The sequence below is a fragment of the Urocitellus parryii genome, chromosome 9, assembly GCF_045843805.1.
Source record: "Urocitellus parryii isolate mUroPar1 chromosome 9, mUroPar1.hap1, whole genome shotgun sequence".
In the NCBI taxonomy this organism is placed as follows: domain Eukaryota; kingdom Metazoa; phylum Chordata; class Mammalia; order Rodentia; family Sciuridae; genus Urocitellus; species Urocitellus parryii.
Window position 1 is genome coordinate 57716996 of NC_135539.1, and position 144179 is coordinate 57861174.

Below are 144179 nucleotides of genomic sequence, written 5' to 3' on the forward strand. Positions count from 1 at the left end.
GTGGCCTCAAGAATGCTGAATGTTGTGTTACTTATAATCATAGTTCTTATTTTCAGCATTATTCTTAAGCTGAGTGGAAACCGATCACATGCTTATTTTATTAAAAATAAATGGTTAAAGATCATTTTATAAACATAAAATACTTTACACTTTAAAATATGTATATGCTTATAAAGCACAATAGGATAAAAATAGTCACTTTGGATTAATAAAATTATGGATTTTTAAATTATTTTTAACATTTTCTTTGTGAAATTGTTTTTCTTTTCACTTGGAGGAAAACTATGTTTAATTTAAAAAAGAAAATTATAGTAAATAATCATGAAGAAGTTAACACTTGGGTGTTTCAGCTGTGTGATGTCTCTTGTGGGACAGTGTTTTTACGCTAAAAATCAGGATAAGTGGCCCACTTTGTTCTAAAACCTTATTTCCTGAATCTTACTTTTTTCAGATGGGAAATTTCACCCCCACCCTCCTTTTTGACCAAAAGTAAAATTATTTAAATTTCAAAGTAAAGTATAAGAAAAAAAATAGCCTTTGTTTTATTTCTGCTGAAAATCAGCTGTAAGTAAGAGCAGGAACTGCCCCCTGGGGAGTCAAAGCACCCCTTTACCCCTAGCAAAAAAAAAAAAAAAAAAAAAAAAAAAAAAAGAACTCTTACTTTGGGGACAGAGTGGGCTGATATAAAGAGGTCACCAGAGCTAGGAACATTGCTTATAAATTCCAATGCTTTTTGCTACTTAGTTTAGTTAAAATTTTCAGAAATACAATATGTTATATTGAGAATTATATCACTGTTTTACATTGGTGACTGTATCCTATTGTGTGTCAATCCACAGTGAAGGTGATGCTGAGCAAAATTTTAAAAGATCTGACAAAATAATTAATGTAAGTGATTGTGTGCTTATAGATTAATGTAATACATTTGTAGATCCAAAATTCAAAACTGTTTACAAAGCATTTATGATATTTCACTTTTATATATAAAAGGTTGATATCTGTATTCAATTTTTACCTTCTTATTTTAGCAGATATCAAGATTTTATTAGGTTTGGAAAAAAATACTTTTAAGTTCAATTCAAAGTTTTTTTTTTCTTTCTGGATTTTTATTTTGTTAACTATCATTGCCATTGCTTCCAAGGAATGAAATTTTATTTTGAAATGGATGAAATCTAGAATGTCATTTTCCATGATAAGTTCCCAGCTTCTTGATGTCCAGGTCATAATTATTTGTATTTGTGGAATTATAGAAAACTACCCATTTTCAGGAAAGTAGTCATTGCAAGAAAAAAAAAACACCAACAAGTAAATGGAGATAGATGATTGATAGATAGATAGATAGATAGATAGATAGATAGAAGAGAAAATATGTGGAGTTAAATTTTTTAAATAATACAGTCCCAAAAATCATCAGCTAGCAACTGGGTTTTTGTTAATATTCAACAACATACCATGTGAACATCAGAGACTCTGGATTCTGGGACATCTCCACCTGAGTCAGGACCTTGCTGAGGGTTGATGATGAGGCTGCAGCTCATCTACTGCTGTGTTCACAGAAGGGGCCACCTGAGTCACTCCAGGGACTCCAGGGTGCACTCTGTTTCCTAGTTTACTGTGACAAGGACTCTTCTGTCCCTGTAGGCCCAGCAGTGGCTCCAGGGCAATGAGCACTATGGGCAAATCTGGCAGGCAGATGACGTTGTGGGTTGCATGATTGACATGAATGAACACATCATGATGTTCACACTAAATGGCAAAATCCTGCTGGACGATTCAGGTTCCAAGCTGGCTTTCAAGGACTTCAATGTTGGTGATGGTGAGTGTGCTGATTTGGTTCATTTTTAAGTTTGTGGTACAGTGAAACTTATGTTTCTAATGCCTGGTGTTGGAGGGTACGTGAGCAGATGAGATGGAACAAGTCCTATGGGCACCACATGGCCAATTGGATCAATTGAAATATCTGTATCAGAAAAGCTGTGCTGCTAGCTTGGATTTTGATAAGGTAGAAATGTCTTTGATGAGTGTCATAAAACAAAGGTCACACCAAAGGATGGAGTTCCACAGTCCTAGAGGGTTCAATTTGAATTCCTCTGGTTAATGAAGTGCTTATAGCCTTTTTCTCTTCAGTTCACAAAAGTGCAATGAGAATCCACCACGAATTAGGCCCTCTGCTGGAAGCTGAGATAACTAAGAAGAAAAGAACCTGGTCCTCTCTTTATGTAGATTGCAGTGTGCTAGCAGAGGGTGTTGCATAACCTCTATGGTACAGAAATGCTCCATAGGAGCTCCATGCAGAGGCAGTCTTCTGTGTGCGGTGAGAAAGGTCCGGAAGCCCCGCTATGCAGTCAAGTTGAGGACCTTGGCAAAGCAACGGGGATGGTGCTTGTCTTCAGAGATGTACTTCTACATGGTGGCCAGTGACCACATGAGCCTGTGTAGGTTTAAAGTAAAACACACTAATAATTGCACTTCTCCAACACACAAGCTACATGTCAAGTGCTCAGTGCCCATGAGTGGCTGGTGGTGATTTTAAGTTCTAAGTTAAATCACTGAGCAAGTATTTAAGCCTCTATGACCATGCTTATCAAATACAAATTTGCAAAATAGGAATTTTGCAATTTCATTATTTAATTCTATTTTGAACACATATTTCTCTGAGTGGTAAAATTGGCAATCTAATACTCTGCCACTCTGGGTGTCTAAATATCAGAGGAAGGTGCAAGTGGGATTTTTTTCCAGTTACCTGTCTATACTGGCCAGAACTATGGATAATAATAAAAATTAGTTTTATTTTGAAATACTTGATTATCATGCTTTCCTTTTTTTTAACTTCTAAGGAAGTTAAAGACTTTTAGACAGAGATGTGAATTCTGTTTGTATATGTGTCACAGCATATATGCAGATTCCTGGGTTGCCCATCCATACTGTTCAAGCACATAACTGATGTTAGTGACAAGCACTGTTGCATAGATGAAGAACCATTGCAATCATGAGACAGGATCTGGAGTAAGCCTGGGCACCACATTTGTGTAAATAACTTTGTTTTTTGACTTTAGACTTAACTTCATAGACTTTTTAAAATATAAAGAATGACTTGAACTTTATATTGACACTTGTGTCATATAGTTAATTAGGACTTTGATGAATTACCAAAAAAAAAATTTGTGGTCAGTATTATTGGACTTCTGTTGGAAGTGTTGGGGAAGCATCCTTGTGGTCTCCAAGGGGTTGGAGTTTGTCCATACCTGAGACTTTTTAGTACTTTTTAGCAGTAAATCTCTCATCATCCCACCCTTAAATTAACTTGACACAAATTCCTATATGAAGTCTCTTAATTTGCCTGCCACTACTTTTAATTAAGATTTCTCAAGCCCCTAAAGTGCAAAGGATCAAGTTTGGACACGTGCTAATTTATGGCAACAGAATATTTTTTAGGCCAGTGATATGTGGTAATTACTACTGTCCTAAAAGATTTCATAAATGTTCTGTTTTCAAATTTTTCTTATATCTGGCTTGTTTTTATGTCTGTGCTAGACTTGACTTGGCATTTTCTGTCATCTTAGTAGTTCCTTCTCACATCCCCTTGCAGAATCAGGGCTGCTTAGGCTCCTGTTGAAGCTGTGGGTAGTCATGTACTCCTAGGAATGTAGCCCAGGAATAGTGAGACATCCACAGACCCAGTGAGGTCTCCCAGCAGCAGCAAATGATTCCAAGTGCTTTGGGAGGGACAGGGCAGTGACTACCTGGGGGGCTGAAATGCAGACACTGAGTGACCCAATAATAATATTGGCACCTGGTGAACCCATCTACAAGAGACCTAAGGACCTGAGACACCATTATAGCATCAGGAAGACCTGCAAAGAAGACTCTGATGGGAGTTCTGGAGATGATGGTAGTGATTTCCTCGGATCAGTTTAGGTATTACTTACCTGTTGCTCAGTTCTTTAACTGTATCAAGCAAGGAGTTTGGTCTAATAGTGATTTTGTTTCTCCCCCTGAGAGCACTGGGGTGGTACAGTCCCTCTAAAAGGACTGATTCAGGAATGGGCAGTTCAGCCATCATGAGTTTCTAAGGTGTGCTGAGTAGTTGGTCAGATAACCTGGGGGGGCAGAGGAAGGATATATGGCAGGAGACAGGAACATCTCTGAATAGAGGGCTGGCTGGAAGGAGATGTTTTCCAAGGCAAGTTGCAGGTTTCCAGCTGCCAGATATAAGAAAAATTTGAAAACAGAACATTTATGAAATCTTTTAGGACAGTAGTAATTACCACCAACTTAGGCAGTGAATGTGTGGTTTGAGAAACCTATTGGGCAGCTTCCTGCATGGTTCCCAGGAGCCTAAGGCAGGTCTATGAAGCTGAAGGATTTTCAGACCTTGGCCAGCTGGGTCAGCAGCTGACTGTCTTTTCTGTCTACCACTAGTCCAAACTCAGATATACAGAAAGGGCTTTAGGTTTTGTCCTCAAGAACAGAGTATCTGGAGGAATCAGTGGACAAGGAGGTGTTCAACCTGTTCCAGGCATTGCTAGAGAGATATAGCTATCTCTGGGCTGGAGAATAGACACACTGTAGAGAAAGAAGGGATAATGAAAGAGGGAGGGATGGGAGAGGGGTCACCAGGATCAGGGAAGAGACAGGTGGAGCAGTGTAGGAGGGGAGGGATGGAGAGTACAGAGGGGTCCAATGTGTGAGGGGAAAGAGAAGAGGGAGGGGATGTTGAGAGGATGAAGGCATAGAAAGAAATGTGGGGGAAGAAGGATGGCACAGGCAGGAGAAGGAAAGGCTTGTGAACAGGGCAGGGGAGTAGGGAAGGCTACACAAATAGGGTGGCATCACCCAGAGGCAGTGGCTGGAAAGCAGCCCCTGTGGGACTGTCTGAAGGACTGACTGAATCCGGAAAGACCTTACTGGAAGGGATTTAAGTAGCTTTCAATTGGGGGCCATTGTAATAAAGCTGCAGTGAACACAGTGCATCAGCCTTTGTCAGTACCTCTGAAAATTTTTTTCGTGATCCACCAGAGGTGGAATTACTGCATACATTCTGTGTCTGTTTTATGGTTCCCTAATAAGCCAGAGTAGTGGTGCTATATATAAATATTGATCAAAGAATAGCAAAGAAGAGGGCAGGTCTCATTGCATTCCCACCACCTGGACTTGAATACTTGGTCTGAATTTTTGCTAAGTGAATAGGCAAGAAGTACAATTTCGTGCCCAGTCAGATACAAGGTCCAAATCAGATGCCACGCTCACAGGTCCATGACTACTGTGAAACTGCTGTGGAGAATTCCTTCTCTGGGTTTTGATGTGATTGCACTAAACAGTGGATCTTTTCCTGCCACAGTATTATCTTGGGCATGAAACTAGCTATGGAGACCACTGAACCTGTACGTGTGTGGACACTTGCACTCTGCTCTTTTGCGACTATTTATGATACCACTTCTCTGAAATGTCACTTCACAATACATATAAAGAAACTGTAGACTGTACATTCCTCCCCCCTAACTCCTCCTGCAGATTTCGATCCTTATTCTTGTTCCTCCAGGTCCTTGGTTTGTTGCTTCCTTCTGCTTGAGAGCCTCAGTACCGAAGATGCATTGCCACCAGCCATTTGCCAGTACATCCCATACATGGCTGGCCTGTGATCTTCAGCTGGTCCTCAAATAATGAACTACTCAATGGAATTTATCTGATGGACTCACTCTCATAGAACTTGAACTGTAGTAGGGAGGGACTTGGGATGGAAGGGAGAATTGATGGAGTGAGATATGGATGTTCTTCTGTCTTTCAGTTGCATTCTTATTTTCTGCCTTAATCAGCTTTCTGTGGCTGTGAAACTGGAATGTTTACACTTCTGCTGACAGGTGGGGTCTGCACAAGTTGCAGGCCTCTAAGTTGAGAAGTGTTGCACTTCTTAGTGGCAGGCCATGCCCTCCCATGTTGCAGCAGACCCCAGCATCACACTGTCCATTTCTACTGCTTTCTGCATTCTTCTCTTCTGAATTGAACAATGAAATCCTCAGACAAGGATGAGTAAGGGTAAGAATAGGATTTATTGAAGAATAAAACAGGAATGGTGCTCTCCACTTGTGAGAGGGGAACCAGTGAGAGGTTTTCCGTCCCCCTGTGCTAGTGTAGAGGAGTGTAGAGCACTTGGGTCAATGCTACTGTTCCGTACTTATGAACAAAATACAAATTCTGCTGATCCAAACTTACAGTAATTAGAGTTAGAACAAAATACAAATTCTGCTGATCCAAACTTACAGTAATTAGAGTTAGAAAAAGTACTAAATCCCATTCACATTTACCTTACTTCCATTTTCTCTTGGCCTCTTCTCTTGGCAAGAGGTTGAGGTAGTGAATCCCATAGGCTTAGTGGGTGGGGCAGGGGTTGCTAAGGCTCTGTAGATGCAGCCCTGCCTTATTCAGGGTTCTGCACTGGGACAGTTGGAGTTGGTTGTTGCTGGGATGACAGGTCAGTGTGCCTTGGCTCTCCTGCAGGGATAGCTCACTGTGCCTCATGCCTGCACTCACCGACCTTGGGCTGCCATTCTACCACTGTTTCTCCAAAAATTCCACTGCTAGGCTGCAACTTCTCTGCAGGGACCATGGGTCTGAGTGCACAGCTTGGTGGTTCGGGACCCATGGCAATGCCTTAGATAAATGACATAGATGGAGTCTAGACTAAGAGATCGAAGATGGTGGAATGGAGGAAAGCTGCATTCCAGGTTGTAATGTGCCTCAGGACCAACATAGTGGTACACAGCTTCTCATCACGGTCTGTGAAGGAGGGATGTCATTAACATTTCATATGAGACACTCAGAGTGGCTTGAGGACTCAGAAATTTTGGTACAATAAAAAAATGAGAGACTACAACAGTGATAGCCTGGCTGCCCTATGAGTGCCTCTGGTGCTAATTCACCACAAACAGGGGGAGGGGGAACAGAGTTTGTGTTCAGAAAAGTCTGAGATGGTAAAAATGCTGCCTGATCTTAGCTGATGCAGAGACTTCAGTGTGTGCTGGAGCTTAAAAAGTATGCTCTATATCTCAGCTGGCCTCTGGGAACTGAAGCAGGAGTCATCTCTGGGTGAGATCATTACCCTGGTAACTGGGGGTCTTGGGATACCTAGGGTGTATAAAACCACAGCTGCAATATCTTGGCCAACACTTATAGAGTGACCAAGGAGTGGCCGATTGAGTGAAATAGGCACAGAGTGGACTTCACCCTGTGTGACTCAAGTAAGAAGGGCAAAGGGGAGTTCAATTCATTTGTCCTTTGTGTCTGGTGGCTCATGTGACTGACCAGCTGAAGTGGGCTGGGAGTCTGAGCTGGCAGGGTGAACACATCAGGGCTAAACCCATGAATGCTGTGCTCATGGGCAGCAGTCAGTAGAGGATTGGCCTCTCTTCCCCACAATTGGTTTTCTAAGGAGTCTCCTAAGGACCAGACCCACATCAGAGATGGACTACTGTCTACCCTAGGTCCTAGTCGATCTAATCCCTCCCAAGATGGCACCACCTAACAAAGCCCATTAGGTCTGATTAGACCTAAGCTCCACCTGCTGGAACTCCTCTCACTGAGTGCTGCAGAAGTGGTTCCCTGAGCATACCCAAACTGAGTACCCCACTGTGTACCAGTGTACCAAACTGGGGTGAATGGAGAAAATACCACTGACATTACTTCATAACTCCTCCCACCTCATACTGGTAAGAAGGGAAGCTGGGTCATGTATCAAACACCTCAATCTCAAGCCGTTCCAACTGGCAACTTAGAGAGCAACACAAAGACAGAATGGTGTTAACCCCTCCCAACCCTTGCTCTGGCAGTTCTTAACTCAAGAAAAAATAGAAAGACACTAGGGCATAGAAAGTGACCACTGAATCCAACTATTTTGACCACCTCAGTGGAGACAGTTTCTTCATTCTACACTAAGATGTTGGGTTTTCTAAATTTTCATTTATTTTTTATTTTTCATTAATTTTTTTCTCACTAAAAAAAATATTGGTGGGAACGTTTCTGCATTCTCATGTGAATTCTGGCTATACTGATTGGTTCAGGGACATATATACATGCATACACTTATTTCATCTCTCATTTTTAGCATTTTTAAATGTACTTACTGTTTCCTAGCATTCTCTTGTAGGTGTTTGGGTTTGGGGATTATATTATTTTGGTTTCATTTTGTATTAGTGTCCTTTGTTTATTTTTCCTCTTGTTTCTCTTTGTCTCTTCTTTTACTAAGGGCCAAATTCCATTGCTCTTTCCCTCTTTCCCAATACCTTGCTTCTTCTATTTTTCCCCTCCTTCCATAGAAAGAGAATTTGCTGCATCTCTTCTGCATTCTCTGTTCATGTTTTGAAATTAAAGGCTCTTTCCTAACTTCCTAAAATGTTTTCTTTTTACCTAATTACATTAATTCTAATACAGTCATTACTAGTGTGGATGATATAGTTAACACCTGTGGCTTGCATTACTAAAGCCAGGTCTAATTCATGGTGATTGTTTTTGTTGTTGACAATTGCTGAATCCACTATTACAGTTTATTGGTGGTAATTAATGTTCCAGACTTCTCCATTTACACAGCTGGTAGAAACTCTCAGGATGAACAGTGACAGAGAAATGACTTCAAATTGTTATGGCAGAGCAGGCAAACAATGAAGCGAAAATGGTCTAAGAAAGTAAGAAGTCCAGTGGCAGATGGCCTGGGGCAAAGCTGCATCTGGTTGCTGGTGAGGTCAGCAGGAGTGATCTCTCCTGACCTGCCTGCTGACTTCTGATGGGGTGTCATTTTTTTGAGGGATATGCCTTCATAGTGACAGAATGACCAACTTCCTTTGCAATCCTCCCTGATGGTTTCATCTTGAGTCCTGACCTATATAGCCTAACTGGTCACAGACCGTAGTCAATCTGTGTGTTCCGGGAGGATGGTCTCTTCTGATTGGGCAGATTGTAGTCATGTGACCTTGTACCTCCCAGATGCCTTTGGAACATCTCGCTCTGTTTCCTGGTGGAGATGCCTGTGAGCAGGGTTCAGGGTGGAGATGCTGTATTCTATGTGCTGTGCCCATTCGTGCTGACATCCCACATCCCACTGTCTCCTGTTCACAGAGGAATTCATGGCAGCACTTCTTCCCTTCATACATGTGTTTCACCACCAGAGGGTAATAAGATTTCCTGTGGGAAGGTCGAATTGGGCTTTTGTTCCTGACTCCTAGGCCTGCTCCTCGGGACATGTGACATCAGTTATTAAGTCAACAAATATTCACTGAGCACTTGTTCTTTGAAAGGTCATCATTAGTTCCTGGATCCAGGAATCCTGAGGAATGATGATGTCCCTACTCTCAAGTAACTGAGACATTAGTGGGACTACTACAAATTTTGGAAGTCAAAGGCAGATGGGTGAGTCCATGTGAGAAAAGGGGGTAAATCATCTAAAAGCATACATTGAAGTGCAGAGGAGGTGGACTGAGACAGAGCCTATGAGGAGGTCACAATGGGAAGTAAGGGACAGGTCATGTGTCCATCAGAGGAAGAGTGTCCCAGGCAGAGGTCAGCTATTCCAATGCTCCTGGTATGGGAACAAACAGAGGCCTCCCAGAGAACAGGTAGTCAACTCTTTCTTTTCAAAGGCCAGATGGTAAATATTGCAGCTTTTGAGGGCCATATGCCCTTTGTGGCAACTGCTCAACTCTGTCACTGTCATTGAAAAAGAGGCATTGACAATCCCTAAATGACCAGATATGAATGTGCTCCAACAATGATTTTTTAATTTTTTAATTAGTTACACATGACAGTACAATGATCTTGACATATAATACATTTGAATCAAGTGGGGTATAATTTCTCATTTTTCTGAGTGTACAGGGATTTTTTAAAGGACATTGAATTAGAAAATTTATATCATATCTCTTGTCATCATTTAGAGTTTCTTTTAGGTGATTTTAAGTAGAAAATCTTAGCTGGAAGGCCTGAAAATACCAGTGGAAAGCCCATTTGGTCCAACATCTGTGATATGCATACTCCTGATTGCAGAAGTGTGGTAAGGTGGATGGTGAAGTAGCAGGGCAGTAGGGAGGAAAGTAGCTGGAGATGTGCTCAGCAAGAGAAACAGGGCACACCCATGTGGACTTGGAATCCATTCTAGAGCTGTTAGTATTCAAAAATCCCCTGGAAATGCCTGCCTGGATTTTTAGAACCAATAGTGATTCTGGCCAGCAATTGTCACCCAGGGAGTCTTCCAGGAAATAAACTGTCTGAGCAAGAGCAAAAGGGTGATTCCAAGCCTAATCTAAATTTCACCATGTGTCTGGAGGGAATCCCTTTCCTTCTCTGAGCTTCTGCCTTCTCATCAGCACTAGTCACTGGGGGAAAGTGATCTCCAGTAAGCCTGTTGGCTCTGGCAGGCTGTCATTTGGTCTTTGCACATTTCTCTCCAGCTCAGTCTGACCTTCAGCACCCCATGGTGCTGACAGCCATCTGATGCTCCCAGGATGCTACTGACCTGAGCTGAGTCCACAATCAGACAATATTGGGTCTGGATCCTTCCATCTTGCTGGCTGCTAAGGACACACAGGCAGAAGTTCTGAGCTGTGTCTGGAGTAATATCCAGGATTGTGTTCCTGTGGGATACCCAACTGCTACTGCTGCTCCCACCAGAAATCTTCTTTGAGCTGCTTGTGACCCCAGCTCTCCCACTTCTGTCAGTTATGATTGGGCCTCTGAGAGGGAAGTGCAAGAGGCACCCTGGAGGGAGGAGGGGGGGATGCGAATGCTCATTGAGCCCATTACCTCCTGCCTTCCTCTTACACCTCTTCTCAACCTCCCTCAACCACTCTTCGTCTGCCCCAGGTGAAATGGGCAGTGGCTCCCAGGCAGCAGGGACAACATGATATGTTGTTAAGGCACCATGGGATCCTATTGAAGCAGGTCCAGTTGGAGGCCTTTCATTCTCTTCGGTGTGGGCCCTGTTCCTCTTTATATGGGCACATTTGGCTACATGAGTTCATTCCCATGGTCACCATCACTGACTTGTCAGTTCATTCAGGTACTTCACCTTCTGAATTCATTTTACCTCCTTCCTCCAATATGTGATCATCAGGGAGAAGAGCTATTCATGCACTTTCTTCCTTTGATGGCACCTCCCAAACCATCTGAGAGGCAGGCAGGGTCAAAATGAAGACTTCAGTGTGAAGAGATTATCAGACTCCACTCTGGAAGTCACATCATAGCAATTTTTATTGGGTTTTAATGTTCAGCAAACTTCAGTTCAGGCTGATTGGTGGAGCCTCGACTCTCCCTCTCTGCTCAGTGAATGAATTCCTGAAATGACACCCCACATCGCACTTCATTATATCACCATGAAAACCTAATTATTGAGTTATCATTCAAAATGCTATGATCGTGGTAGTACCTGGTCAGATAAAAAGCAACAACATGATATGAGCTTGCTTTTAAAACCAAATGCTCTCAGTTTGAATGCTGTCTCACAGATTAAGTGCAACTGAGTTTGTGTTCTGTCACATTACCATAGGGAGATATATACTGACTTCTTAAACCATCTACTCTAGTGCAGATAACCCTGAAGGAAAAAAGGGAATACAACGTTTAGTAACTCTGAAAATGGGCTCAAATTTACAAATTTTGAAAGTAATCATACCTTTCTCATCATTATGGTCAAGAAGCAGGAAATTTGACAAAAAGGAGAGGCAGGATTGAAGAGTAAAGATGCATTGTGAAGTAATTCATTACCTGACATTATTAGAAGGAAACACTCACCTAACTAGAGTTTACTTTTGGATAGTAGTGTGGCTTGTGATTTTAACTGGCCTACCCAAAATAATTATTTTCTGTTTTACACTTGGAATGTCTTCAACGTTTTGAAATGTTTGACTGACTCTCAGATCTTTGTGTCTAACCTAAAAGCAGCTTTGATACTGAAGGCAAATTGAATGACAGCATAACAGTGTTAAAAACAAAGCTTAAACTGACATGACTTCACAGGTGCCTCTACATCTGCATTGTGGCTATGTTGCTAATAGTGTTATGACTATAGATCACATTCACCTCTCTGTGCTTAGTAAATATAGAAAGGTCAAAAACCTGCCAGTTTTACTGAACTTTCATAATAAATTTGGCTCATCATGCCAGCCATGGTAGAACATACCTGTAATTTCAGTGACTTAGGAAATTGAGGCAGGAGTATTACAAATTTGAGTCCAAACTGTGCAAAGTAAGAAAATCCTGCCTCACAATAAGATTTAAAGGAGGCTGGGGATATAGATTGGTGGCAGAGCACTTCCTAGCCTGTGAGAGGCCCTGGAATACTCAATACTGCAGGGGAAAAAAACAGCATTATTGTATGACAATGATATTTCATCCTAACATTAGATCTAGATTAGTATTAAGAAAAATAGACAGTCCAAAAATGTACTGCTGTGAGTCAGTGGTCACTGAGCTAGTGACTACCCACCATCCTGTGAGCAGGGTGAGTGAGTGAGAATCTATTTGCCATCCTTACTGACAGGACTTGATGGAGGGGTTGAGCAACACCCCACAATAGGACTTTTTCCCCCAGTTTATACCACCATCTTACAAAGTCCACGTGATGTTAATGGTTTTGAACACCTAGTATATTTAATGAGAGCTAAAGCTCTTTACAAATATAAATTCATTAATGGATTTTATCAATACTTAATATTCGATCTCATAGCTGAATCAGATATTAGGTGTCCATTAAAGCAGAAATGTTTATTCACATTACCTTTAAAATATATCTACAGTTCTCTGATGAATCAGCAAAAATTGATTTTGAATAGTTTTCTATCAAATGTAAGAACAATTCTTTATTTCAGTGTTTAGGAATACTACTTTCTGGAAAATAAACATTCCTATGATTTAGTTGTGATTATATACAAAGTGGTCAACAACATAAACAACAACAACAACATTACAGCTAATTCATTAATAGAAAAGTAAATGTCTGATTTTCAGTGCTATTCTACATGCAGTGTGAGTAGAAGTGTACAGCTTCAGAAGACAATGGTATCTTTGTTTTATGATTTTTTTAAAGATGGAAACAATATCTTTATTTTATTTTTATGTGGTGTTGAGGATCAAACCCAGTGCCTCATATGCGAGGGGCAAGCCCTCTACTGCTGAGCTATAACCCCAGCCCTGACAATGGTATCTTGTTGAACGAAGATTTAAAGGATAAGCTGTTGTATTGTTGTAAAATAAACATGCCAGTTTACCATCAATCCCAAACCTTTTTCTTGAATGTACTGGCCTGAATTTAGAAAGCATTTTTGATCTTGATAAAATTAATTAAAGATAAATATCAAACTAAGTGCTCATTGAATATTAGTATTATCATAGCACTGATCTCTTTTGTAATAAATGTAAATACACTGACTATCTTTGAAGTTCAAAGAGATACAAGATCATCTAAGAGATCAAGTATTCAAGAATTTTTTTCCTGTGATATGGTGTTCATATTGTTTCTGTGCTTGATTTAAATTTTGAGCTATTTTAATTTCATGTGGCATATAACAATGTTTCAAGTGAATTTTATTTATATTAGGGATCAAACCCAGGGGCACTCTACCATTAAGCTACATCCCCACACTTACTTATTTTTTTATTTTGAGACAGGATCTCTCTACGATGCCTAGGCTGCCCTGAACTTTCCATTCTCTTTCCTCAGCCTTCAAAGTAACTGGAATTGCAGGATTAAATACACGTTACACTTCACCCAGTTGAATTTTTTTTTTAATTTTGAGACATGATCTCACTAAATTGCTTGGTCTCACTAAATTGCTGCAGGTGACCTTGTACTTGTAATTCTCCTTTTTTAGCCTCCCAAGTCACTGGGATTACAGGCATGTGCCACTGTCCCTAACAAAATGAGAACTTTTAATGATCATTGCACTAAAATATTTTGCAGTCTGAAATATGTTTCATATAGATACTGAGTTTTCAAAATATTTTATTTATTTTTTTAGTTGTAGTTGGACACAATATATTTTATTTATTTTTATGTGGTGCTGAGGATCCAAGCCAGGGCCTCACACGTGCTAGGCAAGAGCACTACAACTGAGCCACAATCCCAGTCCAAGTTTCAAAATATTTAACTTAAATCCATTTCCTTCTCTCTTTACAGGGCTGGAGATTGAGCCCAGACTCTTGAGCACACTAAAAAGTGCTTCACATTGCCAGGCACGGTGGTGCATGCCTGTAATCCCAGCAGTTCAGGGAGGCTGAGGCAGGAGGATCCCAAGATCAAAGCCCAACCTTAGCAAAAGCAAGGCAACTCAGTGAGACTCTTTCTCTAAATAAAATAAAAAACAGGGCTGGGGATGTGACTCGGTAGTTGAATGCCCCTGAGTTCAATCCCCCGTACAAAAAAAAAAAAAAATGCTTCTCATCCATACATATTCAGCACTCAAATTGAATGTTCTGTGTATTACTATTTACACTGTAGGTTTTCCTGAAATACAGGTCCAAGAAATATTTATCATTGGGAATTTCCTTAGTCTCACTTCTCACAATTCTTCGATTACATGGTGTATTCATTTTGTTTGTTACATACAAACCTCTGTATATGCAGCTATTGGTTATCGTTAAGTTACTTTATATTTGAATCAGAAATATGTTAAAGTGATGTTATTTACAGTCTCAAAAGACATTTTCTAAAATAACTTGTGGAAATCAGATGTGCTACTCATTTCTTAAAACTCTGTCATGTTACATTAAATTAGGTTTGGCCTGAGGACGACTCCACCCTTGAGTCTGGGATCTGCCAAAGAAGATAGTGCTCACCCTGCCTAGTGAAAGCCTAGTACAGAGGACATTCCTTACACTGTGGAGTCTCAGAAATGGCAGTGCTGAGCCCACAAGTTGTGGAATCCTAGGAATGGGGTTCTGTGTGACCTGGGAAGCTGTTTTCAGCCCCACTTTTCCTCTTCATCAGCGCTGCCCTGCCACGAGGGAGGCATAAATGCTGTGAAGCTGTTCCAGTCCTGAGGCTGACAAGTGGATCATTTTGTTTCCATTCTCTTTTAAGAAACTCCACTAAATGTAACATGGCTAAAGGGTTTTCTTTTAACCTTAAAGTATGGGATGGATGGATTCCATCTCTTGGGTCCCCTTCTTCCTCCGGGAGAAGTCTTTTCTGCTGTCCTCTAATAAACTTCTATTTTCCACTCTGAAAAAAAAAGTATGGGATGGAAACTAAAAGCTTATTCTTGTCATGTAATTATGAGTCTGTGATATTTACATTTAAGACCTATTCACATCTTGAAGAAATCTATTGTTTAAGGTACAATGGTGTTTCTTATTAATGTTTGTGAAGCCTAGTATCTCTCTGAGCTATGGCATGTAAAACTGTTTAGTGAAATTTTGAACAAAACTTAAATTACAAATACAATTGTGGGCATACTTATATACATAAAATATGTTTCAGAGAAATAAAGTTTGCATGATGGTCTAACTCAAATTATACCAAAATTAGAAATCACACTCTTTGTTTTTGCACATTTTGAGAGGAAAACTGAGCAGAAAGAGGAGCACTTCTGCCAAGGAGTGGATCCTGATAGAAATGGAGCAGAAAGTTCTATGCACAAATATTAATGGGTAATCAGTCCCCGAGACGAGCAGGTGCAGGATACAGAGTTAGTTCTCACAGAGTTCTGAGTGTGTGGGTAGGAGAGTTCCAAGTGCCATCCTAGGAGGAAGGACCCCTTCAAGGTCTTGGGGAGGTTCACATAGGAAGCCAATCTACAGGGGCTCAGTTCATTGGCTGCCCACTCCTCTCTGTGCCAACACAAACCTGTCCCCTGCCTCAAAGGAATCAATTCAGAAGACTCAATCCACTCCCCTCACCAGAGGAATTGGGGTCCAAAGTGTCAAGGGCCCTACACATACAATCAATAACTGATTGCTACTGGATGGATTAGGACAGAATGTGCCCCTGTGACCCTTTGGATGACATCCTAGGAAGAGACCTGTGTGGTAGTTACCTGGACTTATGCACTTAAGGGGACTAACAGTCCATTTTGGTTTCAATTGTGCCTGGGTCTCTGGCCAGTCTAGATGGACGTGTGTTTGGTCAAGTAGCAACTAGGGTGTCATATGACAGAGGTGCTAATCTGTTGTGCAGACACAGAAGGATGGTGATGCTCATTGGAAGTAGAGTCTCGGGGCCTGAGGCCCAGAGACAGCCCAGCCTCTGGAAGCATAGGCTGAACCTATAGCTGCAGGTGGGCACTGTCAATGAGCTGGGAAGGCTGGAGAGAGCAAGCCTGTCACCAAGGGGCTTTCATGGCTCCTTATCCTGAAGTCCAAATCATGAATGAGCTTTGGCAGAAAACCCTTATGTGTATGGTCAATATTATGATGTGCTAAGGCCTCCCCAAGAATGCATGGGCATGTCAATGATGAAGAACCTTTTCAACAAAGGGTGCTGGGAGAACAGATAAACATATAGAAAAGAATGGAGTCAGACTTCCTCCCTCACTTCATACACACACACACACACACACACACACACACACACACACACATACACACTCACTCACTCAAAATATATCACAGAACTCAATGCAAAACTTAAACTACAGACTCTTAGAAAAAACATAGGAATATATCATTTTGACCTTATATTTTAGTTGTGGTTACTAATATAAGGCACCAGCTAAGCAACAAAAGAAGTAATAAGTAAATTAAACTTTATTAAAATAAAAGCTTTTGAGATCAAAGAATGACTAAGAAATTGAATTGACAACTCAGAGTGCTGAAGAAAATATTTGCAAATCATAGATTATAACTCAGAAATGACTGTTACCCCAAACATAGAAAGAACTGTTACAACTAAACAAAGAAAATCCAATAAAAAGACTTGAATATGCACTTCTCTAAAGATCATTATGTTTGCAAAACAGTCGACATCATTTATCATTAAAGAATTGCAAATCAAAGTCATAACAAGAGACCCCTTTATGGCTAGAAGGATGGCTACAATCAAAGACATGGACAATAGCATATGTTCTCAGAGAGAAGGACACACAGTGACCTCAGGAAGGAAATGTAAAGGATGTGCCTGCTTTCTAGGACCGTCTGGCAACTCCTTCCATGTTAGACACAGACTTACTAAATGACCCAGCAATTCCATTCCTAGGTGTACACTCAAGAGAAACAAAGGTAGACGTGCACACAAAAGTTTGTATATGAGTGTTCACAGCATTATTCAAATAGTCAAAAAGAATAAGTGACTCAAACTAACAAAATAGATTAATAAGTACAGCATATCTATCTAATGGAGTGTTGTTCTGCCATAGAAAGGAATGGAGTACTAATAACATGCTACGACACAAGTGAACCTTGAAAATATTAAGCCAACTCAAAGAAGCCAGTCACAAAAAGACAGGGTCTCATTAAGTTGCTGAAGGCCCTGATTTTATCCTTCATGAAGGAAGGGCCACTTGGCACTTTGTCCCATGTGCAGTCAGCCACACACCTCTCCAGGCACAGTTAGAGACAGGCTTACTGAAAAGTTCCTAGGAGAAGCCAGGTTTCACAGCATGCTTTGCACGGTTCCTCCCCCAAGTTCCCTGATGCCACAATTCCTTTCAACACCTGTTCCTCCAGCAGGTCCTCCAGACAGAAGGCAGTATCTTCCAGAATATTCCTTGTCATGCCATGCCATTGTCTTGCCCAGACTTCTCCATTCCTGCCTTCCTCTGGACCTCACCAGAGAGCCACTTTCAAGGTTGCTGAGGGCAGAGCTCACTGCTCTCAGGCAGCAGGCCCTGCAGCCTCCAGGAGGTGCTCTCCTTAGAGGCGTGGGCTAATGGAAGAGAGGGGACTCAGGAAAAAGTGCATCATGTCATTTATATCACAGAATTTTTCTATGGGTATGTGAAGTATATTCATGTTTTGAATAGAGGTTTACATGTCCAAAAGGAGTTGTCATTTCTTATTTCCAGGAATCTCTCACTTTAAAACTCTCTAACAATAGGAGGCCACATTTGTCATATTTTTGACCTTCATAAAGTTGTATGTTAAAAAAAAAGTTGTATATATTATATGTAGGAAAAAAAGTTGTATGTTATTGTATTACAATAACAGCCCAATTATTTAGGTAAAGTCCATATAAATATGTACTGTATATATGACTTCATTTTTGGTTTAATACTTCCTGATTTTTTTTATAAATTGCCAATTTTTAATATTGTTTTATTTTATTTAACTGTTCTTTTCAGAGCTGTAAACAAAGGTGGAACCTGATTCAATAAATGGTATCATATTTAAAAGGGCCTTTCAGGCTTTTCTTCTGAAGCTATGACTTTTTATAGGACTGTATCATGGTATTTAGGCATTTCAGTTCTTTTTTCAACCTGAAATTACCTTATCTCCAGTTTCTTGCTGTAAAATATCAACTATATTAGCAACTATTCTCCTGTAATAGTTAGGGCAGAAGCAGTTCTGGATCAACATCAGTGGGGGATCATCAGTCCATTTTTATTCAGACCATGGAGGTAGACAGCCATCCATTCATTTAGAGCAAGGAATGTTTTATGCTGGAAAAATTATTTTTAGGATTGATTTAACAACCAGTGTTACTCTTGAGGGAAAACAAATTAGATTGATTTAACTTATGGTGTTTCTTTTTCCAGGCCCAAATTTTTCTCATTTTTCTCATCACTGGCCATCAATTGTGATAGAGTTGCTGCTTATATTTAAGAAGAAAGTTATATTACTGCATTTATTTTAGATTTAAGTGTTTGCTCTTCACAAAAAAAACTGAAGAGCATATTTAGCACTTGAGAAAAGCTTTAACCACTAATTCTTAATTAGGGTATTTTTAATAAATGTTCTTTCTTGGTCTTGATCAGGGAAACATTGTTCAAAGTGTTGTCTCTGGACTGATGAAGTTTTGCAAATTGTTACTTATTTGCAATGGTATAGAAATTGAAAGTAAGAACTTTAAACATTTTATAGTAGTTTAGTGAGTCATCTTATGACTATGGAATCTAACCATAATAAAATTTGGAGTTATGTCTTTGTTTCTTCATTTCAGTGTCTTAATATTTTACAAAAGTCTCCCTGAAGACAAAACAAAGACTAGAACACTACCTATAGCAGTGAACCACAGCAGAATGGGTATAAAATAAAGAAGATGTAAGGGAAAACAGGGACAGAGAGAACTTATAGTTTCCAAATTCCTACAAGTTTTCTGAGAACTGGAACTTTTTTAAAAAATCTCCTATTTCCATGACATGTTTAGTTGTGTTTTCTGGTTTACTCTTAATATGCTGTAGTTATTCTTTTTTTAAACAGAAAAACTAGCTGATTTTTATTATCATTATCAATGCCAAACAAGACTTTAAATCAACTAAAATCTTTCATTAAGCATAAAGTTACTTTCATATTTGCTACAATCACAGTAAATATGTTTCTTTGTATAAAGGGACAGCCTTTGTTTGGAGTTTAAAATATCCCCAACTGCAAGATTACATATATATAAAACTCCGTTTGTTGCTCACATAATAATGCATTAATCAAATTAAATGTTATGCTCTCTAGAATAAGATAAAATAGAAATAATTTACTCATAAGGTTCATATTTAAACCATCTTTATTTACAAAATATTATCCTAAGAATCATCATTCCATTGAGCTTCAATTGGAGCAAACTTAAAAGCAGTTACCTAAACTAAAAATGAGAGATATATTACTTTGAAAGGCAGATAAAAACGATTGTCAGGTTTCTTTTTGTGCTTCTGAATGTTCAGTAGCAGGCTGATTTGAAGGTGGAATCAACCCTGAAGGGAACTTACTTCTACTTTCAGAATGCAGGGGTGGGAGTGGGGGAAAATCCTTCTCTTGAGGGGAAATACTGAGGAAAACACTGTGGTCCCATTGGAAATGGAGGGGATGTTGGGCCCTGTGGAAGATATTCTTGAGATGCTCCATACATGTTTCCTGGAGGAGGTGGAGGGGAAAAAGGCCCTCTCAGGAACTGACTCCTTGGATCCACTGGAAACAATGGACCTCTGATTGGAGGGAAAGGTGAGAAAGCAAAGCCAGAGCCAGTTCCTTGGTTTTCAGCAGAGAAAGATGAATCAGGCACATTGGAATCACCAAGATCGACTTTGGTATCATTTCTACTGGGTTCCATTTCTGAAGATGTAGGCCCATCCATTTTATCCAAAGGTGGCACAGTGGAACTTCTGAGTTCTGCTGATCCAGGTATAATTAGAATAGCATCCATATGGCTTTTGTAGAAGAAGCTGTGGATCAAAATATTGTGGGCCTGGTAAAGGGATCATTATACTATGGGCCTGCTCCCATGGAGGTGCCAGGGGCCCAGTGTCGGAAGGTGCTCTCTGAGGATCAGTTAACTTATCACGGTTTGATTCTCTTCTTTCATGGCTAATTGGACGATCTGGGCCCCTTGAGCCTCTTTCTCCTCCCACTGGCACCAAAGGTGAGAGTATGAGAGGACCCTTCTTTTCTGAATGAGAAGGTCTTATTTCACATGAAGCTTGACCCAAAGGTCAAGGGACCATTTGGGGAATTCTCTCTCCCAAAGGCTGTATTTGAAACATCAGAAACAGAAGGATCTTTTTCTACAAGTTTAAATTTGAACTCCATTTCGGATCATTTTTGTCTGTTGTGAGCATTTTGTTTCCTTAAATCATTGAGGTATCTTTCAGCACTGAGCTGCCAACTCATTGCCATGTGCTTTTTTCTCATAGTAAATAACATGCCCCTGATAAAAATGAATGGTTCTCTCCAATTCTTCTTTAAGATCTTTGGCTCACTTTCTATAGGTCTCCAGCGGTTTAGGTGTAGGGCTGATCTTTTCTTCCACTTTGGAAAGTTTCTCCTCTTGCTCTACTCAATAATTTTTCTCTCCTATTAATTTCCTTTGGAGTTCCATTACATTTTCTTGATATAGTTCCATCATGACTTTAAATTTCTGTTGAAGATTCTGATTCTCACTTTCAAACTGTGTATTTTCTGCTTGCAAAATGCTTGTTCTGTCTTAAGATTTTTAATATGCTCTCTAACATCTTCCTTTGTTTCAATTACTTCAGATAATAAAGTAAAAAATTTGATTTCTTTCTCTTTCTAAGGTTTTAAAAGAGGCCTGTAACTTAGCAACATATACCAGTTTCTTCAAAGCCCCTTTTGGCTGATCTTCTAAGTGAGCACCAATTTCTGATTCACTCTCTATTTCCAACTCCAAGTTACCTTCATCTGTTAGGACTTCTGCAAGCACAGGAGCCCAATTTTTTATCTGCAGCAAGTGTTCAGTCAGAGACTTAATGTGATTTTCTTTATCTCCTAGAACTTGGTCTGCATGTACTTTAGAATGTTCAAATATCATTTTTTTGTTTATTAAGGCCATTCACTTTTTCTTTCCATACCTCAACTTCTTGTAAAAGTTGTTTCTGACTTTCCTGAAGTTGGGAATTTTCATTCAAAGCCTCTTTTATTGCTACCATAACTTCTTCTTCATTCATTTGAAATAGTCTCAAGGCTGTTTTAGCTTCCAGTATTTGTGATTTGAGGTATTTTGGTTCATCTTCTAGGGACTTAATCCTTTTTGATATATCCACCATCAATTCATCCTGTTGAAAATATTTAGTTTTCTCTTCTTTTAGCTCTTTTTCTAGAAGGAATATCTCATCCTGAAGTATAGATATGGACCTATCCAGGTTTTCATATATTGCCTCCAAATTTTCTGCTTCTATTGACTCCTTTGCCAAAATGGCATCCTTTAAAGATGACTCTAAGCCTTCATAGTCTTTTTGAACAAGGCTAACTTTTTCAAGTAGTTCACATTTTTCTTCAATTAGTTCAGAAAGTTTTAGAGCAAGCTTTTCTTCTCTTCTCATGTAACACCTGCTTCTCACAGACTGATAACTTCTCCACAAAAACAAGAGAACAACAAAAAATCCAATAGCTGTACATATCACCAACTCCCACAGCCAGCCATAAGGACTAGGGTGTGTTTCCATGTCTTCAGACAATGCACACCACAACCCTGCTTGCTTCTTCCAGGACCACCCCCATGTAGGGATGAGGGGCAGCCGTTGCACCTCCATCACACTAAGGTTACTTTGGCTATTCCCTCCACAACCACACTACGCCCAGCCATTCCAAAACAGACTGTGGACACTCAGGCCTTTGGTCAGGAACAAACCTGCACCAGGCAACAGAGCAGACCATTGTGAATTAGCGGGTGGGGGGAGGGGCTTTGGGCATGGGGAGCCCCATTCATAGGCTTTCAGGGGCCTAGCACACTCACACTGCCTGCCAGGGAAATCGTGGCCCCTTCACTATGCTGTGCATCCTGAAGCAGCACAGGTTCAAGCCTGTCTCAATCAAGCCAGAGAGGAGTCCTCTCCAGGTCACCTACACGTTGGTTTGATGTAGGCCAGGCCAAGGTAGAACTTCTATACAATCATAATATCACTCAGTTTGATGTCACTAAAATTCTAAAGCTCTGTTAAATTTTAAAAGAGCTAGTACATCATATATTTATATTTGTACCACTTGTCCTTGTGTTTTAATGACTCATTCCTTTCCATCCCATCCTGTCCCCTCTTTTTTTCCTTCCTTCCTTTCTTCTTTCTTCTTTCTCCCTTTCCTTTTCTTGCAGTGTTGGGGGTTAAACTCCAAGACCTTGTACATACTGGGCAAGCTCCCTATCACTGAGCTACATCTCCAGGCCTGTTGACCCTTTCTATAGAAGTCATCTGAATTATTTCCATAGAAAAACTCTTCTGATAGACTATTTTAACAGTCATTTTAGAAGAGTTGTGAACAAGGGCACAAATCAGTTTTGATAAGTTATTTTTTAATAGTACAGCATATCTAATGTTTCTAAAAAGAAGGATCTTAAGACTTGAGTTGGTTTTCATTTTAGTTTTTGTAGATGATTTATTTAAGAGTCTTTAAAATCTTTTTTCAGATGTTCTTTTCACTTCTCATAGGATGTAAACAGTTCTAAGCAAGCTGGTCATTATAAATATATAGCAAAGAGAAGAATAAGGTCAGTGAGATCTTGCCTAAAACAAAAGAAAATAAAATGTTGCATGGGATTCTCACACAGAGACAGGGGATCCCAGGGTATTCAATGAGAAACAGTGTTTATTTGTGTGCATCCAGCCTCAGTGGATTCTTATCCAAAGGCTGAGTATTTAGTGTAGGGAGTAATCCCTTATATATCTGGTTAGTTTCCTTTTACATACTAGCCTTTGTCTTCATATGAGGTAAAACATTCCTGTTTGGGCATTCTATTTCTACACTACAAAGTAGCAAGAAAGTTCAAAAACTGATTTCCGGAGGGCTCACAATGATACAGATGGCATCATATTCTCTTTCCTTTCTTCTGAGGAATCTCTACCACAAAATGTAGCTCAGTGGTAAAGCACCCCTGGCTTCTATTCCCAGTAAGAAACCAAACAAATTGCAGAGGCTTCACTTAGGGCAGAGAATTTAGAATTATAATGAATTAGAGTGAGCAAAGTTTACCCTAGGTCACTTAGAAGAGGAGTTGTGTAGGTACACAGTTGACTAGTTTAAGCTGGTTGTTCCTGGTCTTTTCTGAAGAGCAGTTTCTGAAACAAAAAAACAACTTCAATTGAAGTTAGCAGTGAGCAGCTCTCTACCTGCAATCACAAGTGTTCCTAAGTTCCTTCCTGGCAGCTGACCACTTCGCAGACTGTTTCCTGGTGAGGAGAAAAGTCTGAAGAGGGGCAGAATTTGACATCTGGATCCCTTGGGGGATCCCCTTCCTCTTAGGCTATTCTAACCAACCCTCTGGCAGCACCTCTAGTATCTGAGATGCAGAGAGTTTGAATGGCCTCCAAAACTAGGGCATTGAGCCCCTATCCCAGGCCCTCTCCTCACTCCACATCTCTGGGTTGTGGCTGTTTCCTGGGGCACCTCAAGGCCCTGATTTTGGAGGATTTCACTGCCATCCCACCTCTATGCCCTCCAGTTCAGTGAGGGCTTTGATTGCAGTACCTGGAAATGGGGAGGTTCTTCAGGCAGGCAATTCAGTCTTCCTAGCAGTCTGTCTTGACCTTGACCCGTCAGAAGGCAGTGCCCTTAGGGCTACCCAGTAGAACACCTTTGGGCTGTTACTTATGGGATTGAGTCTTAGCAGTTGTTTCCAGACAGGCATTTCTCCCTTGTGCCCAGGATCTCCCTCCCTGAGGTCGTAGTTACTCTTTGATGGAGGCTGAAGGCTATCTAGGTGCCAGCCACTCACTTTTCTCACCTCCTCTGCCCACTGGTATCGAATCAGCTTTCTCTCTCACAGCCCATTAACCCAGGTGACCCAGGAAGCTATAAAGGCTAGTTGTATGGGAGTGGGTGGAGCCACTCTGCATTCTGCAAAGGATCACCTTTGTTCTGAGAGGCTGCAGTGATAGGAATCACCTGCATTCTTCTAGACCATCTTGACAATTGAATTGTGATGGATGCAGTCAGGATTTCCTTTAAATCAGCTGTCATTTGTGGCTAGAGATGGACCCAGAAGCTGTAGGCCTGTGCTACAGAGGAGAAAGCATATTTGGGCACATTGTAGAGAAATTGTTGGTTAGGATAGAAAGGCTGTGAGAAAGCCTGAAAACACTTCTGAAGACCTTCCTGGGACACTTGTGAGAGGTGCCAAGAGGAGAGGCAGGGCTTCTGACCTACCAGCTTATGAGCCATCACTGCTCAATAGCCATAGATTCAAAGCCACATCTTCATGTTGACCGCTAAATGGTGACTGAAGTACAGAAGGCCAGAGCAGTTCAGGTCTTGATGGGATGATTTCAGGGTCCAGCAGGGATGTCAGGCTTGCTGGTGACTCACAGATATGAATCAAGAGGTGGTAGCTAAGCTCTCCATACCATGATGTTGGATAAGGGCAGAGATATAGCCTGATACAAAGGGCTCCTTCATGTTCAGGGACTTCTGACCTGTTCTGAGTATCACAACTAGATTCTAGCATGAGCAGAATCATATGTAATAGAAGAGAAATTATCACTGAGAGGGGACTTGTGAGTTGCCCAAGTCACACATCTCAGGAGTGGCTCAACCCAGGTTAAATTCAGGTATTGTCTCTTGACTCAGTTCCCGACACACTCAGTTCAGGGAGCTGCTGTCAGTAGCCAGGTCAGTAGCTCTAGGGGATAGTCCTGGTGGCCACTGTGCACTCTCCCCAGTGGCAGGATTTTGCACTCACTGAGCTCTGCTATCCTCCTAAGGACCTTGGGTAAAGGTGATCTTCATGGTATAGGAGAGAAAATAGAAGCCCTAAGGTGTGCTGGGATTTGGCAATGAGCCAAAATTAGTCATCAGCAAACAGGGACTAGACTAGGGCATCTACAAGCTCTTTGTTCATGGGCCTGGCCTCATGACTTCTTATTGATGAGGAAGCTTATGGAAATCAGGACTAGACCTGCCTGTGTGGGAGGGATATGGAGGTGGAAGGTGGACTCTGACCCACTTCCTGGGTTTGTAGCACCTGTGAGGTTGGCTTTGACTCCTGTGGGTCATGTCCTAGGGCCAGATGGGAAAGCCAGTAAATGTTTTTCTTTCCCCTTTGATATTACCATAATGGGAGGTTGCTTAAAATTAAATTTTTAGTAAATGTTTAAAATATTTATTTATTGGTGCTGGGACCAGATCCAGGGTCCTTGTGCATGTTATGTGTAGACTCACCACTGAGCTACTTCCCTAGCTCCTGATCAGATTTAGGAGGAAGTTTTCCTATTTCCAAAGGTTAGCCAAGATGAACTTAATGAATAGAGTCAATTTCTGAGACTTATGGGAAAAGAAATTTGCCAAAGAGTAAGGTGTGTAAGTTTCCTCTATCTCTGCCAATTTCTGTCTTCAGAAAGCTAGTGTTTATGTACGTCATGGCAGTATGAGTGTAGAAGAAGCCCTTTTGAGTGCTGTTAATGAACCAGAAGGAGTTTCTGTTTCTAATGACTTGCTGCAGGGCACACCCAGTTGCTGTGTAGTGACAGGACATCTAGTCCAGGGCTTCTCCTGTCTCCTGGCTGAAGGGTGACTTTTAAGCCTGTCCAAACTGTTGCAAATCCACACTAGTGTCACATACATTAGAAGTGAATAACTAAGTGTTGAGAGCCACAGCCGAAGGGGCCCCAGCAAACTTCCAGCTGCCAGCAAACTTCCAGCTGCCAGCTGATGATTGGCTCACAGCGGCCCCAGCAACATCTAGCTGATTGGCTCCTCTGCGGTGATACTTATTGGGCTGTTTCCCTGCCCTTTCAGACCACGGAGCTGCTCATTGGGGGACTTCTTTGGCTCCGCTGATGCGACCCAGCCAATCGGCCTCAAGAGCAGGAGGATTGTGGGAGTAGGAGAGGCTGGTATGTTTGTGAGAGAGGCTTGTGGGAAGCCAGTGGTGGCAGTTGGGCTCTGAGGGGTTTTCCTGAGGAGCTGTTTTGTTTGGCATGTGTGGTTCTAAAAATAAAGTTAGTTTCTTTTGACAAGTGGCTCCTGAATTGTGCCCAGCCAGACTGCGGCAACTAAGTAAATGAAGTGGAAGAAGCCAAAGGCACTCTCAGACCAAGCCTGTGGGCCACACACTGGATGATGTGGCTGTGAGAGGTGCTGTAGAGGATCCTAGGTGTTCAGCATGGTCCTCTGTGCCGAGCATTTATGAAGCACTTATGATTGTGGAGCAGCAGCACCTCAGCCCCCAGGTGGAGGAGCAGCCCTCGCCCATGTGAGTCCCCAATATGCTGTCAGCCAGACCTCAGACAGGTGACTGCCCCTCCTGAGCAGCTCCCTGGACAGGTACCTGATACAAGGTTCACCACCGCCCTTTCCCAACACTAAGGGCCCCAAAGAGCTCTGTTTATGTGAGTGTCCTCTTTCATGTTTTCCCTGATAGAAATTAAAACTGAGAAATTTAAACAATACTGTTTTCATTTATGACTTCACTGAAGGTAATATAAACCTGTTAATGTTAACATAAACAATCTTTTATTAAATTAATTAATTCACTTATTTTAATTGGGTATATATGACAGCAGAATTTGTTTTGATTCCTTCTATAATAATTGTAGCACAACTTTTCATTTCTCTGGTTGTACCGGATGTAGCTTCGCACCATATGTGCAGTCATACATGTACCTAGGTTAATGATGTCCATCTCATTCCACCATCTTTCCTCTCCCCATGCTCCCTCCCCACCCTCCCTCCCCTTTGTGCCATCAAAGTTCCTCCATCCCTTCCCCCTCCCCATTATGGATCAGCATCCACTTGTCAGAGAGAACACTCAGCCTTTGGGTTTTTTGGAATTGTTTTACTTTGCTTAGCACAATATTCTCTGGCTCCATCCATTTACCTACAAATGCCATAATTTTCTTCTCTTTTAATGCTGAGTAACATTCCATTGTATGTATGTGTGTGTATATATATATATATACACACACATACATACCACAGTTTCATTATCCATTCATCTATTGAAGGGCATCTAGGATGCTTCCACAGTTTAGCTATTATGAAATTAACTGCTATAAACATTGGCTGCATAACAACAGCCCATGTTAACCATTTTGAAGTGCACATAGAATTCAGAAGTGCTCAGTACATTCACTATCACCACCATCTGTTGATAGACTTCATCTTTTTTAACAGAAACTCTGTACCCATGAAATAATGCCATTCCACTGCCCCTCATCTGTGGCTCAGCGGTAGAGCACTTGCCTAGCACACGTGAGGCACTGGATTTTATCCTCAGCACCACATAAAAATAAAATAAAGGTTATTTTTCACCTACAACTAAAACCAAATATTTTTAAAAGAAAACTTCTATGTTTTACTTGTCTGTCTCTTTTTTTGTTCAATTCATATACATACACAAAAATGTTTGCAAAATATTTTCACATTAGGCCATATTCTTCAACATAAATCAAGCCTCAATGAATTTCAAATAAGTGAAATCATTAAGCTTTCAGAGTATTTTCTCTAAAACAAATGAGAAATCAAAAAAAATATTAGAAAATCAGGGCTTGGGCTGTAGCTCAGTAGTAGAGCGCTTGCCTAGCATGGGTGAGGCACTAGCATGGATCCTCAGCACCACATAAAAATAAACAAACAAAAGAAAGGCAGTCTGTCCATCTACAACTACAAAAAAAATTTTTTTTTAAATGAGAAAATTGGGGCTGGGGATGTGGCTCAAGCGGTAGCACACTCACCTGGCATGTGTGCGGCCCAAGTTTGATCCTCACACCACATACAAAGATGTTGTGTCCGCCAAAAATTAAAATTCTCTCTCTCTCTCTCTCTCTCTCTCTCTCTTAAAAAATGAGAGAATCATCATACCCATAATAGGTATCTATAAAAATATACATATATACATTCAAAATATACATATATACATTCATGCGCACTAGGTTATTAGGTATAACCAAATAATTTCTCAAAATCTTCTGAAGAACTGAGCCTTTTGTGATCATGTAGCATCTCTCCAGTAGTATTTGTACTTAAATTCTATTTTGTGTGATATTACGCAGTCACACCAATAATTTTAGGTTAGTATTTGTATGGCTTATCTTTTTGCATTATTGTTTTTAATTTTCTGTGTCCTTGTGTTCTAGGATATTTCATATAAGAAGCATGATTTTTTATTTAATCTGATTTATGGCTTTTAATGAAAATATTTAGCCTATTGCATTTAGCACAGCTCTTGTAAGAATTCTGGATTTAATTATATCATCTTGTCAACTCATCCTTCTTTTTCTTTGCTCTGTTTTGGCTTCTTTTGAATGGATTATTTTTAAGAAATTTTTTTCAATTTTCTTTCTATCAGCTTGAAAGTCAGACACCCTGAAACCTTTGTTAAAAGATCAGGAACAGAAAGTGATGTGTTTCTGATGGGCATAGAGCTGGAAGAAGATGAAGTGTGCCGCTTCTGAAGCTGCCAATGAATTTGCAGCTCCAAGTGAGCTAAAGCAGGGGTTCTGCTCTCCCCCACCTGAGCTGCAGGTGAAGCAAGGATGGTGCATCATGACAGGAGTCTCATGGGGACAACAGAAAGAACAACCTGGAGGGAACAGGGGGACCCTGTGGGCTAACCTCAGTCGGTAGGCATAAAAAGGAATGGAAATTCGGACAGGAAGACTGTGGGAATTCCTAATATGTGACTAGTTTGACTTAGAAAATATTGACTTAGAAAATTACTACAGGAGAAAGGAAGAGTGTGGGGAGGAATAGCGGAGGGAATAGTTAATAAAGCAGGAATGAAAAGCTAAAGGGAAGTGGACTTTACTCATTAGTAGCACTAGAGGGTGCCAGAATACTGGAATTCAGTAACAGAAAGCCTATGATCTGCATTGCAAAGAAGGGAAGGACTTCAAAACAGGGTGAATTCAATACTGCATAAAACTTGCCCCTGCTAAAGGATAGCTTGGCTTTTAACCCAATTAATTTGCTCATATCTTGTGCATTCTATTTGTCTTTTCTTGGGGATTTTATTATTTACTTTGTAGGTTATTTTTTCTTAAATTTCTATACAATAAGTGTACTTGAAACACAGTATAGAAATAACAGAACTCAAGGAATACTCTGATTTACAATTAAAGAATGTTTGGAGAAATAAAAGAGGGTTTTACCTAGTTATTAAAAGGTCACATCATGTCCCCAACCCCAAAGTGACAAAAGCAGATAAACAAAAAACATTAAAATGTTTTTAATGGGCTGGGTTGTGGCTCAGTGGTAAAGCACTTGCCTAGCATGTGTGAGACACTGGGTTCAATTCTCAGCACTGTATATAAATAAATGAATACAATAAATATTCATCAATATCTTTAAAAAAATTTAAAAAAAAATACATCCTAGGGCAACTATCATCCATAAACAGAGAACAAGGACCTGGTAGACATATACTGTCCCACAAGCAAAGCAACTACAATCATCCATTTCTGGACTATGAAATTAACTGAAGCCATGGATCAGATGAACATTGTCTATTCAAGAGAAACTAATGTAGGTAAGACAGTGGTGTCTGTTACATATTCACAGGGGCTGCCCCCTATTCTCTCCATCTCAAGACCAAGTGACATGCCCTACAGAGTTATGAAAGGGTGTCCCTTAGAATTAAAGGACACTAGACATAACTCGAATCCACACAGGGAAATAAAAAGCAGCAGCAAAGATGCTGTTTAAAACACAAAAGCAATCCAAAATGATATGTGAAGATCTGACAAACTTCACATGATAGTGAAGAATTAAACAGCTTAGATTTTATATATATAATTGTTATTGGACACAATACCTTTATTTTATTTATTTTTATGTGGTGCTGAGGATCGAACCCACATGTGCTAGGCGAGACCTCTACTGCTGAGCCACAGCCCCAGCCCAACAGCTTAGATTTTTGGGGTTTGATTTTTCCAGTTGCACCCCTGGGGAATATAGAACAGGATGCACCCATCCTGCCTATAACTCCTTTCTTCCAATGTTTAAAATAAAACTGCAGAAAGCAAGAGTTACAAAACTGTGTTGAAGGACTTAAAATGAACAAAGAGAAGACTTGTTTTTACAAAATGGCCCAAAGGAAGTGGGTGGGAATGGGTTATATTGGAATCCAGTTTTTGTACAATATTGAACTTAATATTAATCTAAATTAGATTGTTTTTAAAAGCTCATAATACTCCCTAGGACAATTACTAAGAAGTTAAATTTTAAAATTCAATAAAAGAAACGAGACTTAAAATATTACACTAGAATGTATCCACTTAGCAATAAAGAAGGTGCGAGTGGGGCCTGGGGTTGTGGCTCAGTGGTAGAGCACTTGCCTAGCACATGTGAGGCACTGGGTTTGATCCTCAGCACCACACAAAGGTTAAAAAAAAAAAAGAGAGAGAGAGAAGGCATAAGTGAAGGAACAGAGAAACATCACATATATGCCATATTGAAACATGTACCAGATGTGAATTCTACCTCCTCAGTAATCACGCCAAATGGAAATGGACTAAACCCTAAAATCAAAAGGAATAGATGGCCAGAGTGAATTGACAGGATCAAGTAACATGTTGCTATTGAAGACACACCTTAGATTCAAGAATACAAATAGGTGCAAAGCAATAGGGAGGAAAAAGACATGGCAAATAAGCAAATTTGGCGTGACTCCACTGACACAGAATAATAGACTTTGGAACATAATTGGTTACAAAGAAAGAGAAGGACATCTTATGGCAAATGGCCAATTTATTAAGAACGTAAGTAGGTATAAATAAACGTGCAGAAATCAGCAGAGCACCATTAGGAAGAAAAAGTGACAAGATTAAGGGAGCAACCAATCATTCAAGGTTAACAGCTGAGACTTTGACATCCCACCCTAAGTAAGGGAGAGAACAACCAGGAAGATCCACGAGGAGCAGAATCTTGATTAACAGCATGTGGGCATCTACAGCCACAGCATGGACCCCGTCCAGAGCCTAGCTGGGCTGTGAAGCCCTGTGATTAGGTAACAATAATGCAGGCACCATCACTGCACTCTTGGGGGAGGGACCATCTGTCCAGAGGTCCTCAAAGGTTTGGAGGGCACAGAGGTATGTCCTTGTGGCAAGGAAGTGTGTGCTTTCAGGGGTGATTTGTATGCTGTGATGTTAAATACACAAAAGCAATCCAAAATGATATGTGAAGATCTGACAAACTTCACATGATAGTGAAGAATTAAACAGCTTAGATTTTTTAATATATATTTTTAATTGTTATTGGACATAATACCTTTATTTTATTTATTTTTATGTGGTGCTGAGGATCGAACTCAGGGCCTCGAATGTGCTAGGCAAGACGTCTACTGCTGAGCCACAGCCCCAGCCCAATAGCTTAGATTTTTGAGGTTTGATTTTTCCTGAGGTTGTTCACCAAATCTACTAGAGGCAGGTCTACTAAGTTGTGATTTGAAGTCCATGTGGGGGCTTCTGGAATATGAAGATGTCCCCTATCTTTTCCTGGGTCCCGATTACAAGGATCTATGTTTTATAACAAGTCATTAAGCTGCATGTATAATGATATGCATTTTTCTCCATAAGTGCTCTCTACCTGAAAAAAAATCATGACTTTTGAAAGGGATCAACTGATTCTGATAAAGTTATCAAAATCCTAAAGAATTTGTTGGAAAACCAAAGAAGAAATAAAGTCACCTATAAAAGGAAAATAATTGATTGGTCTGAGAATTTTCTTCAGAATTATATCATGTGAACAGTGGGCAATTCTGCTTCAAGTCTCCTGTGAAAGATTAAGGTAGGCTTTTGCTCCTATCACAGTGAGGGGGGTGGGTTTCTGAGATAGTAATGCCTGTGCAATAGTCCATTTTCAGCCACTCTTATAAGCATTTCATGTCTATAACCCTTTTTAGTCCACAAAACACTCTTGGGGGTGAGAGCTCTGATTATCCTCATTTTAAAAATGAGAAAAGAGGCACAGAGGCATTCAATAAATTGTGTGAGTGAAGGGGTAGAGGCCAGTTCTGAACCCCAGAAGAACCATCACAGAGCCCAGTTCCAGAGTTGCATGAGCACAAGCAACACATAGAATTCAAATGCCCTTTACACAAGTCCTCTCGGAAAGATTACTGACAGATGAACTTCTGCTATTCAAGAAATGAAGTGATGATTATAACAAGAACCCTGAAGTGAGCAAGATTCCTTATGTGTGACTTTGACTAGAACAGATTCATGGCTTATGGGTATAGAACAGAATGAAAGTGATATCAATTCCACAGGAAAAGAAATGCCATAACCAAGTACAATTAGCAGAGAATTAAAAGATATTTAATATGGCGACATCAAGTAATGGATGTATAAATACATTTAAAGGGATTACAGTGAATCCTAAGAAAAATAAACTTGGAAAAATGGGCATGGGGAAGAAGAATATAAGAGAATTGAAAATGAACTATTTTCAACCCCCTGCATTGCAAGTGACCAACAGAAAATACCTATGGATTCAATGAAAATGTTCTTTTAATTAAAGAAAATTCTAAACTCCAAACTACAATCTTTTTATTATCAAAAGGTATACAAAATATAATTTTAAAAATACAGATCACATAGAAAAAGATTTTTTTAAGTAAAAGAAACAAGTGAATCAAATTACAATGCATGGGCTGGGGCTGCAGCTCGTTGGTTGAGCACCTGCCTAGAACATGTGAGGCACTGGGTTCAATCCTCAACACCACATAAAAATAAATAGGGATATTGTATCCAACTACAACTAAAAAAATTTTTAAATACATTTCAAAAGTGGCATCAAATACATTGATAACATCTGCAGTGTAAGTGGCTTTAACTTGCCTATTACAGGCAAAAAGACTTGATGTGGATCAGAAAGTAAAATCCAGGCATTTGTTATTTACACACTCAAGAAAGATCATCTCAGAAAGGCTGGAGATAATAGGACGAACAAAGCACACCAGCCATATGGAAAAACACAGTGGGTAGAGTGAGGCAGGCCCAGATCCTGAAACATAAAAGCACTGAAATAATACCATTAAATGAGATAAATTAGCTTCAGTTTAAAAATCAATGCCCAATACAAATTTTGAAACTCTGAATTTTTTTGCTCAAAAGAAGAGAATATCAGAGTTTATCAGTTAATACCTTTGGAATTAAAAGGAGAAAGCAAAAGAAGGTTCAGTTCTCCTTTCTGTATCCATTGCAGATTACATAAGTACAAAATTATTACCTAATATTAAATAACTACACACACACACACACACATATGAACCTATTTATATAGAATGTTTCATCACTTCAAACATTCTCAAGGATTCACAAAATCAGGTCATACACCTCAAAAAAGCAAATCTCAACTCACAAGAGAAGAGACAATACAAATATTATGTGCTGATCATAATTTAATAAAAGTAGAAGCTAATAGCCCAATAGAATATAAAACTTTTGTTCAAAAAAAAATTTTAATTCAATAAAAACCTAGTATTTTTTTAAAAAGGGGCTAAAGACAAATGTCTCCTTTGATATAAGGAGAGTAACTAAGAACAGACTAGGGAAGAAGAGCACGAGAAGAAGACCAACATTAAACAAGGATGAGAGGTGGGAGGGAAAGGGAGAGAGAAGGGAAATTGCATGGAAATGGAAGGAGACCCTCAGGGTTATACAAAATTACATACAAGAGGAAGTGAGGGGAAAGGGAAAAACAGTACAAGGGGGAGGAATGAATTACAGTAGTGGGGGTAGAGAGAGAAGAGGGGAGGGGAGGGGAGGGGAGGGGAGGGGAGGGGGGATAGTAGAGGATAGGAAAGGCAGCAGAATACAACAGACATGAGTATGTCAATATGTAAATCAATGGAAGTGTAACTGATGTGATTCTGCAATCTGTATATGGGGTAAAAATGGGAGTTCATAACCCACTTGAATCAAAATGTGAAATATGATATATCAAGAACTATGTAATGTTTTGAACAACCAACATTAAAAAAAATAAATAAAAAAAGGGGCTAAAGATTGAAATAATGGAACATCTAGGAAATAATGTATGCAGTCTATCAGAACAAAATGAGATACAAGAAGAAAAAAAGAAGATGGTTTCAAGGAAAATGTGCAGCTCCCAAAGACATACACTAGTAAAAATGTGCAGAGGATTGCACTGCCTGCCCACTAAAAGCCACTGTCCCCTTATTCATGGAGAACAGCATGGGCTCCACCCCCCAGAACTTGTGGGTTGGCTGTGGTGGATGACTAATCTAGGGAATGCCAGTGGACGAGCTTGGTGCCACCTCAGGGCTGTACTGCCAGCTTCTGGGTATTCCTAAAGGTCCTCTGCTGGCATGGTGCATGTGACAGCAGGGCAGCGCTGGATCCCTGGTATGGAACCAGCCTGGAACTCTGATGTTGGGAAGTGGCCAAACTGCCCCAACTTTCTAACAAGCCAGATTAAATTTTTATTCTTTTATTTTGAGACAATATCATGCTTAGCTGTCCAGTCTGCCTTATGATCTTTCTGCCTCCATCTACTGAGTAGCTGGGGTTATAGGCTTGTGCCACCTTGCTCTGCAGTGTTTTTCTTTCTGCTTTTCAATTTGGGGAGTTTCTATTGATATATCCTCAAGCTTCCTGAAATTTCCTTTAGTCACAGCTGGTCTACTAACAATTCCTGCAAAGGCATTCTTCATTTGTTTTGTTTTTGCTGCCTAATATTTCTTTTTTTGCTTTTTCTTTGAATATGTATATCATACTTATATAAACCATCTGTTCTTTCATGTTGTCTGCTTTTTTCTTTAGTGTCTTTACCGTACAAATCACAATTGTTTTAATTTCCTGGTTTGGTTATTCTGACATCCTGCCTTAACTGAGTCTGGCTCTGACACTTCTCTGTTTCTACCTTCTCTGTTTGCATTTTAGTATTCATGATAATGCTGGGCATGACTTACAGGTCAAGGACTTCAGGCAGAGAGATGTTAGTGATGTGGTTGTGAGGTTTGGGTTGAGGGGAGGCACTGTTCCTTGCAGTGATGAAGTTGTGTGGTATTAGTGAACCTGTGTCCCCAAGTTTGTCTCTTACAAGAACTCCTCTGCTTTGCCTGCCCGTCACATGGGACAGGAATGATTGAATGGACTGGAGTTGAGCATTTCCTTCTCCGTGTTGGTGTTTCCCTGATTAAACCCAGTCAGGTGGGGTCAGTCCAAATACTTTCTCTTGATGGCAGGCCTCACTGAGAAGCAATGAATGTTCTAAGAGTATTTAAAAACAGTTGTTTACCCTGCTCTTCAAGAAACATAAGTGTTTTTTCTCTGCATTTCACTCTGAGGACCTGTAGGCTCCTGGAGATGACCTGCAAAGGTATGGGACCTCTTCTAAGTGTAAGGAGCCTGAAGATTTTAACTCTTGGACTTGTCACCTTTGAGACTCCAGCAATTTGTCAATTATAGGTTGTGTTTTCCTACCCTTGTAGAAACCCTACCCATGTTTGTGCTTATGGATTACAGCTGTGATGAATTGCAATTTTCCCCATCAATGTGTCTTTCTAGAGTTTACTCAGGGCCTCGTGTATGCTAAGAACACACTCTATCACTAGCTACAGCCTCAGCCCCTGTGTCCACCATTTTTTGGCAAACAATTTGCACTGAGATCTCAATTCTTTGATGGATGTAAGAAGAGTGGCTAATTTTTGGTTAGCTCAGTGTTTGACTTATTACAATGGTGGACAACTTCCAATCTTCTTTTAGGTAGAACCAGAAGCTGGGAGTCTTCTTGTGTCTTGTTTTATTCCTTTATTTCACTGTCAAAGTTCTGTTTCTGATTGTTTTTAATTGCATAATTCTTATTCATGTCATATGATTTTTTTGGTAATGACTTGAATTTGAGTTTGTAATTCACTCAAGTTTATTTTTCTCTTGTCTGACATAGTTGACCAGTAAATCTATTCATTTCATTTTCAAACCCCATATTTCTTGATTGGTAGAATCCCACAGCTTTGGTAAAATTGTATATTTTTATTATGTCTATTTTTCTTAACACTGATGACTAAATTCTTGCTGTACTTTAGCCTATTGATCACTTAATATGCAGAGTGGTTTAGTCACACTCTAAATAATTTAAACATCATTGTATACCTTATACCTTTGACTCTATTATTTTTCTTTTGATTTACTGTGATAAGAACATGTGGCCTATTGATCAATTTGATAGCTAGCTGAGTTTTTCTATCTCTGGCCAGAATAATGTCCTATTGGAAGGATATCCTATAGGTATATGGAATTGGAGTAACAAGTGTTGGATGTAAGAATTTTCTGTTACAGATGTGATGATACTATACATGTGCCATCATGTCAGAGGACATAGAACAAACAAAATCTCAGATGCTTAATATGTAAAAGACTTATTATTTTCTCTCAGGTACTATGCTGCATATTAGTTGACCCTCTAAGAGGGCTGACTGCCACTTGTGAGGCTGGGCTGCAGTACTCATCTCATAACTGACCCTCCGTGATCATGAAGACATATCAAGAGTGACACGTTGACTTTAAAAGTGTTTGGCCTCCCATCCAGGTTCAGGTTGTTGTCTGAGGCATTATTGGTTTCCTTACACAGAAATTTAAAAAATCCTGTAAGAGTCAGTTTGAAGTCAACTTCAAGATAATCAAAACATCTATCTGACAAGGTGATTTAGATAAATCCTCTGGTAACTAGAACATGGACAAGAAAAATGTGATGGAGCAGGGAGTCTACTGATGCCCTTGATGGGGGCCTGGACTCAATTACTAGATGTGCTACATCAGCCTGTCTGAATGTCTATGTCCCTTGCAGCCATCCCTTAAATAGTTACCTAGGAGATGCATAAGTGTCCCTGTGGCCTAGGTACAGTGTTTTGTGGTAGTGAGGACTTTGGAACCAGGATGGGAGAGAAGGGACTAGGCAGGATGGCTCAACTTCCCTGAGCCTCAGTTTCCTTATCTGCTAAAGGATCACCAGAGCACACTGGTTCTAATTTGCACTTCATCTGACCTATGTCTGGCTTTCTATTTACTCCAGTGCCATCAGTATGGTCACACATTCAGGCCCTCTTGGACCTCCATCCCTCTTTGCTTGTTTTTGCCCAGATCCTTTGTCCTTGCTGTTCTCTCTGCTTAGAAAATGCTCCCCAGATCCTTCCAGGGCAGGTGGATCTTGTTTTGTGGTCCTTCTGCCACCTCTGGTCTGTGGAGTGTTTCGTGAATTTTCTCTTAAAGCAACTCCTGATGAAGGAGGATTGCCTTCTGTCATTTTGTTGTTTCCTGTGGTATTATGGCTACTTTTGCCCTTATTTCCCGCATTGTCTATCATCTTTCCTACTTAGCTGATTTTTGTAGTAAACGTGAATTCCCTTTCCTTTCATTTTTGTTCTCTACTACAGCTATTTCTTTGTGATTCCCATGGGGTTCCATTTTAACATAGGAGTGTGATTACTTGCTTTAATGTAGATCTAAAATGGCATAAATTCATGAAGTGCTCCTCCTATGCATCTCTAACACATCCTGCCTCAATTACTGAAGTCACAAAGTTACATGTGCATGCATTGTGTTTTCAAAAACATGGACTGATAGTTGGGGTTTGGGCTGTATAAGTCTCTTTTGTTTTTAGAAAACAAAAGCAGCCCTGTGTTTTATAAGTATCATGAATTTATTTACCTTTACCAGAGCTCTTCCTATCTCCATCTAACTGTGAGTTCCTATCTAATGTAGTTCAACTGGAAGGACTCCTGACATGCAGGGTACCTCTAGTGATGACCCCTGCTCATCTGGTGCTGTGGTTTGAAGTGTGAGTCCCTCCAAAACTCAAGCTGAAACTTTAATCCAAATGCATAGAAAAGCTGGGCCATCAGGATGTGGTTAGGTTAGGCCATGAGGCTCTGACATCATGGATGGAAGGATGCCTTTAGAAAAGAGCACTGTTTCACATGCACAAGGCACTGCATGGATCTCCAGCATCACACACCACACATACACACATATGCCCGCATACACAGTTAGCCAGACATGGTGGCACAGGCCTGCCGTTGGAGCTACTCTGAAATCCAAGGCAGGAAAAGCACAAGTCTGAGGCCAGTCCAGGTAACTTAGTGAGTCCCTGCCTCAAAATAAAATAAAAAGTGTTGGAGATGAACACCCAAAGTAGAGCACTTTCCCAGCATGTGTTAGGCCCTGGTTTCAGTAATCTGTCACATAAATAATTTTAAAGAGGGAAGGAAAGAAAGAAGGAAGGAGTGAGCTTGAAGGGGTGGATAGCCCTTCCTCCTCCACCATGTGAGGGCACAGTAACAAGGCCCCGTGTTAAATGGAGAAAGTGGGCCCTCTCTACACACCTAATCTCCCAGCACCTTGACCTTGGACCTTCCAGACTCCTCAGGACCCAGAATCTTGAGAAATCGGTTTCTTTTTTAAAATTCCCCCAGTCTAAGGTATTTTGATGCAGCATCTTGAAAGGAGTGAGGCATCTGGGAACACCATCATTGCTGCCTGCTGTGGGAAGGACACGTGGGCTGACCACAGGATTCTTGGCTGACAGGTTTGTCTCTCATCACTTTGAACATTTCAACCCACCATCTTTTGAGGAGAAATGTGATGAGGACCTTATGAAGAAATGATAACCAAGTACCCTTCCTCTCAGCCCCATAGATGTGAACAACATGGCCTGCAGTGCCTTAGGGAATGGAGCATTTGTGCCAGTGTCAGGATGTGAATGAAGCACCACCATCCTTTGGACACCAATTGTTTTGATTTGGAAAAAAAAAGAAAAGAAATTGCACACCTTAAGTGTAGGTATGATCAGTTCTTTAAAAGGCAAAAGTCATTACATATTTTTCAGATTTGGAGTGAAAGAGCCATTGAAGCCTCCTACAGGTCTTAATTTCTAAATGGGTAAATATCAGCCTCCATAACCCACTGAAGCCAGAAACTTCTGGAGTCCTTCCCTATTCTTATTGTAAAGTAAAGAAGGTCTTTGGGGCCAATGTGTGAGGAAACCACTGTGGGTTATACCCAGGCAAGGGAGCTATGGTTCTATAATATGGATGATATATAATGTATATGATGTTTAGTCTCTTGATTATGGATTTGGGGTAAGAAAAGCCTACTCATGATATTCTCCATCATTTCAATGGAGGACACATGCAGTTAACATGGCTCGTCACATGTGAGAATAAGCTTGTTCACCTTGCCATATTAGGGCCAGGTTTCTCCACTGTGAAGTTACTTTCCCCACTTCTTTCCACACTCCTCCAAAGCAGGTCATTCCCAAGACAGTGAATGAAGTGAGCCCCAGCTCCCCAGGGAGGGAATAGCCCACACATGATCTGGAGTTCAGCCTCAAGTAGGTTTAAAACTAGCTCATCTGAAGCTCCTCAGGAGTCCTTTTCCAAACTTTCTTTTCAGTTAGATGATTCATACAATGCAAGATGACCTGCTTTTCTTTGCTTAAGCTTTGCAGGTTAAATGAGATAATAAAATAAGTGGGAGATGGGTTCTTTGCCATTATGAATTTGTGACTTGTCCAAAGTCACATGTGCCAGCTCTGGAAATCTAAGGAGTCTTATGAAATTATGTACTGACTTCTATGTATTTTATCAACTCTAAAGGAAGACATTTGGATTGTGTTCAGTTCCTGAACAGCCTTCTGATTATGGTTTATTTGAATGTCAGTTCTGTGAATTTAAATTAAAGCTATATTTCCCAATATATGCCAAAGTATATGTACAAGACTCTATACTATAGCTTTATTTTCTTTGTTTTTGTGGTGCTTGAGATCTAACCCACAACTCATGCATGCTAGACAAGCACTCGAATAGTAAGCTACATCCTCACCCCTTTTTATTTTGAGATAAGGTCTTGTTAGTATCAAATTTGTGACCCTCCTTCCTCAGTCTTCCAAGTAACTGGTAATATAGTTGTGTGCCACCAAACCTGGCTTATGGCATTGTTTCCATTGACCAAATACCCAAACATACAAAAACAACAAAATAAATCCCTGACAAACCATCAACGTCCGTTAATAGAGAATTAGTTAAATAAATCATGGAACATAGCTACTATTAGGTATGATGCTACTTTTTAAAAAATGAATGAAATCTGCATGGACAGAGAGAGCCACAGTCTGTGTTATACAATCAAGTAGGGAAGCAGATTGTCACATGGAGTCATGGTATGCTTCTATTTGTGCAAAAGATTAAAAGGATATACACACACATACACATGAATACAACGGAAATCCATATAAAAATGCAGAATGATGTGGAAGATACACAAAGACAACAAAATATACAAAACTGGAAACAAGGGCTTCCTTTGTGGGAATGAACTGGGATTGTAGAAGTAGGTATAGTATCTTTTGAGTTTCATGATTTTTAAATATTGTTTTCTTGTCACATACATGTTTATGTCAAAATGAAAATATGTTTTCTATAGTTCACTCTAAAGAAGTAATGTAAAGAGGGATTTCCCCAGGTCCCAGCACTAGGCTGACTTATTTGGAAGTGAGCCAAGTCTGTTGTCCAGGAGGCAAGGCAAGACCTCCTAAGAGCTCATCAGCTGGCTCCTGCACACACTCAGGCGCCTGCTAAGGCTCTTTCCCCTTGACATCACATTTCACACCAATCCCAATCCCTACATCTACGTGAATTCACAAGTAAGATCAGCCTAAAATTGCTGGTATTTTCTAGTCTTTTCACATTTAGGTATGGTTATAGCTACTGCATAAAAAGAATGTGGAATATTTCCTTCTTTTTCTGTGCCCTGGAGGATTCAAGTGCCATCTACATTATGTCCTTTGAGAGTTCCTAAAAATTTTTCTATGAAATCATCTGGGCTCAGAGCACTTTTGTATGGGGAAACTTCTTCAATAACTGTATTCTATTTAAAATTATGAATTTAAATTTTCTATTTTTACTGGGGTCAATTTTATTAAATTATTTCTTTTAAAGATATGCAGATTTCATGTAAATTCCCAAATGCTTTGCACATAGTATTGCAAATCAGTTTCTTGTGATCAATTAATCCTGTTTTTTAATGCATAAACATAGTTTCATATTTATTATTTCTCTGTTCTACATTTTCCCATGTAATTTTTTTCACTTTTCTATATCTATGAATTGAGCTCTTTAGTTCACTTATTTTCATTTTTGGCATAACTTCCTAAAGCTGTGGCTTTTCCTCTGATTACTACTTTAATTATATCTTATAAATTCTGACATATAGTAAGTTTTTAAAATCACCTTTAAATGTCCTATAATTAATTTTGTGGTTTTGTTCTTGTTGTTTGATCCAAGAATTAACAAAATGTTTTTATGAAATTAGACAGAGGCCCTTTGAAAGAAAATATGATGTTGTTCATGTTTCTGATTTATAGTTGTATTATTTGGTTTCTATCTCTTTTATTCCTGCCCTTTCTTTCCACTTAAGTATTTTGCATCTCTGTGTCAAGGAAACTATTTTTTGTTGTTTTGGAAAAACTTTCATCTTTATATTTAATTTCTTCCCAATATTCTGTTACATCTTTGTGCAATTGTCTATTTATATTCAGAATTTTAAAATCCCAAGTTACAGGTTTTTTGTTTTGTTTTGTTTTGTTTTCATTTCTTGTTTGATTTAATTTAATTCATATTGGGGCATTTTTTTACATTTTATAAGTTTTTTCCTAAGTGCTTTCATTAGCTGAAAAGGTTTGATTTAGAAATCTGCATGGACAAGGAGGGCCACAGGAAACTGACACACACACTCTGTGTGCTGTGTGTCAGTTTATTTCTGCTCCTGATGGGATGTGGATTTTCCTGACCAGCAGTCACAGGTGGCTCAGCCCCTGGGACTGAGGTGGCTGGTTTCAGAGTGCCCTCTTCTGTCGATCAAGTGAAGTGCAGTTTTTAAAAAAAAAAAATTGGTGTTCCTGTGGGTGGGGGGTTCAGAATTCTTGGAATTCTTTGGTATTTTCTGTTTCTGTGGGACTCTTATTTTCAGCCCCTCTTTATTTTCCCTACCAGACCTCCAAGAGACATTTTCCCTTTCCAAGGTGTCCCTCTCTGGCCCGAAAATGCCTTCCCAGCCCTAAGCCTCTGTCCCCCCAAACTTTCCAAGTCTTCTCCTGTCTACAGTCACTCTTGCTCTTACAGCTGGTCTCACCAGAGCTCATGCTGCCATTGGAAGAAGAGAGCCCTATAATTCATGCATGAATGTACTTTTTCAAGACTATTGGAAGTAACTTTATGGGGTTTTTAGAAAAGCTACTGTTTAATATATACATTAAAGGCCATTGCTTCAAACAATTTTTCAAACAATGGATATGTGAAAAATGTATAATACCACAACTCTGACCATGGCCACTGCTCCCCTTAAGGAGTAGAGCAGTCCCAATGTAAGTGAAGTCTCCATGTCCCCAGTGACACCCTCTGTCTCCACTCTTGGGCTAAGTGGCCCAAGCTGGCATCAAAATTTCAATCACCCTGCCTCATCCTCCCCAGTAGCTAGGATTATAATTGTATGTCACTGTAGCCAGTTACTCTTGTTTTCTTAAGTGTGCAAACTCTTTAACATGATGTTCTGTTCTTCTCCTGGGATGGATGGATAGATAGATAGATAGATAGATAGATAGATAGATAGATAGATAGATATTTTTTGAACCCAGGGGCACTTTACTACTGATAGCTATATCCCCTGACCTTTTTATTTTGTATTTTTATTATTTTTATTTTATTAGAGCATTATAATTATATATAGTATTTGGGTTCATTTTGACAAAATAATACATGCAAGGAATTTGATTAAAATCCCCATTCCCCTTGCCCTTTTCCTCCCCTCCTCCTCCTCCCTATTCTCCTTCCTCTCCTTTATTGATCTTCCTTTCGATCCTTTATTTATTTTTGTTTGGTATTTTCTACATGTACATACAGATGTTAATTCTTTTTGTTACATTGATATATGTATATAACACGATATTGTTGAATTCATTTTATAGTTCTACCTCTTTTCCTTCTTTCTTCTATCCCTCTTGTTCTTCTCCTCCACTGATTAACCCTATATCTTCATGATATCTTATCCCCTCCCCCACCACCTTCTTTCCCTTACTTGGCCTAGCTTCGAGAAAACAATGGGCTCTTGATTTTCTGAGTCTGGCTTATTTTGCTTAGTATGAATTTCTACATTTCCTTCCATTACCTGAAAATGCCATTATTACATTCTTTTTTATGGCTGAGTAAAATTTCATTGTGTGGATATTATTATATCTATAGATTTTCTTGACTCATTCATTGTTGATGGGCATCCAGGTGGATTCCATATTTTGGCTATTGTAAACTGTGCTGCTCTAAACAGTGAAGTGGCTGTAAGGCTATAGTATGCTGATTTTAGTTTTTTTGGACAAATATCAAAGAGTGAGATAGTTGAGTCACATTGTGCTTCCATTCCTAGGTTTTCTTGTGTTTGTTTTTGTTTATTTGAGGAGTCTCCACACTGCTTTCTACAGTGGTTGTACTCATTTTTATTTTGTATTTTAAGACAGTGTCTCACTAAGTTGCTGAGGGTCTCACTAAGTTCTGAGCCTGGCCTCAACCTTCTTGCCTCAGCCTCCCAAGTCACTGGGGTTACAGGTGTGCACTGCTTCATCCAGCTTCTTATTTTCAAATCTTTTGTGTTGTTGTTCTGATACTAATTACAGCCATTCCCATTTCTTTTATTATTGTTTGTATGGTTTATCTTATCCCATTCTTGTACTTTTTCTCAGTGTCCCTTGTTGACAGCATGTAGATAGATTTTGCTTTGTAAGTCAGTCATCTTGCCTTGTAGCTGCAGTATTGGAATCTATCATGTCATTTTAATTATTAATATGGTTACATTTAAGTCTACCATCTTGCAGTTTGTTTTAAATTTGTCCCATGGTTTTGTTTTTTTCTTTCATCTTCTCTTTTCTTATGGATTAATTTTTAATTTTTAAAAAATTTTTACTCCATCATTGGGTTGTTAACTATAGATCACTGTTTTGTTCCTTTGGTGTTTATTTAGAATCCAAAACATGCATCTTTAAGTTATCTCAATCTACCTTCAATTTATTTTACCACTTCATTTTTAATAAAAGTACCCCAGAAGAGGGAAAAGAATGTCACTCCATTCCCTATCTTGAACTTTGTGCTTTTATAATATACAAACTCCTATATATTGTTTTTGTGTAGTCAGTGGTGATTTATAGTGACTTAAAATTTGAAAAATCCTTTTATGTTTATATATATAATTTTCTTTCTTCAAGTAGATCCAAATTTCATCTGATATTTTGTTCTGCCTAAAAGTAGTTATTTTTAATATTTAAGTGCAAGTCTGATGCATTGAATTCTCTTGGTTTTTGTGTCTAAAAATGCCTTTAATTTTCACTTTAGAAATATAGTCACAAGTTATAGAATTCCAGCTTGATAATTGTACATATTGTCCTCTGGGTTTTTTTAACTGTATTTTTAGCAACTTGATTACAACCTGCCTCAATGTATTTTTCACTGCTTATTCTGATTGGGTTTCTTGAGCTCCTTGGATGTGTGACTTTATAATTTTTGTCAAATTTGGAAATATTCAGCCATTATTTCTTCAAATGTCTTTCTATTTTGTTCTTCTCTACTGTCCTGGGACTTGAGCTACACTTATGTTGAAGTGAATGGTATTATACTTACAGGACACGGTTTTTTATTTTGTTTTTGTTTGTTTATTTGTTTGGTTTTTGGTCATGTTCCCTCTATGCTTAATTTTAAGTGGTTTCATTTTCAACACGCTCCAAGTTCACTATCAGTGTCCCCAACCCCTGTCAAAACTCTAGCTGATTTTAGAGCCTCTTTGTGCACTTGGCCAGGATTGAGCCTATGGCACCCTACTTCTCCTTAGAGGGCCTGCAGTGTGCCCTGCCCCACAGCTTCCCATGAGTTATCTGTTGTTTCCCCCCCTCACCTTGAGTCGCGCTCCTAGTTTTTACATCCTAGGCAGAAGAGAAATCCTTGCCTGGACTATTGAAAGAGCCCCTCAGTTGGTTCTCTTATGCACCTTGTGCCCTTCCAGTCCATTCCCTGCACTATATCCAGGAGGACAAGAGTCAAGTTTGATCATCATTTCGTGACTTTTTCTTGGGATGACCACAGTCCTCTATGTGGCTTTCCCCTGGCCCTTGCATACTACTTCACCTTGATTTCTCCCAATAACTGCTTCATTCTCTGAGCAATAAATTGAACTCCTTTTCTCTTTCCCTGCAGCCTCCATCTCATTCATTCAGTTCTTTCCTATTCATTGAGAACTCAGATGCACTCCATTCCTCAGGGAGACCCTCCTTCAACCTAGCCTGTCCCCACTTCTCTCCCATGTCTCCAATCACCTGGCTTGGTAGTATTTCCATCTGTCTTCAGTTGTCTGATTATTCCATTCACATCTCTCCCCAGCCAGTCTCTCAGACATAGGAGGGTGGGGCCTGAATTTGTTTATTTGCAGGTCCCCAGAACCTTCACTGGCCATAGAGAGAGATGGGAGGTATCAGGAAGGTCATATCTGGGCTACAACAGCCAACAGCACTGGTTGAAACCCGCCTCACCCTAGCCCTGGGCCCCCCAGCACCCTCCTGCTGCCAGCTGTACATTCTAGAACTTAGATGAGGTTGGAGAATGACCTGGATCACAGTGAGTCTCAGGCAGCTTCTGATAGAAAGAAATGCCCCAGTGAAAAAGTGTCTACACTATGGGAAGAGCCAAAGGTGAGGCCTCCTGTGTCATGTCAGTGGCGCTATTAACAGGAAGAGGTTCCACGGGGTGTTGCTTAACTAGCTCTTTCTCGCTTATACCTCTTACACACCCTCTAAGGCCTTCTTTCTTGTTACTCACTTAACATGCTTTGTTGGATCTAAAGATCTATCAAAGGATGTAGCAGGTAAAATTATTTTTATACTTCTGGGTATTTATTAAAATGTGTGTTTTATGGTTTTCAGCAAATGTCAACTAACAGTTACTGCTGTGAATAGAAAGTTCATCCCAGTTTTATGTAGTGTAAATGGAGAGGTATTAATCTCATATAAAATGAAAGAACACAAGTAATACCATTGTACACTGGTAGGTCTTAGAGAAATTAAAGATATAGGACACAAAGAACCTGACACCTTGAAAGTAACTCTACCACTGGGTATCAGCTCCTAGAGAAATAATATGTGGAAATAAGTCTTTACTTGTACTGGTAAATGTCATTTGTTGTTATTAAATAAAATCTTGTTTTAGTCTGCAAAGATATAACCAGTGGAAATGTTGATACTCATGTGCTGTCAGGAGATCACTTTTATCTTCTGGAACTTGACAAGGAAAACTTCTTCAAGAACTACATAACCAAGTGTCTAGAACTATCATTGCTTGCCAACTTTTAGGCATTTTTCCTTTTGGCCTTACAATAGTCTTTTTGTTTATACAGATGCAGCTCGGCAGTTTTAGAGATTGGTAGTCACACATTTTCTACTGTCAGGGTGATTTACTACATATGAATAAATGTATTTCTCCATGGATTATTTATGTATCTGTGGATGAAAGGCAAATAGGTAAGGAACACTTCTGGCAGAGTCCTTTACCTTTCTATTAGAATTTCTACTTAATGCTCATTTGTGGAAAGTTGGTCAACAAAATTAATGCTTGGTAAAAAATTATTTTTCCTTCAATATTTTTTCCAGTTATGGAAATTAAAACTAGGGCCTTGTGCATGCCAGGCAAGTGTTCTGTTACTGAGATATACCCCCCACCAGCCCTCCTCAGTTATTTTACTGGTGAAAATGGATGATGGGGGAAATGCTTGGAATTATTATCCCTGGACCCTGAACTCTCTCAATTCCCAAACTAGTTCCTCTCTTCAAGGCCTGACTAATACAATCAGATCCCCTCCCCCAGTTTCCTTATTTCTTTCACATCTTTACACTAAACCCCACTACCTAGTGTGACAGATGTCATTTTCTCATATTCCTCACTGCTTAACATAACATTATATATTAAAATGTTAACTTTTAAAGCATCTACTTGTTTACAATCACATAACATGAGCTCATTCTTTCTTGCTATTTTATTTTTTTAATTTTTTTTAGTGTTGATGGACTTTTATTTTATTCATTTATTTATATGTGGTGCTGAGAATTGAACCCAGTGCCTCACACGTGTGAGGCAAGCACTCTACCATTGAGCCACAACTCCAGCCCCCTCTCTTGCTATTTTAAAATAATATAAGTAGAACCTTTTAATTTTTTTTACAGTTATAGATGGACAGAATTCCTTTATTTTATTTGTTTATTTTTATATTGGTGCTAAGGATTGAACCCAGTGCCTCACACATGCTACGAAAGCACTCTGCCACTGAGCCCCAGCCCCAGCCCCGTAGGTAGGGTCTTAATAAATAAGATTAAGAAAAATGCACACAGGAGAATTTCCCAGACCCTTTTTAACAAGTACAAATAATATAAAATTCATTACAAGAGAGAGTTAGAATTCACATAATAAACTTAGGCTAGAAACAACCTCAAGTAAATTATGTTAAATGTTTAGTATATACTGTACTACCCTTTAGTCTGATGCAATTTCCAGAGCCCCCTTACTAAAAGATTAGTCCAAAAGTAATGTGGGCTGGGCACAATGGCACATGCCTAAAATCCCAGGGACTTGAAGGCTAAGGCAGGAGGATTGCAAGTTTGAGGCCAGCCTCAACAATTTAGCAAGGTCCTAAGCAACTAAGCAAGACCCTCTCTCAAAATGAAAAATAAAAAGAGCTCAGTATAAGTGCTGCTGGGTTCAATCCCTGGTACCAAAAAAAAAAAAAAAAAAAAAAAAAGTAATTTAGATTTGTGATTATAATTTGAAAAACACTTTAGTCAACATAGTTTGTAATCATGAGTCTCATAATGTAGCAAATGCCAGGGCTTGGGGGTGGGCTTTTTCTGCTGCCCCTCCACTTGGTGGAGGGAAAGTCCAGTAGGGAACAGCTCTGACTTTCCAGGCTTTCAATTACAACCAGGCCTAACATTGCTAGTGTCTTATCTTTGAAGGACTTGGGCCTTGACCTCATTATGGAAAACTTCTGGGTTTAGGTAAAACTTAGCAAAGATGAGAATCATTTTTGCTTTCACAAAATTTACAAATAAGCAATCAATCTTGATTTTTTTAATTCAGTTTTTTTCAAGGCAACTCTAGATTCCCAGGTAATTTTAATAAATAATTTAGAAATACTATTAAGTGAGTAAAGTGTGCTATATGCATGAACAAATATGCTGCAAAGAAACCTATTATGCTGTATAACTAGTGTGCACTAATAAAATAATCCCCCCCATTAATACTGTGCAAAACTATAGTAAATATTACAACCAGAATATTGACATTTTGACAGTCAAGAGACAAAACATTCCAACACTACAGGACCCTCCTGTTGCCCTGTGATACCCACACATACCTCTTTCCTCTCTGTAAACTACAATTCTGTTCTTAAGTATTTTTTTAGTCATAAATGAATACATTTATTTATTTATTTATTTATTTATTTGTATGTGGTACTAAAGATCAAACCCAGTGCCTCACATGTGTTAGGCATGTGCTTTATCACTGATCCACAACCCCAACCCCTGGAAACCACAATTCTGTCCTTTATATGTATAACTTGCCACTTCAAGAATTTCACCTAAATAGGATTATACAGCACATAATATTTTGGTATTACTGTTTATACTCAGCTTAATTCCCTGGAAATTCATCTAGTGGATCAAGAGGTTTTTACTTTGTTCTGTTTGTTAGATAAAATGAAGCCAATCTATCCATCTGGTAATGGTAATTCCATATCAAACCTGAATTCTTTTTTTGCGGGGGGGGGGGTGTTTTGTTTTGTTTTTGTGGTGCTGGATAGAACCCTGGGCCTCACACATGCCAGACAAGCGCTCCACCACTGAGCTGTATCTTGATCCCCTAAACCTGAGCTCTTAGGCAGGAAACAGAGATATACTCTTTGGGGGAATGTTTATCTCATGGAATCTCAAACAAGTTTTCTTCTTTCTCTTTTCTTGCAGCAGTACTGAGGATCAGGCGCAGGACCTCAAACATTCTAGGCAATGCTCTACCACTGAGCTACATCACCAGCCCTTTTTATTTTTTGAGGCAGGGTCTCACTAAATTGCTCAGGTTGAACTCAAACTTGTGATCCTCCTGCCTCAGCTTCCTGAGTAGCTGTGAGAACAGGTGTATCTTACCACATCCAGCTTTCAAAGATCCTGTGAACCAACAAGAAATACTGAGTACTGTGGGTCAACATCATTCCAGACTCTACATTTTCACTCCAACAAAACTGATCTCAAGGGGCATAGATCACTAGATACATTTTAGTTTGATTCTTTTATGTTTTAAAGGTAAAAATTAAAAATTTTCACAGTGGCTTTTTTCCTTCTTTGAGGAGCTAAAAACAGACTTATAAATTTCTTCCTTCCTGGTTTGTTTGTGGTGCTGGGGATGGAACCCTGGGACTCATGCACATTAGGCATCTACCACTGAGTGAGCTATACCCCCGGGGGGCCCACAAGGGTGGACTTGAAATTGTAATCCTTCTTCCTCAGCCTCCCAAGAAGCTAGGATTACAGATGTGCAACACTGCACCCGGCTGCTGTTGATTCTTAATAAACTGTTTTTATTACCCCAGTAGCACTCCCTCAATATTGAGAATAGATTCATCAAAAGAGCAAATAATCATGGGCTGGGGTTGTAGCTCAGTGTAGCACATAAGAGGCCATGGGTTTGATCTTCAGCACCACATAAAAATAAATAAATAAAATAAATGTATGTGTCCAACTAAAACTAAAAAATAAATAAATTTTAAAAAGAGCAAATAATCAAAGTTTTGGTATACAGGTAGGACTGTAGCTCAGTGGTAGAGTGCTTGCCTAGCATGCCTGAACCCTGGGTTTGAACCAATACTACCAAAAAAAAAAAAAAAAAAAAGTTTGGTATACGTACTCCAGAGCAATGATTTTTTTAAAAGAACCTTTAAAGTTACCTGGTTTAAGCCAGTGAAATTTAGTTAACTGTGCATTTTCATCATACTCCTAAATATTATAAATCTTGCTCATAGCCAAAATATCTGTGGTCCAGTGTTAACAGTGCATTTCCCACTAAATGTAAGGTCAAGATACCATTATGAAGACTTCAGAAGGAGCACATTCTCATCTATTGCACTCTAAATTCCATATTTTTCAATCAGCTCTTTTGCTTTAGAAATATAGGCACTCATGGCATCCTCCTTGGACAACCCTAGAAAGACACAAACAGATCCCATCACCTCCCTGGTTGGTGCAGTGGGAGAGTAAGAAGTACGAAGGCTGACTTGAAATCTGTTGAAGAATTAAAACCTTTTTGGAGGCTCCATGCTTCCCACTTCGCCCTGCCTTTGACATCCAACAGTGCTGGACATACTGCAAAAGAAGCAAAGAGAGATTGTCAAGTTGACTTCTTACTGCACACTTTCACAAACACTAAGTATGTCCTTACATTTTAAAAGGATAATATAATACCGATATCAATGTCTCCAATGACAGCTTGCTTGTAAAGGCCATAGATTTCCTTCAATTCTTCATCCTCCGGTCTTGCTTTCAGCTTCTTCACATCTTCTGTGGCCCTGTCAAAATCTGCCTAAAGCCAAATAAAATAAAATAACACAAAAACAAAGCAAAGAAAAAGGCACACAGTGCATGGGCTAATGTTAGGAAGGCCCATTGCACTTTGGGAGTGTTGACCACCAAGGAATGGGACTCGAGAGGAGAGGAGAGGGAGGGGGTCAAATAGAAATGAGCTATTGCTGCTCAGTTTCCACCAGAATTATCCTAATTTATTGGGACTCATGGACACTTTACCTGATATATAGACAAAGTATGGATAACTAAATAAGATTCATGACATTGAAAAGGATCAATTTATGTATTTTAAAGGGCACCACAATCAGTGCAGCTTTCTGGATCATCTTATGAACACCACTGTCCTCTCCTAGGTCCAGGACATTCCTCTGGCAGTGTCCACACTCTTCAGTGACAGTAGCTTTTTACTTATCTAATGTATTAACTTGGTTCTGAGGGCAATCAATACCATTGATTTAGTTGGATTTCTCATAGAGTTTCAATACAGAAACCCCAGATTAAAAGACTTAATATGAACTAATGTCCAGAAAAGAGAAGTTGTTTGGCAACATAAAGCTGATCAGCAAACTGAGCACACAAATACACTTGAGTGGGAAACTGTCTGCACCATCCTGAATTCTCTCCGAAAAACCTAGTCTCTCTGTGTGAGTCAACTTCCTGTCACTAGAACACACACTGGAGATAAGTTAAATTATAAAGAGGAAAGGTTTATTTGGGTCCACAGTTCTATTAAGCCCACAAGTGACTGGCTCCATGGCTTTGGGCCAGTGGCAAAGTAGCATATCATGGCAGCAGTTCATGGTGAATCAAGACTACTTTACTCATGGCTGAGAACAAAAGAGAGGAAGGAGGAAGGGGTAAGGCCCACAGTCCACATCAAGATCATGCCCCTAATGACTTGGAGCCTTCCCACTAGCCTCCTCCTCTTTTTAAAAAGTTTTGCCATCCCCCAATAGTGTCATGTATAGGTATATTATACCATAGGATTGGTCCCCCTCTGAGGGACATTCCAGACCCTAAATATAGCACTTCCTACCTCCCAAGGCCTTTAGCTCTTAGACCAGGACAGCAGCTGCTCTCTTGGTAGCTTCCACTCAGGGAGGAAGTCCAGCTCTACCTGCCCTAGAGTCTGAGCACTCCTGGACACTTCATCTCTTAGCTGATTATTTTTCTTATTAGAATATCTTATTCTTTTTAATAAACTGTATCTACCTTGTGGCATTTGCTTTAAGTTGGGGGTAAGCAGGAATCGTCAGTAGCCTGGGTATCAAATTAGGGAAGGTGAACATCCATCCGCCTTATATTATTCCTCCGATGTCAGTGTTCCCTTTTGGTTCAAAGGCCTGGGAGAGAAAGTGAAGAGAAAGCCCCACTGTAAGCTTAGAAGCCTATGAGCTCAGCAGTGTTGCTGGGTAAAGCCAGCCCCAAAGACGGGGCAGTAGCACAGCCAGAATTGTTTTATGATGAACATGAGTCATCTATAAATTGGAGACCAGGGTTTTCAGGCTAAATAACCTTGAAAATGGCCCTGCTTCCTAACAGATTTCTATAGGAAATTGAGAAGGATGTGTGCATGTGAGAAAGTTGCCTTATCCTTCAAGAAAACTCAGTTGCTGAGTTGGTTAAGGACATGGTTAAGGACACAGGCTTTGGGTTGATATTCATTGTTATTACTAAAGAGCTGGGTTACCTAGGGCAAGTTACTTAACCTGTGTCTGTTTCTTCATCTGGAATATGAGACAATAACAACACTTAAAATTGTTAGGAGAACTTAAATAAGTTAACACATGTAAAGTACTCAAGAGAATGCCTGGCAGATGGTGATTATTCAATAAGGGTCAGCTATTATTAGTTGTATTAAAAGGCTCGTTGGAGGAGTGGGTTTAAAAAGAAGCTCTTGATAAAAGCACAATTATGAAGACATGAAAAACACTTTTAGCTTATCATTAAGCAAAGAACACAAAATTGTTTCAATATACTCAGCTTTGAAAGTTATGTAGAAAAAATAAGACTATAAATAAATATACTAAAATAGGTAAACAGTAATTGCCTCTGACTATTGGTAGGTTTTCTGGGTTTTTAAAACTTCTGTAGTCTCCAAATTTTTCATAACATGCATGTAGTGCATGTACAAGGAAAACAAAACAATTGCTGCATGAGTGATCAGGGCTCCAAAGGACAAGCCAAGCCAGGTGACTGAGGGTCAAGGATGCTTCTCTTCAGGTGTATCAGCATCTCAGAGGTTCTGTGCTATGAATATTCATGCTATTCTCCAGTGACACCAACTCAATTCCTTTTGGCCAGCCAACCCTTGATTAATATTCTAAGGTTTCTAAAAAAGCATGCAAGCCCCCTGTCTTGCATGAAAAAGTTTCTGGGAACTTATTCTTCATATTCTGGGGGCTACAGAACCACAAAAAGGTCTAGTGAACATCTTGGACCCCTTCCATGCTGACCCTGACATGCTGTCCCATGCCATTTCAGCAGTCCCCATCTGTCCCTCCTCCCTCCCCAGGTAGGGAACACTGCCCAGAATTCCTCTGTATGCAGCCTGCCTCCCCCGGCACCTCTATTTGAACTGTTCCTACTTTAGGGTGCTATTCCACTGTCCCTTTCACCATGATGCCTCTCCCTCCCCAACTGCAGTAAGCAGCAATGGAGATAATACTGGACTTGCACAGCATACTCAAGATTTCTATTCTACCTTTGAGGCACACTGCTGTGGGGCTCTGCAAAACACCAAGCTCCTCTGAGGTACAGCTTTGGAGAAAAAAAAAAAGGTACTACAGGGTGGACATCCATAATCTGAAAATATAAAACCTGAAAAGCTTCCAGGTTAGAACTTTTGGAGTGCTGATAAGAAAGTTTCTCACTTACTACCATGAGCACATTCAAAACACAGGTACACTAAAAATACATAAAATGACCTCCAGGCTGTGTGTGTACGGCATTCACATATAAAACATGAGTTTCATGTTTAGACTTGAATTCCATCCCCAAGATATCTCATTCTGTTTACTGAAATATTCCAAAATCTGAAATGCTTTTGGTCCAAAGTAGTTCAGATAAAGGAAAACCAACTTTTATGAGTCTCAGCAGGAAGGTGTGAGGACTAAACCCAATCAGAAATGTAAATATTAGATGATTTGATTCTGTGGACTCTTCCCTCACAGAGCTCATCACAGGTACCATGCCAATCAACAGTACGCTGAACACCTAGGACGGGTCTGGCCTATGCTAGGCAGGCAGTGACAAGCCGACAGTCTGCTTGAAGGAGCTGAGAATCCAGAGGGAGACATGCATGGCAACAGTGACCTTGTGAGACTTGCTATAAAGGAGGAGCAGGTTGCTCTGAGACTGGAGGAGGGAGTGGCAGCCCAGAGGGGATGGCCATCTAGAAGCCTTCCCAGAGGGATGAGCCGGGAGAAGGTGGTTAGTGTTAGCTGAGTAGACAGGGGCGACAAAGCTACTCCAGACAGCATGGACAGAATTTACCAGTGCTCAGCACAAAGGACGGGTGGACTTGCTTTGGTTTGTTCCATCACATACATAATGGAGTGCAGGCATAAACACGCACCTTGGTGGCCACAGCTGAGCTTCACACACTGCCAGCAGGTGACAAAGGCAGGTCTGAGTCCAGTCCATATATCCTTCTTGGATGAATTAAAGAGTGACTGGATATTAGGAAGATCACAAAGTTATAAAGGTGAGACACAGCTTTAATCTCTTTTTAAAAAATACACAGTCTCACTAAGTTGCCCAAACTGGCCTCAAACTTACAAAATCCTGCCTCAGTCTCCCAAGTCACTGGATTATGGGCTGCACCACATTTCACCCTAGCTGAAGACAGCCTTGAAGGATAACTCACACTTAATTCAACTTCACTTTCTGCAACCAAAGCACATGGGCATCTCACATGTGACTTTGATAAAACCTTTTTGAACCATTCATTCCCATGAGGAACTGAATCAGGTAGATAAGAACTCCTCACAAAGTAATTTCACAGATCTTAATAACACATACATGTGGGGAAGAAGAGTTAGTTAGTTGCTGAATGTAAAATCACAAATCCTCCTAGACTTGAAAAGATGTACCTCCTTGAAGGGACAGTTTGCTATTTTTAGCTTCACCATGTAGGAATGAAATATGTCCAGTTAAGATGACTTCAGTCCTCCTAAAGCTTTGCTGAGGGAGTAAACACATTGCAATTTAAAGATAAAACTGAGGGATCATAGCTGAGTTAGGAATTCCATTTATCTTGTTGCTTCCAGGAGTGTCAGCCACTTCTGTTTATTCTAGCATAAAACTTAGAAGATTGGGGCTCCTATGCTTGCGCCCCTTCTTCTCATTTCTACTGAGTGAGTCACTGATAGCATCTTGGTGCAACACAAGTGCCAGTGCAATGTCTGCCATAATGCCAGTTAGGTTATGAAGGCTTAAATATATGAGCTAGTTGTTCGTCTTTTAATTTTTATTTTTATTAGTATTTTGAGACCTTTTTTGAAATTATTTTAGATTTAGGTAAAAGTTATAAAACTAGTATGATTTCAGTGTACCTTGTACTCAGTGTCCCTGCTGTCTTTTTAAAATGGTATTTTCTCCAATATTCTGAGTACTCAAGTGAATTGTTAGTAGATAACATTATGGTGGGTGCTATTAATATTTATTAGCCTGTTGCTCTTCTGTGATGATTCTAAACCTTTAAATCCTTACTGAAAATATTTTTAAAGCAACAGAGAGAAAAAATAGATATTAAAAACCCAGTTAACAACAATAGTGAAAAACCATATTACTAAGCTAAATAACAATCATTTAGATCTTTTGATTTGAAGGAAGTTTTGATTATTTGGGGAAAAGTTCAGTATGACTTAAGTTATCTAATGAGCTTATTCTTATTGCACATTTATCCTCTACCAGGCACTGTTAAATGCTGTACCTGCAGCTCATTTAACAGTTATTTGTCCACCATTTCTAAATGAGAAGGCTGAGGCACAGAGATTAACTGTATCACTTACAAAGTGGGTGACAGGGCATGGGTATGAACCTCCATGACTCTCCATGGTGTCCTTAACCCACCCATAACATCTTGCCTGAAGAAATGGTTTAAAAAATTAGTTTTGCTTATTCTATGAAATTTTATGCATATAAACAATGTCACTTTAGAAGGATTTTAATGATAAGAAAATGCTCACAATACTAGGTATAGAAACAAAACTGCATATACACAATTACATAAGTGTGTGCACTCATATTGCACACACGCACTTGGAAGACTACAAAGGAGTCACCTGTCACGTTTAGCAGTGGTTATTGCCCCCGTGAAGGAGATCCTGATGATGCTTATTTATTTTATTTGTTCTCTTTCCCTAAGTTTTCTACTTCTAACATATCAATAAAACAGTATTTTAGAGTCTCACAGAACTCTGCTGTTAAGAGAGACACTTGTCTATGAGAACCCAAGTAGGTCCCAACACGAAGGTTTCCCTCCATGGATGTCACCTCCCTCCTGAAAAGAGTGGCTGGAGGAGGGCTCACTTAGGCTCCCAGAAGCCTGTGCCTACTTTTCCGCTCAGGGTGGTTTAACCAGTGTCTGGGCCCCAGAAGGGTTGCCACGGGGAGCATGGCTTGTCATCAACAGGTGGAAAAGTGCAGTCTATCTGCAATAAGAAGGCGCTGGGGCAGGTGTGGGAGTGACCACAGACAGGATCGCTGTCCAGCGCTTTCAGGTGAGGGTGGCAGGCATGCCAGTCTCATGCCCCATTTAAGTGCTTCCCTCTCAGAGCATCCCCCACCTCCACCCAGCTCGGCCTCCCTATGTCCTGTGTTACCTGCAGAGACATAGTGACAAAGGCAAGGATGCTGCTGCTCTCCTGGCGCTCGGTGCCTGGGGAAGGCGGGGCCGCTCCTTAAAGGGCAGCTGTCCTCCGCCCACTGCTCCCATTGGCCGCGCTCGGAGCCCCGGAGGCTCCCATGGGTCAGGTGTTGAGAGGGCGGGGCTGGGCAGTAAGCAGCAAAGTCCCGCGGGGACCCAAAGACATCGCCGCTTCGCTGTCCGCTTCTCTGCGCTGGCCAGGAGGAGAGAAGGGCTCTCGAGAGAGTTCCTCTCTGCCGCTGGATCGCCCATTTTCTCTGAGGAGTTGTTTCCAGGAGACGCAGAGAAGCTTCCTCAGGGCGCGGATCTCACTTGGGATTCCTTCTTGATGGATACCTCTCTCCTCTCAATTTCTAGAAACCTAGGCCGTGGGTGGTGATTACTTGCGGCCTCTCACGTCTCCCCCAGCCACTCCCGTTCTCTCTGGGCGCTATTCACGAGTGAAAGAGGGCTGGGGTTTTGCCTTTTCTCTTCTGCAAAGCAAAAACATAATTTTGAGCACGGGCTGCAACATCCTCTTAATTATCTAACTTCCTCTTAATTATCGCAAAGGACTGCACGCTTGTTCCACCTGACCCAGTTTTCCAGGATCTATATATTCGACAGGAGAGAGGGAGGGACCGGGAGGGGGAGAGGAAGAGGGGGAGAGGGAGAGAGGAGGAGAAGGAGAGGGAAAGATTGGTTTCTATCACTGGATAATACACATACATACACATTTCTATTTAAAAGTGCTTCTCTACCAGTTCTGCTTATACTGCTTCAGGAAGAATTCTGTCAAAAAGGAAAAGAATGAATAAAAGAGACAAGAGAAAGAAAAGAGAAAAAAAGTCAGGTGCAATGATGTATGTCTGTGGTAACAGCAACTCAGGGAAGCTGAGACAGGAGGACTGCTAGAGACTAGGAATTTGAAGCCTGGAAAACAGCAAAACCTCATCTCAAAACAAAAACAAACAGCAATGATTAAACAAACAAACAAAAAAAAACTTCCGTGCTAATCTAATTCATATAAATGTCTATACTTTAATTCTAAAATTTTAGGACTCATTTGTTCATTTCTATAACATTTTAAATAGTTAATTGTAGCCACTGTTATATTATGGGCATAATTTATTTCCAGCATTGATGCTGTTTCTTTATAATCTATGGAAAATGTAAAGTTCAGCATCACATCACATTATGCCTCTTCTTTCAAAAAAGAAAGAAAGAAAGAAATATGCCTCTTCTTTCAAGAAAGAAAGAAAGAAAGAGAAAATTGTTATGGACCTAAGACTTCTCTTTAAAAATAAAGTTGCTTGAAAAAAAAAAAGAGAACAACATTCCAGATTAGGTTTGAGACTATATGATTTCAACGATCTTTCAAATTTCTATTTTTTTGAAGTTTAGGAGGTCAAGGTCAGTCTCAGCAACTTATCGAGGGCCTGTTCAAAATAAAAAATAAAAAAAGCTGGGGATGTACTTCCGTGTCAAATTGTTCCTGGGTTAGATCCCCAGTACCATCCTGTCCCTGCAAATTTCTCTTTTTTAATAAATAAGCTCTGCCAAGGACCAAGACAGCTTGAACATCTCAACACTGCCACACCTGCATGGGCTGGGTGCTCACTGAAGTGCTTTGTTATTTCTCCTGGAGCAAGGATTCTCTATCTTAAGACACCGTCCAAGGGTGTTTCTCATCTATTTCCCTGGTTTTAGTTGAGATTAAATCTTTCTATTTCCTTGTAACTTCCCTCTGAACTTACTCCAACTTGCTGAAATTTAGAGTTAATTCCTCATTGCAGAGTCATTCACCATTTATAACACCTGTTATCTGACCTTTAGGATTAGGGATGTTGTCCCATGATATTAGGGGTACTGGGAGCTGACATCATGTTGATCATGGGTTTGCTATCCTGTAAGGATAATAAATGGCCTGAATCCAACAGACTCTTTTTCTCCCTACTGGTTTTATCTATGGATGGGCTGCGATGCTTTTGTCTAGAATTGCTGGAGTGCTTGAAACTCCTATTCACACTGCCTCCGTGGATGCAGATGTGCTTTAACATGTTATATAGTCCTAACTAGCAGGGCTCCCAATGGCTCAGACTCCAAGTCTGTTCTATGATTTTGCAGCTCATCCTTGACTATTCATAGCAACTGATTGAAAATGACTAGGGATTATATATGTAAGTGTTGTAACAATAACCCGCACAGAGCAAAGGCCAGAATGCCATGAAGAAAAAAAAAGAATCTGATGGTTTATTCTGTCACATTCTTCTACTGACACTTTCTTGCTGGGCTTCAAATGATTTTAAATAATGACCCAACTTAACACCCAGAATCTTAAATCACTGTTATATCATGGCAATTATATAAGTCTGACAAAAATCTAATTCTAGAATTCATATAAAAAGAAAGTTTTTTTATAAACTATTCAATGTTTTCATAAGTGATTCAAAGACTCAACTGATATTTTATAAGGTAAAATAACAGCTGTTCTTAAAAAAGTAAAACTGATCATGGAATACCAAACATGTAAATGTTAAAGTGGTCCCAGTAAGCCTATGTATGTTTGAGAAAGAGGATGTGGAAAAGAAACCAGTACACAAAATTTATATTATTATTTTTAGCATGCATTTATGTGAAATAAATTAGAAAGGAATATTGAAAGGAAAATGTTTGAGATGATTTGGTCATGAAAGTTCTTTGTTTGTTGTTGTTTTTTTTTTTTTTACTTTTTTGTTGTAATGTTTGTGCTACACAAAAGGGAGAGAAATTAACCTTTGAAATATAGTTGTGCATTTTAACAAAATTCTTGTGGAAGTTGGATTGCTAGTCTTAAAACACAAGCACTAAACACATAGAGGCTACCTTTATTTTTTATAAATTTAATTTTGACAAGGTTGTCACTATTCAGTTTACCAAACACATACTATGTGCCAGGCACATTGCTAATCATCTTACAGAGATCAACTCCTCTAATCTTCACAATAGGTACTATTTTTATCACTTCATGGAGAAGGTTAATTTGCCTAGGGTCATATGCTAGTGATGGAGTTTGCATTTCAACCTAGTCAGCCTAGCTCCAGAGCCATGTAATGCAAGGGCTGATAATTTCCAATGGAGCACATGGAAGCTCAGATGATATTCAAAGTATAAAACTGGAATCTTAGGGATTTAAAACTGTTTACAAGGTTCCTTCCAGCACTCTAGTATTTCAATTAGACCTGTGTGTCTCCAGTTGTCTTTAGAATTGCATTGTGTTTACAGTTTACCATCATAAACGACTGATTCATTTTATGAAACAAAAGTCTGTCAATACACTCAAACTCACTGTAACCTTGTTCTCTCTAATTATGATAAATAATCACATCAGACTTTACTGTGTGTAATTTGCAAAAAAAATGCAATAATCTTTTTTTGTTTGTTTTGTTTTGTTCTAGGGGCTCAATCCAGGGGCACTTTACCACTGAGCCACATCCCAGCGCCCCTCCCACTTTTCTTTTTAATGCTTAATTTTTTTCTGTATTTTTTTTTTAGTTGATGATGAACCTTTATTTTATTTATTTATATGCCATGCTGAGAATTGAACCTAAGCAAGTGCTCTACCACTGAGCTACAAACCCAGCCCCGACCCCTTTATTTTTGAGACTGGATCTCGCTAAATTGTGGAGGGCCTCGCTAAAATGATAAGATTGACTTCCAATTTTCGATCCTCCAGCTTCAGCCTCCTGAGTCAGTGGGATTACAGGCGGGCGCCGCCACGCCTGACCTGCAATAATCTTGACCAAAAGTAACATTCTCTGTTTTACCTCGTTAAGTACTGCAGAGGTAATGAAAATATAGAAGCTAGATCCAAAAATGAGGACGAAAACGAGAAGTGAACAGGCTGAGAAAAGGAGGATAATCTGGAAAAGTGGACCCAAATTAGATGGGAAAAGAAAAAGGGAAGGCCGGGATTGTGGCTCAGTGGTAGAGCTCTTGCCTAGCATGCTTGAGGCACTGGGTTCGATCCCTGGCACCACATAAAAATAAACAAATAAAATGAAAGTATTGTGTCCATCTACAACTAAAAAAATATATTAAAAAGGGAATGTTGAGAGGAGGCATTATTGTCAAAAGCAACCTACCGACTTCTACGTTGCCCAGAATAGATCAGCAAATCCAGATTCCTGGCCTCTAACATGTTATTCAGTTCTATAACCAATTGTCCACGACTTCCCAGCGACTCCATTCATAAACTAGTCTCCATTGGTTGAAACAGCCACAGAAGACCCGTGATGGAATACTTCTGACTGCTGTGTTGAACTCAAAGCAGGCCTAATTCCCCTTGACTTTCGGGGGATTCAAGAGTCCCTAGATTATTGCCTATAAGCTAGTGTTTTCCCCAACTCTTCAACTCCCCACTTACTTGATTTTCATAGTGCTGGGCATTCTGCAGGGATTCTATAGACAGTGGGAAATGGGACAGGAGCTGGGATTTTGCGTCTCTAGAGCAAAAAGAGAGGTCTAAGGCTCCAATATGCTGGAAGTTGAAATTGGGTTAGAAGGGAAGGGTGCCCAGGGAGAACCACTCCTGGGGACTATTGCCGGTACCCGGATCCCCAGAGGTGTCAGACAAGACGGTGAGTGGCAGTTACCGTGGCAACACTCACTGTCTCGCGAGACAGATGTTGCATCTGCGCACTGCAGCTTAGAGCGCTGCAGAAGCTTCACCCCGGGTCTTATATTCAGGACTTTTTTGTGTGTTTTTGTTTTAAACGATGGAGCCTTATTCTGTCGTTTCCTCGCGACGCTGTTGGGAGCGACCAAACGCAGGGTAACGGGTAACGAAACTTGAAGAGCTCCGAGCTATTTCGCTCCATTCACTGCTCCCGGAAGGCGGGGCGGGGAAGGCAAGGACACTGCGCACGTGCGGCGCAGGCGCAGTGGTGCCGGCGCTGTGGCTGGCTGGTGGCGTGGAGTCGCGGTCGTGAGTCGGAGGAGCAGGCAGACGCCGGAAGAAGGTACCCTTCCGGGTGGGAGCGGGCCCAGGGCGCTACCGGAGCCCAAAGTCTGGGAGCACGCTAGGTCCCCGCGGCTTCCGGACCCCTCTTGCACCGTCGCTGGACCGCGGACTGTAGGAAGGGTTTAACCCTGGGTCAGGAATGCTTCCGCTACCGGCGGTCCTCCTCCAGAAACCCGGAGTTCGCGAGTCTTTACCCTTAGGTCCTTACCTACTTTTCCTAGCATCTCTGCCCAGCGACACTGAAGTTTTTAGTTTCCTTTAATTCTTCCCCCGGGACACTGTTGTGTTTCGTATTCCTTTTGATAGGAATTCATCAAAGGTTAAAAAAAAAAAGCCACTTCCTGTAGGAAGTCTTCCTCTCCTAACCCCCGCTCAACTAAGTTAGGTCTCTGCTCTGCGTCCCTTGCCATCCTGTAGTTACGTGACCTTAACGCGTGCACCACATTACATTGCTTTATTCTCCCCCCATAGGGCTTGTAAACTCTGGCTCCTAGAGGCCAGTGACTGGTTTTGCTTGGTGCATCATAGGTAATCCGCAAATACTTAACTATGAAGGTGGTCATGGGTCTGAGAATGGGAGTGGTTATTCCAGGCTAAGAGAATGTGTATAGAGATATGTTGGTGAGAAACTGGTGGCCTCCTTATACATAGTATGGGTTCAGAGTTGGGAGTAATATGCAGGGTGTTGGGTAAAGAGAAAGGCTGGTGGAAAGCTGGAGGGTCCAGGGCCTTGTATGTCACCCTAGAGTTTGCACTTGATCCTGTAGGCGGTGAAGGCACCCTTTCTCTGAAGGTTTTTGTTGCTTTTAGTTACATTTTGCTTACCCAAACTATTTTTCATCTCCTCCTACCAGATTCTGCAAACCAGGGAAGGTACTGCCTATTTTGCTGTCAGAGTAATTAATTGTAAGTATTTATTCTGTGCTGTTTGGATCCTGAGACCCAATAACTGTGTCGTATAGTTAGGCAAAAACCTGTTAGATCATATTTATATTGCTCCTCATTTGTTTCCTTATTCCTGACCACTTCCACCCTGATGTCTTATGCTAGCCGTCACTTCATTGGATTTAGATGAGCTACTTTTATTACTGAGCTTGGGAGAATAGATATGACAGATGGGAGAAGGCAGCAGATATCTCCAGCATTGGGAATACAGACATGACTGAAGTTTTCTGTCAGAATTCCCAGGAATTTTGCTTTCTGGGGAAAGGTGATTTGTAATACTAGAGACCAGAAGACATGAATGGACCATTTCTCAGGCCTGTCCAGTGTATAAAGACCACCTTACCCACACCTGATTTAATTTTGGTTCTATATCAGATTCACTTGGCAGCAGACTTTTTTTTTTTTTTTTTTTAATATACAAGCCTAGATTCCTTGGCAGTATTCTCCAATTCAGTTGATCTGAGGTGAGAACCGTGAAGGTTTTTTTAAAAGCCACAGGTTATATTTGAAGTGCAGCCAGGATTATAAGAGTAAAGTACTTTATATACTGGTATACTCTATTGCTAGTCTTGTGTGTTAAACTTTATTTGGAAGGGATTTCACTTCTTATAGTTTGCCAAGTGGGTCCCTGTCTTTCTCACTGAGCCCCAGAAAGGGAAGGAAGAACATTAAGGAAGAGAAAGTAATGTACAGTTGCCTCTGGGAAGAATTACAGGATATGCTCCCTAGACCTGTGGTTTATAGCATATCCTTAATAATAAATATACCTTTCTATTTCTCCTTAATGGATTGGGATCTTTAAATCTTACTGTTTCCCTAGTTTTCCTGAAACTGCAAGTCATAGTAGTCAGCTTGTAATAAGCGTGGGCAGGAGTATAGGTCTGCATATGTATCAAATATTTAGGAAAGATATAAGGAAATCTAGGGGCCAGGGTGGGAGGGAAACTTACAAAAGGGGACAGAACGAAAGTATTGTTTTAAGTTTTAGTTGTGTGCATAGACACCTGTTTTAGTTCTTCAAATTATACCTGGTTAATTATGAATCACAGAGGCTTCTGGGGGCTCTTACAGATGTGGAACTGTGTGCAGGACACAGGTCTCAAGTCACCATGAGCCCCAGGGCCTATAGTACTCCATGAATATCTGCTGTGAGAGTAAATGAAAGTAAACCCAACTAAAGAGTAATGTATGAAATGCTAACAAATCTATAAGACTACCGTATAGTTATAAAAAGGGTAATTATGAACAAAGAGAAACAACATTTTTAAATAAATGAATTAACATGGGATTTCACTGTAAGTGCAGTGATGTAAGAGTCCCATATTGTCTATATATGAAGAAAGACAAGGTCACCTGAAAAAATGGGGAAAAGGTGGGACCTGTCTACTTAATACTTGCTATAGCTTATCAAGAATTAGAGAAAATATAACCAAGATAGTTTCAAGACAGGCTTTCCTAGCTGACATGAGTGTTCTACTGTCATTGTTTTTCTATGAAGGATTTTCAAAATGTCTGCAGCCCCTCAAGCACCTTCCAGAGGATCCATTCGCAAGACAAGACCTCTGGTTGTAAAGACGTCCTTGAACAACCCCTATGCTGTCTGTTGGAGCACACTGGAGAAGGAGGACATGCACTTCATATTACAGACAATTGAGCAGAAGTTTAAATCTATTGGACTTCGGAAAATCGAAGACAAGAAAAAAAGAAAAAAAATGCCTTTTATAAAAAAGCACAGGGTAGAAAGATGCAGCCTAGATGTTGATACTAGTGAGACTCTGAAGGACAAAAGGCCAGAAGCTAACCAGCAGGTGTCAGGGTGGACGCCTGTGCAGATCAGGAAGCAGCTTGCCATAGGTGTTAATGAAGTCACTAGAGCTCTGGAAAGGAGTGAACTGCTCTTGGTTCTGGTATGTAAGTCAGTCAAGCCTGCCATCATCACCTCACACTTGATTCAGTTAAGTGTAAGCAGAGTTGTTCCTGCCTGTCAGGTTCCCTGCCTCAGTGCAACACTCGCCCCTGTCATTGGCTTAAAATGTGTGCTAGCATTGGGATTCAAAAAAGACACCACTGACTTTGTAGATGAAGTAAGAGCTATCATTCCCAGAGTGCCCAGTTTAACTGTACCATGGCTTCAGGACAGAATTGAAAATATTGGAGACAATTTAGAAACTGAATCTTTGGGAATCCAAGACAAAGAGACTTTGGAAACTTCATTTGAAGATCTCTCAAAACACAAGAGAAAACTTGAAGGTCAGCAGGTCTCTGTAGCATTACAGCCTCTTAAGATAAAGAAATTGATTCCCAACCCTAATAAGATAAGGAAACCACCCAAAAGTAAAAAAACTACTTCAAAGTAATCTTGTATAAACTTTTCATGCAATTGATAAAAGGACACCTTTTATAAAGAAGGCTTGAAACAAATAAAATGAAATATATTAATGTATATTGGGATCCCGTGTAATGGTATTTCCTTCAACTATGTATGAATGTTTGAAGCTATTGCACAAACATGCTGAAGCCTAAAAACATTTAAGTGAAAAAAATAATCAAAAATATGAATATGAAAACAAAAGTTTATTGAAACTAATGTCCATGCTTGTATAAATTCACTGTTTTAAAGGCTGGTACAATGCTTGTTAGCAAGAACATCTGTAGCCTACAACACCTAACATTTTCCCATCAAACTTGGAAAATGTGCCACAGTAGACATGGTTCTAACAAGTAGGGTCAATGAAACTAGATTGGGAGCATTGAGTTTCAAAGATACCAAATGCCTTGCAATACTTTGTCTTTAGAAGGAATATATATTTTTACTTCAGGCGAGTTTGGCTTTCCTTGTAGGCAGGCATAAACATCTGCTTGGGATGAAGGCCCAGTGGGATAGAAGTAAGCCAGATAAAGTATTTTAATTAGGATTCATTTTCCTGTGTATTGTTAACTTACTTGGAAATTAACATGTATAAAAAGTATGATGGGAGTTGTAGGGGCATAGCTCAGTGGTAGACCCCCAAATTTAATCCTCAATGTTTGTGCATGAGCATGCACACACATAACCAAACGGAAAACAACTGTGATAGCAATTAGGTGAGAGGTAAATTAGCAAGAGGTAAATTTTTAAAAACATTGAGCGTGGGTTCTCAGGCAAGATTTTGTGAGGACAGGAAATGCAGCATAGCATTCTGTGTTAAGTGTCTAAAGTTATTTTTGGTAGTTTAGGGGAAGATAATGGTTTTGCCAAATTTCAGCCTAAAATCTGGTTGACTCAGTGGATTATGACATCTGTTAATTTAAATTTTACTTAGTGCCATCTTGGCACAAATTAAAAAGAAAAGATACAGCATTTTCATTACAGGACAATTTTTAAAAATTTCTAAATACTATATTGCATTTAAGTCATACTGATTCTCTAAAATGCTCACTGGTAATCTGCTTAAATTATAAAGAGAACAGTGATATTAATTGTATTTAAGAATCAAGTAAAATAACATGAATAATATAACTGGAATATGTAAATGAGCCTTGACTCCAGATTGTGTAAATTCTTATTTAATGCTGGTATTCCCAAGAAGTGTTCTAGTGAATTGGCCCAGTTTTGTTTCTTGACGTTTTTCTCCTTCTGTTAAGAACGGTAATAAGAACTGTAATGCAGCTAAGTTTGAACCCTGTGAAATGATAAGTCTTCCTGTGTCTTTTAAGAACATTGTTTGTACCAGTTAGGCACTACTGTGGGGCCCAAGTGTCCCCTCTAGTGGCAGTCTTGGGTGCCACAGCTGTGTTTTCAACTCCTTAGTAAATCAAGATCCACAGACCTTCTAAAAAGGGACAGTTAGCAGATATTTTAGGCTTTGGAGGCCATACAGTCTGGCACAAGTACCCAACTTGCCTTTGTAGCATGAAGTGGCCACAGGTGAGACACAAACAAAAGAGTGGCTGTGTTCCAAGAAAACTTTTTATGAATGCTGAATTTAAATTTCATATAATTTTCATGTCACAAAATGTCACTGTTTTGACTATTTCCCCCCAATCAAAAAAGATAAAAATCATTTAGTCCCTGTGTTGTACAAAAACAGGTGATGGGCCAGATTAAGCCCAGGGGCCATACTTGATGTCCTCTGTCTGGTATTAAGATAATGACTGGTTTTATTGGATTACTTGTAAAACATGAAGGGAATGCCATTATGTTGTCTAACGTAATTTAACTTTTTCTGGACTGAGCAGCCGAGGCACTGGTACGGTAAAGGCAGGAAGAAGTGTCTACTTTGTGGTACTTGAGTAAAGGCCAGTCTACAGCCTTGTTTAGCATCTTATTTATCCCTTGAATTACTGGTGATATATACACATACATGTACACTGTGAAACTCTTGTTTTTCAAATTCTAGGTAAAAACACCATTGGTAACAAAATTATGAATACTTATTTACAAATAAGACATTTCCATTAGCATGACAGTTCATGATAAATTAAAAGTCAGCATAAAGGAATATGTGCAATTTTGCATAAGTAATAAAAACATTCAAACTATCAATGCCTTATAGCACTAATAAAGCAACCCGGCATTAGTTTTGACCTTAGAGTTTTTATTTTCTTTCCCTCATGTATCCTTGATGTTGCTGAAAAGAAACTGGAGATGGTGCAGCAGTGGAAAAGTCTGGTCAGTGGAAAAGTCTGGTCATTCACAGGTGTATGCTCTTTCAGGGAGCACACTTAATGTTTGCCTCAAACTTTGCTTTTGAAACCATCTATTGACCTACTGAAGATCAAAGTACAAATCTCTGTGTTTACTGATTTGGCAACTTTGCCTATGGAGTAATAATGTACTAGTAAGCAGTACATTTTCATTTTGCTCCATATTTGTCATTCCATAAGTGTTCCCAGTGATGTCATGTAAGGTGAGATACATAAAAAATTTTCCAAATGGATCCTTTGTTCTATTATACAGACAAATACACCACCACTTAATAAATAGAAATGCAGCAGCTTATCTCCACACAATAGCAGAGATTTTCTTACAAGATGCTGTGACTTCTCTTTAGTTCATAGAAAAACAGTTCCCTTTCTAGAGAGTGGAAAAGTACCCTCACTTCACCAAGAAAGCCAAAAGTTTGAAAACCAGAGAAATGTGCTCTTTGTACCCTTTCATCCCTCCCACAAGTGGGTAAACAGCAAAAAAAAGAAAAGATGCATTTTAACATTCTAACTAGGAATGTGTACAACTGGTCACACATGGGGTGTTTTTTCATCTTTGCTGATTGTTACCAACTACTTCAATTTCACTTAGGTTGTGCTTTTATTCTTCTTTGGAATGGCGGTTCCAGTAATCATTAAATAGGATATGAACAAATGAGGATGCCAGAGTTCTAGAAGTCAACACAGCTATCTACTGTAGTACAAGTCCAACCTGGAGGAAAGAAATGAAATAGTAAGAACAAATAAATTAATTGATAACATAGTATAAAAGATCTGTGATTTTAAAAGCTATTTAGAATAATCCAAAGGGAAGCAAGGATGGAATTGTCTAGTTAGACTTACTTTGTTTTGTACAAAGACTTTGTCAACATAACTTACCTTTTCAGAATCTGTTCCTGGACACCTCCAGTTGTACAAGTAATACTGTAAACTACCATCTCCTATACCAAACTTTAGTTTTTCCAAGAAGGTCTTATTTTCCATCAAATCTAGTGCATTGAATACATCAAATCCTTTCTGCCAAAGAAAGAAGGATTTAAAATTTAAAATATCAAAGGACTATCTACAGAAATTATAGAAATTATTGGTATAACATTTAATTCCTCTACTAATAGCTTGGATATGCATTTACAATAGGGCTTAATGTCTGCAATGTATAGTATAGGTTAGGAAGACCATACAAAATTGCCTTAAAAAGCTAGAGTGAGTCAACAAGATCTTTCAAAATGCTGAATTAAAAAAAAAAAAAAGTGATCTGATGGCTTTCACTGACATAAAAATAACCTATTAAGATTTTAGAAAATATCTTGTTCCTGATTCAGAAGGGAGCAGTGTCTAGATGGTTCCATTTCCAGAATTATTAACTACTGACCTAAGGCCTGACGTAAGTGAAGCTATTGCTAAGAAACCGAAGTTGTAAAGACTTTAAATAGCATGTTTGTCTTGGACTGATACTGGAAAGTAAGTTTAATATTTTAATGGTAAAAATTAAATTTCTTAAAAATGTTATATAGTAATACTACGCAAAATGTGATATAGAAGGAATACCTAAATTTAATTTCTACTTTAACTTACTGACCACTTGGGGAAAGTTGTTGAAAATAAGCAATTGGGATAATGTTGATTTGGAGACCAAAAGTAGCAAATTTATACAATATTTTCAATGATGCAAGAGAAATCAAGGAAGACATTTTTCAAGTACTGTTTCCAATTTCTCATGAGCAGTTATTTTCCCATATTCAATGTGTATCATCAAAATGTATGTCAGCTGATTCAAATTTATTTTTAAAAGAAAGATATCTATTTAATAATTACCTAAGAATAATTTTTCTGGGAAAATAAATAATAAAAAGATATGTATTTTCAAGTTAATTAACATTCATAGGCTGCATCTTATATTCCTTATGAGTTTTGTGTCTTCTTGTATGAGGGTTAAGTTTTCTAACATTTCTTTTTTGTTAAATTGAAATAAAATCAATGATGAAAACAGCCACTAATGTTTTAAAAGAAATACAGCAAAATTCTTCCATTGTCAGTAATGTGTATGGGGTGGGGGAGGGCATTGCATGAATTCCACCTGGATGGAAGCAAATACCGTGAGATGTTTTATATATTTTGGCATATACTCTTGAAGAATTAAATTGAACAAATATGAATGAGTCACTCACCAATTTAGCTATAATGAGTGCATCGTTCATGAGGTCCAGCAGGGGTGTCTCTGTGTGAATGTTATAGAAGGAGTAGGCAGCTTTGAGGCTCTTATGAGCAGGGTGGTGCATGACTGTGGACGGGAGCGTGTAGAAGCTCAGGAAGTCAGTCAGTTTCCCACTGGAGCTCTAAGAGACAATGGTGATACCAGGTAAGTGTCTCCTTGAAAAAACTGCATGCAGTTAACACTTTCACCATAACTTTCTGTCCAGACAAAAAGCAACAAGTAAGACTTCTTTCTTGGCAGCCTATTTTGAGCCCCTTCTATTATGCTGGATGGTGGCCAAGAAGAGCAGGCAGTTGGAACCATAGCAGAAGTGCTAGTCAGTGATTTGCATAAAGTTCTTAGAAAGCAAAAGGTCCTACCAGGAAAGTTTCCCTCAGGCTGACCGAAGAGTCAGTGTTCTACATTATGAAGTAATAATGAAAGATTTCATTTGCAGAAATGAAAGCTCTAGGTATTAGAAGGCTGCCATCACCACTCTGAAACACATAGGCTGCCTCTAGGAGAACAACTTGGGAGCTAAGCTAGCCACTTTTCTCATGGAACACTACTTGAAAGTAAAACTGGCCAAGATTATGGTTGTTCAGACTTGGTATATGGCATAGTTTTTTGAAAATGAATAATGAGAGCCTGTCAGTTCCAGAAAAAGAAAATGGCAGGATATACTGCCAATGATAAAATATGAGCTTTCAGGTGTAAGTTAAATTTTTGGAAAAACTTGTATCCTTCACCAAGAGTTACATTATAACCTTTTCTAATAACAAAGATTGTGATATCCACATGTGTGAGTTTTTGATACCATAAGATGAAATGTAACTTCAGTGAATCAGGGGCTGGGGTTGTGGCTCAGTGATAGAGCGCTTGCCTAGCGTGTGAGGCACTGGGTTCGATTCTTAGCACCACGTAAACAAATAAAGTTATAAAAAAAAAATCAGTGAATCAGTTTTTTTTTTTTTTTTCCAAATAGCCATGTAAAATGTTAAAAACTCATATACGGATAAAAGATTCATTCAAAGGACAAGACAGCTTAGTGGCAGAGCACCATGTGAGAGGCCCAGGATTCAAACCTCAGCACCAAAAAAAGAAAAACAAAAAAACAAGGACAAGACAGACCAATGGATTCTAATGTAATAGAGGATAAAAAGCTTACTAATAAGATTTAAGAGATTTATAATTATCTGAAAAGGCAACTAAAATATTCATTTTTAACCAAATCTTCAATACTTCATATGAAATATTTTCTTCACATACTTAACATATCACAATAGATTGAAAGCAAAAGCAGATAATAGGTTCCTAGTTGTCTTCTATTAAATCAGACATTAACAAAATTTGCAAAAATGCAAATGGTACCATCTTTCACTAATTTTGTGGTTTGGAAAAATAGTTATTTTTCATATGAAATATGGTCTTTAGGTAGCATGTAATGAATTATTATTAAATTGTTATATGGAATAATATCAAAATGTCTCAATTTTGAATAAGTAAATATCTATAGATGTAATCCATAAAATAAAAGCTCTTTGAGGTCCTCAATAATTCTTCAGAGAGTAAAGGAGTCCTGAAACAAGAGAGATGAGCTGCCCTGAGAAACTCACATAGGTGCATAAAGATGACATTTTTTTTTTTTTTAAGCAAAGATGGCAACTCTTTATGTTGCTTTGGAAATAAAAATTTAGAAACAGACTGCTCAGTTGTTCTTCAGAAATGTCCTTTGAGTCCTATCTACCATGGCTCCCCTTCATTACAGCCTTAACTGAGTGTAATAGGCTGGATCTGGAATGTCCCCTCAAAGGCTCATGTATTAAATGCTTAGTTTCCAAAGCAGCCATGTTCAGAGGTGAGGCTTTGGGAAAGTGATTACATCATGAGGGTTCTAACATCATCAGTGAATTAACTCATTAAGGGATTCATTATATGAAGGCATTATTGGGAGGTGGAAGAAGTTTTAGGAGGAAGAAATCACTAGGGGCAGGCCCTAGAAGGGCATATCTTATCCCCAACCCCTTGCTCTCTCTTTCTCTTTCCAACCACCATGTCCCTCCAATACAACATTCTGCCTTACCACAGGCCCAAAACAATGGAGCCAACTGACCATGACCTAAAACCTCTGAAATCATGAGCCAAAATAAATTTCTCCTCAGGTTAGTTGATTTTCTCAGATATTTTGTCACAGTGACAAAATGTTGACTTACATATTGGGCCTGTGATCCCATACTCAGGCAATATGTGACTACACTAAGTAAATACTTATGTATATAACTAATGTAAACTAAACCCTGGAATCACTTCTAACTGGCCCTCTCCACTCCAAGAATTTACAAGATTAAAAGCAACTCAATCCATTTCTACCAAAAGAGCTTCCAAGTGATTCATCTCAACAAGAATTTGGAAAATCTGGACTGTTACTTTTCCTTCCTTCCTTCCCTCCTTCCTTCCTTCCACAAGGATTAAATGGCCGAATCCATGGCATCTCAACCAAAGGCAGTTCAGTTATTCCAAAACCAAAAGAATTAAGCATTAGGATGCAGCCATCTGGTTGAGGTCAACCAAAATAACCTTTGAAAAAGGAGCAAAGCAATTAATCACACAGATAACAACAGAAAAGCATTAATATGTAGTAAAAATACACTCGTATCCAGAAATGGAAACTTAAGAAGAAAATGCAATTCCATCAAGATGAACAGAAATCTAATCCAGAAGCACTGAGTCTTGGAGGAAGAAAGAAGAGACTGGTACTCTGTGCTCTTTCTGGAAAATAAACTTTATCACATGTGGTGCATACTTCTCAGTACTACCTTATCACCTTATGTTTACCTCCACTACAAACGTGTCGATAATGTGTTCCTGGGGAAGGAACCAGTGGGCTACTTCCTCTTCATCCATCACCGGGGCTAAATGGAACTGCTTCAGGTAAGTGTTGATTAATTCTCGCACTGCTTTAATATCTTTCGGTTCCATGGGTCTCAAACCTGAAGTCTTGGTAACCTTGTTGGAGGGAAAATAAGACAAATCCCAGAAGTTTAAATGTAAGAGAAGTAAAACTACTTTGTGCCCTTTGTCCGCAGACCCACAGAATACATCACACAGGAGCTTGTTAGAACAGCAGAATCTTGACCCCATCCCAGACCCAGTGTATTAGAAGCTGCAATTGAATAAGATTCCATGGTGATCTGTATACATGTTAAAGTTTGAGAAGCACTGGGTTAAAATACATGCTAGGAAATGTTCTTCTTTCTATGTGGCAAGTCTTCCGTCAGTACTGCTCATGACCCAAACAAATCAAAAGGAATGCTATGAATTGACTGATAAACTAATACCAAGAATTTTCACAGTCTGTATGACAGGGCACAACAATTGCCTAACTTCTGGGGGTTTCTGCTTTAAAAATCACCAACTCTAACATTTTGAAAACATAGTTGAGAAACTTAACTTATTCAACAGTTCCTAAAAAAGATGTCGTGATTTTGTTTTCCTGAAATCAATATAAGAGTAAATCATATTGGTCAGGATGGGAAGGCAAGAATTTTTTTATTTATATATGACAGTGGAATGCATTATGATTCTTATTCCATATATAGAGAACAGTTTTTCATATCTCTGGTTGTATACACAGTATGTTCACACCATTCGCATCTTCATACCTGTACTTTGGATAATAATGATCGTCACATTTATTAATGATGGGAAAGCAAGAATTTTAATACAATATCTAGGTATTTTCTTTCTGTCTCCACTCCGCCAACCCTGCTGGGGATCAAACCCAGGGCCTCACACATGCTAGGCAAGTAATCTACCACTAAGCTACATTCCAGCTCAATAGCCAGGTATTTTCTAAAGGTGCAGGACTATCTAATACTGGGCCTGGATTTCAGGACATATTGTTTTATTAAAAGGTAATCAGAGTAGGCATTTTAACACCACTACAGAGCTTTATAATTTAAAAATGAAGCCATGGAATAAAAAGCCTACCAACTTTGGTTCTCAAAAACTCCCATCATCACTCTGGTTCTCTAGAACTATCCAAACACCCAGGCACTCAAGACTAGACCTAAGAAAGCCCAACAAACAAAACAAAAACATTACAAACTAAAAAATAGCTTAATTTCCCCCCAATAACTTGATTTCCCTTGCTTGGAGAAATACTGGATAAATTTTAGGAAACAAGTAACAAAAATACTGCTTGTCCACCCTTCTGTCCTCAATGGTTTACATATATATATATTTTTTTTCTTTCTGTGGTATTGGGGACTGAACCCAGGGCTTTACACAGCACTCTACCACTGAGCTATACTCCCAGCTCTGTAAATAGAATAGATCATTATGATTCCTGCAGGTACCCAGGCAGAATCTCGTGGGGTAAAATAGGTTTTTATCTTGAAGGTACCACTGATATATTATTACTAGTTGTGCTGAGGTTTCAAGGTTTCAGTGACAGAGTGCTGATTAATTACTGATCAGCATGGAGAGAGAAGAATAGGAGATCCATGCTTACATTTACAGATCCAAAAGTTCTTAGCTGCATATTTACTATGGGGTCCTTCAATGATGATTTATATAATCTACACAGTACTGCAGCTAAAATGACATTTAATAACCTAAATTTAGAGAATTTGAGTCCTTAACATTTAATGGACAATTCATATATTTTGTTTTTTGTTGCTCTGAAAGCTGATGAGTCAGAAATATCCAGGTCCCAACTGAAATTAAAAAAAAAAATAAACATGTATTTCAAAATGCTAGTTAAAAGACTAAAAGCACATATCTATGTAAACCATGGTCAGAATCATTTTCTGCTATGAAGCAGACTTTCTTTGCTTGATTAAATAGCCATTCTTTTTCTTTTGTTACTGGTACAGTAACAATAAATAATATCAAGCAATTAGATTAATTAATGAAAGCAACAGGATATATGACATCTATTAATAGACAACATTCAGAAGGAAGAAATTTGCCAACTTGTTTCTGAAGCAAAATATTCTCTGGCATATATTTCTCACTGACTCAATATTCACACTGTGAAATCACTAAAGCAACACACCTTTAGCCCAGCGACCATCCTTAAATAACAGTTCTCAAACATTTCAGTATCAGGACCTCTTGGTACTAGTAATTATTGAGAAGCCCTGAAAAGCTTTGATTATGTGGGTTATATATACCCACATTGACCCGATTAGAAATTAAACTGAGAACATTTAAAATCAAAATTTGACATAAGGACACATTCCATATAGCCTCTGGAACACTTTTTAGTACATTTTTAAGAGGATGAAAGTAAATATGCAAATTATACTTAATTGTTATTATAGAAATAGTGTTGATTTCATGGATTCAAATCCTAAGTCTAATCATCATTATGACATTGAAGGGTCTGTGGACCACACTGCTATCCTTTGGTCTCAGAAGGTAGTAGAATGTAAAGACTTAGTGAAACAGTGTTTGGGCAAAAACATACAAAGCATCAAAACTTTGGCAATTTACAAGCATTTCAAAAAAAAATATTTACCAATACATTAAGGCAAAACAGAACAGAACATACCAGCCATAAAAAGAGGGTAGGACTAGAAAATAGGGGAAAACGATTCAACTGTGCCAACCAGCAATGGCTAAAGAAGAAAAAATGGAAGAACAAAACTTTTAAAATGTGAAATAAACCAACTCTAGCTATTATCTTCAGGAAGAAGTGGGAAGACTAAAGCTTTAATAAAACATTAAGTTTTTGTATAATGAGAGAAGTAAAGGGGACATGTTTCCTAAGAGGTCAATGAAAAGTGAAGAGATGTTTCCAGTAACAGAAAATCTGATGTGTCAAAATCCTGTATCTGAGTCAGATGTACCTTCCAGGGCCAAATTAATGTCCATTACTCACTGGACTGTATGTATATTGAAATCTGTATAAAATCTGCTTACAAATACATAAGGAAATAAAGCCCAATCTTGTGTTTCAATATGCTCTCCCATGATGTGGGGATAATGACCTGTGACTGTTATGAATCTCCTGTGACTGTTATGAATAATAAATAAGATTATAGAAGTTGAATTGTCCAGCACAATGCTGGCCCAATAAATGTCAACTGCCCTATTCAGAAGTCCAGGAAAAAGATATAAAGCAAGTCCTATAAGCAGAAACAATATGAGAGATCAGAAAATGACACTTTCTCTATAAAGCAAGAATTGCATTCAGTAAGGCTCTTCTTATGCTAAATGGTACAAAATTGTTCTTAATTGACTAGATTGCTAGCAGTGGTCTCATCCATCCGATTTCTGGAGACAAAAAGGATCTCGCATATGCTGCACTGTCCAGCTTTTACCAGAAGAGGAAGAGTGCCTCTGTTGTTGGCACCTTCCAGTATTTTTCTTTTTTGATACCAGGAATTGAACCCAGGGGTGCTCTCCCACTGAATTACATCCCAAGTCCTTATAATTTTTATTTTTAAAAATTTTAAGACAAGGGCTTCCTAAGTTGTCCAAGCTGGCCTCAAACTTGCAATCCTCCTGCCTCAGCCTCCTGAGTTGTTGGGATTACAAGCGTGTGCCCCGCACAATTTTTCAACATCTGCACTTTCACCTCTTGTACCCACTTTACCCACTCTTCTTTTTCCATTAATTACTCTTCATTTTCCTTTTCCATGTCTTGGAAGGGGGAAAGGAGACTGAAACACACCAATGAGAGCTGTCTGGACTGTGGCAACTATTCTTCTCTGTGCTAACCTGTATTGTAATGACTATACAGTGTGGCCCATGATGACCCTGGCTGGTGGTTGTTGCCCCTAATAGGGGCATGTGAGAGGTGACAGCATAAGCAACAGGGTCTAACAGAAGAAACACTAATGTCTGGGCTTGTATCTCAAACCATCCACTTACTGGTGATGTGCCCTTACATGAGTGTCAACCTTTATAAGTCTGTTTTTTCATCTGGATAAGGGGAAAAGAAGAACTAACTTCAAAAAGTTGTGAAAACAAACTGAATAATATATGTGAAAGCATACTATTAATTTCAATTTAATGGGAGAAAAGGCAGTCACTACAACCACATGGCTGAAGCACAAGCTAACTGAAGGGAGATGCCAAGGCCTAGTTTCATGACCAAGGCCTGACCTGTGATTTATCACCAACCATCCAAAACTTTGTCATCTATGAAAAGATTGATATCTGTACCGAAATGTAAAGGCCAAAACTACTTTTAGCATCTTAAATTCTAATCATTCTGAATAAACCAATGGCAAATAACAAAACTCCTTATTATTAAATCCATTTTATGCAGCCTGTATGTAAGTGGATCTTTTCCCTACACAGAAGCTAGACTGCTTTAGCTTCAATAGACTGAAATTTGGGGAGACCAAAGTAGAAATTAGCTCCTCGTGAAAAAAAAAAAAATAGGCATGCTTAAAGTTTTTATTTCAATTCATACAGAGCAAAATTCAAACAAAAGATCCCATTTGCAGTGGATACATTCTAAAAGGGCACCCAGTTTTCACACCTTCTGGAGTTCACAGGTTGTGTGATTTGCTCCTGCTGTGTACAGGCAGGGACTAAGGTTTGCTTCTATACAATAGAAATGGGACTTGGAACTTGTTTCTAACCAACAGCTGAAGGATTTGTGATTTGCTTCCGATCAATAAAAATGGCAGCTTTCATGAACTGATTTATATAAAGTTCTAAATCCATCTAGCTGGCAGATTCCCTCTACAGACTCTCTGGCTTTCACTGGCTTTGGTCAATAAGCTTCCATGCTGTGCACTGCCCTATAGAGAAGATCAGGTGACCAAGAACTGAAGATGGCCTCTGGCAGCCTGCAAAGAAGGAGCTGAGGCCCAGTCAACCAGCCAGCAAAGAAGTCAATCCTGCCAACAACCATGGACGCCTGAAAGCTGGTACTTCCTCAGTCAAGTTTCAGAGGAGACCCCAGTTCTGGCTGATACCTTGATGACAGCTTCATAAGAACCCAAAGAATGGGACACAGCTAAGTGGTACCTGGATTCCTGACCTGCAAAACTCATGCAAGAATAAATGTGCTGGGGTTGGGGTTGGGGTTGTGGCTCAGCCTAGTTGTGCTCGCCTAGCATGTTCGAGGTGCTGGGTTCGAACCTTAGCACCACATAAAAATAAAGGTATTGTGCCCGACTACAATTAAAAAAAATTAAAGAAAAAAAAAAGAATAAATGTGCTGTCTTAAGCTGCTCTGTCTGTGACAATCTTTTACAGAGTAAGTGATAAATAACACACCACCTGAGACCCCAGTAAAGCAAAGGCTAAAAGGCACATCTAAATGTGCCTTACTTAACTTTAAATATGCTTAAATTTCCTATTAAGAGAGACAACCTTTCATATTGGGAATTTGTTCTTTTTAAAAAAAGAAGATAATTGAATGAAACATTATTTCCTCTCCCTTGGTCTCTTATCTAAACTTGACTCCTTCACTCTATGGTATCAAGAAATCAGTGGCAACCTGAACTTTTCTTCCCTCTTACTTAACAGACCATAAATACCCAAATGCCAAAACTTACTTGATTTCATTCAATCTCACCCAACTACAAACTGAAGAACTTAAAAAAAAAAAAAATCTTTAAAAGAAAGAAAGAAACAAACAAATAAACTGGTATTTCCCAATGAACTCCCCTATTTTCCTAGTTCCTGAATTCTAGTTCCTGAATTTCCTAGTTCCTATAATTCTATAGCAGTCGTTTTAGCTATATATTCCCTTTCACAGGCACAGGTCCATTTTGAGACTGCTGCAAATACTTCTTTCCTTTTAAAAGCTTTAATTGTTACAGCTTCAAAAACTGCAAATCATTCTTACTTACATCCGGAAGTCTGTAAAGCTTCATTGTTCTCTGTAATGTCATATTTCTACTCAAGTGAGAAAATTTCACTTCTACCAATTTTCTGGGGTTTAGGGATCGATGCCAGTATCTGGAATACAATAAAGGTTTTAAAATCTAATTGATTTCTAACTCTGTGTTTTCACTCTGCCTCAGCCTGGCTGCTCCATAAGCATTTACTAAATACTTAAGCTGTGCCTGGTATAGTGCTGAGGCTGGCCCTCTTTGTCTGTAGTAATTTTCTTAGTCATTTTTTCCATCTTTAAAATATCTTGCATTCCTCTTTATGTTCCTTTGAAGTTTGTTACCTTTTATTTCTTTCACTAAAGAGGAATCTTAAAACCTCAAGAAAAATATTAATTACACCCTGGTTTACAAATGTTTAATGGCCACCACTGATTTTATCAAAGGCAAACCAACAGGTTTAAAAACATGAAACTATTTCTTCTAAATAAGTAACTTTTTAGTTGGATACATACCAAAGAAAACAACTTTTTTGAGAAACCAGTCTAAATTTCTTAAGTGATTCCAATTTAGGTACTGGGATGAAGGATTTGTATTAAAATACACATGTGAAGTCTTTCATCCTGTTTATCTTTGAATGCAATAATTTAATAGGTTATAGTAATTTTTCAGTTTTATCTTTTATAGTAAGTTTACTTAAAATTTTTTCCTATTTGAAGGTGATAACTCTTATGTTTTAGACACAGGTTGTTGACTGCCTTCTCGCTGGAGCAGTTCTTAAAAGCTTGATTAGAACTAATAAAGTCATAAAACAGCGTAAGCTTCTTTTTATTCTTAGCAAACAAGTACATCTTGGACTTTTCAACTGATGCTTATCAGACTTTTGGAATGGTTCAATAGTGCTGCAAAGCATGGAAGAAAACTGAATTTAGGTGTGGAGAGAAAATAGCACGACAGTGGACACTGAGATCACAATGCCCTGGGTTTCTCCATGCAAAGACAGCACTAGTCTTTTGAATGTATCAGGAAAAGAAATATAGATCCTGTATCAATGGCAGGGAAATATTAAAGACTTTTTTTAAAAATCGCCAAGTGGCTGTATACTGAAATGAATGGTCTCCATCTCTGCTACCAACAAACTACACAAACCCCAGTGAGCAAAATCCCTCATCTGAGGAGAGTAACACTTCTACCAAAATGGTCATGATGCTCAACAGGCTTGGTAAAGGGAAGACCTGGGTTAGGGATACAGTCTACCATTACCTGCACGTGGCCACCGGCTTAGGAAGAACAACTCCTGCAGTATATACAGCCTGAAAGATTCCTTCCAGGTTCACTCTTCTAGTTATTTCTCGAATTAACACTGGGGCTACCCGTTTTGATCTCAATTTCTTATGAACACAAAGAAAGTTGATTTCTACCATTTTCTTCACACTAAGAAAGAAAGATGTTGAAAATTAGATCCAAAACAAGATGAACACATTTTACAACACAAGAAAATGCTCATAAAATTTCAAAGAATAAGAATATGGAAGACATCCTTTAACACAATACTTAAGAAAAATATTGCTTCATTTAGTTCTAGATTCATAAATTCAGATCAAAACACTATTTGCTTTATATCCCTGCCAAAATGATTATAACTCTAGGTCAGGGAGGCTCAATCCCTTTGTTCCAAATAAATTTTAACATTTTAATCTTTTATAAGTTTTCATTTTAGAAAATGTTTCAGATATGCCTCAAAGTTTATCTGTTTTTCCTACAATGTATGCAATTATGGCAATAATTGAGTCACCCTAGTACAGAATCTGATAAGATGTTACTTTGAAGCATGATACAAATCCTCGGGATCTCTGAGAAGGGCTTCACCAGACCAGAGTCAGTGCATTTCCTCGCTGCAGTAAACCTTCTAGAGCTTCAATCCTGGTCCCAGCTCTGCTTCCACATATGCAAGCCTCTTGTTTGGCACACAATATTCCTTGTGATCACATGTTTTTATCAGTAAATAAACTAACCTAATATACTGTATGGTAAATAGACCTTTTACACATTAGGTCTTTGATTTTTATAGTTGAATCTTCAACTTTCTGGGTTAGATTTCGAGAGCAAAGGGGCTGAGGCTGTGGTTCAGTGGTAGGGCACTTGCCTAGCATGTGTGAGGCACTAGGTTTGATTCTAAGCACCACATATAAATACATAAATAAAATAAAAGTCTATCAACAACTTAAAAAAAACAAGAGCAAAATGCTTATCCTATGGAGGAAAAGGTTGTGTTTTCTGTTTTCTGGTTTTTTTTGGTACCGAGACTGAACTTGGGGGTTACTCGACCACTGAGACACATCCCCAGCCCCATTTTCTATTTTATTTAGAGACAGGGTCTCACTGAGTTGCACAGCACCTCACAGTTGCTGAGGCTGGCTTTGAACTCAAGATCCTCCTGCCTCAGCCTCCTAGGCCATTGGGATTACAGGTGTATGCCACTGCACCAGGCTGGGAAAGGTTTTATCTCCCCTAAAACTTTTGATTTTTTTTTTTCCAGGAATAAATCTTAGATGTCAGTTTATGGCTTTATCGATTCTGAAACATACATACATGTGTACATGTGTGTGAACAGGTACATAACAATGTGTACATGTATGAGATTGACAGAGAAAAGGAAAAACAGGCAAAGGGAAAGGAAAAGAAGGGAAGGGAGGAAGAAAAAAGGGGCAGATAAAGGGGTGGACAGAGTCTTGCCCTCCTCCTTTCTTTTTCCTTAAATATTTTTAGTTATATATGGACACAATACCTTTATATTGTTTATTTATTTTTATGTGGTGCTGAGGATCAAACTCAGTGCCTCACATGTGCGAGGCAAGCGCTCTACCACTGAGCCACAGCCACAGCCCATCCTCTTTCTCCTTTTGGTTCACAGTCTAATCTTTCTTTTATTCATTAATAATTAATGAACTTAACTTTAAGAGTTTTTAAGTTCACAGCAAAATTGAGTGTAGAGTTCTCATACAGCCCCTGTCCTCACACACACACACAACCTCTTCCACTATTGACAACTCACAATGAGTAATTTTTTTAAATTGTAAATGGACATGATACCTTTATTTATTTATTCAACTATTTTTATGTGGTGCTGAGGATCAAACTCAGTGCATGCCAGACAAGTACACTACCACTAAGTCACAACCTCAGCCCCACAATGAGTAATTTTTAAAGGCCTACTCTCATTGCAATTCTTGAGAAAGAAAAACAAAAGGTGACATGGACAGCTTTAAATGTACCTGTCATAAATGCGGATGTTTGCTGGGATGGCACTTATGAAACCTACGAGTTTTTTATTTGAAGACACTCTGACCCCGCAGTGCCACTGCAAGAGCCAGCCTGGGGGACGCAGGGCCCTGAAGGAAAACAAGGAAAACAGGCACCAGTTAGTGTCCAAAAACACAGAAACTGACCTGAGACCTCCCAATCTAACAGTCCAATCCATAACACCCTGATAGCAAGACATACCACAACAGGAATTCAGGTGAATAGTCGAAGCGAAACATGTTGTCGTCATCTTCTACATAATTCTCATTTAATAAGGTGTATAACTCCTTGAGCTAAAAGATATAATAAGCATCCTATCTATGGTGCTCAGGACCAATGCAGAAGCAATTTTGTGAATGCACATGTTGAATTAAAGAGTTTTACTCACCACTTCGGCATTACTCAAGTCTAAAGTGTCCCACATAAAACCCTGTGGCAAAGAATACGGTTCTTGACGTACATTGTCCTTATCCGGCTCAATTGCACCATGAGATGTTATGACTTCATCTGGAGAGAAAGACAAGAAGAAAAAAGGAGAAAATTACCAAAGCATTCTGACAACCTCAAATGGTCAGCAACATAAACAAAATCAGATTTAGGATGCTGAGTTTAATACAGTCTAAAATATGCTATTATTTCAATTTCCTCTGGACTAAAGCAGGAAAGTTAACTGGTGGTGTGGAGTAACTCTCACCCCACCAGTTAAATCAAAGGAGGAATCCTTTGTCACCCAATGAGAAAGATGACTTTATGAAATGATAGTGATTTCGAAGCCTCAAACTTAGGTTGTAGACTCACTACACAGCACCACTGTAAGCAACACAGGTTTGATACAACAGCCTTAGAGCTGTTCTCTTATACAATGAAGTTCCATAAAGTGGGGGAGGGGTGTGTGAGAGTGACCTGTGACCCCTCCCAATAGCAAAACCTAATTCAAAGACTGGTGATTTCTCTCCAACTGTTCTACTAGCCATGTACTCCAAACCATCAGTCTCTAGTGATTTCCATAATCCTCCCTCCAATTTATCCTCTGCAGAACATCCCTTGCAGCTGGAAAAAAATGCAGACTCTTTCTCATGCTGCCTTTTTGCTCCACTTCACCCTTCTCTGCCCCTTACTCCCAGTGCTCTGGCCATACTGACCTCTCTCATGTTTGCCCCAGCTCAGGGCCTTCCTGGTGCCTTTCTCTACTGAGACCCTGCCTTGGTCATCATACAGATGGGCCTGGGACTTTCTCAGACAGATGTTTATGCATCACTTTCCTATGACATCTCTCCCTGACTAAAGCCTTTTCCTATCTAAAATGTGTTCCTCACCCTGCCTGGCCACCATTTGTTTTGCCTTCACACCTAGTTCTGGAACATGTGCTCCATACTATGCCTGACATTCAACTAACAACTGCTGAATGAAAGAACCTCAAGGCCTAGTTCTTCCTATCACAGAATCTTTCTGTAGGTAGAAGTCACAGGGTTTATAACAGCTCCCCTCCCTTGCCTAATCCTTAACCTAGTTATTCTTGTTTTATCTCCACTTTGCCACCTCATCTCCACAGGCTTTCTCAAGTCAGCCCAGGGGATCAAATTCCCAGTCCCTCCCAAACAGAGTCCCTGACAACTGCTTGGTGATTGGCTCTCATGCTGTCTCTACAACCATCCCATGCAAATAGTTCCAAACAGCTGGGGTCAGCTCCTCTGGATGGGCAGAAATGGAGAGGCAGAGTCTGCCTTCCAAATATCCTCCCCAACCTCAGGCTCAAGAGTCTGACTTCCAAATGTCCTCCCACAGCCTGGCTTCCTTCACCTTATGGCCTCTGAACTAAGGTGAGCACAAAGAGTTCTAGGAACTGAAGAACTGTGCAAGGATTTGGCCAAGGGGCAAAATAGTGAGGGAAATATAGAAGGGCTTAGACGGGTAGGATGGCAAGTGAGGAGGTCAGGGGCAGGGCCAGAACAAAGGAGCATGGAGAGGGTCTTCTGATGAGGTCAACTTCCTGGCTGATGAAAGTGTTCATGGACACAAGAGGGGACCCAATAGAAAAACAAAACAGACACATGGACAGACAGGGCACAAATGAATAATAGTGAGGAGAGCTTGGACAGCGGAGGAAATAAGGAAGGAGGAAATTCCAGAGACCATAAAAAAAAAAATGAGCCAAAACTCCCCTACTGGATTCCCAACTCTGGGGCTCCTTCTCTCCAGAGAAGTTTCTGTCACTTTTGTCACTATCTCTGTCACTTTTGCAATAAACCTGCTGCTTGCTTGCTACCTCTGTGTCCTGTTCTTCAGTTCTTTGCTGAACAGAGACAATGAACCCAGCACCCCCAGATGGTAACAATAAGATGAGCCCCTAGATTATCTTCCCAAAAAAGGTGGCCTGGGGTCAGGTGGCTAGCTTTAAGTGGCTTTCTTCTCTTTAGGATGGGAGAGTGGCTTGGTGAGTAGCATTCAGCTTAACCCAGTACATTCAAGCCAGTAGACCTAGAGCCCTTAACCAAGGTTCATTCAACTGAATGCAATTAAGAATCCTGTAAATTCATTTTAAAGAACCTCCCTCCATTAATAAACACATTTCTAGAATCTGAAAGAAAAAAGGCAAGCAAAGATCATTTCCTTCTTCTTATTCTTCTTAATTTTTGTACCAGGGATAGAGCCCGTGGGTGTTCTACCACTGAGCTATTTCCACAACCCTTTCAGTTTTTCATTTTGAGACAGGGTCTTACTAACTTGCTCAGGCTGGCTTCAAATTTGTAATCCTCCCATCTTAGCCTCCCAAGTAGCTGGGATTATAGGCATGTGCCACCATGCCTATATTTTTCTCTTCTGTTTTTGCAATTTGGAAGGTTGAACCCAAGACCTCATGCATGCCAGGCAAGTGCTCTGTCACTGAGCTACATCCCAGCCCTTCTTTCTTTACCACTCAGAAGGTCGTGGCCTTTTAACCTGTTGGGTAAGAGTGGGTGGGAGAGGCGTGGCAGCTTTCAAAATTTTGAAAACGAATATTTGAAGGCATAGGAAAGAATTGCTTCTTGATTTATGTTTGAGAAAATGGACTATTTTGTACATAGCTGAGCTATTTAGAGTTCTGGCTGGCAATTCTTTATATGATATCGATTTAGAACCTGAACTCACAGTGTAGAAATAGTTGGAGGACAATTACTTTCATATACATAATACAAAGTAGGAGATTTACATTGTGTATTTTTTAACATTTTTATGGCATTTATAAACATCATCTTTTTTCCATAAAGGGAAAGAGGAACAGTTAAATTATGTTTATGATTACTTAACTGGTAAAAGTCTAATTGAAATCTAATAGAACAGGGAAGCATCAGGGGATGAGGCCCCATGGTAGTTTCTTAGTATACCAAAGTATGAGATCTTCACATTCATTACATGCTGTAATTCCCATGTGACACTAGGATGCTACTGAATTAGTAGTAATGCCCCTGATGAGTGTTCAGAATCTTATCATTAAATGGTATAAAACTATACATTTCAATAAGATGTTATAGGGAAAACCTTTGACATCTTACAGAATAACTGAGGAGTGAAAATGCTAAAAGTTTATATTTACAGAAAACAACTCCATGACTGAGTAGAATAAAGGTGACAGGAGAATCACACACCATTATATGTATAATGTTATATATAATTTGGTATCATATTTCAAGTTCAGGGAAATTGGATATTGTAATAGGGATACAAGTCAGATAAAATCACTGTAATTGAAAACCAATGTCACTACCTAAAATTTATATTTTAAAAAGACAAATATTACTTCTATGTAAACTTTAAATTTATGGTATGGAGCAAATGATATAAATGAAGTAAAATCTATTTCATATTTTTGATTCCTGTTAATCAACCCTTGTTTTGGGGGAAGGGTGGGCAGTAGAAGAGCATACTTAGTTTAGGTACTGGCTGCGTATCCCAAAACTGGTATCTGCGTTTTGCAGCCTCGTCAATGTTCCTGGCAGGGCCCTGGCATGCGGAGAGTAGCTCCATTGCTCTCTGGATGTCCTGTAGCTTCTGCATGGGGATGGTGGGATTCTAGAAGAGCAAAGACACAGAGACACAAAGTATGAGGAAGCTGCCACTGCTCTTAAACCTGGGGCAGATGCACGATTATCTGCCATGGAGACTGGCATCCCTAAACACTGCCCAACCTCCTCAAAGTCTGCTGGAGGCTGCGGCTCCAGGATCACGATATAAGCAATGTATTTTGTTACAGGAAACAACAGTTCTGTAGTTCGAATGGGACTCTGGCAGTTTGGAAAATCTAAAGTAAATGGAAGCATCCTTTGTTTCAGGTTCCCACCCACCTGCAATGGTCCCACCACTGTTCCTCTGGGAGGAAAAACCAAAAGGAGTGACATGCAGTGCATGCATTACTGTCATACAGCAGCCAGGCAGCCACAAGCCACTGTCAGGTTTAATGCTCTGCAGCAGCAATGGGGGGGACGGAGTAATAACTTCCAGAACAGAAACTAGGCAGACAAGATCATTAAATTAAAAAAATAAAAAAGAAAAGAAAAAGAAATCTGAAATTGGTGCTAAGCTGGGAAGGATATGATTAAGAAAGAAACCCTTCACCACGTCCCTTCCTCCTGGACCACACGTAGCTCCTCTCCTAGCCCCTCACCTAGTCCTCTGGAGACAAGCCTGTTAACAGAAGGCCAGCAGCTCCAAAAGCAACTCCAGTCCTCAGGACTTACCACCTGCCCCCCACACACACTCAAGTGTTTAAAATTAGCCTCCTTTTTAGTAAAACATATTCTCAGTCTGTAAAATGTACAATTCCTTTAAATTCTAAAGCTCCCTTCTTAAAGGCAGTATTCCTGTCATCTCCTGGGGATTCTCCAGCTCTTTTTGTAATTCCTCAAATGATGTGTTAATGAGAGGGCAATGTATAGGACTAAATGTGGAAATCAGGGACTTTTTCTCAATAAGCAAACTGAAAAGTTTCAAAATCCTGATACTACTCAAGGAATATTCTTCACTGCAATTCTGAAGTAGTTAGAAGAAATTTCAGAGCCTTCAGTTTTGTTGTATGGACACAAAGAAAAAGTGAGATTGACCCTCAGGGGTTTATAAACAGTACCTTTGGACTCCTGCTCGACTTTGAAATCTGTGGTCTGGAGCAAATTGTTTTAACCTGGGAAGCTTATCCATTTAACACAGCACAAAACAGGTTTCATTACACAGAGACTATCCTGTGGCTGCTTTATTCACTGGTTCCTTAGGGTTGCTGATACTAAAATGATCCAGAAAACAAAGTCCTAAAGTCTAACTGGAGGCAAGTTTAGCACCTCCACTCAGAAGTCTAATGACATAACCCAGGATCGCCATGATTTTTGTAAGCTGTTCATCTTACATATTGATTGAGATCTAAATCATAAGGGCCATCTTAATGACACAAAGAAATTTACCAAAGTATTTTTCCTATTCTAATTTATTGTATTTTGGGATTATTCCCTTTGCTTGAGTCTCTTTTGATTTTCCAACATTATAAGTAATTGATTTCTAGGTAAACAAAATCTACATCCAGTTGAACCCCAACAACACAATCTATTAAGAGACTATGACTTCAATGGGAATTGAGATCACAGCACATTTTGACTAACAATGTTTGAACATTCATTTAAACTTAGCTTAAAAAGGCAAAGTAGAGACCAGGCTTACAAAAATATATTGACAAGGTCTACACTGAATTTGTCTTGATAATTTTTCTTTCCCGGTAATCAAGTCTTTTAACACTAATTAATGCATCAAAAAGCAAATTACTTTGCAACAAACATGAATTGGCACCTTTGTTCGAAAGGAGCTAATGGTAATCCCAACTCTATGAGGAAGGTCTCACAGTGATTTATATCCTACCTAGTTAGCATCATCAGGTTAACCAGAACCCATTAAATGAAATGACCATTTGTAAAATATTAACATCTTGACGTTCACTATTAAAATGCTTTCTCTTTTGTTTTTTCTTTGTGGTACTGAGAATCAAACCCATGCTAGGCAAGTATTCTACCACAGAGCTGCAACCCATACCTATTTAAATGCTCTCTGAAAGTAGATTTAAGTAAAGCACAAGTTTCAAATCAATAAGGACAACTCAGCTATGATAAATTCCTTTTTTTTTTTAATTGTTTTCTTTCCAGGGCCTAGCACATGCTAAGCAAGTGCTCTACCACTGAGCTATACTTCCAGCTCTGTGACAAATTCTAACCCCACCCATTCACCTTCCATAAAAGCACAACTTTGGAAGAAAGATGAGAATATATATTAGTTCCATATTAGTGCCCACTATTAAACTCTTATGTGAAAGGCGGGTATTCCTCTTTTCTTCTACATTTGCTCCATATGGAATACTAAGCATCGATGATATCTTTACCTATTATTTGCTAAATTTAATGTCTTGGGGAAAATGTCCAAGTCCTCCACTAAAATGTCTATAAGAAGGGGCTGGAGATGTAGCTCTAGCATAGAGCACCTGCTTGGCATGCACAAGGCCCCAGTTCAATCCCCACCACCGAAGGAAGGAAGGAAGAATGAAAGGAGGGAGGAAGGGAGGGAGGGAACAAAGAAAGAGAGAGAATATTCCCTAAATGTAGTCCACTGTAAATTACAATGTTTTCTAGAGCTGGCATGAGCTTAAGAGGGAAAAGCTCCAGTTTTTGAAAAAAATACAACAGAGGAAAATCCACATTACAACACTGCTGACTTGCACCTAATTTAAAAATGAACAGAAACTCTCTACTAGACAATGCTTACAGTTCCTCCTGCCTTGTTTGGCTCCAGTTTTGCATCAGTGATCAAGGTGAGCGAAGGGCTCAGATTCACTAGGGTGGTGGGATGGGTGGAAGCTGATGGGATGGTAGAAGCAAAAGGAGATGCCACAACTGCAGGTAAGTGACGCTGCGTTTATCTGACAAAGCAACATTTAGAAATGGGAGAAACATTTTGCAAGCTCACTGTGGTATTCTCCAATGAGTTACCTGGGAACTTATGGATAGTGGACAGAGTATTTATTACCTGAGAAGCAAGTTGAAAAGCTAGGGAGGAAGACTCCACTTTCTTCTCTCCCCACAAAGTCACAGTCAGGGCAAAACTGGGGCAAGTAATTTTCCTTCTCAGTGATTCCTGGTTTTGTGTAAAGCAGGTAATAATAACAACAACAAAAGCAACAACAAACTACCTACAAGATTCATTTTGTATGACAGAATGTAACCTCTGTATAAGAAAAAAATTAAACACAAAAAAACCTGCATAATGGTAATACCTGCTACATATGCAGTGCTTTGTAATACAAACTTTTTAATAAAAATACCTCATTTTAACCTCATGACAGCCTGTGAGTTGGGGAGAAGGAAATAGTCTTAAGGTGTAATGGAGCCAGGGCCAAGCCCATGGTCATTGCCATGACAGCACACACCACCTTGGAAAATCTATTTGGAGCTACAACCATCAAAATCATCTTGATTTCATTATACTTCTAATTCTGTTCCTTTGGGCTCAGGGTGTTCTGAATCAAGAGGGCTCTGGGCTTCCTGGGAGCCCTCCATACACGGGCTGTGTTCTTAGCCAGCCTGAGGCAGGCTGGCTCCACAGACAGGGTGGCCACCATTTGCACCACCATACACTTATACTGCACAACCAACCCTCTGCTATGCCAGCAGTCTACCAACAGGGGGCCCAGCTGGACAACTTCTGGTTTAGTCTAAAATGGGTGCTTCTTCAGGGAGAATGTGAGGAGATGTTCCCTGCCCTTGACAACAGAATGAGAAATGGTCACTGACACTGTTCTGATTCAAAGTCAACATAAGACTTACCCATGGCTGTTCCCGCTGAAATCTGATGCCAGATGGTGTTGTGCTAGGCAGGTAATTAGACAGACACCCAGAAAAATTAAAATGTGAATATCTTCTGAACTAAAATAATCAAATTATTAAGTGTAATTTCAAAAAACCTTGCAAGCTCACACTGAGACTTTCTTCTACAACTACAATCTAAATACTAATGCACTGAGAAAGGGAAGGTACACACACACACACACACACACACACACACACACACACACAAAAGCACAGAAATACCTCTAAGGTCGGTGTCACAGTTGGTTTCAGGGAGGCTGTAAATTCCTCCCAGCTACTATGCCATTCAAACACAGTCACAGCAAAACGCTAACTACAGAGCATCTGGTCTGGCAGGGCTCTACACTGCACAAACACACTGTCATCTGCACGAGGAACCACAGAGGTGAGAAGAAAACAGGCTCTCACTTTTGAAGGCGGCTGAATTTTAATCTCCTGGGAATCAGATGCAGAGTCGGACTTGGTGCCTCCAGAATTAGGCTTCTCCTTTTTCCTCTTCTGTTTCTTTTTTTTCTTTTTGGCTCCCAAATCCCCTGCAGGACTTCTGTAAGAAATGCCAGAAGGGTAAAACAAACCAAAGAAAGAAGTCATTATATAAAATCAAGTTGCATAAAATTAGTCACTTAGAAAAACACACAGGACACACACTAGAAAATAACTGTTAGGGTGTAAGTGGGATGTGAAAGGTAGTCAAATTAAGATGTCAATGCAGAAAAATATTAGTCCATGATATCATCCTTTAGGTGCTTAGAAGTCACCTAAAGCAGGAAAGCTGTAGATATAAACCACATTTTATAACTAAAATCAAATAGCTTTCATGGTTATCACTGCACTATTAATCTACTTCTTACTCAGTCTTTTAAGGGAGAGATACATGTGAAAAATACCATTATAAACATCTCTTGGGGACAACAAAACACCAATCTTTTTTTTTCCCCCTCCTGCAGTGCTAGGAATCAAATCTCAGACCTTGCACATGATAGATCCAGAGCTATAACCCTAGCCCACCAAAGTACTCATCTTACAGCAACAGAAATGAAAGAAACTTTTTCTTTAGGTGAGTACATTTATCCTGATAAAGATTTTTACTAGGAGGGGTAACAAAAAACTCAACTGACAAAAACATTAACTGGTGAAACACTTCCAATAAGAACCCTTGTCATCTTATGTGTTGTCTTCTAAAAGAGCAAATAGAAAAAAAGACACAAGGAGATTTAAATTTTCTATTTATTTGGACTTCTTACTCAGCCACCAAATACCTGAAACATAAATTAAAATTTAGCATCAGCAATTATTATTACATTATTGCCCACCCCAAGTAGGGAAAGTTGAAAACTTATTTTATTGTAAATCGATCTACTTTATCTATCCCTGCTTATTTCTTTCTGAATTTTTATTTAACTATCATATATATTCATCATATAAGACTCAAATGTTATTAATATGTATTAGCATCTTATAATAGTCAAAGGCAATCAATAGTGTTTCTGGTATGCATGTTTCAAAAATTGTCTTACTTCTCTAAGCATGTTCCTTGTTTTTACTATGAATAATTTTTTTAAACTTTTCATTTTTATTTATTTATTTTTTTATGTGGTGTTGAGGATCAAACCCAGTGCCTCAGGGTGCTAGGCAAGCACCCTACCACCAAGCCACGACCCCAGCCTCTCACTATGAATAATTTTTAAATAAAAATTCAATCTTTTTTTGCAGGGGAGATACTAGGGTTTGAACCCAGGAGCACTCAACCACTGACCCACATCCCTAGAACTATTTTGTATTTTTAGAGACAGGGACTCACTGAGTTGCTTAGTTCCTCACCATTGCTGAGGCTGACTTTGAACCCGCAATCCTCCTGATTCAACCTCCTAAGCTACTGGGCAAAAATTTAATCTTAAACATTAAAAAAAAAAAAAAAAAAAACAATTTTTTAGTTGTAGGTGAACACAATGCCTTTATTTTATTTTTATGTGGTGCTGAGGATTGAACCCAGTGCCTCACACATGGTAGGCAAGCACTCTACCACTGAGCTTCAATCATAGCCCCAAACATAACATTTTGAAACATGCATCCTCCCGCTTCCACTTTACAAGTATCTTAGAGTTCTTTCCACATCAGGACACTCTGAGCTACCTCATTTCTCTTCAGCAGCTGGCACACTCCACTGTGGAGATAGAACACATTTTATTGAGCCATTCCTAGGTTAAAAAGGCTGCTGCAAAAAAAAAAAAAAAAAAAAAAAAATTCAGGTACTTAACATTTTTCTGCATTCAAGCTGGTATGTCTGAAGGTGGAAAGGCTAGGTGAAAGCGATTTCGGTTTTATTGTACAATTCAGACTCTTTCCTAAATAGTGTACTAAATAAAGTATACCCTAGCAACAGGAAATCAAACAGTGTCCATCCACCTGCGCCAGCCCTGCACTAGTGTCACTCCTTCTCACTGCAAAGGGGGGACTTACTAGAGTGGAAAACATCTCACAGATCTCACTGCACACTTAATTTGTTTTTTTAGTCAGGAGTGTGGTCATACATCTTCTTATATATTTATTGGCCATTTACATTGTTTCATAAAGTTGTTTGGTTATATCCCCTTTGTATTAGTTGTCTTTTAAAAATGATTTGTAGGCATTCTTTAAAGTATCAATAGCACCTACAGTAAGTATCTACTTTGGGCACTTAATCTCGTTTAAACCCCACCACAGTCCTACAAGAGCAACATGATTTTATGCTTGGATCACATCACCTAGTTTGGGTCTGTTATTTAGATCACAAATATTTTGCTCATTTGTTTTTTAGCTTTAAGCCTTATTTATGGTATCTTTTTAAAATTTTTTATGTAATCTAATATTGAAAATTTTTCCCCTTGTGGCTTCTTGGTTTTTAAATCTTGCTTACAAAGGTGTCTCTTATTCCAAATAGTGTAAATATCCTTATCTGCCTTTTTTTTCTATTATTTTAATTATTTTTGAGAAAAAGTTAGCTTTCCAACCCATTTGGAATAAAATGTGCCTGCTATATACCACATCCCTGCTTTCCAAAAGTATATTATAAATACAAGAAAATCCCATTAAAGACGGCCATGGTGGTGCACACCTGTAATCCTAGCAACTCGAGGGGCTGAGGCAGGAGGATCATGAGTTCAAAGCTAGCCTCAGCAACTTAATGAGGCCCCAAGCAACTCAGCAAGACTCTGTCTCTAACTAAAATATAAAAAAGGGCTGGGGATGTGGCTCAGTATTTAAGCATCCCTGGGTTCAATCCACAGGCCAAGGGCCTATGAGGAGTGCTGATGCCTTCCCCCTGGGCCAAAGCATTTCAGAGCCATTATGCTTTCTCTTGACCTCTCGGGTTTCCCTGCCAAGTCTTGCAGCCTTAAATCAAAATGAGCACTGACTGATGGCATCTCCTTCAGCCAAGACACCTACCACTCTAATAACATACACACATGCACCTGCCCACCCCCAGGAAGCATGAGAAAGAAGCAGAACTGTGAGGTGGTTTTTACCACTTCATAACCAGGAGGACCCCAACTGATAGAGTGATAGCCTTAGTGCCCAATATCTAGGTTATAAAGGGACTCCCTTCCCACCAGTTATTCATGTGTTAAAGTAGTAAATTTTTAAATCTAAAATGGGTAATTCATTCCTCCGTAAAATCAAAATATGAAATGTATGTTCAGTAGTGAGAGAAACTGTTTAAGGCACAAGTGTATAAGCTATAGATTCATATTTCCCTGTTCCTAATCCAAAATTAGAAAGCAGTGCTCATTTTTGAAGATACATTAAGACTTTGTCAAGTGGTGCCCTAGTGGTCTAAAAATAGTACTGCATTCTCACCCCAAAATGAGCATTTACTTTCATCAGTAGAATTAAATCTGTACTATCATGATGTTTATATTTAAAATCATCTGGTGACTAAGGATGCCCATAAATATCTGACTAGCAATCGGGCTTAAACAAACATATCACAGCCAGGTAGTGGAGCTAGAAGTCAGCTATGGATACATACAACTTTGTATAGTCTCTGATTTGAGACCAAGAATATTTTAGGCTTTCCTTCATGTTCCCAAGGTTGCCACCTTATAAATGATGAATTTGCTATCCTGTTATTGCGTGACTTATGCAGTCACGTGTATGTTACATAAGAAATCTATTTCACACCTGCATACCTTAGGTCTCTAATGCCTAACACAGGTCAATAGTAGTAACAAATAAATCCCTGTTGAATGAATAACTGAATGAATAAATGATTCTGACTCTTGAGGTGGGTTAATCATACATTGCCAGGCAGTGAAACACCACAGAAAGCTACAATTTCCCATACTGTGATGGCAGAGTGTTTGCAACCTACTCTAAAGTATTTACTGAACATTACTATGAGCTGGGCCCCGGGTTGGGTGCACAGAGAGGCGGACATCATTAAAGACATTGCTGGGCTTCACAATCCAGGGAATTATCCCTCTTCTGCCCTCACCCATTATTTAATTGTTGCTGGTTAAAGCTTTCATAGAAACCACTAGAAGCCCAGGACCATGCAGCTTTTCTTATAATACACCCAGTTTAAAATAGCTCCAAATTCCTGAATAACTTTCTGAGAGAGGAATACAGAATGAGAGATTGTGACTGGTTCAAATGCTTTGAAACAGATGCCTATCCAATTGGATCAAAATGCCTCCTTCAATGATCCAGAAAGAAGTCTCTGTCCTAGGTGGATTCATTTTTTTCTAAAGCAGAAAAATTAAACTCATGGAAGCTGGAGTGAATACAGAGATAATAAAAACACCAGACTATTTCACCAAAAATTCTTTAAATAAGATTACATCATCTATTCTATCATTTTTAGAACACTTGTATAATAAAATCTTCCATTAATTACACTTTGGGAGTTAATTACCATACTCACCAAAACTCCCTCACCAAAACTGTATCGCTAAAATTATACTTTTTAAATTTTGGTATAATGGGGCAACTGTACTCATTTTTTGTTAACTAGTTCAAAAGGGATTCCTTGCCCTTCTCTTTCTCATCTGAACATTAAAATCAATTGGCAGGTAGCTGCAAAAATGGACACTAAATGAGTCATCTCTCCTCTAACCTCCCAGACACATGCTCCAAACATTCCAGCCCTTGAATAAGGAAGAGCTATTGTTCCATTTCTCAGAAGTCTTAAGGAAACCAGAATTTGGAATAAGAGATGACAGGGATACCATGTCACATTACTAGGATAACTGTAATAAAAAAGGTAATGGGCTGGGTATGGTGGTGCATACCTCTAATTCCAGCAGTTCAGGAGGCTGGGGCAGGAGGAAGATCACAAGTTTGATACCAGCCTCAGCAACTTAACAAGGCCCTAAGCGCAAGACCCTGTCTCAAAATAGAAAATAAAAAAGGGCAGAGGATGTGGCTCAGTGATTAGGCACGCCTGAGCTTAATCCCCAGAGCAATCAATCAATCAATAAAAAGATAATAAAAAGTTTTGGTGAGGATAGACAGAAACTGGAACCCTTGTACACTGCTAGTGGGAATGTAAAATGGTGAAGCTACTTTGGCAAGCAATCTTTGTGGGTCCTGAGAATATTAAGTACAGATTCCCAATACAACCAAGTAATTACACTCCCAGGTATTCCCAAAGAGAAAGTAAAAATGTACCCATTTAGTAAACTTGTATATGAACATTCATAATGGCCTTCTTTTTTTCATTGTATTTTAGTACATTATAGTTATACACAATAGGGGGGTTTATTTTGACGTATTCATAAATGCATATAACATAGTTTTCTCCATTGCAATCCCCAGTATTTCTTCTTTCCCTCCCTCTTCCTTCCCACTGATCCTCTTCCTCTATTCTATTGGTCCCTCCTCCCTCTCCCTTGGTGCCCTCACTTCTACTCTGATCTATTTTAATGAGATCCTCCTTTTTTAATTCCCTTTTTCTCTCTAGCTTCTGCATGAGAGAAAACATCTGTCCCTTAACTTTCTGAGTCTGTCTTATTTCACTTAGCATGATGTTCTGCACTTCCATCCATTTACCAGTAAGTAACATAACTTCATCCTTCTTTATGGCTAAGTAGAACTCCATTGTGTATACATACCACACTTCTTTATCCATTCACTTATTGATGGGCACCTAGTCTGGTTCTATAACTTGGATATTGTGGACTGTGCTGGTATGCATTGGTATGCATGTGTCACATAGTGGCCTTATTCTTAATGGCTCCTCCACCAAATGTTCATAGCCAGAAGAATGCATAAGGGAATGTGGTATATCTATGCAATGGAATATTATTTAGCAATATTTAAAAACGAATGTTTATACATATTATAACAAGGTGAATCTTGAAAACACAGTAAGTGAACGATGCCAGTTAGGTAAAAGGCCATGTATTATTGGATTTACAGAAAACATCCAAACAGGTATATCCATAGAAACAAGGAAGGTAGATTTGGGGTTGCCAGGAGCTGGGGAGCTGGAGGGACAGTGGGTTGATGGCTAAGGATGTGAATTTCTTTCTGGAATGATGGAAATGTTATAAATTGATTGTGGTGATGGTTGCACAACTCTGTAAATATTCTAAAAGCTACTGAATTATATACTTTAAATGGATAAACTCTATGGTATGTGTATTGCAATGAAACTGTTTTTAAAAATTAACAAGTGATCTGGGTGTGGTGGCACACACCTGTAATCCCAGAACTTGGAAGCCTGAGGCAGGAAGATTGCAAGTTCAAAGCCAGCCTCAACAACATAGTGAGACCCTAAGCAACTCAGTGAGACCCTATATCTAAATAAAATATTTTTAAAAGGGCTGGGGATGTGGCTCAGTGGTTAAGTGTCCCTGGGTTCAATCTCCAGTACCAAAAATAAATTTTAAAAAAATTTTAAAATAAAATTTAACAAGTGAAACTCTTCCTTGGATATGGCAGGATGGTGGTGAGGCATGAGCAGTTGCAGAGCTGGCTACAGCCACCTGGTTGGGGTCTGTTCCCTACCAGAATCCAGGTCTCTGAAGAGAGAGATGCATAACAAAGACATCAAAATGCCTGGGTGGGAAAGAGGTTGAGCAGGCTTCTGGACAATAAAGGAAAACTCTTGCTTAGGAGATGATTCTTCTTTGAAATCATATTAAGAGCCTGATTCAGACTTCAGTGCTTGAGGCCAATTACAGAGTCAAAGAAATTCAGCTGCAGAAATCATGCCACTCTTTTAAAAGTCTCTTGAGCTTCAAGAAGAGAAGTTCCAATTACTTGTTCCCCTAACATTCATATGAAAGATCCATAAAGAAAAGTTCTCAATTTTGCTGCCTCAAAAAGTACAGACACTTCAGCATGTCTAGAAGAATCTCTAGGAATATTCAAACCTCAAGTGAAAACCAATACACTCCCTCTCAGCTGTGAAAACATCAAATATTTAATGAGACACACCAGAAAATTTTCAAGAAATATCCATGGAATCTACGGACAGGACTTAAAGAAAGAGCCAACGTAACAGAGCCATGGAAACATTTCACATTTGGTCCAGGAGAATTCCAAAAAATCTATTTTCCTTTCTCTCTGGGTTCACAGCTGGACAATTCCCAGCTCCCTGGCAGTCAGGTATGGTCACCAAGTTCTAGTCACTGAAAAGTGAGAAGAACTGGTGTTTGCTGCTTCCTGTTGGCATGGAAACCCTGAGGTAGACTTTGCCATGCTCTTCCTTTCCCTTGTACTAACTAGGTGCAGATGTAGGAGAAGATACTAAAAGGATGGCAGAGGCACACAATGAAGGACATGTAGTCTCTGAATGACCAAATAAGCATCATTACCTGAACACATGCTCAAGACCATTACATGGACAAGAAGGAAATATCCACTGCATTGAGCAATCACATATTAGGGTGTGTCGTAGTTTAAATTTGGAATGTCCCCCAAAGCTCAAGTATAATTCCCAATGCAGAAGTGTTCAGAGGTGGGGTCTTAGGAAAGTGATTCGATCCTAGGGCTCTATCCTCTTCAAAGGATTAATCTACTAAATGAGTCACAGCTGGAAAGAAACAGAAACTCTTGGAGGTGGGAGCTAACTAAAGGAGTAGGCCCTTAGGGTCATGCCTTTGGAGACTATATCTAATCCACAGTCCCTTCCTCTTCCTCTCTCTCTCTTTCCTTCCCAGTCACCAGGGGGAGGTAAGCAGGGTGTTGATCCACTACACCATTCCACCTTGATGGTGTGTCTAACCTTGGGCCCAAAGCAATGAAGCCACACAACCCCGGATTGAAACCATCAAGAAAATAAATCTTTCCTTCTTTTTTTTTAAATATTTTTTTAGTTGTAGATGGACACAATACCTCTATTTTCTTTGTTCATTTCTATATGGTGTCAGGGATCGAACCCAGTGCCTCATGCATGATAGGCAAGCACTCCACCACTGAGCTAAAACCCCAGCCCCTTTTTCCTTCTTTTGGTTGTTTTTCTCAGGTATTTTGTCACAGTGAACAAAAGCTGACTTAACACAGGGTCTACAACAGCTCAACCAATCATAATTAATACATTAACTTTAAGAGTCACATGAAATATACTCAATTTAAACAGAATATGAATTCCAAAGATGAGAAGCAATATTAGACTTTACAGGATAAATGATCACTCAGCTCTTCCCCACTCACTGGGCAAAAGAGGAAACATCAGTGGTTTGATACAAATATTCTCCCTCTTGATTTCCAATTACCTGCATAGAAAATGGTAAGATTGGCCAGGTACAGTGGTGTATACCTATAATTCCAGCAGCTCAGGAGGCTGAGGCAGGAGGATAGCAAGTTTAAGGCTAGCCTCAGCAATTTAGCAAGGCCCTAAACAACTTACAAGACACTGTCTGAAAATAAACAATAAAAAGGGCTGGGATGTAACTAGTGGTAAAGCACCCCTGAGTTTAATCCCCAGTACCAAATAAGCAAAACTGAAAACAACAACAAAAAGAAAAATGGTGAGATTAAGGCTAAAGATATAACTTAGTGATACAGCATTTGCCTACCATGTGTGAAACCCTGAGTTCAATCTCCAGTATTGGAAAAAAAAAAAAAAAAGAAAGAAAGATAAAAAGAAAATGGTGGGATTACAGATGAGTAATCTTCTATTTTAATGTATTTTCTGATCTGTCCTTAAGAATCACAATGGTTTTACAACTACAACATTTTTAAGAAATAAAATAAAATATATACCCATCAGAGACTGGAACTAGAAAAAAAGATCACTGAACTATAACAGACATGCCAGTAACAGCTCAATATATAGGAACCAGGTATATAATAAAGATTTCATTAAAAGCAGTAGTGCAAACATGAATCTTTCAATCAGAAGCATTAGAGAAATTGAATTCCCATCAGAGAAAAATGAAAATAATTGCTACTTTTTTTTTGAATTACCATATGCATGTGCACAACTCTGGTGCTCTGGTTAGGACATCACTTCCCTAGAAGGAAGGGGATTACACTAGAGAGAAAACACAAGGGCTAGGCATGGTGGTGCACACCTGTAATCCTAGCAACTGATGCAGCTGAGGTGGGAGTTAAAGTTTGGGGCCAGCCTGGGCAACTTAGAGCCTGTCTCAAAATAAAAAAGGCCTGGAGGTGTTGCTCAGTGGCAGAGCACCCCTAGGTTTAATCCCCAGTACACAAGAAAAAGAGAGAGAGAGGAAAAAAAGCATGAGGAGATTTTGGTTCAGTTTATTAAAAACAGTGAAGGTCACCCCAAGATGCATTGCATTGCCCTGCTGATGAAAGATAATTCATATCCACAGCTGGGGAAGACGGCTAAGGATGACCCAAATTATCAGTTGTACTTGCCACAAATCTGTCTCCATCTTGCATCACATCATCACGAGATTATCATGAAACCATCCAATTCAATAGTGGATTTTAACTGCAATGCAGGTGCTTGAAGAAGTCATGTGACTTTTGTTTTGTCAGTGGCTCATCTGTGGAATTCCACTATTGATTTCTTCATTTTTTCCCCCAAGTGTAACCACAATCCAAAGCAGAAAGCCAACCTTCCAGCTGTCATCGGGGGCTTCGAGCTCTCCAAGGCTGAATAGCAAGCCCAGGATTCAAGCCTGGCTGGAATAGGATCTAGTAGCCTCCAGTCTGTATTGTTAACCAATCTCTTTTCATATATACTGGGTTGCTTCCAATTGCAGGTTCATTTAAACTCTTACCAAGTTCTAAAAATGGGAAAGTATGGCCTATCTCATTAGCCTTCTCCTACATTAATCCCACTATTATCAATCCATTTTAGTGCCTACTTCACATAAAAACCCATTTCTTTTTTTTTAATTTTTTGTTTAGTTTTTTATGCAGTGCTATGGATCAAACCCAGTGCCCCAAACATGCTAGGCCGCACTCCACCACTGAGCCACAGCCACAGCCCTAAAAACCATTTCTGATAAAAGATAATGTTTAATAATGTAATTGTATTCAACACACATTGGCCAGAAACTATTCTAGTATGAAGTTCAGTTTGCGAAGTGACAACGTTCTTTGAAAATAGTCCAATATTAGAATAGAAGAAGAAATGTTTTTTAAGATCAATACATGTAACTTAAAGACTAAGAACATTAGCTGTTCAACAACAGCAAAACTCTTCCTAAAGGGCTGGGGATGTGGCTCAAGCAGTAGCGCGCTCGCCTGGCATGCGTGCGGCCCGGGTTCGATCCTCAGCACCACATACCAACAAAGATGTGTCTGCCGAGAACTAGAAAATAAATATTAAAAATTCTTTCTCTCTCTCTCTCTCTCTCTCTCTCTCTCTCTCTCTCTCTCTCTCCTCTTAAAAAAAAAAAAAAAAAAAAAAAAACTCTTCCTAAAAATGAAATGAACATAACAAGTAGAAAAATCAAATTTTAAAAAGGCTTGAGAAACTTGGCAGAATACATCCTTTATGATAGTCCAAATCAGTAAAAAGTTACCCACTTTTAATAGCTTTTTTCACCCAGGCTCACAAGTGTTTTTTTCTGATAGAATAGCTGATATCTACTAGCATCTGGCTTTTCTCAATTCTGGTTCTTTCTCAGCTTACTAAAATTAGATAAGTTAAAAAAAAATCCTTTATGGCTGAGATTCATTTCAACATTGTACTACCTTTGTTATATTTAATAATATTAATGTGTATTAGCAAAGTTAAAATTTTGATGTGCTTTTTAAATTAGATTGCTATTTCTAAATTCCCTTGCCTACAAAATTTTCATTTTTTTACTTCCTTTTTTGTATGTCCCAAAGCTAATCAAGGAGCAAGGATATTTATCTATTTATTTTCATACTGGGAATTGAATTCAGAGTTGCTTTACTAATGAGCTATAATCCTAGTCCTTTCTTTTTTTTTAATTTTGAGGCAGTCTCATTAAGTTGCAGACGCTGGCCTTGAACTGTGAATAAACAGGTAGACACCGGTCCTTGCTTTGCAGACACATTCAGCTCAGGCTGTTATTAGAAAATACCAATGACAGAGTAGCTTAAAAAACAGACATTTGTTTCTCATATTATTGGAAGCTAGAAGTTCAAGATCAGGGTGTTAGTACTGATGGGTTCTAGTGACAAATCTTTTTCTGGTGGAGAGGCAAGAGCTCTGTTCTCTACATCTCTAAACCCATCATGAGGGCTCCACCTTCAAGACTTAATACCATCACACTGGAGATTTAGGCTTCAACATATAAATCTGAAAAGACACACAATTTGGTCCACAGCCATGTGCCCACCATATCCTACTCTGAAAACAACTGCTGACCACTTTATCAATCAACTTTCCATCACTATAACAAAATATTTGAAATAACTAACTTATAAAGAAAAAAGGAAAAGGTTTATTTTGGCTAACACTAAGGGAGATTTCAGTCCTTAACTGGCTCAGTTGCTTTGGTGAGGCAGCATATCATGGCAGGAGTGCGTGGTAGAGCAAAACTGCCTGCACAACAAGCCAAAGGAGCAAAGGCACTGAGGAGGGGAGACAGGGCTGAGTGGGACGGAGGAAGGGAGCAGAGGCTAGAGATAAATAAACCTTGGGTCTCTAACAGACTATCTGTTCCTTATTTTGAAATCACCTATTATATGTTTAAATAAAATTTCCTTTTTCTTGAGCTAATGTGTGGATGTTCCACACACATTCAGCAACAGCTTATGTGTGTTACTCACTTATCAGCCATGCGGCCTCCAACAAGCCACTTATCTCAAGGAGCCATGTCTTCCTTGGCAGTAGAACAAGGGTCTGCCTGAGCAGATGACTGGGGAGACAGGGTGGGGACACAAGTGGGAAGGTGCCATGGAAAGGACACATTCATTAAGGGCTCCAGACCTCTGACAGGGGTCATCATCTCTGGCTTCATGAAAGAAAGGACATTTGGGTTGACCTTGAATTTGAAGTAGAGATAGATGAAGAGGACATGAGGGAAATCACATATGATGGCCTACAGAGGGGCGTGGATGGACAAATTCCCTTGGTGAGCAATGATGTCTGGCACTGAATTTGAAGTTGATTTTGGCCCCATGCTATAATCACAACCCTCCCCCATTACCCACAATACCTTCAGTAAAAGGTGTAAATAACTGTCCATTAGTGAGGACCTAGGGGTAAAGTGAAAGCCAGACAACTGCATTGCACCCGAGGTCAAATGCTTAAGAAAAGTTAAAGGATCCAAAACCATTAGAAGTCTAGTGATGGGGGAAGTTGGAGTCAGGCTGGACATGCTTGAGGACCATGAAAACTTAAATCCCAAGAAGCCCCCCAAAATATGCACTAGCTTGGGTCATTTTGTTTAACTAAAGGAACAATGATCCTAGAAGTTTGTAAAAGAGCATGGAGGGCTGGGGATGAGGCTCAAGCGGTAGCGCGCTCGCCTGGCATGCATGTGGCCCAGGTTCGATCCTCAGCACCACATACAAACAAAGATGTTGTGTCCGCCGAAAACTAAAAAATAAATATTAAAATTCTCTCTCTTTCTCCCTCTCTTCTCTCACTCTCTCTTTAAAAAAAGAAAAAAAAAGAGCATGGAAACCTCTTGGTTACAGGATAGGGATAAAACATAAGAAGCTTCTAGACTGAAAACAAGGCAAACAAACAAACAAAAAGAATAAGGTTACCTAAATAAGAAAGAAGCAGGTTGGCAGAGAAAACAATCTATGTACCACTAAAAACCAGAAAATAGAAAAGTAATGTGTGTGGAGTTTAAAAGAAAAATCATTGTTAGGATGGGACTGTAGTTCAGCGGTCAAGCACTTAACTATTTCAAGGCCCTAGGTTCCATTTTCAGCAATGCAAAATAGGGTCAAAGGAGGGAGGGAGGGAAGGAAGGAAAAAAGGAAGGATGCAGGGGAGAACAATTATTATAGAATTACATGCACGTCTAATCTATGGTTTTTATGTGCAGGAAACAGAACCTTCATACATGTAAGAACTAGCCACATCCAACATAAGAAAAAAAAATTAAGCTGGATGTGTTGGTGCATACCTAGGATCCCAATGATTTTGGAGGATGCGGCAGGAGGACGGTAAGTTTGAGGCCAGCCTGGGCAATTTAGAGAGACCCTGTCTCAAAAAAAAAAAAAAAAAAAAAATGAAGAGCTGGGGATGTAGTTCAGTGTTTGCCTGGTTCATGTGAAATCCTGCCTTCAATCTCCAATACTGAAAAAAGGAAGAAAACAAGAAAAAGCAAAAACAATTAAATTAGAAAGCAAATAAAGGAAAGAATGTGTTTTATAAGGAAGAGTGGTAAGTGATAACAACAGGAAAACTGTCAGGAAAGTCCAAAAAGATTTTAACACAGATGTGAAATTAACAAAATAGTTAAAAAGAACATTTTTAGGGACACAAGAATAGATATTAAAGAAGTCACATGGAACTAAAATTCCAGGTTATTTCAATAAAACCTAGGAAATGAAAGCAAAACCTCCTACACATTTATGTCTTGTAAGATTATATAGTGTTTTAGAATATGGCTAATTTTTGATACTGATAGGGAAATATGGATTAAATACATGCTTATTCAAAATGTTAAAGATAAGCCCCAGAATTAAAAAAAAAAAAAAAAGGAAGAATGAAAATTTAACATTTCCTGCAAAAGACAATAAAGAAATATTTTTAGTGTAATGGAAAATTCACAGGCAGGATATGATATAAGCTGTCTAATATGATAGCCACCAGTCACACAGGGGTGTTTAAATTTAAATTAATTTCAAATAAACTGTTCCTCAGTCACACCATCTTAAGTGGTTAACAGCCCCAGGTGGTTAATGACTACCAAACTGGATATTTCTATTATTCCAGAAAGTTCTAGCAGACAACAGTAATAGTGAAAAATACAAGGTAATGAAGGAACATATGGAAGTATGATTTTATTCATGTTAATCACATACACCCACTTGTGAGTTAATTAAACCGTTAAACTGGCATTTCTAGGAATTTCTAGGAAAACCAAGGACTTTCATTCACTGTATACTTTATTGTTTGAATTTTTTAATAAGCATATTTTTACTCTTATAACAAGTAAAAGTGATTAACATATTTTTAAGTGGAATAACAACCTGTCTCCTTTCTTGAACTTGGAACAGAACTTTAGTTCTGTTAAAACAAATTGATTTTAACTAGTATAGATTTATAGTATATCCTGGTGCTAATTAACAAAGCTGGCAAGGTACATGTCATATACTTAGATATTTTCTGTATTTTAGCCACCATGGGGGCAGGGAAGAAAGTCTGTTCTGAGCCAAAGGATGATATCTCTATCTCAGACACAAGTTTAAACTGATATTTGATCATTTAAAACTATTTCTTGAACTGAGGAGGTCCCGTGGGCAAGGGCTTTTAATACATCTTTCCACTTCGATTCTTGTAGCTGATAATAGAACAAATTTCAGAAAGGGTAATTTTGAATTATGTTGTAAATTTCCCAAGAAAAGAAAACTCTATTGAGAGTTATGTTTCTGGACATTCCCACTGAATCCATGTAACTAAGGGGAAGTTTCCATAGTCAGTCTCAACAATAAATTAAGTTAGATATGCTGCCCAGAGTAATTTCAGTTTTTTGGGGGGATGGTAAAAGAGAGGTCATACTCTGTGTAATAAGAATTACAAAGCTTTCATCTTTGTCATGTACCAGATCTTTAATTTTTCTGAGAAAAAAAAATATCATTAAAAATGTCTTAACTCTCACCGGGTATGGCGGCACATGCCTGTAATCCCAGCAGCTTGGAAGGCTGAAGAGGATCAAGAGTTCAAAGTCAGCCTTAGCAATTTAGTGAGGCCCTAAGTAACTCAAGGAGACCTGTCTCTAAATAATATATAAAAAGGGGTTGGGGATGTCGTTCAGTGATTAAGTACCCCTGGGTTCAATCCCAGGTACCAAAAAAAAAAAAGAATCTTAACTCTCACATACTAAAATTATATCACATTATCACATCTACCTCAGGGACTTAGTCACTTATCTGCCAACACATACACATGTTTATTTTTATTCCCTACATAAATATTGTTGGTATTTCCCCACAGACTATACTAAGAGAGAAACTCTGAATGGAAAAAAGAAAAACATCAATTTGTGTAGAATATATAATATACATTCTAAAAGTTAAATGTTGGCAACCGGTTTTGTTATCAACTTAAACATCAATTTTATTTGGAGACCAACTATGTGACTGTATTTCAACCCTAGACATGACTGTGCTTGTGGGGTGGAAATTTTGACCCCTATCAGATGTTGTTCACAAATGGAGAAGATACACATGGATGTGGCTAGAAGATAGCAAGTTTTAGCCAATGCTCCAACAATTTACCCAGTCCTCAACCGTTTCCCAAATTCCTTCAGAAAAAAAATAACAGAAGACATAAACACATCAAGAACAAGCACAGGGTTAAAATATTAAAGATTCTTGATTATCTACCTAATCTCAAACCCATAAAAGTTCCTATGAAATTCATCCTACAGGTAACCTCTTCCAGACAACTTTAGCAGTTATTTTCAGTCACTTGAACCCATTTCTAATAATTCATATAGGAAGGTGGACTGAAGCTAATTTTGATCTATGTAGAAAGTTTTTGTAAGGAAATAACAGTATAAACAAGACTACCCTAGAACTTTTAATGTGCTTGAAATTTTTCAGGCTCCCTCAAGTTCTTCACTAAGACCTACTTATTTTTATCCAATTGTAAATCACACCTTCAAACCAGTAATAGAATCTTTCTAGGTAATCATCTATTAGCCTATTTCTTTTTTTTTTTAAGAGAGAGAGAGAGAGAAAAAAGTTTTTTTTAATATTTATTTTTTAGTTTTCGGCAGACACAACATCTTTGTTTGTTTGTGGTGCTAAGGATCGAACCCGGGCGGCACACATTCCAGGCCAGCGTGCTACCGCTTGAGCCACATCCCCAGCCCGAAATTTTCATAGTATATGCTACATCTATACTTGAATGAACCAAAAAGTTAAAAGCGAGCAAATTTTCCACGAAAATAAGACATAAAGGTAATAAGATTCAAGAATTTTATAATATTTATGCTATTGCTTTTTAATGAAACACAAAATATCTCATATTTCATTCATGTAGTTTCATCATTATCCATAAAATGAAATACTCTTTTTAGTCCATAAAATCCTATGAAAATAAAAGCATACACAGTAGTATTTAGATTTTAATGCAAAATAATAATCTCACTGGGTATTTTTCTTTTATCTGAGGCTATAGTTTCAACTCAATGTGTTAAAATAACTAGCAAATACATTACCCTGAATGATGGGGATGAATTAAATCTTTCAGGCCACAAGGAAACTACTGTAAATTACCACTCTGTGCACTGACCACCACCAATTGGCCTCAGAGTGACAATCTGTCTTTTAAAGGTGAAGCATTAAACTACTCATTCCTCTAAAGACTCATTGTTTGTTGCGTATTTAAAGTGGTAGAGAATGAAGAGTCTAAGTATAGAAAAGAGGACTCTGAAATTTTAACATTTACAAACTTGAACTACTTAAAAAAAAAAAAAAAAACAGAAAAGTCTAGGTTTCTACCGAGCAGTATCATCAATGCAGGAGCCAAATCAAACACAATCACTCCCCAAATCTGGCACATACTGTCTAAATTCAAATCCAAAAAAGCAATCCAACAAGAGCAGCCACTTGGAGTTTTACAAATCTTCTTACACGTTAAAAGACTAAAATAAATCCATTATATTAATCTTTTTGCACTAGAAGTTATTATCACATTACCTGCTTTTGGTTAAAACATTTCAGTCCATGGGGCATCTCTAGATTTTGATTAACCATGCTAACACCTAATTAACATGTTGATACAAAACTGGAAATCTCTGAAGAGGGCTCCAAGATGCCTTTGGGTGTTATTCTGGGAACTTCACTCAGCCTACCAGCAAGGTGTCCGGGAACAGTCCCAGATCAATGGGCACACAGATGAGTAATTCTCTGTACCATGAACATTCTGCACTGTGTAAGTGATGAAACCCTAATAAAATTCCTAACCCAGAATATCAAACAAAGAAGAATATATAGAAATTATGGCGGGGGGACAGTATTCAAGTTCTCCCCAGGAAGATAAGAGGAGCTGAACTTATGCGAGTAATCCATCAGCTTACATCTGGAACCATTTCTGGAAACAGAGCTATTGTTTCAGAAACATATTTTATTCAGCTATCTATCACAGGCAAATTTCTATCACTGCATAAAGAGAATACAGGCTCGGATTTCTGTACAATTTCCTTTCCTCTCTTTAAAAATTTTTCTAGACTTGAATGATAACATTCAGTACTTGCAGCTGCCACTGAAGTGTTCGCTGTTTAAAAAAAAAAAAAAAAAGCAGCTTGCCAATGGAAGATACATGTAGTCAGCTTTTCTTTTTCTTAATCTGTCATTTAATATTTTCTAACGCACTAAAGGTCAATAAGGGTTCCTTTCTTAAATAAATCTTACAGTAGACTTTAAATAGAATGCAAATACACTTTCAATCATCAATCATTTAAAGAATATCTCCATGAATTGAATAAATAAGCCATCTGTGACTCAAGCCTCCCTAATCGTGTTTTTAGGCTGACCCACTTATACAGTCACCACGGTTCACACAAAATCTCAGTTCTAAGGGGGCAGCAATAACTGCTCTGTGCGGGCGCATAATTTGAATCCAACAGGGTAAACGGATGATACAAATATCTATTTAAAAAAAAAAAAAGAACACGCGTCTTTAAAAGAATTTCCATACCACCCTTAACCAGAAGCAATCTTTTCTCCAACACAAGCGCAAGTCAAGTCAGAAGGTGGAAAGGAAGGCAAGCGCAAAGGGTGAAGAAACACGATCAAGTATTAAAACACTTGGTGCATTTGACTTTGGAGAGCAAACACTGGGTTTGCAAGCAGGATGCGGTCAGGTCTATGGGAGCTCGGTACAGGGGGTCAGCCCTGCTCTATACAAAGCTCTGCGGATTCGCTGGAAGGTGGCAAAACTGAGTGTCCCCAGGAGCCGGCCCGGCCGGGACCCCTTCGGCGCCCCCTGCCCGGCGGCGGAGGCAGAACTTTGCGCAGTTCGCCGCTAGCAGCCCAGAAACCGCCAGGGGCACACCTCGGTTCCACTCCCCACATGGGCTTCGCGGCTAAATACTTCACTGGGGCTGGTGGTGGTTGGGGGAGGGGGAGGGGTGAAAAGACTCAAGGAAGGTTGGCAAGGAACCGGGAGGACCACTTCATCCCACGCGCCGCGGACGGTCAAGAACGCCGCCGCCACAAAGGGAAGGGCGTCGCGCTTCTCCTCGGTTCCCACCGAAAGTCACTCGCTGGCAAGGGCAGCGAGCAGCCTCCACCGGGCCAAAGCCAGCAGCGGGGATGGGCGAGGCCAGCCGGCGGGGACGCGCGGCAGGTGACAACCGCGTCGCCGTCCCTGGCCCGGGGTCCCCGCCTCCCCGCCCACCCCGGGCCTCCTCTCTCCTGCGAGCCCAGCAACCTGGACTTCACAATAGTCTCGAGCCTGGGCGAAATTACCGCGGAGCTGAGCCACTGAGGGGCCCCACACCCCGGGGAAACAAGCCCGAACGGCGACCCGAGGCGCGTGAGGTTTCCGCCCAGTCGTTCCCGGTGGCGCCCGCGCGCCGCCTCCTACCCTTTGGCGTGCTCAGTCTCTTCCTCATTGTCCCCGTCTATCCCGCACGTGTCTTGGTCGTCCAGCTCCAGGCTCTGCTGGCTGGCCGCAGACTCGCTGTCCTCCGCCATCGCGGCGGCGCGGACTGAGGAGGCGGCGCTCGGAGCGGCGGGCGCGGCACGGCGGGGCGGGCGCGGCGGCAGCTCCCTCTAGTGCCGCCCGCCGTCCTGCTCCGAGTCCGGAGTCAGGCTCCGCGCCCGCCCCGCCCACCCCGCCGGGCCCGCCCTGCCTCCCTGCCTGACCCCGCCCTCCTTCACCGCCCACAGCTCAGCATCGCCACTCCCACCTCGACCCGCCAGAGCACGCGGGTTTTCCCCGGCCCCGCCGGGCCGGAGTTTGGGGGAGGGTTGGTGGAGGTGGGGGACTCCCAGCCCGAGGCTGTGAGGAGCCGGCCGGCTCTGCACCGCAGAGCCTGAGCCTCTCATCTGACCTAGCCTCGATTCTCTAGGCCACAACGTGTAGACTGTGCTGTGCACCCACATTTTGGGAACACAAGCCACTCGATTTTACATCTCCGCCTGTTTCGGAGCGCTTCGGCTTTGGCAGTGAATTTTGCAAAGGAGTAGGCATGCCTAGGCCAGTGACTTCCAGAAGCTCTTCCCGCCCCGTCGCACGCATTTGCTTTTAAAAACGTCCATTTCATGTACCTATATCTGTCTATTGTAAAACCAAAGTCAAAGTCGTAGCAGACTGCCTTCAACTTCCCACCTCCCTGTTCCAACCATTCTCACAACCATAAAACTCGAAAAAAATCTGGAGCTGTCCCATTTGGGCTGAATACAGTCGTTTGAGACCAGAACAAATATCTTGAGGGAAATGGGGACACAGTTTCAGGTAAGCTACTCTGCCATTCCCCGAAGTGAAGGTCATGACCTAGATTGCCTAAGAAAAGGCAGGTGAAGTTCAGATTCCATTTGTGGTCGTCCTGTACACAGCAGTCCTTTCCTTTGCTTTCCTGAGATAGATAATGTTCAAAGTTCCCGCAGGATCGCCAGAAGTCTACGCGGTGGTTTTCACAAAGGCAGAAATTGTGCAATGAGGAAAAGGAGACTTTAAAGGACCACCAGAAATTTGGGGTCTGGGTCATTTATTTGCAGAAGGTATTAGACCATTTTGTGGCTTCTTTTTCCCCCCAGAAAGGAGAATATGTCCTTAGAATACAATAAGATGGAAGTATCTAAAGACAAAAATTGCAGAGCGATTTCAAAGTCCATTAGCTATTTGATGTTGATCCAGCTAAGAAGTGGAAATGGGGCCAAAACATGGAGGAAATACAGTATTACTTTTAACAATTGCAACTATTTCTGAGACAGAGTCCTATGAGGCCTCTAGCTTCAAATTTAAGGATAAAGGCAAATACAGATCAATGGAGTTCCTGCAGCTCATCTCTAGGAACATGAATAGTTGGAAAACTGTAACCTGCTTGAGTTACCAAAAGGAACCTGACTAGGCCAGACAGATCAGCAGTCAGAAGGGTTCTCTCAAAGGTTTTTTAAAATACAGGGCAAAGGAAACTCAATAGACATATATTTATTTGAATTTTCAAGCATACAAGAAAAAAAAGCTAAGAAAACAAATAATTTGAGGGAAATTAAGTATGGACATCAAAAAACAGTTAAACACCAGAAAATAATGACAATGAGGGAACATCTGTTCCCCAGAATGGAAATAAGTTTGCTCAGACATTTGTACAGCACTGGATTGAAGTATTATATAATACAAATGTTTCTCAGGTTTAATGTTTTGAAGGAGGAAAAAAATTGCACATGACCTTGAGGGTTCCCAAATCCTATTGTCATGTACAGAATGTATTTCTATAAATTTTTACTTCTTTCTCTGGTTTAATCCCAGAGTTTGGAGAATGGGAGCCAAGTGGCACTTCTGGTCTCTCGGATCCAAAGCTAATTTGGGAGAAAGAGTTCTGTAGGGTGGTTGCCAGTATGTTTAAGAGCTCTTGGGAATTTCCTGCTCTGCCTGGCTCATCTCCTATTACAAATGTAAGACCATAGTTGTATAATTGGTTTTGTTTTAAAGTATTATAACTATTTTTTTTTTTTGTATAGAGATTAAACCCAGGGACACTTAATCACTGAGCCACATCCCTAGCCCTTTTTTATATTTTATTTAGAGACTGGGTTTCACTGAGTTGCATAGGACCTAGCTAAGTTGCTGGGACTGATTTTGAACTCGAAATTCTCCTGCCTCAATCTCCCAAGCTTCTGGGATTACAGGTGTGTGCCACAGCACCTAGTAACTTCTTTGTTCTTTTTTTTTTAATATTTATTTATTTATTTATTTATTTATTTATTTATTTTTAGTTTTTGGCGGACACAACATCTTTGTATGTGGTGCTGAGGATCGAACCTGGGCGGCACGCATGCCAGGCGAGCGTGCTACCGCTTGAGCCACATCCCCAGCCCACTTCTTCGTTCTTAATTGTGATAAAACACACAACATTTAAAAAAAAAAAAAGGTACTGTCTTAAAAACTATACATTTTTAATTATATAGTTGGTTGTACAACAATGTAAGTATACTTAACACTACTAATCTCCAGAACTTTTCCACATTTATTAAACATTTTCACATTTCCCTCTCCTTTTCAATGGTGATTCTACTTTGTTTCTGTGAGTTTGACTACTCTAAATACTCTTAAGTTTCTTCCACGTTATAGCATATATCAGATTTCATTCCTTAATAAAGTTAAATAAGATTCCATTTTATGTATAGACAACACTTTGTTTATCTATTTATACACTGATGGACATAGGGATTCTTACACTTTTGGCTACTGTGAACAATGCTGCTATGGATATAGGTGTACAAATATCTCTTTAAGACCTTGTTTTCTGTTCTTTTGAATGTATACCCAGAAGTGAAGTTGCTGAATCATACAGTCATTTCATGTTTTTTTAAGAACTTCTGTATGTTTTTGGTAACAGCTGCATTTACAGTATCACTAACAGTGTGCAAGTGTTCCAGTTTTCCCCTATCTCCTTCAATGTTTGTTTTCTTCCTTCTTTCTTCCCTCTCCCTTTTTCTTTCTTTATTCCTTTTTTTCATAGCAATTCTAATATATGTGAGGGATATAACTTCTTAATATAATCAGGGACTTACATATTAGCCTGTTTTTTGCTTATAAAGTACATTTTTAGACAAAAATATGACAAATATTTAAAGAGAGTAGGGTAGTTCCTGTTATCTATAGGAGAATAGGCAGTGACAAATTACAGATATATTAATTACAATGTAAATTTTACACAAGTCAATCTATCTTTGGAAGAGTACTATGCATTAACTTTAAAGTAATACTATATAGTACTTGACCTCCATACATATTTGAATATTCTCCATGTTTTCTATTTTGAATACTACAATGTGAATAGTAAGTGGGGTTATGGGGTGAGTAGGATTATAAAGAGAAGCAGTTAAGGGATTTTGACACTAGGACTCCAAAGGTAGTGCTGAATTAATACAGAAAATATAAAGCTTCATTTTGAACCTATACATGCATACCAACCTACCCTTTTCTATTTCTTCAGAGGATAGTAAATATTAGACACAGCTGCAGAGATATATGAGGAAATGGAACACAGAATCTGAGGAAATAGTTCAGAACAAAGTTTAAAGAAATAAAAAGATGGACAATTTAAAGAGGTTAAGAGAGTGACAGAATAAGGCCTTGCATGATTCTATTCTTGGGTAAACCTCTTGGGTGGATGTGGAGCAGAGCAGAGCTGAGCCAACTCAGGTCCTTGTACTCTCAATCCTCAGTTAACTAACAACAGACATGTGAGGGAGTCAAACTGAGGTCAGCATTCTCTGCATATGACCCATAGACTTGTGAAAAATAATGAGTGATCATTGTTTCAAGCCATTAAATTTTGAAATATTTTATTATGCAGCAACAACTAACCAAATAAACCAAATAAAAATCTTTAAAAACTTGACTCTTTCCTTACTGTCAATTATGATTATTATCTGTATACCTGGGGATGTCTGAAAAAGACTAATGCCAAACCAGTAGTTTGTACTGACTATTCCTGATAGCTGACCTACTTCAGACTCATTTGCTTTTATTTATTTTTTTAAGATGACTCCATTTCCAATTATTGAGTAGCCCTATAACCACACTGCACCTCTTGAAATGATGCATTTGAAAGCACTTCTTATGGTCATTCTAAGCATAATTTTCACCTCTTGCCTCTTATTATTCTGCTTATTATTCTTATTGTTCAGAATGCAGGGTGGTGCCACAGTGAGTATTGCAAATTTGCTACCTTTAAAACTTCACTTTGGCTGGGTGTGTCTTGCCTTTGTAAGACAAGTTGCAGCTTGAGGATAATGACACTGAAAATTCTAGAGGACTCTGAAATGATGCCAGGTAGATGGAAGCATGCATTTATTTAGGAGCTGGAAGGTATCTTAATTCTATAAACAAGGTCACATTGAGACCTCATTGCTTGCTGAACTCCTTAAATATGTACAAATTTATCAACAGTGTATTATTTAATACTGTATTTCTGAAGTTAACAAATGTTTTTATTAATAAATATGATATATCCAGAAGCACACTGTTGAACCAGAAAATTTTGCTAGAACTCAAGGAAACAAAAGAATCTATTTCAGCTTGTCCGAAATCAGAGCTTCTGAGCACTCTCTGGAAGAATGCTTGGAGAAAAGAGTAGGTGTGGAAGAGAAAGGACATAAAAGAAAACCAAGAGAAGGAGGAGGAAACAAAAGAAGTTAGAGAGGTGAGGGGAAATGAGTGAAGGTAGAGGGAATTGGCTGTACACAACCCCGATAGCTCCAACAGACTTCCAGGTGAGTGGTCTCTGCTTCCAGATCCGTTTCACCAGCACTACTTGAAAAATCCTTCTATAGCAGGCCAATCGTGCCAGTCCCCTGACTTAAGACCTTTGTAGCTCCCAGATGCTTTCTTCATTGAGTCAGAGTTGCCTAGGTTAGCATTCAAGCTCTGCCCTGCCTCAGCCTCCCCACGCCCTCCACACTCCCCCAAGTTTGCTTCTTTAGCCTCTGGACACACCAGGCTCTTCCTCTGCTCCAGGTCTTTCAGTCAGTCCTCAGCTTGGAAAGTCGTCCTTTCTTTCCTCTCAGCCCAATGACACCCTCTCTTTTAGACATTTACATACTTGCAGCCATCTGACACCAGTCCATCACCTCCTGAATAACTCATTTACTTATCTCTGAATCCACATCACCAATCAGAGCCTGGAATTTAGAGGACCCTTCATAGAAAGCTGCTGAATGAGTGAATATACCTGTTGGAAGCCCAATACCTTTCAATCATCTAGTTGCAGAAAAATTTCCCCTTACCATGGATTTTCATAAAAATTCAAAGGTAGAGTGATAGAAAGGAGAAATGCTATTTACCTCATTTCTCTTAGGAGCAGATATTTTTTCCAGCAATTATATGGGAGTACATACATGGTTCACCTTCCCATTCCTTCATAAACAAAATGTGTGAGGGTTGGAAAGGGGGCGGAAATGAGTATAAAAAGCAAGAAGAAGGAGTACCTTCTCCTTGCTAACCCTTTATTTTCTATATAAGAGATTTTATTGTGTTTTTTTTTTCCTTTTTCTTTTTTGGGTACCAGGGATTGAACTCAGGGGCACTCTCCCACTGAGCCACATCCCCAGTCCTATTTTGTATTTTATTTAGAGACAGGGTCTCACTGAGTTGCTTAGTGCCTCCCCATTGCTGAGGCTGGCTATGAACTCTTGATTCTCCTGACTCTACATCCCTACCCCCCTCTGCATTCCTTCCTTGTAGTTCTCCTATACACTCTTTGGGGTTGTGTTTATTTTTCCCTGGGGGAGAAGACTCAGCCTACCCTGTACTTAAATTGCTTAGAATACATGAGAATTTCAGCTGTCCCCAGTAGATTGTCTTAAAAGCGGAGGCCACCATGAATGGGAGGAAGAGAGGAAAGTCTTCATTTGAGGCACTAATCTCAGTGAAAGTAAGAATGGTAAAAGAATGGAAAAAAAAATATTTTACAATGGAGCACTGAAGCCAACTCACATGAGCTTGAGAGTCTGTTATAGGCACCTCCCCACAATTCCAAGTTCAGTGCTATGACTTTGGTGACTGGATATTGAGAGTAACAAGAATGCTTACATGACAGAAATCATGCTACAAATCAGGGCTTCCCCACACACTGAGGTAGGATAAAAGAAGTGAAAAACAGGTAGAAAAGGAGACTTTAACTTTAATCTGAAAGCCTTGTGCTAAATTTCCTCAGACCTTCACTCCAAAGCCATTATCCCTCCTGGGCCTGTCACTCCCCAAGCCAGTTTTTTTTTTTCCCCATTCCCAAATTTTTGGAAAATCTAAAAAGTGTTCACTCACAATCTTAGACTTCCTAGAAATTCACCCACTTATTAAAATTGCCCTATGTACTGTTGATTAGCCCACTGAATAAATTGTGCAAAGGGAGATACTAAACCTATAATACAGGGGACTTTCCCAATGTTATCTGTTCTTCAGATAATGAAGAAGATGTCAATGTAAGGATCCCGGGAACAGCCAGATCACCATCAACTGTCTTGTGATCTCTATGCTAATGCCATCCTTACTGCTACAGTTTGGATATGTGGTATCTCCCTAAAGCCCATGTGTGAGCCAATGCAAGAATGTTCAGTGGATTAATCCACTGAAATGGATTAACTCCTGGTAACTATAGGCAGGTAGGGTGTGGTTGGAGGACAAAGGTCTGTGTGGGTGTGCCTTTGGAGTTTATATTTTTGACCCTGGTAAGGAGAGAGCTTGCTCCTATACAGGGACACTCCCTCTCTCTCCCTCCCCGCCTCCCTCTCTCTCTCTCCCCGCCTCCCTCTCTCTCTCTCCCCGCCTCCCTCTCTCTCTCTCCCCCACCCCATACCCCCTCTCCTTCCTGGTTGCTCTTTCTTGAGCTGCTTTCCTCCACAGAGCCTTTCTGCCATTACATTCTGCCTCACTTTGGCCCAGACCTATGGCGTCAGCCTACCATAAAATGAATCTCTGAAACCATGAGTCAAAATAAACTTTTCTTCCTCTACATTATTCTTGTCAGGTCTTTTGGTCACAGCAGGGAAAAACTGACTAAAACAATCATGTATTCATATCCACCCCTCATGAAATTTCCTTTAAAAAGAAGAGGCCAAGACTCCAAAAGCATCTCACCCTCAAAATAGCCTATATGCTCCCTTGAATGTGTACTCCTTGCTTTCCCAAATAAACCTGTTTGTACTTCTACCTGACATGTCTTGAAATTCTTTTCTGCAATCTTTTCTAAGGACTCTGTCATCCTGAGTTGAAGTTCCCCTTCCCAGGACCTCCCTGGTGGGAGTCAGTTGTTAAGCATTTAACCCCGCCGCCACTGCTGTGTTTTTGTTTTTTGTTTTTTTTTTTTTGTTTGTTTGTTTTTTAAAGAGAGAGGAGAGAGAGAGAGAACTTTTATTATTTATTTTTTAGTTCTAGGCGGACACAACATCTTTGTTGGTATGTGGTGCTGAGGATGGAACCCGGGATGCACGCATGCCAGGCGAGCGCGCTACCGCTTGAGCCACATCCCCAGCCCCACTGCTGTGTATTTTAAAATCATCTGATCATGGATAAATAGAGGGATGGAGAGATGGATAGTTATGTGACAAAGCAAACTCAGCAAATATGTTTCTTGTAGACTCTAATGTGTGGATGTATGAAAGTTCACTGTGCAATTAGTCAAATTTTATTTAGAGACAGGATCTCACTGAGTTGCTTAGTGCCTCTCAGTTGCTGAGGCTGGCTTTGAAATCACGATCCTCCTGCCTCTGCCACTGGGATTATAGGAGTGCGCCACCGAACACCACCTCAAATTTTTCTTTCTTTGAAAATTTTCCTAATAAAGTGTTAAGGGAGAAAATCTGAAAAACCAACTAACCAAACCCTAAACTCACACAGGAGCAAATAAACCCCTTTATGTGAACTTTTCTTTTATTTGTTATATATGACAGCAGAATGCATTACAATTCATGTCACACATATAGAGCACGTTTTCTCATATCTCTGATTGTACACAAAGTATATTCACACCATTCGTATCTTCATATGTGTACTTAGGGAAATGATGTCCATCTCATCCACCCACCATCTTTTTACACCCTTTGACCCCTCCCTTCCTCTCCATCCCGTTTGCCCTATCTAGATTTCGTCTGATCCTTCCTTTTGTGAACTTTTAACAATTGAATTATTGGTGCTACTGACTGAATGGTGTCCAGCTTCCTTAAGGACAAAATCCCAGGAGGAAGCTCTCTGCAGTGGGCATTCTAGTTGAGCCTCCTAGTAAACTATAATTTAGAAAGGGTTGTTTCATCTAATCTGTAATCAAATCAGTCCTTGCAAAATCTGGAACAAGCAACAGTTCCCTGACTCCTCAGTTTGCAACAGAGAATCATGAAAAAAACAAAGTAATTTGCTAGACTTAGCATTACTTTCATTAAAAGATAAGTAAAACAAACAAGAAAAGGTGCTATCCAGTTTTTTAACAACATTAGTAACTACTGCTAATAAAGTCTCCTTGTGTATCAGATATCTGTCTTATACATATTGCCATTTTAACATTTTTTTATTGTGGAAAAAACAGCATAAGACTGACCCTTTTTATTTATTTATTTTTTTTAGTTGTTGATGGACCTTTATTTTATTTATTTATTTACATGCAGTGCTGAGAATCTAACCCAGTGCATTATACACGCTAGGCATGCGCTGTATCACTGAGCCACAACCCCAGCCCTAACTTACTCTCTTAACAGACTTTAAAGTGTTCAGTACGATATTATTGGTAACCAGAGGCTTGTCTTGCACAACAGATCTCTAGGACTTACTCATTTTTGCGTAATCGAAACTCTAAACCCATTGATTTTTAATCCTCACAACAGCCTGAAAAGAATACTTTGTTCTTCCCATTTTTAAAATGAGAAAATAGAGAGCAAATGAGATTGAATAATTCACCCAGACTCACACAATGATTGCCTGAAACTGGATTCAAATTTGTCTATGTACCCATAAAACCAGCAGTATTTTATTTTGCCTAATGTTTTCTTTTTTATTTTTTGTAGTTGTAGATGGACAGAATGCCTTTATTTTATTTGTTTATTTTTTTAAAATATTTATTTTGTATTTTAGTTGTAGTCATCAATATCTTTATTTATTTTTTTATTTATGTGGTGCTGAGGATTGAACCCCATGCCTCATTCATGCTAGGCAAGTGCTCTGCTGCTGAGCCCCAGCCCCCAGCCCTTGCCTAATGTTTTCTAAAGAGTCCTAAGGAAATAAATGTTCTTTTTCAATGTTATTAAGCAAAATTCCTTGCTATTAAGATTTTTGTATTGTGCTATATGTATTATTGTATTATAATAATTGAATACATTACATTATCACATATTGTATATGTTGTGTAACAATACGATTAATGGTAATAATTACACATAATCATTCCTTTAGTAATTAAATGTTTATTTTTCCCCTAAAAATCTTTCCCTCTCTTTTGTTCTTACATCTCTTCTGTTATATGATTCATGCAGTTATTAACACTTCCCCTAATAGGTGACACCAAGTTTGGGGGAAGTTACATCTATTACCTAAGACAAAAACCACTGGTTAACCAGATCCAGATTCAGATCCTGACTCTGGTGCCACACTCTCTCCACCAGCCCAACATAGTATTTGTAGCCCTTAGGTTTATTCTCTGGGATCCACTGATCTATATGGGTGGAGTTCCTTGACTTTGCTAATTATCATTTCAGCATTGCTAACAAAGGCAGGGACAGAGAAAAAGTCCCACAAGTTCAGTGGCCCTTAATCTTGAATACACAATGAATTTCACAGTGCTTAGTTTGACTAGCTAGTCATTCACATATATTCTAACAAGCCCTTCAAGGGGCTTGATGTAATAAAACAAAAAGGTAGGGAGAAAAAATAAAAACACTTAGAAGAGAGGGACAAACTTCCCCTTTAGATCATGTCCATGCTGGTTTTGAAAGGTAACCCTGGGTCAGGGTCACTGGAACATTATCAGTTGATGTAGACACATGACAAGATTCCACAAATGAGTCAGGGAAGTGTCCTGGTGCTTGGAGAATAGAACAGATCCCACATGTTCACTGATTCTGGACAGAGATTTTGCTCAAAAGTTGCCTTTCCTAGTGTGAGTGAGAATGTTTCACAGAGACAGCAATGGGCTCACTGTATGTCATCACCATCTTGAAAAGCTAAGTGTCACGGAGATCAGATTAGGAGGTCTCAGTTTTGCCATAGTAAGCAGCAGGGCCCAAGCCCACTCCCAGGAGCCCAATTTCACAAACCAATACCCTCTGCTCTGGTCTCATCCTGGCTGTCTTAGTCAGCTTTAAGTCACTGGCCCGAAATACCTTAGAAAAGCCACATGAAGGAGGCAAGATTTATTTTGGCTCATGGTGTCAGAGGTTTCAGTCCATGGTCGGCTGGTTGCGTTGTTTTTAGGCCTGTGGTGAGGCAGAGCACCATGTCAGAAGGCCAAGGCAGAGGAAAGCTGCTTACCTTATGGCAGCCAGAAAGGGAAGAGAGAGGGAAAGGGGAAGTGGCTGGGTACAAAAAACACTCTTTTTAGGCGCAGGAAGGAAGTGACCTGCTTCCTTCCACAAGGCCAGGGTTCCCACAGTTTCCACCACCTCCCAATAATGCTATCAAATATAAATCCCTCCGTGGATTAATCCACTGATGAGGTCAGAGATCTCATGATTTAAACCATGCCTCTGAATATTACTACATTAAGGGACCAAGCCTTCAACACAAGTCTTTGGATGACACTTAATATCTAAACCACAAAACTGGCCATGAGGCAATTAGAGGTAAGGTACAATAAATAGTCCTTTGGATGTATTTGAAAATATTTATTCTCTCCCCTGCCCTTTCCTCCTTAACCCTCTTCATCCCCCACTTCTTATCTCCTCTCCCCACCTCCAGAACAGCTCGGCATTTGCAGTTTTTAAATATCTAGAATGGTGCATTCACCTGATCTTTTTGACCAAGCGAGTTAGTTTTTCTAGTCAGAGCCCTGGGCCATGGTTAAGGTTGAGGAATATCTAACTGGTGTTGGTATGTGTGTGTGTGTGTAGGGAAATGGATTGGCTCCTACATGTTAGTGAAAGTACAAATTGGTGTAACACCTCTGGAGAACATTTGGCAACCCTCCATGGGGAATTTACCCTTTGGACATACAGTCGATCTGTTGTATCCACAGTTCTACAGGTATAGATTCAGATAACTGAAGATGGAAAATATTTGAAAAAATATTGTGTCTGTATCAAAAAGGTACAGACTTTTTTTCCTTATCACATTCCCCAAACAGTAGAGTATAACGACTATTTACATAGCATTTACATTGTTTTAGGTATTATAAGTAATGTAGAGATGAGGTAAAGTAATGATAAAGCATATGCGTAGGTTATATGTATATAGAGATTTGAGCATCCATGGATATGTATATTTGCAGGGGGCCAGTGGACTGTCGTGGAACCAATCCCCTGTGGATATCAAAAGAAAGCTGTACTCTCAAAGGCTCAAAGATAAGCACTTCAATACTCTTTGAGTAACAAAATATTAATGATTAATGGGACAATTCATGCTGTCTTGGGAATGAGGCTATAGGGCTAGGGATGTAACTCAGTAGTAGAGCACTTGCTAGCATGCATGAGGTCCTGGGTTCCATCCCCAGTAACAAAGAAGAAGAAAAAGAAGGAGAAAAGAAGGAGAAGGAGGAGGAGAAGAGAAGGAGAAGAAAGGGAAGAAAAGAAAAGAAAGAAGCTGGCTATAGCCTTAACCCCGTGCCCCCTATCTAATGGACCAGTTAGGAGGAGGCAGGGCCAGTCCAGTGAGCAATAGTCTCCTTCCACATCCAGCTTATAATAACAGAAGTCATTGAAAGACCACCAGAAGTTCAAAGTTAATGTTATTATTTTTCCCCCTACAGTCACTTGAGTAGGGTCTTAGGAGAACCTCCAAGACTAATGTGCCTGCCAGAAGGGAAGACAAATCTCTTGCTTTTGAGACAGAAGCTTGACACAATTCAGACACTCATGGGCCCAGCTCTGGAATCTACCCAAGATGTCACCCCAAGTGGGAAAATGAAGATTTTTAAAAGTATGATGAAAAACAGTGATTAAAAAAAAGTATGTGGCCATTTTGTTTTATTAAAATAAAAAACAAAGCAAAAACTCTTTAAATTATCTTATTTATTTGTAAATAGTGTCTCCTAGCATATGTTTAAATGTGGATATTTTCAGAAGGAATTATAAATCGATTCAGACTATAGATAGACTCTGATAGATTTGGAGTCCTCAGCCTTCTCTACTTACATTTTGAACCAAATAAGATTCACACGTATCAACCTCAGTATGAAAATTGGTTGGGAGTTATAGTCTCATTGAATTTATAAAGACTCTTAAGTTGGAGAACAGTTTCACAGAATTTGTGCGAGATAATTTATTTTAAATAATATTTTTTCATTAGACACATTTATTTATCCACAACACTATTTAACATCATTCTTCTTGCCCGTTCAGGTTGGGCACTTCATTCATCTTGTCTGCAGAGGGAATGAGTTGGGGCTGCTTATATTTTTCTCATCCTCAATTGCCTCAGCCTTCTTTCCTTTACTTAACTAGATGTTCTCCTATTAGAGGTACAGTTTGTGACCTTCCACAGAGTAATAGATTTGATCCAGGAGAGAAGTCAATTCATAATGTTGGAATTAATATGTCCGCATAGACCAGATTATAGAAATGAGTGGAAAACTTACAAGCTTGTTTTCTATAATAAAATCCTTTGTACTTTTCTCCTCTTTACTCTTCTCCATTTGTAGTCTTACGTGTGTGTATGTGTGTGTGTGTGTGTGTGTGTGTGTGTGTGTGTGTGTGTGTGTTTGGTTAACAGTCTTTTGTTGAATGGACAAAAGTTGACCCTTCAAATTAGTGGGTGTAGTCTTTAAATACTGTGCCAAGCATACGAAAGAGCATGTTGTTTTGTAAGGCACTGTTTAATACAAGGGTTAGATAGTTTGGACATATCTGTGACACCCATTGTACCTGATAAGATCCATCTGGAGTGAACAGGACTCTCTCTCAATAGCAATAGAACAAATAAGATAGAGAGCCCGGGAGGAGCTCTGGAATTCATTCCAGGGAGGATGATTAAAGAATATCTGACTATCTCTTGAAGTCTTGCCTTAGGTCAGACATTCTGGACATAAAGAGCCATGGTAATCGTGATAAAGTAGACATAATATAAAAATTACCAAGTTCATTTTTAAGGATAGAGTTGAAAGGCATTAGGCACATTCACATTATTATACAGTCACCAACCACCATCCATTTCAGAACATTTTCATCTTGCAAATCTGAAACTTTATACTAGGTATAATAAGTCCCCATTCCTTCCAGCCCTTGGCAAGTATCAGTGTACTTTCTGTCTCTGTGAACCTAACCACTGCATATTTCATAGAAGTGGATATCTCAGAAACTTTCCTTTTACATCTGGCTTATTTGACTTAGCCTAATGTCTTTAAGATTCATCCACATTAGAGAAGATGTCAGAAGTTCATTTTTGTTAGGGCTCAATAATACTCTACTATATGTACATAGCATATTTTCTTTATCCATCCATCCATCAATGGGTACTTGGCTTGTACCTTTCAGCTATAATAATAGTAATACCAAGAACATTGAGGGGACAAATGTTTCTTTGAAACTGTTGTTTCAATTCTTTTGGATTTATACCCAGAAGTGGAATTGCTGGATCATATGGTAATTGTGTGTTTAATTTTTTGAGGAATCATCAAATTGTTTTCCACAGTGACTGCACCACTTTACATTCCCACCAGCAGGAAACAAAGAAGAAACCTAATATTTTATAGAAGCGAGACACAATCTTTTTCTTCTATCTTCCAAGGCTATTTGCTACATAAACATCCAGGAGAACATGGGGTGAGTGACTTGTTTTTAAGACATGGATAAATATGAATGACTCATGGAAGATTGTGTCCCACCAGTACTTACCTCCTCAAGCCCATTATAATCATCTTGAGGTTAGCAACCTTATCAGATATTTTCCATAATTTACATCTATAGTGAGTTGAACAGCAGTGCCCAAAATGTATGTGTATGTCCTGATCTTAGAATGTGGCATTATGTGAAAAAAGGGTCTTTACAGATGTGATTAAGGATCTTGAGCGGAGGTCATACTAGGTTACATGGCAGTATCCTAAATCCAATGATGGGTCCTTATAAGAGGGATGTCAACAGACAAAAGAGAAGGACCCACAAGCAAACAGGAGACAAGGCCAGTGAAGAGGGGGTTATGAGGACGGGGGAGGGGAGATTGAAGTTACACAGCCCAAGCCAACGAATGCCCAGCCAAGGGAACATCAGAAGCTGGAAGAGACAAGGGAGGATTCTCCCTTGGAGCATTCAAAGGGAGCATTGTCCCGCCAACACTTTGATTTCTGTCCTGAAGAACTATAAGAGAATAAATGTCTGTTGTTTTAAGCCATCAAGTTTGTGGTCATTATAGCAGTCCCAGGAAACAAATACACATCATATGTTAGATGAGGCTGCTCCATAATCATTTAGGAGTACAGCTCATTGAAGTCGGCTCTGAAAAAAAGTGAAGATTAAAGAATGCAAGTGTCAATCCTCCCTTTTCCATGGTTGATGAGCCATGTAGAGGAAATTAAATAATAAATCCAGTGAGACGCAGTGAATATTGGACCTGTCTGTGGGTTATGGAGAAAGTGCTGGGCTGCTTGCCGGAAGATCAAGGATGTCTTAAAGGCTTTACTGCTAATAGCTGCGTGGCCTATACAAGTCCATTGCAAGTCCTTTCATTCCATAGGATACCAGTTATCTGTAAAATGGGATGATGTTGTCTACCCTGCCCCTATCATATGGTAGTTGTGAGGCTGTGCAACTCACACAAGAAGCCGTACAAGAGAAAGTACTTTATATGTTTCCAGACACTTCACAGGTGTACAGTTACTATAGTCCAGGCATAACAAGCCTGGCAGAGCTTACATACCAGACAAAAAGATCTATCACTGTCTCTTGGCTTTGCAGCCTCACTGAAGAGTAGGCATTAAGATAGTCTTGTTTTTAGGACAGATATGACTTTACACCATTGCCAGTGTGAATTTCCTGGAGGTGGTGGGCTCTGAGATGAATTTTGAATTACAGGAAGAATTCTTGGATCATGGGTAGGCAGCAGGCGCCTCTGATAATAAGTTGCAGGAGAAAGAAGGAAACCAAAGGTCTTTTGCATAATTGGCAGGGAAAGGATCCATAAATGGAACTGGGAGGTGTTATAATCAGGGATAATTTGATAAAGAGTCTTGAAATCAAATGTGAATAAGTTGAATCCACCACAGGAGCATCCCCCTGATGATGTTGTCAAAGATGCAGGTGTGAGAAATGGATTTTAACTAGTGCTTTGAACCATTGATAGGGAAGGGAGCCTGGAGGCAAAACTGCAGTTAGTGTGCTTTATTTCAGATGAGAAATGACCCCAAGCTGTTCCAAGGACTCTATAGTGCAGGGGAAAAGGAAAAAAAATCCAAGTTGTAGTTGCTTTAGTTGCAGGAAGGAAGGGGAGATTATTCAGAAGTTCCAAGCTGGGGAGGGTTACAATGGGTAATCAGATGACCTGGGGGAAATGTGTTGGATGCTTAAATGTGGTTACCGAGCTTTCTGTTAAATACAATAAAGTATGATTGCATTTTAAATTAATTCCTAGTGTGCCAGCCTTTGAATTTTTCATGTTTACTTTTACTTTGCATGTCAAATTGATCTTATTTTTTTTTTACAAATTTCCAACATAATTCAAGAGGATAATATTCCAGATAAGCAATATTTATGGTTACCAAGTATTTTGTATATTTACTCTGTAGTGATGGGTAAGAAGGAACAAAAGTATTAATATATATCTTGCATACACACACACACACACACACACACATATATATATATATCTTGCATTGAAACAGATTTTCTTATATGTTATTCATATTAATCTGTACAGCTCTGTGATGTAGATATTATCAGCCTCATTTTCCATTTTAGGAATCTCTGCCTCAAAAAGGTTATGTAAGATCCCCAAAGGCAAGTTATCATGGTAATTGTGGCATGGTATTGGAACATGTCTGTTTACTTAACTGGGCAGGAACCTGCCTACACGATGTGCCAGCTTTCCCTTGTCATTAGAATCCATTTTTTTCCTGTCAACATTGCTAACACCAGCTATGTTCTCCCAGCCTTTCTGGCAGCTGAAGGTGGGACCTTGACTTGTTTTGTCCTGGGGACTATCAAGCTAAGTGAAATAAGCCAATCCCCCAAAACCAAAGGCCAAATGTTTCCTCTGATATAGGCAGGGGTAAGAAATGGGAGAGGGGGAAGGGTGTAGATTCTCTGGTTTGGACTAGGGGGAGTGAGGGGAAAGGGAGGGAAGGGGAATGGGAAAGACAGTAGAATGAATCCATCATAACTTTCCTATGTTTACATATGAATACACAACCATGTAACTCCACATCATGGACAACCACAAAAATGGGAAGTTATACTCCGTGTATGTATGATATGTCAAAATATACTCTACTGTCATTGAAAAACTGATGTGACTCCATTTTTGAAAACAGCTTCTTGGATCATGGGTAGGCAGCAGGTGCCTCTAATAATAAGTCCAAGGAAGGGGGCGTGACCCTTGTCCTTGGAAAAACCCACAGAGCACTCCTAGGCATATGCCCATCCTGCTGAGTAGTTTGTCTGCAAATAACAGGAGAGATCTGTGTGCCAGATGTCCCTGACTCAATTAGGCTAGGGGAGGACCCATAGCAACCCTCTAGCAATCACCAATCAGCATGAGACAGGGAAAATGCCTGGGATGCCAGATGACCCCCCAGTAGTTTATGGTGGTTGATAACATGTTGGGAAACCATGTAGCTTAGCAATACACCCCTCATGGTTTAAACCAATCAGTTCAAACGAATCCCCCTCTTTATTTTTTTAATTTTTAATTTATTTTTTAGTTTTCAGCAGACACAACATCTTTGTTTGTATGGGGTGCTGAGGACCGACCCAGGCCGCCCACATGCCAGGCGAGCGCACTACTGCTTAAGCCACATCCCAAGCTCCCGAATCCCCCTCTTGTACTAACCAATCACCCCTACCCAACTTGTTCCCGCCAGTGAATGTGCTAATCAATGTTAAGTATTGTTGTTTGACTTTCCCGTGGTGTGGAATGATTTGCTGTGTGATGTTGTGAGTCATAGAGTATCCCCCCAAAACCTATAAAATCTCACTGGACAAAGGACCAGGACTCACTCCTTCGGACCGCTGAGTCGGGAACAGTTGTGAGTCCAGGCTCGAGCTTGTAATAAAGACTCTTGTGTGATTGCATCAGATTCGGCTCCTGGAGGTCTATTGGGGTCCCACGAATCTGGCATTACATCATGTGTAACTAAAAGAACAAATTTTAAAAAAATGTAAAAGATGCCTCCTGGAGGGTGTCATAGAAATCTTAAGATATGATGCATTCATTAAACTTCTGCATCTGCTGTCCAACAGAAGGGAAAGATGTTTCTGATGGGCTCATAACCACTGAGCACTAAGATCATTCACTTGCAGCCTTCTTGTTATTTGAAAAAATTAATCACCTAGTGTTTAGGTTCCTTGTATCTCATATTCTCTTACTTGCAGCTGAGAACTTTCTGTCCAGTACAGAGGGGCAGGCTTGCCTCAGTATGCTTAGATTCTCACCACCCCCTTGGAGGGGAAAGGGCCCTGCCAAAGGTGACTGCCATGAAGGTCAGGACAGACTGTCTACAGGCTGTCAGGATCATCAAGTGACTCTAGGAAAGCAGCCCCGCCCAAAAGGGATCCAAGAACAAATTAAATTCTCTCTCTTGGGGACATGAACTAGAGATAACAGGGAGATGGTTCATTTAGCAGAGGAGAGAAAAATTAAAACAATCTTGGAGAAAAGTTGAATTAGATGGGGCAGACATTCTTGTGAATATCCAGCTATAAACTCCTGATGCTAGGGTAACCAGAGGTCAAAGATCACCACATGGGTCAGTTGTCCTTGTTCATTCCCTTTGCCTTGGAAGCTTGTTGTATAGAGTAGGTTTGAAGCCTCAGCAACTCCATTGACTGAATTCTTCTGTTTGTGAGTCTCTGTTCTCAATTTTACTTTTAATTCCTGGAGACACTGGCCAAGCAGGGAGGCCACTTATCAAGCACATGCTCAGAGTATTGCTGAAATAAGTTAATTAAGCTGTTTGCTCCTTAAGTATCACAGAGCTTAGGCACTCAGGCCTTGCCTTTAGAGATTTAAAGGCCTGAGCCATAGGACAACTCCTGAGATGTGACTGAGACTGAGACCAGAAACTTGGGGAATTCAAAGAAATTGAGGCTTCCTCCCCATGGTTGTGGCTGTGCCACTTCCCTGTTGGATCCATTAAGTAGACCAGTACTTTTCTAGGTAGCTTCAGACTTCCATGTCATTTATTACCTGGGTCTACCCATGAACCTGAACATGGATTACTACACTATCCTGGACCTACAGCAGCAAGTCCTGTCAGTAAGGCTGCTTCTGAATTTTCAAGAGTCCCTGGCTTGCTCCATTGTCACAAATAGCCCTAGAAGGAGCCCCCACCAGCTGAACCTGAGCTAAGAAACGTCTTACAAACAAAATCCCCAGCCAGACCCCAATCTCCTGTGTCTTAGTTCAGGCTGCCATGACAAAATATCACAGGTGGCTTCAACAACAGACATATATTTTCTCACAGTTTGGAAGCTGGAAGTCCAAGATCAGGATGCTGTCAGTTGGTTTCTGGTAAGGACACTCTTCCTAGCTTATAGACAGTCATCTTCTTGCTCTGACATCACATGTCCTTTTGTGGGTATGAGTGTGTAAGGAAAGAGTGATCTCTCTGGCGACTCACACTCTCTTCCTTTTCGGAGTCTCTTCTTATAAGATTGCTAATACTATTGAATCAAGGCCCCATTTTTTGACTTCATTTAACTTTAATTACCTCCTTGGAGGGCCCATCTCCAAATATAGCTACACTGGAAGTTAGGGTTTCATCATCTGAATGGGGCATGTAGCGGGCAGGGAATATAATTCCATCTACAGCGTCTTGAAAGCAGTAAGCACACCTGACTCAGTTTTTAATTCCCCCAGCAGAGTACAGTCATGACAATGACAGTGTCCAGTGAATGTTATCATACAGAAATCTTGAATGATTTCTGTGTGATAACATGGGATATTAACTGGGATATTAACCCAGGTCCAATCTTCCAACCAAATGCTCAAATGCTAGATGTTATAACTGGATATCTTTAGGGAACTAAAGAATGAGTAAAATATGGTTTGTTCTCGAGGAATATAATGTTGTTGTGGCGGCAGTACATATAATAGAAATAAATTGCATTTTGAAGCATGTGTCATGGTGAATAGGAAAGTATTTTGAGAAGGGATGAGACATGATCTAGCCCTAATTGGCTGGTTTATTTTGGGAATTTGGGGGTAAAAGGATGGGGAGGGAATTGCCTCCCAGCGAGAGAAACTCAGGATCTGAGATCTGAGATCGAGGTGTCAGATTCAGCCCCAGTGGAACAGGGTGCAGAAAGTCTAGCAGGACTAGATCAGGTAAGATGCAATGAGAGAGAATTACTGGGCAAAGATACCACCCAGCAAGATAATTCTGGAAGGTCTGAGCCAGGGGAGGGACCTTTCCAATAAGAACAGTAGTCTGACCTTTCAATCAACCATTTGAAGATGAATAGAAAATGCACTCCTTTCTTCAGTAAAAAGAATTATTTTATGGCTATGATGATTAATGGTGAATAGCTTAGGAAATAATTTTTAACTCTATTGACATAGTGGTGCAGAAAATTTGAATTCGGTATTCATTATAAAAATTTAAGTGAAATTGTTTGTACAACTATATCTAAAAATAGTTTTTCAATCAATAGATTGAATTGCATAACACATACAGTTGTACTTTCTTTTTTATCTATTTAAGGTACTGAGGATTGAACCTAGGGGCACTTTACCACTAAGCTACATTCCCAGTTCTTTTTGTTTTTTGTTTTGTCTGTTTTGAGACAGGGTCTTGCGAAGTTGCTGAAGGTCTTGCTAAGTTACCCAGGATAGCCTCCATCTTGTGATCCTCTAGCTTCTCAAGTCACTGGGATTATAGGCATGCGCCACCACGTCTGGATATACTTTATGTTTTAACTTGTACTTAGTTTTCCTAGAATTATTTGTTGTTTTGAAAAAGCAAATTTGTGGCAGTATCTTTTAGAAATCAAACATGACTCTAGGATTTTCATATGTATTTCAGGAGAAAAATTCAAGAATGCTATAAAAAAAGACATGCATGCCTTATTTAAAGAATGCTTTTAAAAGTGAATAACATTGAAAAACTGAATGTTCCATTATGTGCGACTCCTTAGCAAAACCTACTCTTGGGAAAATATTCAGATAGTGTGACAAAACGAACTGCTCTCTAAATGTTAAGAAATTCAAACCTTAAAGGCCATTACCCTTCCTTCCTTCAGTATCTTCAACATGCCAACATATCCACCCCCTGCCACGGGTCTGCCCAGGGAAATGGCGATGTTTGGAAATTACTGCTGAGACATTTAGAATGTTAATGGGAATTTCAGTAAGGCAGAAGCCTAAGGAGTGTGGGCATTTGAGAAAGCCACTCTCCATCTGCTCCTTCCTCTGTGTGTATGTGTTGTCTGTAGCTCCCCTAATCACATAACAGAAGGAGGCAGCTCTTTTATTTTTACCCTACTTTAAGATGATCCCTTTTGATGATGTCACACAACTGCCCATGTTCAGTTGATTGGCTGCTAAATTCATTCTTTTATTCTTTCTCAAAAAAAAAAATTTGAGAGCATACCACCATCCCAATTTTGTTTGGGCATGTTTTGGGACATGGGAGAATAATTATTGAGGCTGTAAGAGTCAAGCTAAAATCCTCCCTCAGATTTAAATTTAGTAAATCTGCTTATTTATTTGCCGTACTGGGGATTGAACCTAGTCAAATCTAAATTGAACAGACAATTTTGGATCCAGTGTTCTGCACCCCCACTATTTTACATCAGGCCCTTTCTTGCTTTTGTTCTTCTCCCTCATTCACATCAGTCTCTAGTCACCCAGCCATGTTCTCCACTTGGCTTCCTCCTTCTTTCTTTCTTCCTCTCCCTTTGGGTGATGTAAAAAAACATAATGACAATAGTTATTCTGCCTTCTGGATTATTTTCAGGAACCAAGCTTCCCTGGGGGGCAAAGACAGATTATGTGAAGGCCAAGTTGACCTCAGTGAAGCTCAGGCTGTGACTTGGCTTGTCCATGGATTCATCTATGTGGTCCCGAGCCTTTGATTGCTCCAGCTTTTAGGAGAGACACCAATAGCCTGGTACTTAAACAAGTCTTTTTGCTGCTTCTGATGCAGACCAGCCAGATGGAAGTGACAGAGAAAGAGCATGTGTGGGTTTATGGGAAGTATACTTTCTAGGTCCCTTTCAAACTTTTGGTTAAGCCATCCTCAATTCCTGGGTAAATAGTGGACAGGATACTGAACTGTCGAGAGTCAAAAAAAAAAAAAAAAAGCAATGCCACCTGCAGCTCTAGTAGTCAGGGCATAATGCATCCTACCTGTGCATTCACACTTCCTGCCCAGGCCCTGGCTCTGAACCGCCTGCTTCTTAGTTTACTCTTACCTGGCAGCTTGCACCTGGCTTGGATCCTGGATTTGAAAACCTGATACTGGTTCCTTTCTTTGGATCTTCTGGCCTAGATTTTCTCCCCCCTTTGCTGTTCCGGATATTCAACCTTGTTTTGTGGCAGGCCAGGGCTGAGAAGCATAACTGGATCCTTAGTGAGTACATGTGTCCCCCATTCCCTGAACCATCAGCGACTGGATTTTACCCTAGAGATGAAGTCAGAGTCTCATAGGCTCTTCTCCCTTCAGTTCCTCCATGAAGGTCACTCCACAAGTGCCTATACTTGATCACAGGCTGTATGAAGTCACAAATGAGCGTTGGGATGGATACTTGAAGGCCCAGCATTGTCGGCAAAAGCCTGGACAGAGTCAAGGGGGTGACGGAATACCTGTCACTTAACATGGTGGCATATTAGGTTTGCAAAGGTATCTTTCTATTTCCAGATTGGTGTGAGAGTGGTGAGCAATGGCTCTCCTCACTTGTAGTGCACCAATCCTTCCTATGTTGAGGCAAAGAAGGGATGAGCTTGAGTTAGCACCTGCCCCTTCCCACTCCTGGATATGTCTGTGGATCCTCTTAGAGAACCTATAACACCCTCACCCACTAAGCCTCTCAAGTCTTTTCTTTTTACCCAGTCTTCCAAATAATGCTCTCCCTTCCCACAGTGTCCCCATGGTCAGTCTCTATCCCCACATGACATGATAATCAGGAGCAAGTCTAACGGCCCCTCTCCCTAAGCCCTAAGAGGCTGGGAATCTCAAGCCCAGACTTGCCTAGCCCCATGCCACCAGGCTAAGGGGGAACAAGAATTCTGGAGAAGGTTCAACACTCCCTGGGACTTGGATACTTCAGAGGCTTCTCTGTCCCCAGGGAATTCTGTGGGGAATTCTGTTCTATACTATTACCCATTAGAAGGGGCTGCACCTAGGATTCTCCCAGAAAATCTCTTCCTGTGGTGTCCACCTGCCTTCAGAAGAGGTTCTGTCACTTCTTGGGCAGGGCCATTTCTGCCTCACTGTGTCCTCCTGACTCAGAAGTGTGGCCTACTCATTGGACTTATTTCTTTCAGTGCTCAGGGTCATTTTATTTTGATTGTTTTTTTTTGTTTCATAGCTAACAGGTCCCTCCATAGATGCTTCTAACTTGAAATGCTGCAGAGAAGGGACTGGGCTGTGGGCCTCCACTCTTCAGTGGGCCTTAAACACCTTAAATAGATCAAACCACTGCTTAGGAAGACAGTTTTGCCAAGGCAAAGATAAAAGTCCTGCTGGACCCTCTCCTAGACCAGTGGTTGCTATGTGTCTTACATTTATGTAACTTGAATAATACTTACAAAAAAATGAAAGGCCTAGACAGGTCTCTACCAGGATATTTCAACGGCATCTTCTGGCTTTTCTCCATCAGGCAACTGTCCACTTCTGTATGATGCCTTTCCCTGTGCAGATGACCAGGGAAGGGAGACCCCAGTCTTACCCATGCGGGTGAGCTCTTTAGTCCTAAGTCTTATTTTCAAATCTCTCTTTTACAATGTAGAGAACATTCTTTGGGTTCACGTATGAGTAGGACAAATCCCTTGGGTGGTTTGCAATTTGAGATAAGGAACAAAGGTTTACTTTCATCAAAAATTTCTAAATTGCCTGTTGCACGGATAGATGAAATTACACCTCATTTTCTTAAATAACCACATAGTGTGAGCTCCCAGCCAGCTCCATCCAGACACCTCTATTGTGGCACTTCCCCGCACTGCAGTTTGGAAGAGTGACTTCTGGGGTTCATGTAAATCATTTACAGACATTTCATTTCAGTTCTCTCTCGTACACCCAAGCAGCTAAATCCAGTGAAGTGTTCTTTAATAATAGGCTTTAGAAAATTAAAATGTATCTGTGGAATATGTGAACAAAAGGAAAAGATCAAAATTGTAGGGCTGGGGTTGTGGCTCAGTGGTTGAGCACTTGCCTAGCATGCATGAGGCAACTGGGTTTGAGCCCCAGAACCACATTAAAAAAAAAAAAAAGACTTACATAAACAAAAATTTTTAAAAAAGGTATTGCATCCATCCATCTATAACTAAAAAAACATTTAAAAAAGGTCAAAATTGCAAATGAAAACATTAGCCAACTCTGGTTTTCATAACTCCAATCATTTCTCCTCAAGAAAGATTTGGTGGAGGAAGGACACAATAATGCCAGTGACTTTTTTAAGCCAGGACACAGCTGGCCTGTGTCTCTGTTCTCAGTCCCTCTTTGGTTTTTATGAGAGATTCTGAACACGGGTCTCAAGACGTCATTGGAATAAGCAAGGTGTTGGCTACAGCAGCCCCTGTTGGGTTTTCAGCCCTTTTTTTAAAAAAAACATTTTTTTAAAGTTGTTCATGGACCTTTATTTTACTTATTTGTATGTGTGCTGAGAGTCGAACCCAGTGCCTCACGCATGCCAGACAAGTGCTCTACCCCTGAGCCACAACCCCAGCCCGGGGCTTCAGCCCTTTTATAGAATTTCTTCTAGCCCAAGTCCTTCATAGAAAAAGTGAAAATGGCCTGCTTGTATTGCCCCATTAGTTTTTTAAAATACTTTTTTAGTTGTCAAAGGATCCTTATTTATTTACATGTGGTGCTGAGAATTGAACCCTGGGCCTCACACATGCTAAGCAAGAGCTCTACCACTGAGCCAGGACACCAGCCCCAACCCATTAATTTTTACATAGAAGCACATTCTTTATCCATATCAGATCTCAATACATTTTTTTCTCTGTATATCTTTTATTTTTTTTTTTAATATTTATTTTTCAGTTGTAGTTGGACACAATACCTTTATTTTATCTATTCATTTATTTATTTTTATGTGGTGCTGAGGGTTAAACCCAGGGCCTTGCACGTGCTAGGCAAGGGCTCTACCACTAAGCCACAACCCCAGCCCCTCCTCTGTATATCTTTTTTTTTTTTTTTAAGAGAGAGGGGAGAGAGAGAGAGAGAGAGAGAGAGAGAGAGAGAGAGAGAGAGAGAGAGAGAGAGAGAGAGAGAGTATTTTTAAATATTTGTTTTTTATTTTTCGGTGGACACAACATCTTTATTTTTTATTTTTTATTTTTATGTGGTGCTAAGGATCGAACCCAGTCCCCCGCGCATGCCAGGCGAGCACGTTACCACTTGAGCCACATCCCCAGCCCTCTGTATATCTTGACAGGTACAATTTATGAAATGACTTTTCTTATTTTTCTTCTTTCTTCCTTCCTTTTTCTTTCTTTCTTTTCTCCTCCTCCTCCCCCTCCTCCTCCTCCCCCTCCTCCTCCTCCTCCTCCTCCTCCTCCTCCTCCTCCTCCTCCTCCTCCTCCTCCCTCTTCCTTCTCCTCCTCTTCTCCCCCCCCCACACCCCTCCTCCTTGTTTGTTACAAGGTTATGGCCTTGAATTTCTGGGCTCCATTGATCCTCCTCCCTCAGCCTCCTGAGTAGCTTGGTCTACAGGTATGCAACACTACACCTGGCCAAAATTTCTCAAAAGTTCTCTATCTGAAAACTTGAGCATGGCCATAACAATTTACAACATGACCCAACTCCCTTGCCATGGGAAAACTGTTTCACCTTTCGTAACTCTAGCAAGGGGAGATAATTACAAACAGAATTTCAACAACTTGGTAAAAATCCATTACACTTGTTACTGACTGCTGTATGAGAGAATTACTTGAGAAATGACTATTAAGTAGCAAATGATATTGAATGAACTAAAACAACATGAATACGATTCTTGATCTTATCCTCTAGTACCTCAGCCTCTAAAGATCTGAATGTGAGTCACCAGAGGAGTCACCAGAAAACTGGAAAGATAAAGATGGACTAATTCTCACTGTTATTCAACAGGAAATCATTGCTTAACGAAATTCACCCACCTTCTCCAATGAAGAGGCGAACAAGGAATAGTTAATGCAAATTCAAATTAAAAATAGCAATATGTAATTTATGCATAGATATTTTCCAGCCATCACGCCTCCAAATATCTTCAGTGTGGAGTGCTTTGGATAGATGATGCCAAAGAATCCATATGTAGGGCAAAAAGCATGGGAAAAAATTCACCAGTTACATCATGTTCCCGATGTATTATCTTTGAAGGTCCTCAAAATAATTCTCTTTGGAGTAGGATATCCACTTTGAAAGGATTCAGCTTGGGCTGGGCTGGGCTGGGCTTCATAGCTTTTCACTGCTATCTTTGCCTTAAATTTGCAAATGAGGAGGTAAAACCAGCTGACTGATGAGGTCCTTTGGACTCCATATTCTGTGACATCAATCCATATCTGGAAGCAGTGAGCCCCTCTCTGTAAGCTTTTCTCCTGTTGCCCTGGGTGACATCTTTGAGGGTAGCTGCCGAGATGAATTTTTAAAAATCCCTTTAATGGTGCAATTTGAGGGGTGCCTGCTCTCCCTAATCCTTACCTTGACAGCTGGTGTAGAATCTTGCTGTTACCCCAGAAGACACTGAGAGGACTCAGGCTCTCTGCCTCTTTTCTTCTTCTAGATGGGACCCACGCTCCCCAGGCTGTGGAATCTCTTGCTCTGTGAGGGTGGCTGTCATCCTCCACTCCTCCATTCCCTCTTTCGCCCCAGGCTCTCTGTTGGATTTTCTTTTTTTTTTTAAGAAAAAAGCAAATTGCACAACTTGCGTGGGAACATGTCCTTGTGTTATTGCTGCCTACGAAAATGGTTTTCAAATGTTATTTTTTTTTTACAAAAAATGTGGAATCATTTTTGATACAGTAATTGTGCAAGATTTGGAGCATATAAATCCATAAAGATTGGAAGATCCTGTTTGATCCCCTTGGCTCCCTGCTTCATAGAACCCTGATGCCCTTCAGAATAATTTTAAAACCAGTTTCTCTGGGTACTGATGAAACAGGAATTATGAGGAAAATAAACATCACTAAAGACCATCTGCCTGCTCCCTTAGTTGTTACAAATGAGCAATAAAAGGAAATAAAATCAACTTAGACCTGTTTTTTAAAGTTCTTTGCATTCTTCCATTTTTTCCCATTCATACTTATGGAAGTATATGACCTGGATCAATCAAAGAAAAAAAAAGTAGAGTTGGAAGCCAAAGACTATGAGTCATACAGAGATATATATCTACCAGAACTAGATCCAGGTAAGAAATGTCCAACATCATGGTATGAAGTTGAAGTAAGAGAAACCAACTCTATGTAAAGTTTACCAAAAATGAAGTCATTTTCATTGGGCTTGTATCAAAGCCAGACGGTGTGTCTAGCAGTCTTTTAATTTGGACCATTTTCTGTTAACTGTGTTTTATCCTTTCTGAGCCCTTAGTTTAATGGCCATGCTTTCATCTAAGCTTCTAGGGAAATTCAACATAATGCCTTGGAATGGTGGGACACAGCTGCTGTCCCCTGGTGGGCCAAGGTCCACCATCTGTACAACTGTGGTCGTTGTTTCTGTTTAGCAGGGGGATTCCTGCCTCACTTGAACCCTTTTCCCTTTCCTGATTTGGAGTCAACAGTTTGGCTTTATCAACCACACCAGACTCCAGATTTTTATATTCTCAGATATCTTGGATTGCAAGTTCTATTAGACATTTGCTAAATTATATTTTTGCAAAAATCATATTTCCTTTCTCTGGAAGCTGAGCATGTCTCTTTCTGGGAGAATCTTATGGAAAGCTGCAAAGAGCAATCACTGCACTCCAATATCTCAGATTTTCCCTACTGATCTTGTGTTGGATCTTGGGAGGGGCAGCTTCTGAATCCCAGTTGCATTGCCACACTTAAAAGGATTGCCAACATCCAAGTCCAGTATGCATGTGTTCTGTTTTCTACTCTATGTCCTTCACTTAGCCAATTTCACCTTTCAGGGTTTGTTACTTGTAATTCCTTTCTTCTTGGGATCAAATTTACATCCAAGATATATCAGGAAGCACAATTCAAGCCGACTTCAATAAGAAAAAGAATTGATTAGCTCATACTCCAAACGCCTGATGGCATTGTAAGGCTTCAGTTATAGTTTGATGAGGACTACAATTCTGTTTTTCAGTGATTCTCAGGGCTCAACCTCCTGCCTTTTTTTCAGTTGCATCTTCTGACTTCCTTTCTGGGAGCAGTTTCAGCTTTTACCCATGTGGTATAGAAAACAGAGCATCTTTTGTTCCTCTCCCTCCAGTGGTTAAAGTAGTTAAACTTTAATTCTATTCTAATTAGATTAATTTAATGAACATAGTCATTACTCAACCAATCAAGAGGATTCATTGATGTTAATTATTTGAGGCAAAATTGGGGCCCTCTTATTTCTGCAGTCAATCTTAACCAATACAGCTACTATGTTACACAGTAGGGGAGACATGGAAGTTAGAGGACCACCTGCCAAGTCTACCATACCTCTTGGAGAATCTGTGGACAAATCAACTGCAGAGGACACTGTTGTTCTACAAATATGGTTGCTGTAGCCCACTACTGTGACCTATCAATGAAATGGCATGGGAGGGCATTTTCTATGAAGGACTGGGCAGACAGCCTGAGGGGTGTCCACTGTACCAAAAGAAACATAACATTCCCCTGCTTCTGCTAAAGGACCCCTTAAAACATCATGTCTGCCAACATGCTAGGGTGTTTATTATTATTCTGAACACATACTTCCTGTAAAGACGGACATTTTTTAAATAGCACACACACAAAAAACTTAATCTTAGAATTTGAAAATCATAAATTGGTAAAAATCTCAGTCTGTTGCCTGCCTGATGATCATGGCTGATTGCTTATCAGATCTAAGGACATAGAGTTTCTTGCTATTGTGATGAGTCTGGATCTCAGTCGACAAAATTATAATAGGAATATCCATTGCTTTATTTTTAAGGGTGTTAATCTGAGCCCTCAGGGTCCTCCATCAGTGGGAGACCCAATGTCATCTTTTCACAACTGCTTACCCTCCCTTAAGATCTTTCATAGGTCATTTTGTATAACCCTGAGGATCGCCGACCAACAATAAAAAAAAAAAAAAAAAAAGATCTTTCATAGGGCACACAGATCTCAACTAGCACCCGTGCCCTGGGGATGTGTTGTAATTAGTTAGTTTTGTGTTGCTGTAACCAAAATACCCAACAAGAACAAGTGAGAGAAGGAAAAGGTTTTTTTTGGCTCATGGTTTTAGAGTCAGTTCATGGTCAGAGCACTCCCTTGCTCTGGGCCCAAGCTGAGTCAGACAGCAGGGCGAAGCAGAGGAAAGGTAGAAAGGATATAACAGCCAGAAAGCAGAAAAGAGTGCTTGGCTCACCAGGGATACAATGTAAAAGCACACCTCCAGTGACCTATTTCCTCTAGCCACACCCTACCTGACTATAGTAACCACCCAGTTAATCCATTTGAGTGGATTAATCCACTGATTAGGTTAGAAATCTCATAATCGAATCATCCCGCCTCTGAAAATTCTTGCATTGTCTCACACATTTTTTTTTTTTTAGTACTGGGGTTACACTTGAGCTTTTGAGGGGCACCTCAAATCCAAACACTAATGGGGTACGTTTGGAGTCATTTTCCCCCACTGGTTCCTGTTGGACATTTGGGATTCATGCTTCCTCTTGGTCCAGTGGCTCTATTGTCCCTGATCCTTGCAAGTATAGGCACATAATGGCCACTGGCCACTGCAGCCCAGCGTCCTTCCACTTACCCTGGCCATCCCTTTTTTGTACACATTCCTCATCTGTGCCACTCAGACAGCTCTAAGGCAGAAGCACAAAGAAAGGGACTCAATTCTGCCACATGCTTGGAGAAGAACAGAGGAGGAAATGGAGATCACACCAGTTTAACTGGTATGTCAAATAAATCTGACTTGTAACATAGTGAGACACAACTTAAGCTTTGTTCTATCTCCCACAGTCCTTTGGTGGGAGGTTTGAGGGATGCCTCCTCTGCCCAATGACTAAAAATTGTTAGGTTGATGATATTTCTGGTTACTCTCAAGGAATAATTGTGTATCAGACCATGTGATTCAGAGGCTTGAACCCAGGGGTGCTCTACTACTGAGCTATATCCTGTCTCTTCATTCTTTTTTATTTTTTTTCTGGGTATTGAACTCAAGGTCACTTGACCACTAAGCTACATCCCCAACACTATTTTGTATTTTATTTAGAGACAGGGTCTCACTGAGTTGCTTAGGGCCTCCCCATTGCTGAGGCTGGCTTTGAACTTGTAATCCTCCTGCCTCAGCCTCCCAAGCTGCTGGGATTCCAGGTGTGTGCCACCATGCTGGCTGGCCTCTTTATTCAAAGACAGCTTCTCATTAAGTTTCCCAGGCTGGCCTTGAACTTGTGCTCCTCCTGCTTCTGCCTCCCATGTAGCTAGAATTACAGGCATTCACCACCATTCCTGGCCAAAAAAAAAAAAAAAATATGGCCTCCCATTTATTAGTTCCAATATTCATTGCTCTGAGCAATCAAAACTTCTGCTTGTTTTGGCATTAATCTTTTCTTCCCACGTAAGGCTGCCACAATGGAAGAGCATGTGGTTGGAGGCAGGCTGGGCCCCTTTCTCCTGCATCTTTAGCTTCTGCTCACAGAAGTTTCTCCACCCTTCCCCAGGGCCTGGTCCTGGGCGTGGGAGGGGATGGTTCTGGAGTTCACAGCACCACTTTGTCCAGAGAAATCCTCCCCCAATGCTCTGTCTCACCCGTTTTATAAGTGAGCTCAGAATTGTGGGACTAGTTCCCAGATATTTCCTTTTGTAAATACTGCACACCAACACACAGACACACCATTACATTGGTATCAAATTCTGGAAATGTACTTTCCCTTTCTGATTCATTCAATAGGATTCTTCTTAATCCTAAATTAACTTAAACTAACTTAAACCTAAACTTCTTAAACCTAAACTGACTCTTTTTTTCTTTTTTGGTACCCGGGATTGAACTCAGGGGCACTCAACCACTGAGCCATATCCCCAGATCTATTTTGTATTTTCTTTAGAGACAGGTCTCACCGAGTTGCTTAGTGCCTTACTTTTTTGCTGAGGCTGGCTTTGAACATGTGATCCTCATGCCTCAGCCTCCCACACGGCTGGGATTATAGGCATGAGCTACTGTGCCCAGCAAAACTAACTCATTTTTAAAATAGTCTTAAAGCTAATTTACTTTTTTAAAATTCCAGTATTGGGGATTGAACCAAGCTTTACCACTGAGCTACATTCCCTGTTATTATTATTATTTTTTTTTTTAAATTTTGAGATAGGGTTTTATTAAGTTGATAAGGCTGGCCTTAAGAACTTGAGATCCTCCTGCTTTAGCCTCTTCATTTGCTGGGATTACAGCTATGTGCCATCAAGCTGGGCTAAAATGAACTCATTCTTAAAAGGAAAGGCTGAAGTTTGTAATTGACCTCTCTCAGTTCTCAGTTCTCTGACCCCTGCAGTTGTCCTTTGCTTTTAAAAAAAAATTGTTCCTCCTCTGTATGATGAGGCCTTTTTGCATGGAGGTAGCTGCCTTTCCTTTTTGAATAAATCCTATATAGTCTTCTCTAGCACTCAGAATTGGTCTTTCAAAGATGCTGACTCTAATCTCAACTGGAAGATCTCAGCTCTAAGTAAAAAACACATTGGCGGCACTTCTAACCATTCCCACAATCCTCTAGGATGCTGAGACTTTAATCCGGAGTGAAATCTAACCTGTTCTTTCCCCCTTTTCATTTTTTTTTTTTTCAGTGTGAATTAAGCCCAAGCGGTGGCATCTTCTGGGGTGGGAGTTTCATATACGGACTTCAAGAATAGCCTATCTACTTGCACCAATATTTTCTCAAATATTTATATTTGTTTCCTCAGCAAAATTGTAAACATATTAGAACCAAGGATGACAATCCCACTTTTTTGTGAGAAGGGGCCAGCTTTGTTGGAACCCTTTCAACAGAAGCCACTGCTGCAGTTTATAGCTCTTGTTGGTTGCAAGGAAGCATTAGGAGTTCCATAACCAGAAGCAAAGGCGGGCCTAGGGAAGGCTTGGTGCCAGGATTTTCTGATCATATCCATCTTAAAACAACTTAAACACTATCTACTGGGACCTATTACATTTGGAATCACAATGGACTCATCACCCTGTTATCTCCATTACCAGCATATTAGTGGTATGAATAACAAAAATGCAATGATAAGATTTTTATCTATAGAATCACATATTGAAACAAGTGGGAATGACTTCATCAAGGAAGCAGATAAGGGATGATCATCCTTGTGAACAATGTGGTGATTTCATACACCAAGGATTTGTGGTATCCTGAATTCCTTGGATAGGTCAATGCTACAAGCCTGGGTTGAGGGGAGCTTGAGGAAAAGTACTGAGTCATACACCAAGGCATTTTTCTAATTAGTACAAAGGTTATTCTCACATAAAAAAAAATAGAAAAGAAAAAGAAACATCATTGCTACTGTGGTATTCCTGAAAACCAAGAAATTTTGAGTCACATAAAATGTGACACATAGATGCCATCATAGAACTAATGTCCTCAAGGATAAATATCTTAAACAATTTTTTAATTGAAATAATTAAAGTTCAGTTGGGAAATTCAAGATGCAGTGTTGAACTAACCCACCCCCCAACTCTGCATTTTATCAGCATTTTTTCCAAAGAATCCAACTTGGGAATTGGATGGCATCTCAGCTTTGGTGAAACTCTGTTCTCATTCCCTTCTTTTTTGAGGCAGGGGGTTACTGGGATTGAACACAGGGGCACTTGACCACTGTCACATCCCCAGCCCTATTTTTTATTTTATCTAGAGACAAGAGTCTCACTGAATTGCTTAGTGCCTCACTTTTGCTGAGGCTGGCTTTGAACTCATGATCCTCCTGCTTCAGCCTCCTAAACTGGGATTACAGGCATGTGTCACTGCGCCAGGCTTCTCACTCCCTTCTTAATGTCAAGGGCTGAGACCATGAGTTTTGAAAACTGAGTTAGAGAATGACTGCAATTACCATTCGCAAAATTCAGGCTTCATACGTACCTTCTCTGTACTTGTGAAAGTACTATAATTCAAAGGCAGGGGAGGGAAGAATGCTTTTTGGTTCTCACTTACAGAATGGAGGACATATGAAATGCAACAAAATGAGACTTTGTTATTTCATTATGATTATTGATGAGCACGATAATTTGGCAACACAAATTATGCAGGACATGTGAAAACTTTCACCTAGTTCCATAGAAGCAAGTTAAAAACTTCTTGAAGTATATATTGCAGTCTATTACTTTTGAGCTTAGAAGCAATTAGAATCAGGGTCCTGCACTGGGCCAGGATTCTCCTCTGGTTCTTGGAGCATGCAGACTCACATTCTGGACTGGCTGTCTTAAGGCAAAATGGGCACTTCCTTGAAGATTACTGGGTAGTTTACATAATGGAAGAAATATGACCATTAGCAATTTCAGAGTTTCCTCTACTGTAGCTTTACCACTAGCTCCACCTTTCCCAGTTCTAGTTAAAAAGCAAAACAAAACAAAAAGAACTGTGATCGGCTCTTACAAGAAGCAATCAATTTGAAGACGACATAGTAAAGACACAGCCATTGGGGTTGACTCTGTTTATTGGGTGTCCTTTGAATTACTTGCCAAAAAGAGGCATAGAAAATGACCCTTTAGACACATAAGAAGAATACAACAAATAGATTTTCATCTGCTAAATAAATTACTTGTTTTAGAGGTTGACAAAATACCAATAGTCACAATGTGGTTTGGTTACATTGATTTTATAAGTTTTTAAAATTCACTATTAGCTAGCATTTCTATTGGGAGTATGTGTACTGTCTCCTGTGCTCACTTTCCCCCTTCACATGTGTGTGCACACACTCACATACCATTGTGTCCCAGGCACAAAATAAATGAAAGATCTCAAATTATTCTACTAGCCCAATAAAAATGTAAGTTTACAACAGTGTGTTTTTCCACTATAGAAATCAGTTTGGAGGTTCCTGAAAAGAGTAGGCATGGAATCACTGTATGACCCAACTATACTCCCCCTAGATTTTTATTTTGGAGAATTAAAGTCACCATAACAGTGATACATGGAATACCCATGTTTATAGCAGTACAATTGACAATAGCCAAATTATGGAACCAGCCTAGGCACATGTCAATGGATGAATGGCTAAAGAAAATATGATTTTATATATATATATACATGCACAATGGAGTTTTATTCAGCCATAAAGAATGTAATTGAGTCATTTGCAGGAAAATGGATGAAACTTGAGAACATTATGCTAAACAACATAAGTCAAATTCAGAAGGCCAAGGGTCATATGTTTTCTATTGTATGTGGAAGCTAGGGAGGAAAAAGGAAAAAGATAGGTAGAAGGTAGGATCTTATGAATATTAAAAGAAGATCAGGAGAGCAGAGGAAAGGGACTCGGGGAGGGAGAGGGAAAGGGAAAATACTTGGGAATTATATTGGACAAATTACATTAAATCATATTGTTATATCATGTGAGTGTACAAACATGTAACAATGAATACCACCATTATGTACAATTATAATGCATCAAAAATATGAAAAAATAAAAGTGTGTTGTATTCTAATAATGAACTAGGAGGAATGACTACAGTTCTAGCTGATATTAAAAGAAAACTGATGCTTGCATAACAAAAATTTTCATTACAGTTCACAATGACATCCTTGGCTATTCATTTATCAATGCTCTGTCTCATTCCAATAAGGATTTGGGAGAACTAGCTGCAGAATTATAAGTTAATGTCTTTAAAAAACAACTATCTGGGCTGCAAATGTAGCTCAGTAGTACAGCACTTGCCTAGTATGTACAAGACCCTGGTTTCAGTCCCTAGCACTGCAGAAACAAAAAACAAAATAAAAATTCCATCCCAAACTCTAAAACTGACTTTCATATGAGATTCTCAAAATACTTTACTGCCTAAAAATCATCTCTGTTTTGGTGTTAACTCTTCTCTGAAGATGCCCTCTCCAGCTTTCCTTTACCCTTCAATGCAGAGAAAGGCAAATTTCTCCTTGAGAAAGACCTTAAACACCTCTTTTCTCGCTAAAAAAATGAGAATCTATCTTTCTGGCCTCTTTGAAGGAAAAATGTCATTGATTTCCATTGCAATTAGAGCTTTGATCTTTTATATTTGTCATCCTTATGCCTCTTTTGTGTGTCTCCTGGTATTAAACATGAAAATTCTACTCCTAGACATTTGATCTTATTTTAGCTTACTTAAAACAAAACAAAACAAAAATTTAAAACCCCTAGAGTGGCTGGCATCATAGGACTCCAAAATGTCCCACTATGGGAGAGCAGATATCAAGCCAGCTTTCCGTGGCTTGCAGGATCTCTTAGGACACCAGTAACTACTTCCACATTTCTGGAAAGAATCTATAATTATTTATACTATTTATCAAAATGTTTGCATTTTAGTTGTTTTTAGCT

The 144179-nt window shown here is 39.6% G+C and overlaps 3 protein-coding genes and 1 pseudogene across 8 annotated transcripts; 1 reads left to right on the forward strand and 3 right to left on the reverse strand.

Moving 5' to 3' along the window:
* Positions 1–19758: 19758 nt before the first annotated feature.
* On the reverse strand, positions 19759–24732 carry LOC144257006 (melanoma inhibitory activity protein 2 pseudogene; annotated as a pseudogene).
* A 25991-nt stretch (positions 24733–50723) lies between these two features.
* On the reverse strand, positions 50724–57017 carry Acbd7 (acyl-CoA binding domain containing 7). Its single transcript, XM_026408147.2, has 4 exons — positions 57006–57017; positions 51058–51175; positions 50896–50958; positions 50724–50797 (listed from the first exon to the last, which is right to left on the reverse strand). The coding sequence occupies exons 1-4, from the start codon at positions 57015–57017 to the stop codon at positions 50724–50726; spliced, it is 267 nt and encodes an 88-aa protein (XP_026263932.1).
* A 4727-nt stretch (positions 57018–61744) lies between these two features.
* Positions 61745–65380, forward strand: Rpp38 (ribonuclease P/MRP subunit p38). Of its 2 annotated transcripts, none has more exons than XM_026408131.2 (3): positions 61745–62028; positions 62885–62936; positions 64474–65380. In XM_026408131.2, the coding sequence occupies exon 3, from the start codon at positions 64484–64486 to the stop codon at positions 65330–65332; it is 849 nt and encodes a 282-aa protein (XP_026263916.2). In that variant the 5' UTR covers positions 61745–62028; positions 62885–62936; positions 64474–64483; the 3' UTR covers positions 65333–65380. The 2 variants fall into 2 exon arrangements, with proteins under 2 accessions (XP_026263916.2, XP_026263917.2); XM_026408132.2 differs by lacking the exon at positions 61745–62028 and adding an exon at positions 62176–62230.
* A 189-nt stretch (positions 65381–65569) lies between these two features.
* On the reverse strand, positions 65570–109075 carry Nmt2 (N-myristoyltransferase 2). Of its 5 annotated transcripts, XM_077802614.1 has the most exons (15): positions 108939–109075; positions 103300–103376; positions 90242–90377; positions 89792–89834; positions 88995–89102; positions 85868–86012; positions 82351–82469; positions 82164–82255; positions 81935–82051; positions 79923–80093; positions 78678–78786; positions 72691–72861; positions 69830–69997; positions 68541–68678; positions 65570–68373 (listed from the first exon to the last, which is right to left on the reverse strand). In XM_077802614.1, exons 1-15 carry the CDS (start codon positions 109046–109048, stop codon positions 68353–68355), a joined length of 1725 nt encoding a protein of 574 aa, XP_077658740.1. In that variant the 5' UTR covers positions 109049–109075; the 3' UTR covers positions 65570–68352. The 5 variants fall into 5 exon arrangements, with proteins under 5 accessions (XP_077658740.1, XP_026263922.1, XP_077658741.1 ...); XM_026408137.2 differs by lacking the exons at positions 88995–89102; positions 103300–103376 and adding an exon at positions 88734–88825; XM_077802615.1 differs by lacking the exon at positions 88995–89102.
* Between the last annotated feature and the right edge of the window lie 35104 nt (positions 109076–144179).

What these genes read in the sequence shown, in the direction of transcription:
- Acbd7 (XM_026408147.2), bottom strand. An exon ending in CATTGGAGACATTGATATCG is followed by an intron (nt 50,959 to 51,057) that starts GTATTATATTAT and finishes CTTCTTTTGCAG; the next exon opens with TATGTCCAGCACTGTTGGAT. An exon ending in AGCATGGAGCCTCCAAAAAG is followed by an intron (nt 50,798 to 50,895) that starts GTTTTAATTCTT and finishes GTGTCTTTCTAG; the next exon opens with GGTTGTCCAAGGAGGATGCC.
- Rpp38 (XM_026408131.2), top strand. Translation starts at nt 64,484, where the DNA reads ATGTCTGCAGCCCCTCAAGCACCTTCCAGAGGATCCATTCGCAAGACA.
- Nmt2 (XM_077802614.1), bottom strand. Translation starts at nt 109,048, where the DNA reads ATGGCGGAGGACAGCGAGTCTGCGGCCAGCCAGCAGAGCCTGGAGCTG. An exon ending in CTTTTCAACTTGCTTCTCAG is followed by an intron (nt 86,013 to 88,994) that starts GTAATAAATACT and finishes TTGCTCTTCTAG; the next exon opens with AATCCCACCATCCCCATGCA. An exon ending in TCACCTGAATTCCTGTTGTG is followed by an intron (nt 82,052 to 82,163) that starts GTATGTCTTGCT and finishes GTTTTCCTTCAG; the next exon opens with GGCCCTGCGTCCCCCAGGCT.